Source organism: Bos grunniens, chromosome 6 (assembly GCF_055505025.1).
Source record: "Bos grunniens cultivar Pamir isolate PY7600 chromosome 6, Bosgru_T2T1.0, whole genome shotgun sequence".
NCBI classification, from domain to species: Eukaryota; Metazoa; Chordata; class Mammalia; order Artiodactyla; family Bovidae; genus Bos; species Bos grunniens.
The window spans coordinates 15,062,869-15,205,727 of NC_141170.1; the positions used below are offsets into that span (position 1 = coordinate 15,062,869).

Here is a 142,859-nt window from a genome sequence, read left to right on the forward strand (position 1 = left end):
GTGCCAAGAGACCAGCAGATGAGGGAGGGGAAGGGCCAGCAGTCTAGTGGGGATCACTAATGGAGACCACAGGAGGAGGTAGGTCAGGCGGGCTGAACACAGGGAGGCAGGGAAGGCTCAGATGGTAACAGATGTGTGCGTCTCTGGCCGTCTTTTCCTGATGGGGAAGGTGAACGGACAGGTGAGTGCTGTGACTCGGGAAGGCATGCTGATCAAGGGTCAGGCCCCTCGGGAACGAGGCTCTGGGTATCCCCCACCAGGTCAGCCATCATTTCCAGCCCAGGTGCTCACTGGAGGTGAGAGGCATGGATGGGTGGTAGATGGGTAGGTGGGGGTATGAGTATCAGATACAACCCTGAGCGAGCTACAACAAGAACAGCTAATGTACAGGCCTGGAGGAAAGGACAAGAACGGACACGTGTGTGACACATGCAGTCAGGTGGGGCTGGAGCAGCGGGGCCGGCCTGCCTCTCCCTCTCGAAGGGCTCTCAGGGCTTCTCCATGTCTCCTTCCCTCGTGGCCTGGTTTGGGCTTCCTCACTGCATGGCGGCCCCGCCTCCACACGTGAGTCCCCTGGGGACCAAGGCAACGTCTGCCTTGCCACTTCTGACAGCCTCCAAGTCACACAGGGCATCTTATCCACATTCTGTTGGTTACTAGTGAGTCACATGCCCACCAGCTACAAAGGGAGAAGAAACTAGACTCTGTTCTCAACAGGAGGAAAGTCAAGGTCAAATCATGTCAGATGTGGGCCAAGGAAGGGAGATGGGACAGAGAGGATGAAGACTTGCTTGGAGACCATATTCTCCAGTTGTATTTGATTAATGGGTGGACAAGGTGGCCAGAAGGGAGAATGAGTCTCAGCTCTGGTCATGATAGAAAATGCCAATAAGATATTTGGATCTCAGGCAGAGGAGCCCACCCTGTGGATCCCCTGCTCCTCGGTCAAGGGGCACAGGGAGAATGCCAGGCAACACTCAGCTGCACCACGTGACCAGCCTTCCCCCAGGGAAGAGACCCTGAGGTTGTTATCTCTTGTGCATCCTGTCACTGATTCCCGGCTCCTCTATGGCCATCCCATTTTACAGATGAGGGCCTGAGGCCCAGAGAGATTAGGCATCTTGTCAAGGTCACTATTGATTACCCAGATCCTATTTAGAAAGTTTCAGGTAGTCTTGCTCCTCTACTAGCTATGTGATCTTGGGTAAGTCAGGTACTATTTGTGAAAGCCGTTTTACTCCTTAAAATGGAGATTACACTCCTTATGGAGAAGGGAATGGCAACCCACTCCAGTACTCTTGCCTGGGGAATCCCATGGACAGAGGAGCCTGGCGGGCTACAGTCCACGGGTAGCAAAGAGTTGGACACGACTGAATGACTAACACCATACTGTACACTGCAATCAAGTTTATCAAGGCAGGCTTCCAGGTGGTGGCACTCCCTGGATGGAGTGTTGAGTTTTGTAGGGCAGCTTCTGAGTCAATCAGCCAGTCAGAAGGCTGCAAGTAGAGATGGGCAGGTAAGCCCAGCAGGAAAAGCTTGGAGAGGCACAAAGGAGGGGCATGGGCATTGGAGTGAGGAGTAGCATTCCTGGCAGGAGTGAAGTCTGGCAGGCTTCCCTGGGGAGGTGGCATTCAGTATTTGGCCTGAAAGTGGACAGAGATTGCCAGGAAACTGCCGATGGGAGTGAACATCAGAAGGGCAGTGTCTCCAGCCTGCACTACTCAGGTGACGGCATCTATGTGGGCGTCTCTCCTGTTTTTCTTCCTCCCTCCTCTCCTGAGGGGTAGTAGCCCAATCAGCTCCAGATAATCCAGGCCCTGTAGGCAGAGTGAAGTCCTCCAGCCCCTGCCTGCAGGCCAGTGTGATGGAGTCACTCAGCTGGCTGCCTGTGCTCATGCCCAGTGCTGAGGCCCCAGGAGGCCCTGGTCCCATCACAAATCACTGTCTTCGTGGTGCCCCACCACCACGTGGACATGGGTCCCCCACACCTCCAGGTGGGTGTCCTCAGTGATTCTTGCTCACCTCTTGGAGCTGCAGTTCCTTTTTTTCCCCACACTGGAATCCAGTGTGGGTTTGTGTCCTGGTCTGCACCACAGGGAGGGGCAGCCTGGGCTCTGGTTCTGCCTCCGTTATGGACGGTCTGTGTGGCAGAGCTTGTGCTGGTCGCTTCCAGTCTCTGTGGTTTAGTTTCCCCACCTGTACTGGGGAAAATTACAGGCAGCAGAGATCAGATGAAGTGTGCACAGGCCTGAGGAAGGACATGGTCACAGGCTCAGTCTGGGGACCCACTCTGCGCCCTGAGGTTCACTTCTATAGGGAGCAGGGGCCTCAGGGCCTTTGCACTGGCTGTTCCCTTTGCCACAAAGTCTTTCCTCCCAGATGCCTGAGGGGTTCAGTCCCTCTCTATCTCCTGGTTGTTCCTGAAAAGGGCTTTCATGGTGAGGCCTTCCTGGCACCCTTGTGTACTCTCCTGTATGTGCTGTGCTCAGTCACTTCAGTCGGGTCTGACTCTTTGTGATCCTGTGGACTATAGCCTGCCAGGCTCCTCTATCCATGGGATTCTCCAGGCAAGAATACTGGGGTGGATTGCCATTTCCTTCTCCAGGGGATCTTCTCGACCCAGGGACCCTGCATCTCCTGCATTGCAGACAGATTCTTTACCGCTGAGCCAGCGGGGAAGCCCTTGCTGCTGCTGCTGCTGCTGCTAAGTCGCTTCAGTCGTGTCCGACTCTGTGCGAGCCCATAGACGGCAGCCCACTAGGCTCCTCTGTCCCTGGGATTCTCCAGGCAAGAATACTGGAGTGGGTTGCCATTTCCTTCTCCAATGCATGAAAGTGAAAAGTGAAAGTGAAGTCTCTCAGTCGGCTCGACTCTTAGCGACCCCATGGACTGGAGCCTACCAGGCTCCTCCATCCATGGGATTTTCCAGGCAAGAGTACTGGAGTGGGGTGCCATTGCCTCCCCTGTATATATTCCCCCTACTCCCTTCCTTATATTTTACTTACCAGCTTGTAAATCTCTGGTTTCCAAACTAGAACATCAACTGCCTCGGTAGGGGCTTCATCCACTGGGTCTACGAACATATTCTCAACCCGCCTGATGGATGGAGTAGAGGCTCCCTGAGTGTTTGTTGAGTGAATGAATGAATGATGCCAGGAAGGAGAGGGGGGAAAGACTCTGATTTCTTTAGGTGACTTTAAATTGTTAGACATGCCTCCTTGAACTCTCTTATGGAAGAAGGAAGGAAATAAATAAACACACTACCCCACTCTGTGATGATGGATATAATTCATTACATGAGATGTTAACAAGTGAGGAGCTCATTTTAAAGAGAGGGGCAGCAAGAGCCTTGAGGCTGAGTCCGGTCCTGGGCCCACTGGGTAGCCTCTGTTGGGGCCACCGACCTGTGTGTGGAGCTGCTGACCTGTCACCCCCAGTTTACAGAAGGGGAAACTGAGGCCCAGAGAAGGTTGGTGCTGCTCAAGGTCACCAGAAATAGCCCCCATGCCTCCTGACTCCCTGCCCAGTGCTCTCTGCATTCCTTTACCAGCATCTCCGGGCTCCACAGTGAGCCAGGCTGACCTAGATGGGAAGCAGGCGCGGCTCCATCCTGGGGGCTCCTTGCCTGGGGCGAGGCAGGTAGATCCACAGGGACAACCCGGGGGTCTGCTCCTTTCAGCTCCATCTCAGCACCCACACTCCTCATTCCAGCCCAAGGAAGCCCTTCTGAGTCCCTGGACCTCTCCCCTGGGGCCCCTGGGTTTGACTGGTCTGTCCCCCCATGGCAGCCTCAGGGCCACCCAGCATGTCCTTCTGGGAGGCTGTCCCTGACCCCGGGCCTGGCCGGCACGTCCCTCTGTCACAGTGCCATGGTCTGTTTCCACATGTGTCTCCCCAGGAGAGCACCTTCCTTCCCATCAAGGAGTGCCTGCCCATGTCCTTCCCCCAGCGTACTGTGTATCGTGCCTCTGGCACAGAGTGGGCACAGAGGCTCCCTTGCTGGAACAGCAGTGAGAGCAGAGGGCAGGGCCCTGGGCAGATGGTGTGAGTGCCAGGGGCCCTCCGACACTGTGGGTCCCTGGATTTTACTCCTTGGCCTCCGGGATTCCCGATGGAGCTGGTGTGATGGTGTCCCCCTTCCCCTCCCCCGGTCTAGGAGAGCATGCAGGCTTATGTCACCACAGTCTACACCTCGGTGGTGGAGGACCTGACCCGTAATAAGCAGCACAGGTTCATCATCGTGGACCAGGAGTTCTTCCGGCTGTGGTGGGATGGCGTTGCGTCAGCCAAGCAGAAAGTCCAGGTAACGCTGCCCTCCAGGGTGGTCCTCACCGGGGAGCTGAGAGAGGAGTGGCCTGGGGGTCCCAGTGATGACCCTCCAGGAAGCTCCTGGGACAGTGCTCTCTGTGGCCAGGGCTGTGCTGTGTAAACCAGGAGGCCCTAAACTCTCTGGGGCTGCTCTCAGAGTTTAGATGAGAGTTGTGGTCAGCCCCATGCCCAGGAGATAGGTTTGTGTTTAATCCCGCCTTTCTGGCTACTAATTGCAGCTGTGGTAACCCCACTGGCACTCAGCTGGCATGAACGGGGTCACCTCTGACACTGGGCGCTCCAGGGGGGCCTGTGTCCACACTCTCTTCCTTCATTTACACATCTGTGTGGCCCCCCTGGGGACGGGAGCTGGTGACCCAGCCAGGGGGTGCCACAGTCCCTGTGGTTTCAAGGCTGGAGGCAGATTGGCTTCACTCATCACAGGGAGTGAGAAGCCCCGCTCCATGGAGGGCAGCCTGGGACCAGGTCCTGCTCCCCCACCTCCCTGGGTGATCACAGGTGGCCAGTGGCCTCTGTCAGCCGCATCTACAGTGGGAGCGATCTCCCTCCTCAGAGAGGCTCTACTTGGAGTAACCACATGATGGAAGCACCTGGGATGCCTCTCTGGAGCTTGGCCCCTCCAGGCTTCCCTTTCCCTCAGAACAGTCCCCGGTGGTGAGTCTCAGAGGCCCAGAGACCTGCTCAAGGTAGCAAAGCTCAGATGGTGAAGCAGGGTGTCCACAAGGTCCCCCCAGAGAGGATGTGAACCTGCAACCCTAGAGCTGAGAGGACCAGCCTCCCGTTTGATGGGCTCTGTGGCATTCCGGGTGCTGGCCTATGACTTTCTATACATTATTTCATTGACTCCTCCCAACAGCCTCACTACAGAGAAGGTTCAGGTTCAGAGAGGGCAGGTAACTGGCTCGTGGTCACACAGCTTATACCAGACAGGTGGGATTCTGGGTCAGATATCCTGACTCGAAGCATAACTCTCCAAGGTCTTCAGTAGAAAATTCCCATTTCTTTACATGGATGCCCCCAAACATCTGTCTCCTCCCCTAGAGAGAGGTGTGGCCTGGCTAAGGTAATTCAGTGGGACAGCCCACAAAGAGAGAGTTTTTCTCTGCTTTGTTCTGGCGGAATCCTCATTACCTGGGCGATGCCCAGAATGTAGTAGGTGTTTTTTGAAACAGTACATGTAGGTGTCATTCAGTATATTTTCAGTGAATGAGCTTCAAATACTGTACCTTCAGAAATCAAATCAAAACTACAGTCTGTCAAGTGGATGGCACCTTACTGCCATAGCCTTTGCCCTTACATGTCCAGGGACATCCCCAGGGGTCAGCTCCGCTCAGCTTCATCTCCCATCTTCCGTCCTCCCTTTCTTTCATATATACTAAAATTTGTCATCCAATCATGTGACAAACCCAATTTGAAGGACAGTCTACAAAATAACTAGCCTGTAATCTTAGAAATTATCAATCACATGGAAGAAAAAGAAAGGCTAGTGAAGTGTTATGAATTAAAGGATAATGAAGAGAAATGACATTAAAACCAATTCATGATCCTAGATTGAATCTTGCACCAGAGGAAGGACATTAGTGGAACAAGTGGCAAAGTTTGACTAAAGTTCCTTAATTCCATAGTAGCGTTTTTAACATTAAATTTCTTGATTTTGATAAGTATGCAAAAGTTACAATAATCTTGTTCTTGCCAAACCTATACTGAAGTATTCTAAAGGCTAACTTGTGCTTTCAAATGGCTTTGAAGAAACAAAGTATGTGTAAGGATATGGGAGCGTATTCAAGGAAACACGCAAAAATAATGACGAGATAATCTGGGGGAAGTACTTATGGGAGTGCCTGATACAATTCTAGCAAGTATTCTTTAAGTTTGAAATTATTCCAAAAGCAAAATTTCAAGATATATACTTATATATTATATATGTGTTTTATGAAGCTGCCGTCATGGGTCAGGTGCTGGTCTAGGTACTGGACACAGTGCTGACCAGGACAGACAGGGTCCTGCTTTTGCAGAATAAATGAAGGTGAGGAGTTTGAAGGAAGGACCATGAGACTCTGTAGGCATGTCCCCAACAAACACAACCAGGCTCAGCCTGGGGGCTGTCACCTGGCTATTTCTCTCTGCCTCCAATGCCAAGGTCCATGAGCTTGTGGCCCAAAGACGCCTGGAGTTTGTCCTTGGAGGCCAGGTCATGCATGATGAGGCCGTGACCCACGTCGATGACCAGATCCTCCAGCTCACAGGTTTGATTACCCCTTCCCAGACCCAGGGTCCCTTGGATCTCCTGTTAGGCTGCGACTGGGTATCTGAGCCCTGGTCTGGCCTCCAGGTTCACCTCTCAGCAGGAGACTGTGATCCACAAAAACTGTGATTGGCTGATGCCACACCCTTGCCTGTGCCCTTGAGTGCAGGGCTTGAGTGTGGATTTTAGACCAGATGGGCTGGCTATATCCTGGCTCTCAACCCTCTGAACAGGGGGCAAGTGATGTAACCCCATTAAGTCTCAACTTCCTCCTCTATAAAAAAGTTTGATAATGAGGTACCTCAAAGCATTGTTATTGAGATTGAATTGGGATAATTCAAACAGAGCACATTGAGTGTAGTGTGTGGATCTCCAGTAAATGGTCAGTGAAGGTTAGATCCCATCTCTGTTATCACCCCACCCACCACATACTCCAGCACTGTTCATTCACACCATTACCACCACCATCACCATCTGCATCAGCTCCAACACCCCCACCACCTCCAATAACAGCACATACTCCACCATCACCACCACCATAATTACTAACACCACCATTATCTTGATCATTACATGTACACCATCACCACTATCACCATAATTACTAACACCACCACCACCATAATCACTAACACCATTACCACCTCGATCATTACATGTACACCATCACCACCACCACAATTACTACCATCACCACCACCACCATAATTACCAACACCACCACCTCAATCATTCTGTCTACACCATCAGCACTACCACCACCATCAACAACCACCACATCTCCATCAGCAGCAGCAGCAGCTCTGCCACTGTCATCACTGCCTACACCACCTTGAGGACCACCAGCAGCACCACTGGCATCACATCCACCAACAGCTCAAACACCTCAGCCACCTCATACACCTCTACTTCATTGCTACCACCACCATCTCATCAAACACCGCCTGGACAACTACCTAAACCACATCACCTCATGAACACCTCTACTACCACCAGCTTCTGCATCATCTTCGCCACCAACAAAACCTCTACCACCATCATCACCAACTCCACTACCAGTATTACAACTGACACTACAAACAGAAGGGCCACCTCCACCAGCACATCACCTGCCCATTCCAACAGCCTCTGACACCATGACCACCAGTACCACAAAAAAGAAACACATCTCCAATGTCAACTCTACCACCACCACCAAAACCACCACCATTAATGCTAACACCATCATGAGCAGTTCAAAAACTTCATCACCACCTCTACCATCCTCACCACCACCATCATCATTATCTCTACCATGGCCATTACTACCGCAACCACTGCTTCACCCACCATCACCTCCACCACTATAATCACCACCATCCCCTCTATCCCCACTGTGTTCTCCATCCCCTTGCATAGTTTGCACCAAACACCCATTCCAAGCTATGTAACTAATGTTTTTTCACAAGAAATAGCTTCACCCATCCCTAAAGGCAGGGTGACATTACTTTGTCAACAAAGGTCTGTCTAGTCAAGGCTATGGTTTTTCCAGTAGTCATGTATGGATGTGAGAGTTGGACTATAAAGAAAGCTGAGTGCAGAAAAATTGATGCTTTTGAACTGTGGTGTTAGAGAAGACTCTTGAGAGTCCCTTGGACTGCAAGGAGATCCATCAGTCCATCCTAAAGGAAATCAGTCTTGGGTGTTCATTGGAAGGACTAATGTTGAAGCAGAAACTCCAATATTTTGGCCACCTGATGCAAAGAGCTGACTCATTTGAAAAGACCCTGATGTTGGGAAAGATTGAGGGAAGGCAGAGAAGGGGATGACAGAGGATGAGATGGCTAGATGGCATCACTGACTCAATGGACATGAGGAGTTGGTGATGGACAGGGAGGCCTGGAGTGCTGTGGTTCATGGGGTCGCAAAGAGTCGGACACGACTGAGAGACTGAACTGAAAGGCAGGGTACTAAGGGAGCATCACTGTTCTAAGTTTCATTTTGTGGAACAGGCACGAAGGCTGAGGCCAAAGGAAGGTCAAAGGGGCAGTGGATGAGCCAGCATTGATTACAGCTCTAGCCCATTGTCACCCCCCTAAGTGTGATCCCAGTTACACCAAGTGTCGAACATCAAGATGGCATTGGATTTTTTCTGAGAATTTTCTTTACACTGTCTCTCCTTTCACCCCTTTAATCTGTGGTTCCTTCCTTCTGAGTTTCTATGGACTTATTTCTAGGTGTAAATAGGAACATGATGGGAATGTTTAAGTTTTGTTAAATAAACTCCTAGTCTGCAAAGTGCAGTCTCAGCCCTCACCTCCTGGCCTCTACCTCATCCTTCTGCCTCCTGCTGCTCTTAAGCTGCTCCCACAACAGGGCCTCCTGTGCTTTCAATCACAAGCTTTCCTGTTGTTTCCACCTGAACAGCTCATCTCAGACTCAGCTGAGGGGTCTCATGGTCCAGGAACCTCCGTTAAACTCACAGGACCTTATCATCTCCCCTCTCCACCTGGAAACTACAGGTTGTCTCTGCTAGTGACTGGTGTCTGATCCTTCTCTGGGTCCCCAGAGCTCAGCCCAGAATCTGGTCAGACAAGTGCTGTTGAGCTTGGAAGGAGGGGATAGGTGCTGAACCCCTCCCCTCCTCGGGGGTGACCACGGTGGGGACAGCCCTCACCTCTGGTCTCAGCCCACCATGCCCACTGTCCTGAATGCCCCAGAGATGACCCCAGAGGCCTGGCCTAGACCATGGCAACCAGAATCCCAGCACAATTGTGTTCCCATCACCCTGGGGTAGGAAAGGACATGAACCTCCGGGCAATGGTTCCTCCCCAGGGGATTTCATGAAGCATCATTTCCAAGACCAGCCAAGCTCCCCGGAGGATGGACATTGATTTCCTCTCACAATAAACTTCATGTTCTAAGTACAAGACATACACTTAGTCCCTTCAGTCCTTGAGGCAGTCCTGGAGATGGGGAGTCTTACAAGACTCCACCCGTAGGGGTAAAGGTTGAGGCTCAAATCCTACTAAAACTTACCCAAGTCACGCTGCCACCAGGTAAGAACCATGGATCTGACCCGAGCCTGGCCCAGTCAGTGAGGGGCTTGTTAGCTCAGCCCCTCTCCCTGGAGGCTGGACCAAGTGCTTTTCCATCTCTTTTCTCTGATGGCCTCAGAACAGCCTGGCTCAATATCACTTCAGTTCAGTTCAGTCACTTAGTCGTGTCCAACTCTTCGCGAACCCATGGACTGCAGCACACCAGGCCTCCCTGTCCATCACCAACTCCGGGAGCTTGCTAAACCCATGTCCATCAAATCGGTGATGCTGATGTGGCTCGATGTAGTAGCTTGTAAGTCAGAATTCAGTAAGTTAGTGGTCGGATGGTTCTGAGATGGAGTCCTCTGTATTAGTGTCTACAGTAGCAAGACCCTGCTTGGCCTGGTAGATGGCACTCCAGTCCTAGAGAAGGGCAGGGGGACTTGAGGGAGTTAGGGGGTGAGGGGCCACCCTTCAGCCACTGAGGAGGCTGATCTCTTTGCAGAAGGACATGGGTTTCTCTATGAAACGTTTGGGATCCGGCCGCAGTTCTCCTGGCAGGTGGACTCATTTGGTGCATCCGCCACAACTCCCATCCTGTTTGCCCTGGCGGGCTTCAGTGGCCACATCATCTCCCGCATAGACTATGACCTGAAGGTGACCATGCAGCAGAAACAGGTGAGCAGCGAGCCACATCCACGGCTCCCAACTCACCTCTGCTTCTTCACCCTCTATTCCTTCCTGCATCTCAGAGCCCCTGCTATTCTCCCGAGCATTTGGGATGCTGGCGGCTACACAGGCCATGGGAGGTCCCAGGCCCATCTTTGTCCTGCTGTGCCCTCCAGCATGAATGGTTCTCTCCTCCTGTAGGTCTAGCTCCTGGCTGAGTTACAGGCCCAGCTCGGATGTCTGTGGCTCTGAATCCCCTTCCCCCTTCAGCTGGGCTGGTGCTGCCTTCTTGAGTCTCCAAAGGGTCTGGCACAGACCTGCACTCAGTAAACTGTGCTCGATGCAGAGAGGGGGTGGTGGGGGGTTCAGGGTACCTGGGACATAATAACTCTTCTGATGGGTGGGCAGCGAGCATGAATGAATGTAACACCCAACAACCACACAGACACTGCCTTTGCCATCTACAAAGTGCCAGGCCTGGTGGAAGCCACTGCCCTCTGGGTTTCTTTTAATCCTTGCAGCAGCCTATGATGTAGTTTCTTTATTTCCTGGGGCTGTCTGAAGAAAGTACCGAAAACCGGGAACTTCCAACAACAGAAATGTGTTGTTAACGGGCCTGTGAGATGAGTGCAATTGTGTGGTAGTTTGAGCATTCTTTGGCATTGCCTTTCTCTGGGATTGGAATGAAAACTGACCTTTGCCAGTCCTGTGGCCACTGCTGAGTTTTCCAAATTTGCTGGCATATTGAGTGCAGCACTTTCACAGCATCATCTTTCAGGATTTGGAATAGCTCAACTGGAATTCCATCACCTCCACTAGCTTTGTTCGTAGTGATGCTTTCTAAGGCCCACTTGACTTCACATTCCAGGATGTCTGGCTCTAGGTCAGTGATCACACCATCGTGATTATTTGGATCGTGAAGATCTTTTTTGTACACAGTTCTTCTGTGTATTCTTGCCACCTCTTCTTAATATCTTCTGCTTCTGTTAGGTCCATACCATTTCTGTCCTTTATCGAGCCCATCTTTGTGTGAAATGTTCCCTTGGTATCTCTAATTTTCTTGAAGAGATCTCTAGTCTTTCCCATTCTGTTGTTTTCCTCTATTTCTTTTCATTGGTCGCTGAGGAAGGCTTTCTTATCTCTTCTTGCTATTCTTTGGAACTCTGCATTCAGATGCTTACATCTTTCCTTTTCTCCTTTGCTTTTTGCTTCTCTTCTTTTCACAGCTATTTATAAGGCCTCCTCAGACAGCCATTTTGCTTTTTTGCATTTCTTTTCCATGGGGATGGTCTTGATCCCTGTCTCCTGTATGATGTCACGAACCTCAGTCCATAGTTCATCAGGCACTCTGTCTATCAGATCTAGTCCCTTAAATCTATTTCTCACTTCCACTGTATAATCATAAGGGATTTGATTTAGGTCATACCTGAATGGTCTAGTAGTTTTCTCCACTTTCTTCAATTTAAGTCAATTTTTCTTCAATTCAATTCAATTTTAGTATACCTTAGTGATTAGCAAACTGAGATTCACAGAGATTCAGAGTGGTCATTCCTGGAGCCTGGTTGAGATGTCACCTCTATGCTTCCTGGCATGAATGGCAAAGACCCTTGCTGTGGGCTATCCAGACCCCAGAAGTTCACTTTTGGTGGGTCCCAAACCACATTAGTGCCTGTGGATTCCAGCATGCTGGCCTGTCTTTATACAGAATATTGAGATTCTGCTCATTAAGAAGTTTTTCAGAGTCATTTTTACTTTAAAAATATTGTTAAAATACCATAATTTAGGTATCAAGATTTTTATACCCCCGAAGTCTGGTGCCCACGGTGCCTGTGTTCCTTGCTTACCCTTGGCCCCAGCCCTCTTTGCGTCCTTGGGAGTGGATCTGATGAGCATGGAGCTGACATAAAGAAGGAGGAATCAAGACGGTCCTCACTTAATCCGTATGGTGGAGGTGGGGCCCAGAGGTTGTGGGCTTCACTTGGCAGCAGAAGGAATACAGGAGCTGTAAGGAGATGTGCTTGAGGTCCCCCACAGGGCTGAAATGTGGCCCCTCTGTCCACAAAGCTCTCATCTGCCCACCACTGACCTGCCTGTCAGACTGATGGATGATGGAGGCCATCAGAGGGGTCTGCTGGCCCAGATGCACTCTGGCCTCACAGAGCACTTCCGGTCCACCTGGACCCCAGGCTGCCTTCCTTTCCAGGGTGCAGCCCCCTAACACTCTTCCCTGTCTCTCAGCGAAGGGTTTTTCTTCCAAGATCAACGCATGGATGAGATGTTCACCCCCAGTGACATGCCTGTCATTAAGGACAACATTCAGATGTATACCAAGAAACTGTTGAACAACACATGGGAACAGTTCATCTGGTTCCAGATAGGACATGTTCTCTGGCCGTGGGTAAGGGGGCACATCCCAGGCCCTGATTCCTCAACTACACCCAGAGATTGCCATGATGGGTCTGGCCTCTGTACCTGCTACTACCCTTTACCTGTTTGCAGCTCTAACCAGGCTGGTCTTCATCCAGTCAGTTTTACTGCCTTGGGAGTTCAGAATGTGGTATTTGCCAAAGGAAAATAGAAACACCTGCCTAAAGTAACTTGGATCTGGGTCACAAAAGTTTATAAAAATCTACCTCTAACCTCCTACTGGAGAAGGCAATGGCACCCCACTCCAGTACTCTTGCCTGGAAAATCCCATGGATGGAGGAGCCTGGTGGGCTGCAATCCATGGGGTTGCTAAGAGGCGGGCACGACTGAGCAACTTCACTTTCACTTTTCCCTTTCACGCATTGGAGAAGGAAACGGCAACCCACTCCACTGTTCTTGCCTGGAAAATCCCAGGGACGGGGGAGCCTGGTGGGCTGCCATCTCTGGGGTCGCACAGAGTCGGACACGACTGAAGCGACTCAGCAGCAGCAGCAGCAACCTCCTACTTCTTACTTGTTATGATGACTGTCAAAGTGGGGTGCTGGAGGATTTATAAATCTAGGCTTGCTTCATCAACATATTATTACTCTGGCATTTCTTTCTGGAGATGGTTCTGAACACACTCGGAGGCCCCGTAAGATCCAGTCATGACCTTTCCCCTCTGATCAAAGACCTTCACCCTGGGGCCGCTTCAGCCCCGTCCAGGGATCTGCCCACCTGTGTTGGGGAAGTTAAGCTGTTTATTGTGCTATACACTCTCATGAGTTTTTGTGGTGCGCTCATCACAGAATTCATGAGAGAGAAAAGATAAGAATAGATTTTATGAAATATCTCTTTAGCCAGCCTGAGAGCAATAAATTCTGAAGGTTTCATCCCTCTGGCCACTCACAGGACTAATTTTGCCTGGACTCACCTGTCAAAACCTAAAGAGAACTTTCTTTGATCTTACCTTGCTGTGCCCACTAGAGTCTTCCCAGGTGGCTCAGTGGTAAAGAATGTGCCTCCCAACACCATGAGACTTAGGAGATGTGAGTTTGACCCCTGGGTCAGGAAGATCCCCTGGGGGAGGAAATGGCAGTCCACTCCTGTCTTCTTGCCTGGAAAATCCCATGAACAGAGGATCCTGGTGGGCTGCAGTCCAAGGGGTAGCAAAAGAGTCAGACACGACCAAGTGACTGAGCACGCACACACCCACGAGAGTAAGATAATCTCCTCTGCAAGATTTCTGTGAGCCAGGAATTGCAGATTTTAATAAAGATGCATTCAGAGGTGGCTGGACATTCAATTGAGTCCAACATTTGAGATACACATGAAATGCCTCTGAACAACTTTATCCATGACATGATTTCATCTCAGTCAAAGGAAGACTTTCACTCCTGTGAGCCCTGCCTCTTACATATATTCTCACTATAATTCTATTATATGTACTTTTCCCAAAGCCAAATTTCAACAAGGAAAACACAGAATACTGTGACTATTGGGGGGGTACTTTTTTTTAGAACTGTAGCTCTCTCCTTCTTTATTGTGTATGACATTATATTAGTCGCATGAATACAACATAATGACCCCATATATGAATACATTGCAAAATGATCACCACAATAGATCTAGTTAATATCTGTCACCACAGAGAGTTACAAAATTTTTTTTTGTGATGTGAGCTTTTAAGATCTACTCTTTAAGCAACTTTCAAATACATGATAGAGTATCATTAGCCACAGTTACCATGATGTACTCTGCATCTCCAAGACTTCTGTATTTTGTCGAAGGAAATTTATACCTTTTGACTTCCATCAGTCATTTAAGCAACCACCAATCTGTTCTCTCCAGGCATAAGCTTATTTTTATATTACCTCCATTAAAAAAATTCACCTGTGAGATCATATGGCATTCATGTTTCCCTATCTGACTTCACTTAGCATAATGACTTCGAGTCCCATCCATGTTGCTGCAAATGGCAAGATTTCCTGTTTTTTATTGATGATGTTATTGGTGAATAACTATATATACTTATATATATATATACACATTTATAAATATTTATATAACATTTTCTTTATCTGTTCATCCACTGATGGATGCATAGGCTGACTCCATATATTGTTTTAAATAATGCAACAATGAACCTGGGGGTGCAGACGTCTTTTCAAGTTAATGTTTTTGTTTTCTTTGGATAAACACACAGAAGTGGGATTGCTGGATCATATGTGGCTCTATCTTTAATTTCTTGAGGAATCTCCATACTGTTTTCTATAGTTGCTATAACAATTTTCATTCAAACTAACTGTGCATGAAAGTTTTCTTTTCTCCTCATCTTGAGCAACACTTCTGGTTTCTTGTCTCTTGGACAACAGTCATTCTAATAGATTTGAGGTGGTACCTCTCTGTGATTTTGATATATTCAGTATCTTTTCCTGTGTCTGTTGGCATCTCTATATGTTCCTTGGACAAATGTCTGTTCAGGTCCTTTGCCCATTTTTTACCTAAATTGCTTGTATTTTACCATTCAGTTGTATGTATTATTTATATATTTTCGATATCAACCTTTTTCATATTTATGATTTGCAAGTATTTTTTCCCATTTAGTAGGTTGTCTTATTTTGTTGAAGATACTTTGCTGTGCAGAAGCTTTTGTTTGATGTAGTCCAAATTGTTTATTATTCCTTGGGTTGCTTTAGCATTTGGTATCAAATCCAAAAATACAATTAAAATAGATGATAAGGAGTTTATTGCTTATGTTTTCTTTTACTTTATAGTTTCAGGTCTTATCATCAAGTCTTCAACTAATTTGAGTTAATATGTGAGTACAGTGTCAGATGGTAGTCCAAATTCATTCCTTGAATGAGGATATCCAGTTTTCTAACACTATTTATTGTAGAAAATGTCCTTTTCCTATTTTATGTTATTGGCTCCTTTGATGTAAAATAATTACCTTATATGTGTGGCTTATTTCTGAGCTTTCTATCCTCCCCCATTGATCTATGTATCTCTTTTTATGTCGATATTGGTCTATTTTGATTAGTATAGCCTTGTACCATATGAAGCTCTCCACCTGGGTGCCTTTTCCCAATAAAGTCTCTTGCTTTGTCAGCACATGTGTCTCCTCGGACAATTCATTTCTGAGTGTTTCTTTGGAAGAAATGATGCTAAAGCTGAAACTCCAGTACTTTGGCCACCTCATGTGAAGAGTTGACTCATTGGAAAAGACTCTGATGCTGGGAGGGATTGGGGGCAGGAGGAGAAGGGGACAACAGAGGATGAGATGTCTGGATGGCATCACTGACTCAATGGACGTGAGTCTGAGTGAACTCTAGGTGTTGGTGATGGACAGGGAGGCCTGGCGTGCTGCGATTCATGGGGTCGCAAAGAGTCGGACACGACTGAGCGACTGAACTGAACTGAATGTAGCATATGATGAAATCAGAGTCATGATGCTTCCTGTACAGTTCTTCTTCCTCAAGGGTGATTTGACTACTCAGGGTCTTCTGTGGTTCCAAAAAATTTTAGGATTGGTTGTTCTATTTCTAGGGAAAATGTCATTGGAATTGTAATAGGCTTTGCATTGAATCTGTAGATAGATTTGGGAAATGTGGACATTTCATCAATTCTTTCACTCATGAGCACAGAATATTTTCCCATTTATTTGTGTCTTCTTCAATTTCTATAATCACTGCCTTACAGGTTTCAGTGTGCGGGTCTGTCCCCTACTTGGTTAAAAGTATTCTTAGGTATTTCACCTTTTTGATACAACTATCACTAGATTGTTTCCTTCATTTCTCTTTATGACAGTTTGTTGTAAGTATAGAGAAATGCTCATCAACATATGATTGTGTATATTGACTTTTTATCTTACAACTATAGTGAATTTATTAATTCTAACAGTTTATATCTCTAGGGATTTTTATATATAACATCATTACAGCTGCCAGTAGTGACAGTTTTTAGTTGCTTTTATTCTAATTCCTGTGCCTTCTCTTTTCTTTCCTAATTGCTGCAGCTATGATTTGTAACACCATAATAGATGAAGGTGGTACATGTAATCATCTGTGTCTTTTCTGATCTTAAACGAAAAGCTTTCAGTTTTTCATCATTGAATGTGTTGCCAGGGGTCGGTTTGTCATACTTGATCTTCATCAGGTTGAGGTATATTCCCTCCATACCCACTGTGATGAGACTTTTGGTCATAAATGAATGCTGAATTCTGTCACATGCTTTTTCTGCATTAAGATGATCATATGATTTTTATCTGCATTTTCTTAATGGGGTGTTGCACACTAATTTATTTGTGGCTGTTGAAACACCCTTGCATTCCTGGAATAAATCCTGCTTGATCATGGTGTAATACTGTTTTCATGTATTGTAAAATTTGTTTCGTGAATATATTGTTGAGCATTTTTATATCTATATTCACCAGGGACATTGGGCTATAATCTTCTTTTCTTGAGGCTTCCTTGTCTGGTTTGATGTAAGGGTAATGTTGATCTTAAAAAATCACACTTATTTAAAGTGTTCTATCCTCTTCTAATTTTTGGAAGAGACTAAAAAAGATTGGTATTAATTCCTCTTCAATATTTGGTAGAAATCTCCTTGAAATCTGATCTTTTATTTCTTGGAAGGCATTTGAAAACTAGTTTAATTTCGTCACTAGTATTCTATCTGTTCACACTTCCTGTGTGTGTGTATTAGTCACTCCGTAGTGTCCAACTCTATGTGACCCTATGGACTGTAGCCCGCCAGGCTCCTCTGCCCATAGAATTCTCCAGGCAAGAATACTGGAGAGAAGAAGATATGAAAGTTTGTGGTTGCAGAGAGAGGATTGAGAAGGTTGGAGAAACGGGGAAATGTGGTGAAAAGGTATAATACTGGAGCTAGAGGATAAACAAGCATGGGGGATGTAATATAAAAAAGGAGAGAGAAAGAGAGAGGGGCACAGAGAAACATCCAGAGCACAGGGCTTGGGAGCTGGTTTGGGAGCTTGTGGCCCACCAAGGAGAATGGGAGAGAGTTGAAGAGGAACTCACCCTGTTTAGTTTGGGCTCTGCTTCCAGAAGTGCAGGGTGTTGCTTCTGGCCCACAGGGATGCGACAGGCAGTTCTTCAATGCCTCAGTGCAATTTGCCAGCATGGACCGTCTGATGAACTACATCAACAGCCTCACACCCAAGACCGGTGTCTTCTTGGAGTACGCCACACTGACTACTTCCAAGCCATACACTCTACACATATATCATGGCATATCCGAAACCACCACAACTTGCTGCCCTATTCCTCAGGTATGTGGCTCTGGGGACTGAGGAGGTGATTTGGTGCCAGGTAGGTACGAGACTCCCCCAACTCCGTGTCTGTTCAGCCCTGTGCTGGGAACCTACTAGAGGCACTAGGGCAGAGATGGTCCCTGCCCCACCTACCTGACTCATAGAGACACACAGCCTGCTTCCCACCACATCGAGCCTCTCACCATTGTCCACACACAGCGGGTTCCTGCCTCTATGCCTTTAACTACAGTGCTGCCTGAAGGAGTGCCCTACTGGCACCTTCTCTTCCTGCTAATCTTAATTGTCTTGCAGCGTCACCTCCTCCAGGAAGCCTTTCCTGACTTTAAGGCTAGATCACTTGGCCCTTCCTTGCCCCAGGGCTCCAATTTTCTTCTATTACCACCCAGTCATTATGGGGGGACCTTGTCTCCCTCCAGCCTGTGTCCCAGAGGCCAGGACTGTTCTGGCTGCAGGCAGCGCAGTCTAAGTCATTTCAAGGTTGTGGGGTGAGACTTCTGCCTGGGTACATGCATGACATGGCACTGTCCCATGTCAGTAAAACAGGGGGAACATTAATCTTGCTTAGTCCATCACATGTCAAAACAAAGTGGAACAATAAGAGGTTTTAGCCTGATAAGTTGTCCAGAAGAAGCGGTCAGCAGATGTAGCTTCCGGCATCTACTCTGTCTTTTTTTGTTGGGTCAAAACCTAGACGTGATCCAGGCAGTGCCTGCTGAGGAAGCCAGTTCAGGGCCTTAGGTGCCCCAAAGGAAGCCCAACATTAACACCCCTCCCAGGACGAGCCACACTCACACCACTTGCTGACCCACCACCCCCCTGCTGACCCAGCTCCTCTGTAATTCAGGCAGGAATTATCATCACACTGAGCTGGGGAGGCAGAAATACCCTCCACACCCCGGTTCAGGACCTGCTCAGGGCATCAGTGGGGAATGGGGCTGTCCAAATTGTTGAACCATCTAATACCTTCACTACATAAAATATGAGAGCCCTTGAAGGATCCTTGTTGTCTTGCTCCCCATTTGCCCAGAAGGAGAAGCTGAGGTCTGGGGAGTGAGAGAGGAAAGGACTCAGGTCAGTTTTAGCCTGGACATCCCAGGGACAAATCAGGTCCTGCCTCCAGCCAGCTTTGCCCAGCCCCAGGTCCATGCAGTTATCACTCAGCTGGAGAGGTCCTTGTGAAAGGCAGAGAGGAGATGTGAGGCAATCCACATGGGACAGGCTAGGTAAGCTCACAAGGGCATCCTCTAGCTGAACATTCACCATGGGGCCAGGGTCCCTGGAGCTAGGTCTGTCCCGGGCCTGTCCCCTGCCCGCCCACACCATTCAGCAGCACAGTGCCTCAGGAGGGCTGGCCCCACATGGTGACTCGGATGCTCACCTGGGTTTAGATCACAGCTCCTCGCCTCATGGGCTGAGTTGCTTTCGGTAAGTGACGTCACCTCTCTAAGCCTCCACTTTGTTATCAGTGAAGTGGGTTCCAGGAGGCCTAGAGGGACACCCACTTGGCAGTTCAACTGTAAATACTTCTCTTCTCATTTCCTTCTCTTGCAAAGAGACACCAGAATGGGCCCCCACTAACAGGGTTGGTTCTGGTCTGGGTGCTGCCCTGACTCCCCCAGACCTGGGTTGGTCATGCCTCTCGAGCCTTGGCCTCTTATCTGAGTGGTGAGAAGGGGAAACTGCTTAGCTCTCAGGACACTTCCTGGGAACCTCAGATTAGGGGAGGACTGGCTTCTGGCGTGGCTTCCCTGGTAGCTCAGCTGGTAAAGAATTCACACACAGCAATGTGTGACTTGAACACACACACACACACACCTGTGATGCAGGAGACCCTGGTTCGATTCCTGGGTTGGGCAGATCCCCTGGAGAAAGAATAGGCTACCCACTCCAGTATTCCTGGGCTTCCCTGGTGGCTCAGACAGTAAAGAATGAGCCTGTAGTACAGGAGACCTGGGTTGGATCCCTGGGTTGGGAAGATCCCCTGGAGAAGGAAAGGCTACATTCTGGCCTGGAGAATTCCATGGACAGAGGAGCCTGGACGGCTGGTGTAGATGGGAGGAGCTACATGGAAGTGGGCGGGGCTCCACCCCAGGTGGAAGTGGATGCTCTATGTGGGTCTGGTTACACTTGAGGTGGGAGGGGATACAAGGATGTAGGAGGGGTTATGTTGAGGTTAGAGGGGGAAGTCTGTGGGGAAGTGGCTTCATCCAGGTGGAGGGGATGCAGAGAAGTCCAGTGGGTGTGGAGGTGGGTGGGGGTGGCTATGTAACCTCCTGGAGGTGTGTTAGTTGCTCAGTCCTGTTTGTAACTCTATCGACTGTAGCCCGCCAGGCTCCTCTGTCCATGGAATTCTCCTGGCAAGAATCTTGGAGTGGGTTGCCATTTCCTTCTCCACCTACTGGAGGAAACACCATTTAATCAGACTGGACATCACAGAGGAGGTTTGGGTCCTGATCTGAGGGCTGTGGGATCTTGTCAGCTTTGGTCAGTTGGTGTCGAGCTTAGAGCTGAGGCTGTGGAGAGGCTGTGCCTGACCTGTACACACTCATCATGGGGGAGGGGCTGTGGATGACCCTTGCATCTGTGACCCTTCCCCCGGCCAGGTGGCTACCCTTCCTGGTCTGAGCCAGGTCCTTTGAGGGACAAACAGGGAATAGGGGCACAGCCCAGCCTGGGAGGCTTCCCTTGTAGCTCAGATGGTAAAGAACCTGCCTGCAATGCAGGAGACCTGGGTTTGATTCCTGGGTCAGGAAGATCTCCTGGAGAAGGAAATGGCAATCCACTCCAGTATTCTTACCTGGAGAATTCCATGGACAGAGGAGCCTGGTAGGCCACAGTCCATGGGGTTGCAAGAGTCAGACACAACTTAGCAACTAAATCACCAAACCACCCCCAGCCTGGGGAGGAGACAGGAAGCAGAAATAGTGGGGGACACTGAACCACCTTCTGAGACAGCCTGTCACCAAGGAGCTTAGCCTCCGTCCTCCCACCCGCAACTTGTCCTCTCAGTCAGGGTCAGGACAGTGTCTACTGGCCTCTCTCAGCTGCCACCACCTCTCCTGCCCCTCCCTGCAGGCTGCCAGAGGGACCCCACTGAAATGCAGGCCTGTCCAGGCTCATATTCACCCTAAAAGTGACACACACAGGGGCTGCCAGCACTCTAGGCCCCTCCCCTCTGGGTCTTGTCCTCTTGGCCCTCATCCCACTCCCTCCTCCCCTGAAGTCCTCCAAGACCTTTGCTCACAGGCTTTCCCAGGGTCCCAGGCTCACACTGAGGAAGGCAGGACAACCCACTTCAGTATCCTTGCCTGGAGAATCCCATGGACAGAAGAGCCTGGCGGGCTGCAGTCCATAGGGTCGCATAGGGTTGGACACAACTGAAATGGCTTAGCACTCGCAGGCTCACACTGGGATTCATGTCTCCATCATTCCTGTGACCTCAGGGTCCAGGCCTCTCCAGGCCTGGCCCAGACCAGCCAGACCTTTCCATCTACCCAGCCCTTTCAGGGGTCTTGTGCTTTTGCTGGCCTAGTTGGGGTAGGAGCCTTGAGATCAATGCCTATCCTGGGTTGTCTCCCAGGTTATCCAGGCAGACCTTTCACTGGCCGAATCTTCCTCAGCCCTTCCCAGACTAGGGCTCAGGGACCTCCATGGGCAGGACGTCACACCCACTCCTGGCCTTTTTCTCCTAGATATGGTTCATTCCGAGACTGGGTTCTACGCCTCCCGAAGTGGGCTCAAGGGGCTGGCGCAGCGAGCCAGTGCTCTGCTCTACGCCGGGGAGTCCATGTTCACATGCTTCATGTTGGCTCCACATCGGTTCCTGGACCGGGCCTGGGGCCTGCAGCAGCTCCAGAAGCTCCGCTGGGCAGTCTCCGAGGTAACACCACACCTCTCAGTGGCAGGAACAGGATGGGACCCTCCTGGGTGTGTGCTTCCCCATTCCTGAGCCCAATTCACTCCCTGGACAATGAGAACCACATGTCTACCTAGGAAGGCAGCCAATTGAATGGGATAATATACTGAACACACAGCCCTGTGGGCTTTGTGGCTGCTACAAAGGAAGTTGTTCACTAATTTCTATCTCATTTGTCCCCCACTGTACAGATGGGGAAACTGAGATCTAAGAAGTTCTATAACTTGTGTCCTCACCCAGTCAGAAATGGGCCTCACTGACCATGACTTTCATTGTTACCCAAAGGGAATTAACGGCTGGCAGGACCAGTCATTGTGTGTAGCAGGGTGAAGCAGATTGACTTATGCCTCCACTGGAGTGGCCAGAAATGTCACTTCACCCCATGACGACTCAGTTTCACTTCAGTGAAAAAGAGGTAATCCCACCCCTACTCAGTGCAGACAAGTTCAAGGTCATGTATGGAGCGTGTCTGAGCAGGTTAGCAGCACTTACGGGATGACTAGGCCTGGGAGGTGAAGCTGGGGGTGGTAGTGGGCGGGGGTCACTTCCAGAAGTCTGTTTTTTGTCCCGGGTCAGGGATTCAGATCAAGGTAAACAAAGTTGGGCAAGTCCATCAGTCTATCTGACCTCAGTTTCCTCTTCTGTAAAGCGGGAGGAACCCCCACCTTCTCCATTAGCACCCGCTGAAAAGGAAGGAGAGCCAGTGCCCAGTGGGTGCCAGGAGAGCAGGTGTTGAGCAGGGGCAGGTCCTGACCCCACTCCTTCCAGCTCTAGGGGGGCCCCAGGTCCAGCACCATTACACCATCACAGGGACTCACACCCCCAAAGTGAGAGACATGTTTGTGGAGCACCTGGGCACCGGGATGCAGGGGGTATGCAAGCTGATGGCCTCCATCATCCAGGACAGGTCCCTGGTCCTCTCTGGTAAGCATGCCCCCAGTGGTGGATCCTGAGGCCTGGCGGGGATCCCATACCTTTCTAAGAAGAGAACCTTGAGGTCTGTGGAGACTCCTGTTCCACTGGGCTTCAAACGCCGAGTCCCAATTCCAGACGTGGTTCTTACTTTCATCAGGAAGTTGGCAAGGGGCAGTCACTTCTCTGAGCCTCTGTTTCTTCTCTGTGAACAAAGAAGGGATGATGTGACAACTAGAGGGAGAAATAAATGCTAACATGGTCCCTCCCAAGCTCAGCTTGGGGCCACATTATGTCAGGCCCACCATTTGACCAGCTTGTGTGACTATGACAGTTTCACACAGGTAAAGTGACTGATCAGGCCATTTGCCTGAAACTGATGGGCTTCATCCCTGCAAATCCTGAGCAAAGACAAGTTGGTCTCCCTGGGCAGGTGCCAGGCCTGCCGCGCCTTCTGCAGGGGTCCACACTCAGCTGCTCTGTCACCATGCCCCTCCCCCTCTGGCCTTGCTGCTCGCCTCACCTGCTCCGTCCTCCCCCCTGTATCTGTGTACAATCCCATCCTACCTTCACACCTGGGACAGGTCCTGGGGACCAAGGGTGTAGCAGACGGGCCCCTGCCCACAGAGACTGGGACTGGGAGGGGAAGACAGTCTCAGAAAGAGAGCTAGAACTGGGGTCTGATTCAGTGCTGGTGGGACCTTCCATTGCCATGAGCTCAGAAGGGCAGTTCCCTGGGCAAGCGGTAGGTGGGGACCCCAGAAAGGCATCTTGCCATAGGAGCTGCCCGGGCAGAGGCCAGGGGCTGGAAAGTGTGGGTGTTCAGGGATCAGGGAGTCATCGGAAAGGACAGAACCTACAAGACATGGTGTGGGGGAGGGGTGGTGGCGTATGGAATGGAAGGGGTATCCAGGTCAGTATCACAGTGGCCTCCAGCGCTGAACTAGGTGATTGAACTTGACCCTCCAAACTCCAGAGAATTCTCCACCCCTCCTTTGCCAAGTGCTTTGGAGCCAGGCCTTAGGAGATGCATCATCTTGTGCAGGTGATCCTACCTCCCATGACCTCACTGTCCTCACCAGGAAAGTGGGTTGACAGGGAGAGATGGGTGAGGATTTCATGGACCCTCAGCTTCTGGAGGGCCGCCCCCCCACCCCCGCGCTTGGGAATCAGAACCATAGTATGAACAGTGTAGAGGGAGCCGCGTGTCTAATCCCAAGTTTCAGCCTGTCCCACTCACCTAGGATCTGCAGGGCCGGGCTCACCAGCCTGTTTCCCTTGTTCCGAGGGGCATCCAGATGTATGGAGTGTCAGGTGTCTGTGTGCAGGACCAGAGCCTGGGGGGCATTTTGCCATGGTCTACCATCCCCTGGCCTGGACAGTCACCACCATCGTCACCCCGACTGCGGACTTCCCCGAGGTCAACCTCACAGATGAGACAGGCAACCCCGTTCCTGCCCAGGTATGGGTGGGAGTCCTGCCTCAGCTGCACTTGTGGTTACTGCCTCTGATCCAGGCAGGGACCCCTAGAAGTGGGAAACTTTTACGTGATCATGAAGTAACTCTGCTATCACCATAATGGGGCACTTGCCCATCAGGGTCAGTGAGATCCACCCAGGGGACTGACCCTGGGCTTTGGGCATCTGACATGACCAGAAGTGCCTTCTGTCACCTCCTTGGAATGTCTCAGGGTGATCTAAGCTGCATGGGAAGCTTCGCCTCCTGCCTCTCCTTTGGGAATATATATATTCTCATATAAATTTCTGGGCTTCCCCAGTAGCTCAGCAGTAAAGAATCTGCCTGCAATGCAGGAGCCTCAGAAGATGCGTGTTCGATCCCTGGGTTGGGAAGATCTCCTGGAGGAGGGCATGGCAACATATTCCAGCATTCTTGCCTGGAGAATCCTATGGACAGTGGAGCCTGGCTGGCTACAGTCCATAGGGTTGCAAAGAGATGGACATGACTGAAATGAACTAGCACACAAGCTCATAAATTTCCACCTTGTGTGGAAGGGCATAAAGGATCTTAAACGTGGATCATTATGGATGTGCCATGTTAGGGGCTGAGCCCAAGCTGCCTCTTTCTGCAACACCCACATCCAGTGTGAGTGTGTGGTTCCTCCTCATCTCTGTCCACAACCAGGACCTAAAAGTGGTTTCAGAGGGTGCCCTACATATCCCCAGCTGATCCTTCCTTGCAGAGATGGTACAGGTACTGCCATCACTTGGCCATTCAGTAAACACTTCCAAATGCCTATCTGGGATGTGGCCTCAAGCTAAGTACTGGACACTGGAGTCACTTGGGGTTCAGGGAGCAGACACAGAAATGGACAGTTAAGATATGGAGTGATGACCAGGAACCAGCGCTTAGTTGAGACACAGGAGGAAGACTGTCTCACATTGATGGAGGAGGGGAGGATATTGTTTGAGAAGACCCAACACACAACATCCCCTCTCCCCACCTAAAGGCAATACCCACTAAGAATAAATGCATCTAATATTATTGAACACTTACTGCATGTCAGGGTTATGCTAGGTGCTGGAGAAACTTTAATAAGCAAGCAGACAAAAATCCCTGCCCTCAGGGGGCTAGTATTCTAGCAGGGGGATCCAAGTAGGAAACAAAATTAGAAAGTAGAGAATGTGACAGATGATAACTGTAGTGGAGGTGAGCCTTCAGGACAGTTTGAGGGGTATGCGTGGGGATATCGTGTCTGCTTTAGTTCAGAGAACAACCAGACTGGAGGTGGTGAGAAGCAACATGAGCTTGTTAATTGCCCCCCTCCACAAAACCCTCAACAGCCCAGAGATGGGACCCATTCTCTAGAGAGTGAGGGGGCTCCCTACATGGATCCAGAGTCCTCATCCCATCCCTAAATCAGATAACTTAGAGATGGAGAAAATCCTGAAAACTTCCCTCCTCCGGGAAATTGGAGGATGAAAAGACAAGAGAGCTCCCTCCAAAGAGGAGGCCCTCCAGGTCGGGGGAACAGTGTGAGCAAAAGTTCAGAGGCAGGAAGCAGCAGGGAGAGTTGGGAAGGAGGGACGTTGGTTTTCAGCCCCAAAGGAGAAGGGAAGGAGGAGGGAGTATGGGCTGGGCCGGGACCCTATTGAGCATAGAGGATGCAGGAGGGGAGCCCACCTCAGCCCAATGATGGATGACCCTGCTGCCCCCGTGGGGAGCGAGCACTCCATCCGGGAGGTGTGTAAGCCCAGGGTTGCCAAGGAGACTGAGATGTCTTCCCCCCGTAACATCATGTGACCCTGTCCCTCTGGCCTCGAAGGTCTAGAACTCAAAGGAGATGCCATCTGCCTATGACCTGCTTGTGCTGACCACGACCCCAGGACTCAGTTACTGGTATTACATCATCAGGCCCATGAGGAGGGCCCAGAAGGACACTCAGGAGACTGGGGCCTCTGTGGACAGCACCAACCAGTTTGGCCGCAGACCCAGGACAAATCATAGGCAAGTGGGCAGGCGCCTGGTGCATGTGGAGAATGACTGCTACTCCGTGTTCCTGGACAAGGACACCAACCTGATGCATAGCATCTGGGAGAGGTGAGGTGCAGCCGTTGCTGCCTCTGAGCCCAGGAGGGTCCTGGGACCTGGACAGGTAATGTCTCAGCTGGGTCTCCATTTCCTCAGTTGTATGTCAAGGATGTGATGGTGGTGAAGCCTCTTGCTGTGTAACCAGCTCTATTTCTAGGTGTGTGAGTCTTGTTTTTGTTGTTCAATTGCTTAGTCATGTCCAGCTCTTTATGACCCCACGGACTACAACACACCAGGCTTCCCTTCACTCTCTCCCGGAGTTTGCTCAAATTCACGTCCATTGAGTCAATGATACCATCCAACCATCTCTTCCTCTGCCATCGCCTTCTCCTCCTGCCTTCAATCTTTCCCAACATCAGAGTCTTTTATAATGAGTCAGCTCTTCGCATCAGGTGGCTGAAGAATTGGAGCTTCAACTTCAGCATCAGTCCTTCCAATGAATATTCAGGGATGATTTCCTTTAGGATTGACTGGTTTGATCTCTGACAAACCTAGACAGCATATTAAAAAGCAGAGACATCACTTGGCCAACAAAGGTCTGTAGAGTCAAAGCTATGTTTTTTTCCCAGTAACCATGTATGGATGTAAGAGTTGGACTATAAAGAAGGCTGAGTGCTGAAGAATTGATGCTTTCAAACTGTGGCGCTGGAGAAGTGTGTGACTGGGCCAGGTCAAGAAAATCTTTTGTGAACTTGTTTATTCCAAAGATGTTGTTCCACAGGAAAAAAGGGGGGGGGCGTTGAAAAGTTCACCATGGAAAAAGTGTAGCCGTTGTAAAAATTTTTTTAAATTGAGAGACACAAAAAATCCATCCATCCACCAACCCTCCCATCCATCCATCCATCCACTCACCACACATTCATCCTTGCACCCACCCCTCCACATCTCCATCCATCCTTCCATCTATCTATCCATTCACTCATGTAGTCACTTATCAGGGGAAAGTTGACTCCCAGAGTCTGGAGCCACCCTTGTCCATCCTCAGCTCCCATCCCAGGCAGTTTCATTGCTCCTCAGCTGCCTCTTCCAACACACCCACTTCCATTTCCTCCTGTGACCTCCTCACAGGAAGAAGACTCAGGGGATCAGGAAGCTTAGGAGGAGCACCGGCTAGAAACCAATGTGAAGGAAAGAGAGGAGAGGGGGCAGACTGCAGGGGAGGGAGACGGGGTGTTGACGTGAGAAAGGCGAGCATCACCTGGAGCTCAGCCCTGTCAGTTGTCAGCAGCTCTGTAAGCTCAGACCAGGACTGCCCCTCAATGGGGCTCATGGGAAGTTCTGTCCTTCAGTCAGTCCACAGGGACGTCTGGGAGAGCATGAGGCAGGTAGGGAGGGCTGACTGCAGCCAGCATAGGAGGTCAGCAGAGGGTGTGGGGGGCAGCAGAAATGGGGTACAACCCCAGCACATGTGAGCTTCCCTGGTCAGGCAGGGAAAGCTGAAGCCTGCAGGCTGGCTTTGGGCTCCGTTATCACTCAGGCCCCACATCCCTTCCTGAAGGGCCGGCTCCAGCTCGCCATCCCTTTCTGCCCACCCGAGGGTGCCCCACAGCCAAGCCCCACCCCTGCCCAGCCCTTCCCAGGAGTGTCCTGCTGTCCATCTGCCTGGCGTCTGTGTGTCTTCAGGTGCTTTAGGCTCAGGTGAGGGAAGTGTGCTTCTCACCCGGCTCCCTCACCTCCCAGTAGGGGTACAGCCAGCACCTGCCACACAGAGGGAAGCCTGTTGGAATAGACAGAGGGCGGCTCAGAGGAGGCTTGGCAGGGATGAGACACCCAGAGCCAGGCCTGAGGCCTTGCAGTCTGCAGGGAATCCGTGGGTCAGACGAGCAGACAGTGGTTCCTTAGAAGGACCTGCCTGTGCAGAGGCCTGAGGGGGGCAGCCACCACGTGCGCAGACCACCCCAGGGCCAGTTTGCTGGAGGAGGGCCTTTGTTCTTCCATATATGACAAGCGTGTTGATATATTTCACATACCATACAAGTCACTACGTCACACCGTACATGTCTGTGCTATTTTGTGTGCCCACAGAGTTGCGCCATAAGGGTGGTGTCATCTGCATGTCTGAGGATATTGATATTTCTCCTGGCAATCTTGACTCCAGCTTGTGCTTCCTCCAGCCCAGCGTTTCTCATGATGTACTCTGCATAGAAGTTAAATAAGCAGGGTGACAATATACAGCCTTGACATACTCCTTTTCCCATTTGGAACCAGTCTGTTGTTCCATGTCCATGTTCTGACTGTTGCTTCCTGATCTGCATACAGGTTTCTCAAGAGGCAGGTCAGGTGGTCTGGTATTCCCATCTCTTTCAGAATTTTCCACAGTTTATTGTGATCCACACAGTCAAAGGCTTTGGCATAGTCAATAAAGCAGAAATAGATAAATAAATATTTAACTCAATAAAGCAGTGAGAGTAGAGCCTCTGAAACCGTGTTACACCCTCTGCTTATGCTCTCGGGAGCGTGTTTTGCAGCCTCTCTCCCCTCCTCCTGTGGGATTCTTTCCTGGATAGGGAGAAAATCTGTACCTCCTGGGCTCTTGGTGAGTCCACGGAGCTTTTGTCCAAGCTGAGTGCATGAGCTTCATTGAGGGTCCTCATGACAGTCACATAGGCTCTGAGGAAGTTATTTTTGTTCACTCCTGGTTCCATGTTGGTGTCTTAATATTAAATAGAGGCCTTCTGAGCCTGGATCCCATCACAAGGAGAATTCCTGGAAGAAACTGTCCACAACAATCATACTCTTTTCTCTTTTCCACCTCTGCAGACAGAGTAACCGAACCATCCAGGTGACCCAGGAGTTCATGGAATATCACGATAACAGTGACGAGGGTCAGGTATCCATTTCCAATAATTACGTGTTTGCTCCTAATGGTACAGCGAAGCCAGTGTCTGCGGCTGTGGAAATGGAGATCCTGGAGGGGCAGCTCTTGACCGAGATTCGACGATGCTTCTACAGGTGAGGTCAGCCCTCTGCTTGTGCACAGCACACAGTAGGTGGTCACGGGCAGGTGGGGGACTTTACCACTGAGCCACCTGGGAAACTGACAATGATATGCACATGAGAGCCGTTCCTGTGTTTTCATTAATGCAGAGAAGTAAGCCCAGAACTTGCCAGGTGCTCAGTGCCTCTGGTGAAGCGGACTCCTCCTGTTCTTTTGCCCAAGAAGCCCCTCTGCCTGCCCTGCCTGGCAGGAAAGAGGCAGGGAGGGAATGAGAGGAATGAAAGAAGGGACTGGCTTCCGGAAGTCTCCCCCAGCTTGATGTATCTCTTCTGCTCCTCCTCCAGGACGGTGAATGACAGGGACCCCACATACACCATCTATTCCCAGCTGGCCTGTGGGCCCCCGGGAGCTGACGGGGAGCTGCTGTGTCATCGCATAGAGCAGGAGTACAGGGTGGGCCCCTTGGAGCTGAATCACGAGGCCATCTGGAGGACCAGCACCCATCTCAACACCGCCCAGGTCCTCTACTCTGACAACAATGGGTACCAGATGCAGCGCAGAGCCTACAAGCAGTACATGGTGAACACTCTCACTCGGGTACATCCTGTGGTGCCCCTGGGAACAGTGGCCACAGAGCAGACCTGAGAGGCTGCCTCTCAAAAGAGGCTGGAGACACCCCTTAGGTCCAGCGGCAGAGGCCTCCAGAGCATCTCCCAGAACCTCTGTTACCCACGTGTGCCATTAGGGGCTGAGACCCAGGCTTGTTCAGACCTGAGGTCAGAGCTCTGGTGCCCCCACATATAAGGAAAGTCCCTGAGGTCCACTGTGGGCACCGCGTGTCCTCCTCTGTCAGATGACTGACCTGCTGGGATTGCTCTGAGGATGAAGCAGATGGTGCCTGTCCAGGCCTGAGCGAGTGTGACCCTCCTTTGCTGCTCTTAGTTGAGCCACTGCCTGGTTGCCAGGGAAACTGCACAGGCTGATTTCTGAAATCAGTTCAGCTCTGAGATGCTTTGCCCCCAGCAGCATGACCTGGGGCAAGTCCCCTGGCTTCCCTGGGCCTCGGTGCTCTCCTGGGAAACGGGGTAACCTCCACCCAGCGCTGTGCGATCAGCAGGGATGATCCAGGAGCAGTGCCAGGCTGGGCACCTCCTGAGCCTCAATCCATGTGAGTTCTTTCTCCTTCCTGTGGGGAATGTGGCCCCTCCCTGCTCTGTCTTCCTTGAGTTTCTGGTCCCTCTCATCCCTGTTGGCTGGTTCTCACCCGCTGTGGCTCCAGAGAGTCCAAGGCCCTCAGCCCAGGACATCTTGCTCCAACAGAGCAAAGGGTGTGGACTGTGTGACCGCTTTCCAGCCCAGGCTTGAGCCCTTTACTATCGGGCAACCATTAGCCTATCTCAGACTGGACGGACACACAAGCCTTCATTCCCTTCCTGCCACAGTTTTTCAGGAATGGTTTTGGAGCCCCTTTTACAGGTGGGGAAACTGAGGCTTGGGCAGCCTGAGTCCCCCAGCTCGTAAGGTCAGGAAGCAGTGGAGCTGGATTTGAATCTCAGGGCGTCCACCTCACAAGTCAGAGCCCCTCCCCCCCACTACCAGTGCCGCCCTGAGCTGCCGCTGTGCCTGTGGGGGAGGCTGGTGGGGGCCCGAGGGAGATGCCTGATCAGGTGGCCCCCGTGGCCCATGACCATGACCACCACTCCGGCAATATTTCTGTCCACAGAATTACTACCCCATGACTCAGTCGGCCTTCATCCAGGACAGACAGAGCAGGCTGGTGCTGCTGTCGGAGCAGGTGCACGGCGTCTCCAGCCAAGGGAACGGGCAGATGGAGGTAGGAGGAGGCCCCTCTGGTCACCACGGGCCCGCCAGGGGCCAGGCGGGGCCTATCAGATGACTCTTCCCTGCAGGTCTGCAGGACTTCTTCCATCGGCAGCTGTTGATCAAACAGCAATGGGCCCTGTCTGTCAACGTCACGCTGAACGACACCTCGGTTGTCCACTCGGTGCTCTGGCTCCTGCTGGGACCCTCAACCCTCACCAGGGACCTCGGCCAGAGGAGCGGGGTGGCGCTGCAGCACAGACCCGTAGTGCTGATTCGAGAGCTGAGCGGTAAGAGGGCCACCTTTCAGTGCAGCTGTCATCCCTGCCCCGGGGTGAGCTGACCTGTACAGGGGGAGATGAGCTCAGGCAGAAACCAATTCAGCGGGAGAGGGATTGATGCTGAGGAGGGGGCCTGGTGCCCTGTAGGTCTGGTGGAGATGGGATCCTGAACCAGGGGGAGTTCAGAGATCAACTTCAAGGGCTATCAGTTGATGTTCTCTTGTTTGGAAGAAAAGAATCCCAAGGGGAAACCAGGCCCAGAGATGCTTGTGGAACAGAAGGAGGAGATGGAGAAGAGGCCAGGCCAGGAGGGAGACACAGCAGCTCAAGGCCTCTCGGGAGCAGGTGTTCATGTCCATCTCTCCCAGGACTGCCAAGAGCTGCCTTCCCGGCCACCTCCAGGTCCAGGGGCAGATTCCTAGGAGAGGGGATGTGATGGACCAGCAGGGTCGGTTCTGCTCCTGGGTCAGTCAGTAGTTCCTTCCTAGCACCTGGGAGCCCTTCCTGCAGAACAGATGTAGCCATGGAGAGCAAGTTCCATGGCTGTGGTCAGCTCCATCCATGGGTCCCACCCTGGGCTCCTCTGGTGGCACATGAGAGAAACTGGAGATCCGCCTGAGCCACAAGGAGACTTTATTCAGAGGCCAATGCACCCCAGAGAAGGGCTGGGGTGTAATTGTGCCTTGGGCGCTGGACGCTTCATGAGGCCTTCTTTCTGTCATCTTTCTGTCATGAGGCCTTCTCTCCTTCTTTCTGTCACCTGAGCTTTGCTCTGTCTGCAGACCTTCTTTCTCCTCTTATCTGAGACGTAGCTGTAAACAGCTCTAGGACTGTGTGTCTCCCCACCCAAAAGGAACTAGACTCAGACTCAGGTCTCAAGAGCCCAGATCCCAGGAAAAGAATCTGATTGGTCTGATCAAATCACATGACCCGAGCCTGACCAATCACTGTCAGTTCAGTTCAGTTCAGCACTCAGTTGTGTCCGACTTTTTGCGACCCCATGGACTGCAGCACTCCAGGCCTCCCTGTCCATCACCAACTCCTGGAGTTTACCCAAACTCATGTTCATTGAGTCGGTGATGCCATCCAACCATCTCATCCTCTGTTGTCCCCTTCTCCTTCCACCTTCAATCTTTCCCAGCATCAGGATCTTTTCAAATGAGTCAGTTCTTCGCATGAGGTGGCCAAAGTATTTGAGTTTCAGCTTCAGCATCTGTCCTTCCAATGAATATTCAGGATTGATTTCCTTTAGGATGGACTGGTTGGATCTTCTTGCTGTCTAAGGGACTCTCAAGAGTCTTCTCCAACACCACAATTCAAAAGCATCAATCACTGTAGCCCAAGGTATTGTGAGGAGATGGCATTTGCACCAGCAGATGCTTCAGGCTGCCTGTGGTGTGGGCCACAGGTTGGAGGGGTGTGAGATTGGATGAAATGTGTGTGGAAAGCTCCACTTAATGTGGAGGGCTCTGAATGCCAGGAGGAGAAGCTTGGCCCAAACTCTCTCCTTGTTGTCCATCTGCCTTGCAGAGACTACCCGGGTTCACCCAGACTTCCAGCAGCAAGAGGCTGTGATGCTGCCTCCAAGTCTCCACCTGCAGATCCTCAGCATCCCAGGCTGGACGTACAACTTGAACCACACAAAGCACCTGCAGAATCTTCAGAAAGGTGAGGCAGGTGTTCAGGCATCCAGACTCACTCTTGCCTCTTTGTTGTCAACCAGGTCCCCAAACCCATCACCAGGCAAAGGCGCTCTCCCCAGAGTCATCCAGGCTCTGTGAGGTCATCTGGTTTCCTTATCTGCCAAATGAGGAGACGGAGGCCCACTGAGAGGCAGGTCACTCAGCAAGCCAGGGACAGGTGGGGCCCAGGTGCCATCTAGACTGCAATGAGTGTGTACAGAGGGGAGCCCCCAGCAGGGCATCCGGGAGGACATCCCCATGGAGGAAACAACTGCCAGGAAGCAGCTCATCATATTGCCAAAGCCCCTGGTACACCTTATGTGTCCCTTTACACTCAGAGCATCTCAAACATGGGGCTGACTGTGCCTCAGCCGCCCCCATGTTCCCAGAGATCCTCCAAGGGCTGGCACACTCCAGTGTGAGGTCTGCAGGATGAGGATCAAGAGGGAAAGGAAGAGGCAGAGGCCAAATACCACCTTTGTGGGTAATAAAGTGGGTGTTGGCGTCTGTGGCTCGATCCTGTAAGCCACATGGCTTCTTCACACTGACCTCTCATACCTTGCTCCACGTGTCACAGAAGAGGAGGTGGGGATCATCTCTTGCAGCAGCAGTCATGCTTACCTGTGTTGGAGGCAAAGTCCACTGAGAACCCACCTCCTGGAGGCAACCTGTACCAAAGATGAGGAGAGATGAGCCTGGGCTAAGCAAGCAAGTCCTTCTTCCTAGAGAAAAGTAAGTGACCGAGTGAGGGGAGCAGCAGCAGATGGCTAGAGGGCCTCCTGCTCTCCCAGACTCTTACAACCCATGTTGTCATCACCGCCATCATCGCCATGGTCCTCATTATCGCCAGCATCACCAGCATCACCGTCTCCACCATCACCATCATCGTCACCATTGTCATGTTCTGGACCCAGAGGTCTTCGCCTGTTTCTGTTGCTCCTGTCCTTCACCACAGCATTAGGAAGAGGGAAAGAGAGTCCATGAACTCTTCTGCTGCAATAACAAAGAGCCCAAACTCTCAGGGCCCTAACAGCATAAGGTAGTTTCACCCCTATGCCATGTGTCCAGTGGGGCCCAGCAGGAGGGCCCTACTCCTTTGTTTACCAGGGACCAGCGAAGAGTTGGCTCATTGGAAAAGACTCTGATGCTGGGAGGGATTGGGGGCAGGAGGAGAAGGGGACGACAGAGGATGAGCTGGCTGGATGGCATCGCTGACTCGATGGACGTGAGTCTCAGTGAACTCCGGGACTTGGTGATGGACAGGGAGGCCTGGCGTGCTTCGATTCATGGGGTCGCAAAGAGTCGGACACGACTGAGTGACTGATCTGATCTGATCTGAGCAGATGGAGACTGTTTTCTAACACAGGCTTCCTCAATTAGAGGAACAGGATAAAGCATCTGTGGGACATGACACATCACTTTGTGTTGGCCTCAGAGTCAAGAAGCCACACCACTGTTCACTGGGGCAGAGGCAGAAAGACTATACCAGAGAACTGGCAGGTTGGAGGGCAGGCCAGTGAGGACCACAACAGTGAATGAGGCCAAGACTTGCTAGGCATCAGCATTGGCCCCTGTGTGCATGGTGGGGAGCGTTAACATTGGCTGGATCTGATTGGAATCCTCACTCCTTCTTTTGTTGCAGACCAAGTACCTACCCCTCTCTGAGCCTTGGTTTTCTTGTCTGTGAAGTAGGGGTTGTGTTGGCTGCTTCCAAGGGAGGTTGAAGATGCGAAAGGGAGGTGTGTGTAAAGTACCAGGCACAGACCAGGGTTCCTCACCACCACCTTCCTTCTGTCCCTAAGGCCATCAAGGACAGGCCAAAGTGGACTTCTGCTGAGTCCTGCTGTGGCTCCACCACCTGTATGAGAAGGGACAGCACCCTGTCCTGTCTCAGCCTGTGATGGTGAATCTGCAGGTATCCTGCCCCACCCCACATCCGACTCCCGGATCACTGAGTCAGGAACCCCCACCCCACGTCCCACTCCCGGATCGCTGAGTCAGGACACACAAGCAGATGCTCACGTGTGTGACCCCAAGTCAAACCCCAAGTGTGACCATCCTGACTCAGATGCCACCTTGGCTAAAATATGCCTTATGGTTGTCTTGAAAAAAAAAAAAACCATGAGATTTGATCTCTGGGGTGCATGAGGGCACCCCACCCCCTCCGACTCGTGTTCTTCTAGACTTTTCGATTCTTATCACATGCCTGTATTTTGTTCGTTTCTTGTTTTATTCTTGTGGTAAATCTTTTTACACAACACAGATGTTATTTGTGGGATCAGAAAACAAAACAGATTCTCACACAGATTATCGAGTAGGTGATCAGAGTCACTCAGTCCAGGGTGTGAGTCTGGGCATTTCTGCCTGGTATCCTGCTCCCCACCCCCCAACCCCAGGCTCTGGGCCTCCATGTCTTCACCTGTAAATGGAGAGGTAAGGGTCTTTCCCCACAAGGATGCTGATGCTCTCAGCTGATAAGGTGCATACGGCGCCTGACTCCCTGATGGATGTCAGTGCCCCCAGATTCCTGCCTGTGTCCTCCCTCCCCTCCTGACCCCTGGATCACCCTCTGACCCACACTACAAGTGAGGCTGCTGATCTCCAGCCCAACCACATCCTCCCCCCCACACCCCTGTGATGTATGGAGACCCCTCCTTTATCCCCAGTTTGCCCTCTTCATGGGGGATCTGAGCTCTTTACCCATCTCCTGCTCATGGAGAATTTCTCTAAATCTCTCTCTTGTTGCTTTGGCTTCAGGGATACTTGCAATCTGAGAGAATCCCAACAACCCAACCTAGAGCCCTCCCTGTGGTGTCTTCCCGATGCCCTCCTTTCACAGCCATGAATATAAGGGTGGGGAGTGGTCTCTTTCCTCACCGATTCCCAGCCCGCTGTCATCAGAAACACTGTCAGCTTCATCTTCCTGCCCAGCTTCAGCAGTGCACTGGCTTCGTTACTTCCTCCTTGTCACCTCTTGCTCACAAGCTGACACCAGTCTCGGGAGCAGACGTAAATGCAGAAGGGGGCATGGTGGCAGCACAGAGCGCCTTGCCCTCCACGCCTCCTCCTTCCACCCTCTCTGGGAAGCTCCTGCAGAAGAGCCCCCAGCTTACCAATCAGCACTGTCCTTCCTCCTCAGGGATGGAGCTACCCCCTGCCTCCCCTCTCTGCACGATCTGAGCATTATGGGGAAAGGGGGCGGATAACATGACTGACGCCATCTTGGAGCAAGGCAGGGCTCCACCTGAGCATCACGGGGAGGAGGGGACTCACAGCTGGGAGCAGCTCCATGTGCCTGCCCCCTCCTGGTGTGCTACTCCAGCTCAGCACCTGGGGAGACCAGCTCCTCCTGCTGACCATCCTGTCTGTCCTGTCCATACCTGGGTGCTCAGCTGGTAAATAATCTGCCTGCAATGCAGGACCTAGGTTCGATCCCTGGGTTGGGAAGATCCCCTGGAGAAGGGAAAGGCTGCCCACTCCAGTATTCTGGCCTGGAGAATTCCATGGACTGTATAGTCCATGGGGTCGCAAAGAGTCGGACAGGACTGAGCAACTTTCACTTTCATCCTGTCCATGGGGATTTGCTCTGACAATGAAATGTAGGAGGATGCTGTCCGCTGGGCCATGGTTTTGTTGCTGCCTCTGTTTTGTCCTCTGATCTGGGGCTGGGTGCTCACCCCTCCCTGTGCTCCTGTCCTGCAGTCTGTGCTGCGGAGTCTGGGCTCCGTGGTGTCCATGGAGGAGTGCTCACTCACAGGGACCTGGAACGTGGGCACACTGCAGCGCTGGAGCTGGAAGATACAGGATGGTCACCAACACAGAGGTTTGTGTGCCCCTGGTTCTGGCCTTTGCCCGGGATTTCCAGCCTGATCCTTAGCCAGGGTCAGGAGCTCAACAGACCTAGCTCAGATCCCAGTTCTACCCACTAAGGCCCATGTGACCTTGGACAGGCTGCCCTCCTTCTCCAGGTCTCAGCCTCCCTGAATCTACTGCAGCAAGTTAAGGAAGGCTTCAGGTCAGTCTACTTGCCAGGGTTCAACAGAGGCTGCGTGTGTGTGTGTGTGTGTGTGTGTGTGTGTGTGTGTGTTTCCAAGGCCACACACCCACTCCATAGATTGGATGAGCTCCAGACTTGCAAGCACACACCAGGAGGCTCTGATGTCTGCCATGCTGTGCAGTGCACTGCACACTCCACACTTAGCTCTTGGAAATCATTGACTGTTTCTGGCCTCCCGGTCTTTGCCTGTGACGATCACACCATCTGACATGTCCTTGTCCCTTTCATCCCAGACTGCTCCTAATCAAGCTCCCCCAGGTCCAAGTAGTAGGTATCTCCCCTGCTCTCCCTTCCTCCTCATTCTTCTCTGACCCATTTATTTCCTCTTTGTCTACTACACAAAGAATAGTCTGGGTACATGAGTAGATATCTGGTTGACGTGTGATACACTGATAGACGGAAGCACAGTTGGTTAGAAAAAAGGAGATGTAAGGAAGGAAGGGAAGTAGATGGATGCTGGACAGGTAGATGTTTGGATGATGGGTGGATGGAAAGATGCAAGGAAGAAAGGAAGATGGATGATTGATGGATAGGCAGAAGGCAGGATGAAAAGAGGATAGAAGATAAATTGATAAATAGCTGGAGGTTAGATGGATGGGCAGAAGGGTGGATGGATGGAAAGATGGCTAGAAGGTGGATGGATGAATGGAAGGATAGAAGGAAGGAAGATGGCTGCATGATGGATGGATGAATAGAAGGAGGTTTGATGGATGGACAAGAATGGATGGATGGATGATTGGATGGATAGAAAAATGAATGGGTAGAAAAATGGACAGATGAATAGGTTCCATCCCAAGAGTGAAGCCAGACCCCAGTGTGTGACTTCAGGGGAGCCCAGTGAGATAAAAGGCAGGGCCCCTTCATGGCCTCAGTGAAAAAGCTCTTAGGCATTGAGGCCACATCCCAGGGGATACAAGGCCAAGTAGGGCCAGGACCACCTGTACATGCCTTCACTGTGGCTGAGCCATCAGGGGATGCCATAAATGAAAGAGGCCCATGGGCAGTGGCATCCGGTCAGGAAGGGGGCACCTGAAGACCACCACCATAGAGGGAGCCACAAGAATGCAGACAGGAGGAGTGTTCTGAGGGGGTTGCAGGGATGTGGTGACCTGGGGAAGCAGGCAGCTCCAAAGGGGAGTGACAGACCACCTCTGCTCCCCCAGGTGGCGCCCACCGTCCCTTGCCACCCCGCAGAGGCCCCGACATCGCCATCCACCCAAAGGAGATCCGGACGTTCTTCATTCACTTTCAAGAGCAGTGAGCCCTGGCAGATTCTGTGGGCCCAAGACACGGAAAAGCAGCCTGGAGAGATGAGGGGAACAGCTGCCCGTCTGGTGGGCTAAGGGCAGGAAATGGATGGAATTGGGGTGTTCTGATTTCTTAAATAAAAATTGCATAAGGACCTGTTTCTTGCCTTGCCTGCTAGAACCAGTCCTCTCTCTCCTCTCCTCCCATGGATGGTGCTTCTCACAAGCTCATACTTCCTCCTTCATTTGCAAAAGTCAAAGATAGAAGATGCTCTTAAAGACAGAGGGGATACCCACATTGATACCAAAATGCATCTGCCTGCAGGTCCTGCCAGATCTCACCAGGCTCCAGGCTTAACAGTGGCCTTTCTGTGTGCTGGGCGCCTTCACAGGCTCGTCTCAGACTGGTGACAGCCCTGCAGAAGGGAGACTGTACACACCATTCAGGGCAGGGAGCTGCAGCCCTGAACCTGGTATTTGAAGCCAAACTGTGAGTCTAACTCCAGACTCCCCCTGTGCCCCAGGGGCACACCTGCCGAGCAGGAGGGCCTCCCAGCTCAAGGCACTGAGTGATGAAAGGAAAAACCCACAGCAGGTGAAACAGGGGACATCCAATATAAGGATTATTAACAACAAGAAAAGGGTAACTTCTACTCCGAGGTGTGCCTGAAGGATTGAAAGGATTGAAGGATTGATTCACAGTGATCAAAAGTGGACACAACCCAAGTGTGCATCCGCACTTGGGTACCTGGATGTACAAAGCATGCGTATCCTCAGAATGGACTATTACTCTGCCATAGAAAAGGATGTAGAACATCCCAAAGATTATACTTAGCCAAGGAAGGCAGCGCTTCCCTGGTGGTCAGTGGTAGAGAATCTACCTGCCAATGCAGCAGATGCAGGTTGGATCCCTGGGCCAGGAAGATCCCCTGCAGAAGGGAATGGCAACCCACTCCAGTATTTTTGCCTGGAGAATCCCATGGATAGTGTTGCAAAGAGTCGGACACGACATCGCAGCTAAACAACTACAAACAAAGGTAGATACAGATGCCACATACTGTACTTCCCTATTTACATAAAATGTCTAGAATAGACAAATCCACACAGGTTGAAGATAGATTTGCACTTGCTGGGGCTGTGGGAGGAGAGAATGGGTGTGACTGCTCACTGTCCCATCACCACTCCGTGCACCCCAGCCTGAGACACACGTCTGCTGTACAGGCGGGGAATGGGTGCTGAAGCATGGGGATTTAGAAGAGAAGGAGAGGGCTGGGGTTGGCTGCGTGGAAACAGCCTCAAGGGGCTGGAGCGTGTTATTGTCACAATTAGGGTTGTTCATGGAAAAAACCTAAGCCTGCCCTAGTAGATAAGTGCCATTGTTAAGTGCTACATAAAGGGAGGAGGGGGCCCACCATAGCAGCCTCTTTCTCCCCACTCTCACAGATACTCTCAGCGAACAGGGCACCACCTCAGTGGACTCTCAGAGTGTAAACACCAGCCGCTGCCTAGGCAGGCTCTGGGCACAGGCACCAGTGGGTTGTCTACATGCAGAAGCAGGGTTGAAACCATAGCTGAGCCCCAGGGGCCCCAGTTCTTAAGAAACGGTTGAAATCTCTCCCTGTGGCTAGGGATGTACACCACCGCTGCTGGCTTTGTAAACTCAGGGTCTGCGAGATATCTGAGCAGACATGGGCGCTGCTGTGGCTGGGATGGATCCAGTCTTGGTATCCGTGGGCTTTTGGGTGCGTGTACATGGAGGCAAGGCTGGGCTGCCTCCGTAGCCCCCATGGCCGGTCCAGGTGCACAACTGTGGACCTGGGACCCGACTTCTGTGCATCTGCACTGGTGGTTTTGTGAAAAGATTGCTTGAGGGACACCGGGGCTGACTGCCGACATTCCCATGGCTGAGGCAGGGCCAAGTGCAGTGCCAAGAACAGTACATTTTGCAATACTGCACACTGGGTGACAGGTGACACCACAAAGTGTGTTCCCCAGTGGACAGCTCTGAATATGCAGTGGCTCCTCTCCTGAGTCGTGTCCAACTCTGCAACCCCATGGACTGCAGCACACCAGGCTTCCCTGTCCATCACCATCTCCCAGAGCTTGCTCAAACTCATGTCCCTTGTGTTGATGATGCCATCCAACCATCCCATCCTCTGTCGTCCCCTTCTTCTCCTGCCCTCAATCTTTCCCAGCATCAGGGTCTTTTCCAAGGAGTCAGCTCTTTGCATCAGGTGGGTGGTCCACGGTTTGGAGCTTCAGCATCAGTCCTTCCAATGAATACTCAGGGTTGATTTCCTTTAGGGTTGGCTAGTTTGATCTCCTTCCAGTCCAAGGGACTCTTGAGAGTCTTTTCCAGCACCACAGTTAGAAAGCATCAGTTCTTTGGTGCTCAGCCTTCTTTATGGTCCAACTCTCACATCCAGGAGCATTCCAATTCTGCCTACCTCATGCCACAACCCAGAAATGGATCTGGGAACCTCTACTCCATCAGCTAGGAAGCAGATCCTGCCCTTGACAGGACTGTGACAACCACAGAGCAAAGAGGAGCCCCCACTCGACATCCAGTGCAGACTCTGGTCATCACAACACTAGTCACACCTTCTATCTAGGGGATAGCGGTTAGGACACACTGAGGAAAGAGGCACAGGCATCCACTCTAGAAACAGCCCTTGCACCAAAAACATTAAACCCACACGGGCTACACAGGGGCACTGCTGCATAAAAATAGCCTTTCAAGCCCGCAGGAGACAATCGTTTCTCTTAAATTCACAGAGTAAGAGAAACACAAGTAAAATGAAGAAGCAGAGGGACTCTTTCCAGTTAAAAGATCAAAAGAACCCCCTCACCAAAAGAATAAATAATAAAACAGACTGCTTCTGTTTGATAGACACCAAGTTCAAAAAGGAGATAATGAAAATACTGAAGGAATTCAGACAGGCTATCAGTAGAAATGAAGATTACTATAAAAATGAATTAAAAACTTTAAAGAGGAGCCAAGAAAACTTAGAAAACTCATTTGCCAAGATGAAAACTGTGCTAAAGGCAATGATTAGCAGATTGAATAATGCAGAAAAGCAAATAAGTGATCTAGAAGATAACAATGGAAATCACCCAATCAGAACAGTATACAGAAAGTAAAAAAAAAAAAAAAGAAAGCAATATAAGAGATCTATGGGATACTACAAAGCATGCCATCTACACATAATAGGGATTCCAGAGAGATAGAAGGAAAAGTGGGTCAAAAATATATTTGAAGAAATTATGGCTGAAAGCTTCCCAAACCTAAAGAAGAAAACAGATATCCAGGCACAGGAATCATGTGTGTGTACCCAGTTTCTCAGTGGTGTCTGACTCTTTGTGACCCCATGGACTGTGGCCCACCAGGCTCCTCTGTCCATGGAATTTTCTAGGCAAGAATACTGGAATGGGTTGCCATTTCCTACTCCGGGGGATCTTCCCAACCCAGGGATTGAACATGTGTGTCCTGCACTGCAGGCAGGTTCTTTACCACTGTGCCACCTGTGAAGCCTCCATACTACATTTGATCCTAACCAAAAGGCCAGGAAATCATATACCTGTCAACACGTGCACCCAATACTGCTGCTGCTGCTGCTAAGTCACTTCAGTTGTGTCCAACTCTGTGCAACCCCAAAGACGGCGGCCCAACAGGCTCCCCCATCCCTGGGATTCTCCAGGCAAGAACACTGGAGTGGGTTGCCATTGCCTTCTCCAATGCAGGAAAGTGAAAAGTGAAAGGGAAGTCGCTCAGTCGTGTCTGACTCTTTGTGACCCCATGGACTGCAGCCTACCAGGCTCCTCCATCCATGGGATTTTCCAGGCAAGAGTACTGGAGTGGGTTGCCATTGCACCCAATACAGGAGCACCCAAATACATAAAACAAATACTAACAGACATAAAGGGAGAAATTGATGGCAATACAATAATAGTAGGAGACCTTTATACCCCACCCACATCAATGGACAGATCTTCTAGACAGAAAATCAGTAAGGCAACAGAGATCCTAAATGATACAACAGAACAGTTAGACCTAAATATTTTCCAGACATTACATTTAAAAATCCCCAGAATACACTTTCTTTTGAAGTGCACATGCTCTAGGATTAACCATGATATCCAATAAGATAATTGTATTTTTATTTAGTTTAGCCCTGTCTTGATACTATAGAAAGAATTTGCAAAAACTTACAAAAATACACAAGTGGGAAAAAGCTAAATAGATATGCAAATCTGAGTGAAGGGGAAATAAGGATAGGAAAATAAAGTTAACTGAAAGGTTAGTACATAAAAAAAATCCAACTCATAAATTATGCAGTTTTGAAAGTCGAACCACAGGTATGTCTCTAAAAACTTTCTGGTAGCTGAAAAGGAGGAAAAACATTATTGGTTATAGGATCCACAGAGGGGATGAGTTTAAAATAAATCAGCTGCCCAAGAGATACTGTATTTTCTAGTAAAAACAACTTAGAGAAATTTCTTTATGGATCAACATAAGGGAGACCACAGGAGATTATGTCCTTCACAACATTATCTATTAATACAATTAATATAATAGTGAGTGTCATCTCAGATAACTATTCCGTGTAACTTAAATGTATTCAGTAAAAGTCATTCTGTGACGGTCAAATGGTCCAGTTAAAGTTTGTAAGATATATTTGGTCTTATTTGGAAGGAGAGTAAAAGTAGAACACTTGGGGAAAAAAAATGAACTATTTACCCACTGTTTAGACTTAGTAGAGAATTCAAGTTGATATTCTTAAGATCAAATCTAACAACTTGAAGAGATTCGGTGTTACTAAAGACAGATCCGTATGCCTTGATCATCAATTAAATGGTAGAAGATAGGTTTACCCCCATGAAGAAAGTTAAGAGTCCAACTAAGTCCATAGCTGATCACCTGACCATCCTACCTTTACAAGAGGTAGACTGAGGATTTACAAGGAAAAACAATGATCTAACATAAGAAATCTTGTAATTGACTAATTGGCTTTCCTGATGGCTCAGTGGTAAAGAATCTGCCTGCCAATGCTGGAGAAGTGGTTTCAATCCCTGGGTCAGGAAGATCTCCTGGAGAAGGAAATGGCAACCCCCTCCAGTATTCTTGCCTGGGAAATCGCATGGACAGAGGAGCCTAGTCCATGGTGTTGAAAAAGAATAGAACATGATTTAGCAACTAAACAAAAAATATTCTGTTGCTCTTCTCCATTTATTTCCATTTTGTACTCTTTAAGAAGCCTTTTGATTAGAGGCTGAACTGAAACCATACGTTTCCAAAGTATGAGCTGTTTCCTTTCTTCTTTCTTTATTCTGACACTGATCGCGCTCCTGTTACAGGTCAAGCACTTACAGTGGGAACAGTGATGAAGAAGCCATTATTACTGCACTGAAAGCCCAGAAGGACAGACAAATGTAAACGGCAGTTCCAATAGAGTTTACCATGCTATAGGAGTAAACCAAAAGAACACTTAGCTTTCCTTGAAAATGAAATTCAGGGAATACGTCACAGAAGAAGAGATGACTGAGATGAATTTTGAAACTCACAGATGAGAGTTTGCTGAGTAAGGAGGAGGAGGAATTGTGCTTCAAATACAGAGAACAGCCCATGAAAAGGCAAAAGTGAGACACGGTGCTTCAAGTACAGAACAGAACAGAGCTTATTAAAAGGCACCAACTTATACACAACATATGGACACAAAAATAGAAATATACAGGTTTCTCTCTTAATACGATTTCTCAAACGTCCCATTAGAATCCTAATCTCCTTTTCTTTCTTTTTTTTTTTTGTTATAAAAGTCAGTTTATTTTCCCTTTCTGTGTTTCACAGTTTTCCTTTTGGTCAGTATTGAGCAGTTAACTGATTGGAAATCTGCTTGATTCAATAACATTAACAAGTTTATAAACATACATTTGAGAGTATTAAAGCAAAAGATTGAAAATTTTTTCCCAACTCCATGTAAATTAGGCAGACATAAAAATTGCACATTTTTCACCTGCTCACTTCCATATTTAAAATATATATAGAGGATGACCTTAAAATATTGATAATTAGTATAGAATTCACAGCTTTCAAGACATGTATTCTACAGACTTCTAAAAAATAGATACCTAGATGCCTCTTAGGCCCTAGTAATCCCCTGTAATTCAACGTCACATACTTAATGCATAGAAGGCCAAAAGGTTTCTTTTTCTCTGATTTTAGTCTTCTGCTGAGGTAACGCAAGGAACCCAGTTATGACAGAGATCGAGCCTCTGACTTCCTAGTGGATCCTAAAAAGTTCCCAGAGAACAAGCCTGGCGTTGAGTACTTCCGTTATAAATTACATACTGGAATGTTTACAAATGAGGTACCTCATGGTCCTTGACAGGAAGACAAAAGACTTCCAGGAGTTGAAGGTAATTCTGAATGAAGATGGAGAAGAGTTAAGGATCACTGGAAGATATTTCTGCTTCCAGAGCTGAACGACTTCAGAGCAGACAGAGAGTAACCGAACCACTCAGCACGTAATGTGATTTTTCCCACCAGAGCTTAACTAAGGGATTCTCTGTCCAAGACAGGCTTACACTGCACCCAGCTGGAGCACTGGACCAGGATTTGATGCTTCACAGATGAGCTACTGTCTGTAAACTCATGACTGAAGCAAAATGCAACGATCCTTTCTATTCATGGAGCGTGTCGTTGCTACAAACCAGGCACAAGTGCCTCATGGCCACTCAGCTTTCCAGGCTGGAGAACAAGCTTTCCAGGCTGGAGAACCCAAGTCCAATAAAGCATTTACAGTTAAAGGGGTGAACCTCCACAGGCCAACAGAGTTGCTGGCAGATTCACAGGGCCTTCATTTGGTACAGTCATGAAACAATGGTGATAAATAAAAATCGTTAACAACAACCCAGCCTTCACTCTGGTCAGCATCTCCAGGGGCTGACTCTGCTGAAAGAGGCTCAACAATCTGAGGTTATGTTGGAGTTCTTAAGACAAACCCAAAATAGGGCGAATTAAAAGAAATAATAGTCCTGATGTGTCTCTTGATTATTCTTGTTCTTTTGTGGGTACTGGTCACTCACTTAAAATGTGAGCTTGTTGTCTTTGCATAACAGAGCATGTTTCCTTCACTATTCATGGTGAAATAAACAGGATTGTGCAACTTGTCATAATAATGAAAAAGTAGAAAACCCACATCCACCCTAGGTTGTCCCGGATCAAAGATACTGGCCCATGGCAGTTCCAATGCCCCTGGTTCCATCAACCATCCCAGTGACGGTTGCCAAAGCCTCATTGCTCCCTTGGATCAGCTCCTGACGACCAAGGTTCACAGAAATAGCTGAGCTAATCATATTAGAAGTTCCACCAATAAAAAAAATCCTATGACAGCCATCAGAAGTGCATTGATGGACTTATCATTTGGAGAATGACTGTATCCAACAAGGGACCTGATGGACAGAAGCAGACTGAGAGCTAACACCGATGCTTTTTCCTGTAACTTCTTTCCTGTCGGAGATGAAGCCTTGCAGCATTCCACCTATAATTCCTCTGATATCATACCAAATGGACAGCTGGTCAGCTTCAGCCTCCTTCCATTTGAAGTTGATACTCAGATAAAAGGGCAATCAGAAGAAGAAGGAGTACTTCACTAACTTCAAGGGCTTCTCTGGTAGCTAAGCTGGTAAAGAATCTGCCTGCAATGCAGGAAACCACGGTTCGATTTCTGGGTCAGGAAGATCCCCTGGAGAAGGGATAGGCTACCCACTCTAGTATTCTTGGGCTTCTCTGGTGGCTCAGCTGGTAAAGAATCTGCCTGCAATGTGGGAGACCTGGGTTCAAGCCCTTGGTTTGGGAAGATCCCCTGGAGAACGGCTACCCACTCCAGTGTTCTGGCCTGCAGAATTAGTCCATGGGGTCCCAGAGAGTCGGACACAACTGAGCGACTTTTACTTTCAAGCACCGATAGGCCAGTGAATATGCTATAATTCCGGGAAGGCCACAAGCCTGGTAGAAGCTTATTGCCTTGACTTGGGTCACAGTATTGCCTTCTTGGATTGAATAATTAGGCTCAGCTTCTTCTTCATTTTCAGCACCATTAATTCAGGGCCTGTGTGAGTCTTCTTCAAAATTTTCTTCTGTCTCGATATCTGAGAGACCGATTTCTTCTGGTGACACCAAGAGTCCAAAGAAGATGATGGTCCCACCAGCAAACTGCACAGCTAGCATCACCAGGAAGACGTACTCATAACCATACTGCAGAACGGAAGAAGCTCGACATGCTCCCAAAATATTGCCCACTGAGGCACCGGCACTCCAGAGACCAAAAACAACTCCAGCTTTCCCAAACAAGTTGCCAGTAACAAAAACCACGCGGGGCCAGCCGGTGGATGGCAGCAGGCCATTCAACAATCCCCGGGCTGCAGCACAGCCCCTTGTAGAAATGCAGCTGTTCCATGAGAGTGCCAAAGATGAACACCACTAATGCGGAAAAGCACATGCCACAAGATAGAACCCATCGCAAATTTAGCCGATCGGCGAGATACCGCTGATGAGAAGGCCCACAGCACAGGAGAAGAGGAAAATGGTGTCCAGCGTTCCGAGTACTTTCTCTGCACTGGGAAACATGTGGCTGCTGCTCCAGATCTCCACAGGCAGTTCAACGGACTTGTTAAAAGCACCTGGGGTCCACTGCTTAGAGATACTGACTTTGACCTTGCTAATGTTTTTCTCCATGCGTGGAGCAATGGAGTAACTGAAGAAGGTGAGCAGGGATGTGACCACGTGGTGATGGCTGAACTGGGAGAGCACAGTTCCTCTCTGAAAAATACTTGGCCAGGCCGTGTGCCTCCTGACCTTCCTTCTCACCGTGACTTTAAAGTCTGGACAATGGATGGTTTATATCATTTCTTCTTTGGCCGCTTATGCACCAGAGATCTGGAGTAGTAATCGCGCTCTGGCCAGCTGCTCTGCTTGCTCCACTGGGTCAGCCTTGCCTGCAACCCCTTGGCTCCTGCCCGCCACCTCACCTGGGCCGCCATGCCAGGGTTTCCCCTAATTTCCTTTATTCTTAGTCATCATATAGCATGTGCTAGGCACCAGGCAGAATTCTAAGATGGCCCCAGCGAACTTTACCTTCAGATACCCCATGGACTGTGGTCTGCCAGGCTTCTCTGTCCATGGGGATTCTCCAGGCAAGAATACTAAAGTGGGTTGCCGTGCCCTCCTCCAGGGGGTCTTCCCAACCCAAGGATTGAACCCAGGTATCCTGCATTGCAGACAGATTCTTGACTATCTGGGCCACCAGAGAAGCCCAAGAGTACTGAAGTGGGTAGCCTATCCCTTCTCCAGGGGATCTTCTGGACCCAGGAATCGAACCAGGGTCTCCTGCATTGCAGGCAGATTCTTTACCAGCTGAGCTACCAGGGAAGCCCAGAAATAAGCAAATTTCTGTCTTAAAACAATTTCTCAAGCGTCCCATCAGAATCCTAATCTCCTATGTTCTTAGTCACTATGTAGCACGAATTCTGAGATGGCCCTGGCGAACCTCACCCTTGGGTCCTCACAGCCTTGTGCAGTCCTCTCCGCTTGACTGAGCCAGGTCCAGTGGCCCACTTTCAACATACAGCCTACAGCAAAAGGGAGGGGTAGGGACATGCCTGGTGGTCCAGCGGCTAAGGCTCTGAGCTCCCCATGCAGGGGGCCTGGGTTCAGTCCCTGATTGTGGAACTAGATCTCACAAGCCACAACAAAAATTTGTATTTAAGAACCATGCAAGTAGAACACTGGCCTAAGATTTGGTAAAGAGCAAAGTTTTATTCCACCGTAATAGCTTACAGTGGGGAAAAAACCGAACAGCTCTGGGTCCTCCGTAATCAGGTTTTTTCCAAATAAGTCATCTGATTGTGGTGACTGGGGGCCTCTGCCCACGACAGTTCCCAGCCTGGCCTCTCCATCATCTTCCTAGTGACTTAGCAGGGCGGTTGCCGTGCAGGTAACCCAACCCTCCCTCTGTAGGGCTCCACCCAGAGCTACAATGTTACATGTATAGCATGTGTGACGTGTGTTACACGGTACATGTAACACAGAGTTACACGTGTTGCAGTGGGGATACCTGTGTGTCACTACCTTTCTCTTTGTGCCACTGGGGGAAAAAGTGCTATAAGTTTCAAGAGTGGTCACTGCACGTTGTACAAACATCTTTGAAAAAGTGAAAGCCACTCAGTTGTGTCTGACTCTTTGCAACCCCATGGACTGTAGCCTGCCAGGCTCTGTCCATGGAATTCTTCAGGCCAGAACACTGGAGTGTGTTGCCACGCCCTCCTCCAGGGCATCTTCCCAACTCAGGGATCGAACCCAGGTCTCCAGAACTGCAGGCAGATTCTTTACCATCTGAGCCACCAGGCATTGGTCCGCAAACATCTGTGGATATATGCGAAATAAAGTTAATATAATGCTTCTGCTTTAAAATACCAAAGAGAAGATTGACGATCCCACATGCCACAAGTAAGACCCAGGACAGTCAAATAAATAAATATACAAAAATAAACATTTTTTTTAAAGAAAAGAACTAAAACAAAAATGTGATGGGTATATCACTTCTGAGATGAGCTTATAAGAGACTGTGTCTTCCATCTCACTCACTCTTTCTTGCTTGTGCTCTGAATGGAAACCAACTGCCAATGTATGAACTGCCCTCTAGAGAGGCCCGCATGGCAAGGAACTGAGGGTGATCTCCAGCCAACAGCCAGCGAGGAGCTGAGGCCTTCACACAATGACCTGTGATGGACTGAAAACTACCAACCCCAACATGAGTGAGCCTGAAACAGACCCTCCCCTGGTGGAGACTGGAGATGACCGAACATGTTTACTGCAGCCATGAGAACCCCCAAAGAGAGGGCCCAGCTAAGTCAAGGTGAGGTTCATGACCCATAGAAATTGTTAGATAATAGCTACTTTGTTGTAAATCACTACATTTTGGGGTGATGTGTCACTCAGCAATAGATAACTAATACACTCAGAGGTTTAAAATTTCTGCTTCCTAAACCCATCCCTTCCAATAATTAAAAATTACATCTGTCCTTGATTATTTACTGTGGCAACAACAAAATAAATATACTGTATATGATGGGAGAGGTCAGGGAAGAAAGTAGAAGAGAAGTTTAAGGAAAAATGGGGGACTACATTGAGGTGGAGGCCTTCCCAGGTTACCCTAGTGGTAAAGAATTTGCCTGCAATGCAGAGACATAAAGAGATGTGGGTTTGACCCCTGGGTTGGGAAGATCCCCTGGAGGAGGGCATGGCAACCCACTCCAGTACTCTTGCTTGAAAAACGCCATGAACAGAGGAACCTGGTAGGCTACAGTCCATGGGGTCACAAAGAGTCAGACACAACCTAACTGACTTAGTGGGTGTGTGCACATGCACACACGCACACCCGCACACACACACCCACACCCGCACACACACACCCGCACACACACATATTGAAGTGGAAGTCAGTAATCTCACCTCCAAGGGAGTCAACATAAGATATAAAATAACCCAAAGAAGCCAAAGAGGGAAGAAGAAAAACAGAGAGTTTTGAACCAAAGGAATGTAGGCATATTAGGAACAAACTCTCCCCAACTTGTTAGGGGCTTAATGTTTATTGAAGGAAAGGCTGAATGAGCAATCCTTGCCAGATATCAGCCACAATTTCACAAGGCATAAACTTGGATTTTACAGACTGGGGACTAGGAAATTATGATGCAGAGGCAAGTTGATGGCTCAAGGGATCTCAGTGCTTCTTTAGTGGAGCAGAGCATTGGAGCAAGTTCCTTAGAATTTAGTGCCTCGGTTCTGCCAATCCACAAGATCTTTCAGTGCAGCAGACAATATCATTTATTTCTTGAACTTTGGGAGACCATACAGAGCATGTAGTATGTCTACAGTCTGTCTAGTTGTGATTCTTTTCTATTTCTTGAAGAAGTGAAGTGAAGTTGGTCAGTCGTGTCTGACTCTTTGTGACCCCTTGGACTGTAGCTTACCAGGCTCCTCCATCTCTGGAATTTTCTAGACAAGAGTACTGGAGTGGGTTTCCATTTACTTCTATTTCTTATTAGTTGTCTTATCAGTAATGTCGGTAAGGTTTCTTAAATAAATTAAAATAAATACAGAGGTTCAGAGAAGTGACGAGTTCAATAGAGCCAAATCAGATTCAAATCAAGAATTCAATTTGGTCCTGTACACTCTCTGTATTTGGGGCTTCCCAGGTGGACAGAAATGTGGGTTCTTTTTGGTTAGTGAAAAGAAAAATCTTAATTCCTTAATTTGAAAATTTCTGTCCAAGGTTAACCCATCCTCCTGTGCTCTGAATTCCAGGTTCTTCTGGCTTCTCTGGGATGATAACAGAAAGCAATACTGCCACCTGCTGGGGATTATAGAAATTACAGAGCTGGACTACCCAGCTATTCTTGAACTTCAGAATTTGAAACGTTCTTGAAAATTCTTGTTCTTAAAGAAATGTCAATAAATCCCAGCTGCATTTAATGATAATTCTTATCTTTCAGGTCATAAAGCTATTAAATTACAACTCTTAGACTTGAACTCTGGAAAGCCTGCAGTTTAAGAATTCCTCTTTGGGTAATTTACATCTTTACTCTGTGGTGCCTGCTAAATCGATCAGTCATGTCTGTCTCTTTGCGACCTAATGGACTGTAATCCACCAGGCTACTCTGTCCCTGGGATTCTCCAGACAAGAATACTGGCTGCTGCTGCTGCTGCTAAGTTGCTTTAGTCGTGTCCGACTCTGTGCGACCCCATAGATGGCAGCCTACCAGGCTCCTCCATCCCTGGGATTCTCCAAAGAACACTGGAGTGGGTTGCCATTTCCTTCTCCAATGCATGAAAGTGAAAAGTGAAAGGGAAGTCGTTCAGTCGTGTCTGACTCTTAGCGACCCCATGGACTGCAGCCTACCAGGCTCCTCTATCCATGGGATTTTCTAGGCAAGAGTGCTGAGTGGGTAGCCATTTCCTTCTCCAGGGGACCTTCCCAACCCAGGGATCAAACCTGGGTCTCCAGAACTGGTAGGCAGGTTCTTTACCACTAGCGCCACCTGGGAAGCCCTTGGTGCCATTAAATTACCAACATTAAATCAAGCAATTATAGCCTAGTTGAAATGGAGGTTAAAAAGATACATATGATTCTCCATTCAGACTGGTTGGAAGAATACATGTAGTTAAATTAGAAGGCATCTTCCCACAGGGGAAAATTTTTTTTGCTGTTCTGGGTAATGGATGAATTTAGAGTGGATAATCAATCTAACGATAAATAGCAAATGATACTTGCATAAAGTTGTTCATTCATTGCTTCATTTCAAATAGTGAAAGGAAAGAATAAGAAAGATATAATAAGTTGAAACTGTAAAACATAAAAAAATATGGTAAGTGAAAAAATTAAAAATCACTGTAATTGCAACTATGCATGCAAGTGATGGCCAGGAGGTTAAGCTATATCTTCACTGATGGAACTCTTCATATTTAAATCATGTTAGGGTGAACTTCTAGGTCATGGTAAATATTTACATCTTCTCTATGGTTGCCCTGCTCTGTATCAGATTCTGAACTGCATGCACCTAGCTTTGGCCAAGGTCCAGAACATCCTGTCTCACTCTCTTGTGTAGGACCTTCCTTTCGCTTCTGACCTTATGTGGACCAGATTTCAAATTGTCATAATCCCTCAGACTTGCTGGGTGCCCCCTTACCCCTCTCCTTAATATGTGAGAAGTCAGGAAGCTACGATCCACTCCTAGGGAAAAAAATAAATAACGTTATCCCTTCAAGTACACGTACAATTTCTAAAGAACAGTAAAAACAGTTATTTACTTTGCCTTTCAAGACATTTATCAACCCATATGGAATCTAATTCCCATGGGCATAAGGGGGTCTCTTCTTTCTGGTCTCCCTTCTCTGTCTTCCACTTTCCTCTCTCCTTCTATCTCCTCCATTATTTAGTCCTTTTTCATTCCTTGGGGTCATTTGACTTCTTCAAGATGCCCCCTTGCTGCTGCTACTGCTGCTGCTAAGTCGCTTCAGTCGTGTCTGACTCTGTGCGACCCCATAGACGGCAGCCCACCAGGCTCCTCCATCCATGGGATTTTCCAGGCAAGAGTAAGATGCCCCCTTAGTGAAGCTAAAACAGAGTAAAGTGGACAGAGTAATTCACATCCTTAAAGTCCTGAATAAGGCAGGATAAAGGACAATGTACTCTTAGGTGCATCCTCAGAGTGAAACTTCTAAAGGACAAACAAAATTTTCTCTGTCACCATTTCAAAGCACAGTGAAGTCTGTCCTTTCTCTACCTATGTAAACTCCCAATTTATTGCCATAGCTTGGTATTGACTGTGAGGGGAAAGGCCGGATGGAAGTGCGGAAACACCCACCCCAGGAAGGAGATGATTCAGCTTTGAAGTTCTATTTGGGTTGGGGGTGGATGTGGTTCCAACAACAACGTCCCAGACAGACCTCCTGCACCCTCCCTTCTGCTAGTTCCCCTTTTTCCCCATGGGGGACTTCCAGACACTCTGCTAGACATGCAACTCGGAAAGAATGACTTGTGTGACATAAAAGAATGGTAAAGGTCTCTTTCATGTCAGTTACACAATAAGGTTTCAAACCAAACACTATATTTGTATTCAGTTGCTTAAAATAATAGTTATGATCTGTGCCAAAAAGGGAAAGCCATGCTGTTTTGTGTGTCTGATCACAAGACCTGCAGTCTGTAGAGGTTTCTCCTGCTGTAATCTCTCCCATCTGTTGTATTGTGGTGCAGGGACAGAGGAAACCATTCATGGGCTTAAGTCAGGTTTATTTTGATGACAATTCAGATGCTGATAGAAAGCCAACTAGAGCAAAACTCAGAGATACTATATTCTGACTGACCTTGTGGTAAGCAGTTTACCAAAAAGCCAAAATACTTTTACAATTTTTCTGATGACTGATTATGTCTTAACTAGTCACCACCCAGGAGTTGACGAGAGCTAAATGCTCCAGTAACTCAAATGTTGGGCCCATTTATTTGTTAGGAGAGGAAGCAGACACGTCTGTGTGACTGACATAAGAATTCAACTCATCATATTAAATAGGGTTGGAATTTGGTTAGTGTTTTACTTCTAAAATAAGACCTGTGCCTAGAACCCGAGTGCCCCAAAGTTTTCAGAATTAACTATTATATTAAAGCAGTATTCTCAATGCTGGCTACAGTTTGAAAATACATGTGTGTGCTATATTTAGTCATTCAGTCATGTCTGACTGTGACCCCATGGACTGTAGCCTGTCAGGCTCCTCCATCCATGGGATTCTTCCAGCAAGAATACTGGAGTGGGTTGCCGTTTCCTTCTCCAGGGGATCTTCTTAACCCCAGGATCTATCCTGCATCTCCTGCATTGCAGGCAGACTTTTTACCATCTGAGCCACCAGGGAAGCCCTTTGGGATCATCTAGGACTTTTTGAAAATACCACTGCTGAGGTCTAATCCCAGACCAGTTAAACCAGATTCTCTGGGATGGACCCTGTGGGCAAAGACTTAAAAAAAAATTCCTCAGGCGATGTGCCAAGGCTGAGAACCAGTTCTATTGGTCAGTTTACAATGGAATAAAAGCAAGTTTGCAGCCTCACCTCATTTTCATTATATTCATTTATAAGAGCCAGATTTGCAAATTGCACTTGAATAATCAATATTTCAACTTAAAATTATGACCAATAATTTTAGTCTTTGATATATAAATTTGCCGAATGGTAACTAGTTATTTCATGAACCAGTGATATAATTTCTATTTATCCTCAAAAAATAGTTTATAGACTGGGGCATTGTCTTCATTACCCATATTTGCAAAGGCTAAATACTCCATTCACTTTAACAATAAATTCAGTCTAAAAGTTAACTTAATCTAAATAATATTAAAGCCTACTGAGTATGCACAATAATATTCTGAGAGCACAGTTGGAGAGAAGTTTTTCTTGAATTATTAAATAAAGGAAGGATAATTCAGTGTTTCTGGTGAGAACTCTATATAGTTTCTGAATATACACGTATAATACATATATTCATGAGGATGTAGATTAAGCTTCTTAAAGTGCTTAGTCGCTCAGTCATGTCTGACTCTTTGTGAATGCATGAACTGTAGCCCACCAGGTTCCTCTGTCCATGCGGATTCTCCAGGCAAGAATACTAGGGTGGGTTGCCATATCTTCCTGCAGAGGATCATCCCAACCCAGGGATCAAAACCAGGTCTCCCACTTTGCAGGCCTCCCGATTCTTTACCATCTGAGCCACCAGGGAAGCCCAGGCTTCTTATAAGGAAACTCAAAAAATAAACTAGATTAAAGAAGAACTCCAGTACTGTTGCCTGGAGAATCCCATGGAGGGAGGAGCCTGGTAGGCTACAGTCCATGGGGTCGCAAAGAGTTGGACACGACTGAGCGACTTCACTTTCTTTCTTTCTTTCTTTCCTGAAACAATCAAGGGTACCTTTGGGTACAAGGAAATTATCATGCTTCCCTGATAGCTCAGCTGGTAAAGAAACAACCTGCAACACAGAAGACCCTGGTTCGATTCCTGGGTCGGGAAGATTCCCTGGAGAAGGGATAGGTTACCCACTCCAGTATTCTTGGGCTTCCCTTGTGGCTCAGCTGGTAAAGAATCTGCAGGCAGTGCGGGAGACCTGGGTTTGATCCCTGGGTTGGGAAGATGCCTTGGAGAAGGGAACAGTCATCCACTCCAGTATTCTGGCCTGGAGAACTCCATGGACTGTATAGTCCATGAGGTAACAAAGACTCCACGACTGAGCTACTTTCACTTTAAACTATTTCAAAAGTTGCCAGTTTCTAGCCAATAGGAAAGAGAAGTGAGAAGGAAAGCGGCCAGGTGCATCACCTCTGCTCATATTCCATTGGCCAGAACTTAGCCACGTGGGCATGCCTTGCTGCAAGGAAGCCTGGGAAATGGAGTCCCCCTCTGGGCAGCGATGTGCTCCTCTAAAATCCAAAGATTTTACTGCCTAATACAAAGAAGAGGAGAATGAATATAATTCTCAATCTGTACATCAACATGCAACCCAGAATCTAAATATACTTGGAATGCAAAAGAACTCTACCGGTTTAAATTTTTACTTTGTGAATATTCATTCATTTTTATATTACCATAGAATATTAATATATTCTGTATTAACATTGAAGAAGTTTAAACTTTGTATTCATTTTATCAGAAAGATATTTTATGTTATACTATCTTTCCTTATCCAGGCTTTAGCTATGATATGCAAGTGATGTATGGCAAGCAATGCATATAATATGAATCATGCTGTATTCTCAGCTCTCCTCCTCAGCATTGACGGGTATTTCCAGAATGCAATAGCTCTGTACAACAATATTCAGGCAGATCTGGTGATTTTTGTTGTTATTTTCTTTATTTAATTTAATAGATTCCAGCTTATTAGTTGTAGACACCAGTGAGAATATGATGAAAATTGTGGATCCTTCTGTCCGTCTCTTTGCCACCCCAAGGACTGTAGCCTACCAGGCTCCTCTGGCCATGGGATTCTCCAGGCAAGAATACTGGAGTGGGTTGCCATGCCCTCCTCCAGGGGATCTTCCTGATCCAGGGATCAAACCCAGGTCTCCTGAATTGCACACAGATTCTTTATCATCTGAGTCATCAGGGAAACCCCTCTACTTAAACATACCAACAATTTAGCAGATAATTTTAGAGAGAATAGAGACACCTTCCCCCGTGAAGCTCAGTTTCAGAGTGTCTTGATTTTCCCCCTGTCTTCCATAGAAACCTGGGAAATAAATCTACCACAAATGTTGAATTGAGAGCTAGTGATGCAATGAAGCAGAGCTGGTGGAGAATGATCTCTGGCGACAATGACAGCTGGGATCAGCAGCACCGGTGTTATTGTAGTACCAGTGTTACTGGCCACATTCAGAGTCATTATGAGCAGGATCAGCAGAACAAGCCAGTGTCCAGCGCTTTGTGGTACAATCAGTGGCTTCTGGGCTGAATGAGTTTTTCTGCACATTAAGCCATGTTTTCTAAACATTTCATATAAGCTTCCTTTTTTCGGAACATTGTTAGCTTCTCCAGCTAACAGTAAACTTTTCCATTTAAAGGGGTTCTTTCAAAGTTACAGGTCTAGGAAAACAAACCATTAGAAAATGATTGAGAGGCTCTTGGTTTCTTTATATGCCAAGAACAAGATGAAATATAAGCATTTGCTTTGCTTATATTTCAAGCAGATGGGGCAGTATTCATACATTCATGAATGTTATTCCACTGCTTGAAACTTTCAGTGGCTCATCCTCAAACTGAAGTGGAATCAGGCTCTGTCATTTCTTGGATTTTATTTATTTTTAATATATTTTAAATTGGAGTATGATTGCTTTACAATGCTATATTAGTTTAGTTTGGGGATTTTAAACTAGAATAATTAACTTAGCTTTTCTGTGCTTCATTTGATCTTCTATAGTTTGTATGTTTTTAAACAGGTATAGAAAAGATGTGAAAACCTGTCTTTTCTCCTTAACCTGGCATTCAGAGACCTTCACCTCCGATCCTGGTCCACCTTTCTAGTCTCTCCTTTGATCACTTCCCCTTCCCTCTTCCTCTCGTCCAAATGCTTTGATGACAACAAATCTTTAAACTCAAACCTTAATGTGCCAGAAACAATTCCATCCACTTTCTTCTCTGTCTCCTTTCCATGGGATGTGTCTCTCCCTGTTTTCTTTTTCAGTCTCCAAGGTCCACTTAGGTTGTCCAGGACTTCCTCCACTTGGCTGTTAACCCAGCCAGTGTTCTGTGGTCCCATCACTTTGGAACATGGGTAGCCTAACACCTGCGTTCACACGTCTGAGCTCATGAGGCTTTTTGGTTGCAAGAACAAAGCCCGTCTTAGGTAGCCTCAGAAAGGTGGGTGTACTGCCAGGATACAGGTGGCTCTTAAGAGTTAAGAAGGTCACGGAGATCCAAGAAGGCCTGATAGACAACAGGAGAGTCAGGAACCAAGCGTGAGAGCAAGAAGATTATGATTTTGTCCCTCAGTGTCAGGAGCTCGATCATTTTCCATTTTGTGCTCCATGATTAATGGACTTAAACTTTCTCCCTATCTCTGCCTGTCTGTATTTTCCCATCTATTTTTGTTTGGACCACTTTCTGACCTCTCTTTCCCCAACAGCCAGATCTCCAGAGAGGGGAACTCAGATTAGACCTCAAGCCACCATCAGGCAGAGCCTTTGTAACAGGCCTGCTCTGAGGCTATTGGCCCATCCATCTTGGGTGGGGTGCTCAACCCACCTGATCACCTGCTGTGAGGAGGGGCATATGGGTGGCTGGAACCTGGTCAGCTACATCTCAGGCAACCAAGAGGTCTGTGCATAGACAGTTATCCTCTGAAGAAACTGTGGGTTGGTGGGAACCTGTAGGTTAATAAAGCCAGATAACTAATCTGTAAAGTCAGAGAACAGAAATGTAGATGTGCCAATGGGCTACTTCAGAATCTCCTGGGACCCTTCTTGAAATACATAACTTGGGGTTTTACTCCAGATCTATTGGGTTAAAATCTCAAGGAAGAAGATTAGAAAACTGTGTGTATTTTGTCTACCATAGGCTTGACGTTGTGAGGGAACAGAGAGGTGTGAAGGATGGGAAGGGTCAGACTGAAGACTGGGAAGTCTTGATTCTCTGAATGAATTTGTAGGGAGCGTTAGTGGTAAAGAACCCTCCTGCCAATGCAGGAGACGTAAGAGACCCGGGTTCTATCCCTGGATCAGGAAGATCCCCTGGAGGAGGGCATGGCAACCCACTCCAGTATTCTTGCCTAGAGAATCCCATGGACAGAGGAGCCTGGCGGGCTACAGTCCATGGGGTCACAAAGAGTCAGACATAACTGAAGCAACTTAGCATGTACATGATGTGCTCTAGTGGCTGTGTGGGTGAAAACACATTGGAAAATGTGGAAATACTTGGGACTTCCCTGGCGGTCCAGTGGTTAAGACTTCGCCTTCCAAGGCAGGGGGCGTAAGATTGCTAAGATTGCACAGGCATCATGGCCAAAAAACAAAAATGTAAAACAGGAGCAATATTGTAAAAAAAAAATGACTTTAAAAGTGATCCATATTAGAAGAAAAAAAAAACCCTAAAAAAAACCAAAATGGAGGTGCTGAGATTCGGTCATTTCCTTCAGGGAAACAGTGTAAAGAATGTGTGTCCCTGTAGTTCCAAAAGTTTACACTTTGGACAATCTGAGAGACCATGAACTTTTGGTGCGGCCTAATACAAAAAGCTGAGAGCTGGCTTCCCTTTTCCCCCTTATCCATAACAGATCCATTTAGTGAAATATCATAAGCAACATGAAAAGTAATTTTATCAAATGTGACCTGAATTATCAATAAAATTAAATGTTCAGGAAATAAGGAAATCTTCTGTTTTAATGGGAGAAAGCTAATAAACTATTTTGCCATGTCTTAAAGGAAAAGTTGTTTCATATCCTAAAAATTGGCATCACTATAAGAAATAAGCACATAATTCTGGATATTATAATCTTTATTACAAAACAAATATTTTAGGTTGAGGTAACATTTCAAAGGGTATTAGGCAAAAATCAATTGAATTCTATACACACAATTTTGCTATGTGCAACACAAATAGAGTACTCCAAGAACAGTTTTTCTAGCTTTGCACATGGATTGATCTTAGAAAAAAATTAAGCTGATAGTTGTCTATTTAAAGAGGAATTTCATTTTTCCACCCTCCCCCACCCAGTCCTCCATATCATCACCAGTGGTAAGGGAGGTGACGCTCACGGGAGTGTCACACACACACACACATACACACAAAAAAAAGGAAAAAATCAAAAAGGGTTAATTAATTGAAAAAAGAATTTTTGCTTATCTGAAGCACATTACTGCACCCTATTTTGAAAACACTTTCACAAACTAAATGTTTATTCATATAGAATTTTCTATTGTTGATACCAAGGATAAATAGAATTGTCTAGCCTTAAATGGAGAAATCCCATGCAACATTCTGACTCCAGTGTCTTTCCTGCTGTGAAGCCCTCTCTAATTCTCAAGGCAAAGTGCGCCCTCTTCTGTGAATCCATGTTTTGTTCATTATCTGTGTTACTAGCAATCACCGCACTGGATTGTAATAATTCTTGCTTTTGTCATATTTATCCCTTTTCAGCTTTATTTATCCTCTATAAGCTTCTCAGAGATCAAACTAGTCAATTCTGAAGGAAATTAACCCTGAATATTCATTGGAAGGACTGATGCTGAAGCTGAAACTCCAATACTTTGGCCACCTGATGCGGAGAGCCCACTCATTGGAAAAGACCCTGATGTTGGGAAAGATTGAAGGCACAAGGAGAAGGGGGCAACAGAGGATGAGATGGTTAGATAGCATCACTGACTCAATGGACATGAATTTGAGCAAACTCCGGAGTTAGGAGAGGACAGAGGAGCCTGGTGTGCTGCAGTCCATGGGTCACAAAGAGATGGACACAACTTAGAGCCTGAACAACAACAAAACCTTCTCCTCAGGAGCAAGAGACAAGTCTTTAAGCTTCTTGACCTCCTCGCCACCCAGTGCAGTGCCTGGTACATAGCACAACCTGTGTAACTGTGCGTTAGGTTAATGAGTTAGGAACTATTTCAGCTGTGAAGCAACAACACACATCTTTCCTTGCTTCAGGTCTCCCATGGAGGGTGTTCTAGTGACATTTTCCATTATTGAAACCTCTATGGTTTGATGACATCCTAGACACAAACAAGTATAACATCGAGCATTTCCTTTCAGAATGAAATGGCCTCAGGCTATTCTTCTGATACAAACGTCAATAAATTACGGTTATGATTTTCCCTAGTCTCCAGCCTCCAGGACGCCTGTCTGTGAGAGGCGCTCAGGCACGCCCATGCTAATAGCCATCTTGGCAATCATTGTCATCCTGATCTCCGATGGGTTTGTTGTGGTACGCATCGACTGTTAATTTTCTGCTTTCTACCTCAGTGTTTTTAGCTTGGGCCTCTTCCTCACTGCTTGACACACTCTCGGTCGAGTTGCTGTCCTCTTTCGATCTGCTGCTGTCCTGGGAATCGCTACCATCGTCCTCCTCAGACGGGCTCTCCTGGCTCCGGCTCTGGGTCTGGGCGCCCTCCTGGCTAGAACTGTTCTGCTCTTCAGTGGACTCTGGGCTCTCCTCCGAGGACCTGAGGCTCTCATGGGATTCGCTGTCAGCCTGTTCCTCTGTGGATGTGCTCTCTGAATCGGAGGGCTTATCCAACACGTCCTCCTCACTGGACTCACTATCCGCCTGATGTTCTCTGGAGTGACTGGTGGCGTTGTCGGGGTTGTCACCCCTGGACTCATGGAGCGCCTCTTCCTGAGATTCGCTACTGTTTTCTTGAGAAGGCAGGTCGACCTCTTGACTAGACTCGCTGCTGGGGTCTTGGACATCCTGACTGTCTTCCGGGGACCGGTTCTCCTCACTCTCTTGTCGAGATTCACTCTTGCTGTGTTCCCTGGATTGGCCGAGGCCGGCTTCTTTGGAGTCGGGGTTTTCGGTGGAGTCACTCATGACTTCTATCGTGCGGCTATCGTCAAGCTCCCCTCTGCCATCTTCCTCAGGAAGACGAGACTTCCGGAAGAATTTCCTGCGGGGATACGCGGCTGCTGGGCTCTCATGGGAATCCTGGGTGCTTGCCTGCTCCTCATCGTCCCCTTTCGATTCTCTTGACTTGAGGCCAGCATCGCTTATTCGGGAGTTGCCCCTCTCGCTCCTGTAGGCGCCCGGGTCATCGCTCTGCATCCCTTCATCGTCGAACTCAGAGCCATCCCCATGGCTGCTGTCCCCCTCACTGCCGCCTCCCACCCAGTGCTCCTCACTGTCGCTGTCTGGAGTGGAGTCACCGCCCTCGGGCCTGCTGTTCCCCTCATCCTCACGGTCAAGGTCCCTGCTCTCGCTGGTGGTATCACGGGCCCCCTCATCCCCTTGTGGGGTGCTGTCTTCCCTGGATCGTGTGGTGTCAGCCGAGTCTTCGTCGCTTCCAAGCCTGGAGTCCCCTCCTGATCGTCTCTCTTCGGGTCCTGGGCCACCATCATCATCCCCAAAGGTGTCATCTCCGCTCTCGTCTTCATCATCATCTTTATTATCACCTTCGCTTCCTCCCCTCCGAGAGAGGCCACCAGCTGGTCTATGAACATGTTGCTGATCATCAAGGCCCAGGACCTCCTCGGATTCTGTGCTGTCACTGGGGTCTTCATTTGCCTGGAGTTTGGGGTTAAGAGACATGGTCAGTACCCCCAGGAGCTGCTCTAGAGGGTTGTACCTAATGCCCATCTAGGCTCTTTTTGTTTTCTTCTTCCTGTGTCCCTCATCTAAGCCATGTTCAGTTCTATGGCTCAATAATGTCTCAAACAGGGGTTAAAAAGAAGGAAGGGAAGTTGAAAGTCAAGTCATCCCATTTTCCATAGGCACCATTCACTCAGTGCTGCACAAATCTTTTCAAAATGTTCTCTAGAAATTACGTTTATGAAACTCAAATCATATTGTAAGTCTGAGTCCTTAAGGGATACTTTCAGAAATTTTTTTGTAAATTAAAGAATTGATTTATAATACTCCTCAAACTATTTGGTTTAAAACAGTGAAGGTAAGCATGTTGGTCACTCAGTCATGTCTGACTCTTTGCGATCCCATGGACTGTAACCCACCAGGTTCCTCTGTCCATGGGATTCTCTAGGCAAGAATTCTGGAGTGGATTGCTATTCCCTTCTCCAGAGTATCTTCCAGACCCAGGAATCGAATCCAGGTCTCCTGCATTGCAGGCAGATTGTTTACCGTCTGAGCCACTAGGGAAGATATACTCATCAAATTATTTGGTTTAAAATAGAGGTTTTTTTAAAATACTGGGTGATTTTGAAATGACTCAGATATTTTTTCAAACCAACTCTGGGGCTGGGGATGGAAATGTATTAGAGCAGGTGAATGAAACCTTTGGCTGAAATGAAAGTATAATATTGCAGTAAGGTATAGATCTCACCAAAACCATATTTATACTGGTTTGCACAGGCAGAGAGTTGCCTATAGAAGGCTCAGCTGAAGGAGTGTACCTGGGGTGATATCTGAGTTCTAAGTGTAGCTCAGAGGGATGATCCCCAGAAATAAAACAATTGGATGCTCTACTCAGATAAGGAAGGTCAATGAGCCTTCATTCATCACGCACTGGAAAAATCTACTCTCTCTCTACTGCTGCTGTTTAATCACTAAGCTGTGTCCGACTCTTTGTGACTCCATGAACTATAGCCTGCCAGGCTACATGGGATTTCCCAGGCAAGAATAGTGGAGTCAGTTGCCATTTCCTTCTCCAGTGGATCCTCCTGACCCAGGGGTGGAATCCATGTCTCCGGCATTGGCAGGCAGATTCTTTACCACTGAGCCACCTGGGAAGCCCAAGCAACTTGCCCGTTTTTTTTTTTTTTTCTTTTCCCACCTGACCCTACTCATCAGTGTCTGAGTTCTGACGGGAGGGAATACAGGGTGATGACACTCTTCCCATCACTAGAATTTACATGAATCTGCTGGAACTGAGCATCCATGGAGCTTTTCTTACCTCAGTAGTCTCATATTGCACCCCCCCCCCAAAACTGTTGCTGTCATCTAAGAGCTCAGAGAACATGGAGGTTATAAATCACAAGGTCTCCCCAAAAAGAGCGTTTCCCCAATTCTATGCTTATAAATGTATACAATGTTCGTCTGATGAATCTTCAGTCAACATCCTAGAAGAAACCCAGCTCCTAGGATAAGTGGAGCCCAGGGGATTGAGTTTGGTTAAAACGACAGGACAGTTAAGAAAGCAATGACTAAATGTCTTAGGAAAATGAAAAGAAGAAGGAGGGGGAGGAGAAAAGGGGGGACAGGGGGGAGGCATAGGAAAGCAGAAGGGAAGAAAAAAAATGCTAGCAAGTTTTTTATTACAGAGATGTAAGCTAAGGGCTTCCCTCATAGGTCGTTGGTAAAGAATCCACCTGTAATGCAGGAGACCCCAGTTCGATTCCTGGGTCAGGAAGATCCACTGGAGAAGGGATAGGCTATCCACTCCAGTATTCTTGGGCTTCCCTTGTGGTTCAGCTGGTAAAGAATCTGCCTGCAATGCAGGAGACCTGGGTTCGATTGCTGGCTTGGGAAGATCCCCTGGAAAAGGGAAAGACTACCCGCTCTAGTATTCTGGCCTGGAGAATTCCATGGGCTGTATAGTCCATGGAGTTGCTAAGAGTTGGACACGACTGAGCAACTTTCACTTTCAAGCTAAGTCAGCTTTTCTATCTCCCAGGGCCACAGATGAGAAACTATTTTTTGAAAAAAGAAGTCATTACTGAAGCAACTGTCCTCTTAAAGTTTCCTCAGGGCAAGAGCTAGTCTCTCCTCTAGCGGTCTAGCAGGATTCTGGGCACAGAGGCAGTCTTCAGGCGCTGAAGGTATCTCACATGAACCAGAATGTTTTTCTCTGCCTGGTCTGAACTGCTCCAGTTGTAAAAGCAATATCTGAGATTTATGAGCAAGCTGTTGTCTAACAGAGTATATGACTCTCTCTGTGTATGTGTGTGTGAGTGTGTTCTCTTTAACTAGAGGAACATTTAGGGCCACAGTGTCTATCATCTGGCCCCAGTGATAAATATGGAATGAAGAGCATGTCTACCTCTGAGTTCTCCCACTCTTTTTTCCTTCCTATTTTATAGGACTTTTTAGACAGCATAACCAAAGTTTAGAACATCTTATATTTAGAACAGTCACCAGGTAATTTAATCTAACATCATTTCCTTCAACTCCTAAGTAGCCTGGAAAGTTAAGAAAGGTCTGTTTAATTACCTGTTCCTCTGAGCTAAGTTTACTTTCTTCTGATGACTCACTGCTCTCCTAAAAAGAAAAAAAAAATGTTGTTGTTTATTTTTCATGTTAGTAATTCCTGAGGAAAGGAAAGAAAACATGGAGTGCATCAAAAATTGTGGTTTGGATTTACAGCTTTCCAAATGGCCTGAGATGATGAGAAGAGAGTCAAAGTGATTTTATGAGATGTTTATAATAAATAAATATTATAAAATATTTTAAAATACAAAAGAATATTATAAAATATAAAAAGTCCTATAAAATAGGAAGGAAAAAAGAGTGGGAGAATTCAGAGGTAGACATGCTCTTCATTCCATATTTATCACTGGGGCCAAAAAATAAATTAGAGTGTTGGGGAGTTTGGGAGGGTCATGGACACACTGCTATATTAAAAATGGATAACCAACAAGGACCTACCGCATAGCACACGGAACTCTACTCAATGTTGTACAACAGTCTGGATAGAAGGGGGAGCGGGTGGGTTGGGGGAGAATGGATACATATATATGTATGGCTTAGACCCTTTGCTGTTCACCTGAAACTACCACAGCATTGTTAATCAGCTATACCCAATACAAAATAAAAAGCTTAAAGTTTGGAAAAATAAATGAGATAGTTACCAAAGGTGGTGTTGGTGTATGAGCCAAATGACCCTGTAGCAAAGGGAGGAAAACAAATTACTCCTTCACAGGTGGATCATATCATTGCAAACATTCATAATAATTTTAGGGTTTTTTTTAGCTTATTGATAGATATTTTATATTTACATGAGTATTAATGATATTTTATAATGAAATGGCTAAAAAAATGAATGAATGTGAGACCAATGGCATAAAAAGGTCTTGTACATAAAAAAACTTAGAAGATTTTCATATTTCCCATAGTTAGAGAAAAATAAAATTTCTTTGAAGAAAAATACACAACCCAGAAAAAATATAAGATAGAAAAAATAGCAGTAGAACTCATAAACCCAGATTTAAAGTGTCAATTCACTCCTTGGCTTGTGTTTTAGCCCTGAAAACTGTCTTAAGGGTAGTACTGAAATTCATGTGTTTCAGGAAACACTTAGGTCTTAGGTAAACTCTAATGGCTGGACAATTCACGTCACCTCTGTGATGTCAGGTTCTTATTCCTAAATTTAGAATATTAGCAACCACTTTGCTTATTGCTCATGGTTGCTGTGAGGAGGAATTTGGCTAATGCTTATGAAAGCCTCTTGAGACCATTCAGTATGATATAACCTGAAGAAATGATCCCTTTTGAGAACACTCAAAAGGATTATAAAATATCCTTTATGAAATTGAGTAGTGGACAAAACTGAATAGAAAAAAGCCACCTGTCTTGAGTCATGTAAGATCACGAAAATCGCAAAATGCTAAGTCTGAAAATTAGTCACAGTTCTGATTTATTTTACTTTCTTTAATCTTATAAGAGCTCTAAGAATGCCTGTACCATCTCTGGTCCCCTCTCCCCACCTACTCTCCTCCTCCCCCTTGAGCAGGACAAAAGTCCCGAATCCCATGTGGCTCAAAGCGGCTAAGTGATGGATGTGCAGACCCAAGGTGCCAACGAGAGCAGAGAGGAGCTGCTGGGAGCACATCTTCAGCAAACCTCTCGGCAGTCCTGGGCTGGGGATCTCTCCTAGACGGGAAAGCCATGGTCACTCTAAGTCTCTGGCCTGCGACACTGCCGCAGGCACCGTGGCAGACTCTACTCCAGTCACTTAAAGGGTAGAAGGGAGCCAGACATTCTTATTTTTCTCATGCTAAGGCTAGGCCTGAGACTACTGCATGTTTGTGGTACTCTGGCTAAACGAAAGGATCCACAGCAGCTGCTTTTAAACTAACCAGCCCAAGGACATCCCTGGCGAAAGTTCATGTAAGAAACTTTGCAATGCCTATTCCAGCCTCAAGCAGGGGCAGGACCCTGTCTCAGGCCTTGGACACTATCTAGCCAGCACTAACAGTACTGTGCCCTGTGCTCTATCACTCAGTCACGTCCACCTCTTTGCGAGTCGGACCATAGCCAGACTGTAGCCTGGACTGTACGGACTACAGTAGCCTGCCAGGCCCCTCTGTCCATGGGGATTCTCCAGTATTCTCAAGAATACTGGAGCGGGTTGCCAAGCCCACCTCCAGGGGATCCTCCCAGTCCAGGGATCGAACCCAGGTCTCCTGCATTGCTGGCAGATTCTTTACTGTCTGAGTCAGCAGGAAAGCCCTAGCATTATGCCCTAGCTGTGTCAAACCTGGCAGGCTATAGTCCATGGGGTCTCAAAGAGTCAGACACAACTTAGTAACTAAACAACCAGCTGTAGCATATGTAAAAGCCGGCAGGAAATAGGTAATGAAACACATTCTGATTTAAGTTAAGATTTTAACCCTCACGTGTACAGTCAGTCCTTCATATGCATGAGTTTCACATCCACACACTCAACCAGCCTCAGATCAAAAATAGTAGGGAAAAAAAGAAAGGTGGGAAGGAAAGAAGGGAAGAAAGAAAGAAAAAAAGAGAAACTTCCAGAAAGTTCCCAAAGGCAAAACGTACTTGATGCACTCCAGCAAGTATTTGCATGGCATTTTATTAGGTATTATAGGTAATCTAAAGATGATTTAAAGTATACATGAATATGGGCACAGGTTATATGAAAATACTATGCAATTTTATATAAGCATTGAGCATCCATGGATCTTGGTATCCACAGAGGTCCCAGAACTAAATCCCTTATGGATACGGAGTGACAACTGTAGCTCCAATCTTGAAAAGCTGCTGACTTCCTAGACCTGGTTCCTTTCCAAGAAGGATATAACACTCAGTAAAAATACAGATTCTGGGGCCAGAGTGACCTGGGTTCAAAGTCTGGCATGAACCCTAATTAACCATATTACCTATACAGATTGGGTTATTTTCTGTGTCTCAGAGTTCTCATTTGTAAAATAAGAATAAAATACAATACCTAATTCACTGGGGATACTGTGAAGATTCAAAAAGTTAACACAAGCAAAACAAAGAACTGTGTCTGGCAATGGCTCCTGAGTTACTAAGCATTAAGAACTATTGGATTAGCTCTCATTTCAAAGACTCTGGTGTTCTCTCATTCTTTCTTTCCCCCCCCTTCCAGGACTTGACCTCCTAACCTCTTGCCTACCAGACATCTGATAAAACAGATCTCTAGTCCTAATTTTTCAAGGACAAACTTGGTTCATTGTCAACCATCCCCTTGCTCTACCACACAGACCGATCATGAAAATAAAGCTAAAGGAAAAAAATGCTTCCTCGCCAAATTACACTATTAAGTTGAAGTCAAAGCATTATATAAACTACATTTTCTTATAAGAACTAGAAATCATAGCCCTTACCCTCTATATCTCAGGTTACTAATGTGTTCATTAAAATCATTAGTAGTTTCAACATTTGCAGTGAAGCCAATTTGGTTATACTAATAACATACTAAAATAAAAATATTTCCAAAAATCTTATTTCTACTCACCTTCCATTCTTCAGAGCTCTTGGATTCAGTATTTTGATACCTGGCTACCTAGAAAATTTGGTACACATGGTCAGTCTCCAGAAATTTCCAAGGTAGCAGGTGTTCACATATCACAGAATTAGAAGGAGTAGTCGTCAAATTTTAGCATGAATAAGAATAAGAATCGCCTTGCTAAACCACAAGTTGCCGTTTCCCATCCCCAGAGAGTCTGGTTCTGTAGGTCTGAGTTAGGACCTGAGAATTTACATTTCTAACAAGGTCCTAGTTGATCCTGACGCAGCTGGTCTGGGGATAACATTTTGAGAACCATGGCTTATAAGGAAGAAAATGAGCATCTTCCTATATGAATGCTGTCCGAGCAGAATAAGGGATAAATTGGATGATATTTTAAAGAAAGAATCTTCCTAGGAATTTACTATTGTCATCTGACTGGAACATGCACAACCACTTTCAGTTCAGTTCAGATCAGATCAGTCGCTCAGTCATGTCTGACTCTTTGCGACCCCATGAATCACAGCACACTAGGCCTCCCTGTCCATCACCAACTCCCGGAGTTCACCCAGGCTCACGTCCATCGAGTCAGTGATGCCATCCAGCCATCTCATCCTCTGTCGTCCCCTTCTCCTCCTGCCCCCAATCCCTCCCATCATCAGAGTCTTCTCCAATGAGTCAACTCTTCACATGAGGTGGCCAAAGTTTAGCTTATAATAAATGACATGTGCAGTGTTAGATATAAAGGTTTCTTTTTCATACATCTCTATCCTGATACTTACTGGAAGAGCACAGGAAAGTCCCCACAGGAACATAAGCAGGATGGTGGTCTTCATAGCCATCTGTGTCACCCCTACCTGTGATGAAAGACAGAAGATGATTTTCTTCACACCAAAGAAATGTAAGAGCTTCAACTTTTAACACTTTCGATGGATATTTAGATGAGTTTATTTTTTAACTGATGAATAGATAAATAAAATGCACTATATCCATACAATGGAATATTCAGTTCAGTTCAGTTCAGTCGCTCAGTCGTGTCCAGCTCTTTGCGACCCCATGAATCGCAGCACGCCAGGCCTCCCTGTCCATCAATGGAATATTATTCAGCCATAACAAGGAATGAAGTATTGATGCATGCTTCAAAGTAGAGGAATCTTGCAAACATTATATTGAGTGAAAGAAGCCAGGCACCAAAGATCATATACTGTATGATTCCATTCATAGGAAAGGTCCATTGAAGGCAAATCTATAGAGACAGAAAGTAAGTGTTTGCCCAGGGCTGGAGCAACTAAGCACAACAGAGCACAGAGGAGATCAGGGCTTCCCTGATGGATCAGCAGGTAAAGGACCTTCCTGCAATGCAGGAGACAAAGGCGATGTGGGTTCAGTCTCTGGGTGTGGAAGATCCCCTGGAGAAGGAAAATGACAGCCCACTTCAGTATCCTTGCCTGAAAATCCCATGGACAGAGGAGCCTGGCCAGCAACAGTCCAAAGAGTTGCAAAGAGTCAGACATGACTGAGCAACTGAGCACTAAAGAGAAGATGAGGTGTTGGAGTGACAGCTAATGGGTGAATTTTGGACATAATGAAATGTTCTAAAATTGATTTTGGTGAAGGTTGTTAAACTCTGAGTGTACAAAAAAAATCAATGGTATACTTCAGTGGATGAAGTATATGTGTAAATTATTAGGTTTATTAGGATTTTTTTAAAACTTCACTCCCAAGAGATAAATTGAAAACTTTTCAATAAGAAGCTCTATAAATACTTCTTAACTAATACATAAGCTATGATAAATGAAGGAAAAGTAAGGAAAGAGCAATAGAGAAATTTCTGATCTTTCAGTTTGACACTGATTATGCAGACCAATGTGTCAGAACAGACTGGCAAATATCATTCCACAAAACTACATTATTGATACCACTGACAGATGTGGGCATTTGTCTTCACACACACACACACACACACACACATGCAGGGATCCTCAGTCATGTTTATAACCTCACAATAACATCTAAACAAACTCGATTGGTTTTGCATTTTCTTCATCTGCAAGAAACCCATGATGTAGCCTTCATATTATGGCTCCAGAGAGCGTGCCATATCCACTGTGCTCCTTTTAGTCATACATTATACATGATTATGCTAAATTTTTTCAGCGTCATTCACAGTACTGAAAGATCCAGGGAAGATTAGAGGTTTGGGATACACTTGTGAATCACACTGAGAGAAACCTGCCAAATTAAACTGTATTTTCCTGGAGGGTGGCTTCATTTCACACCTCAAGAACTGGTGGTTTGAAAAGCAATTTGTTCTATATCTAAAAATAAATGTCCTCAATGCTAATGTAAAAAGTTATTGAAGTGATTTAAAAGGAAAATAATTTGCCTGGCACTCATGAGCCCTGGGGCTGTCCTAACAGATGGATGTCCAAACATTGTTTGGAAAGTCCTGCAGGCTGATTTGAGACTTTACTTCTACTGATTTGTGTCTTTAAATGTTAAAATATACTATGCTGGTGACAAAAGATCTAAGCTAGGGACTTCCCTAAAAGTCCAATGGTTAAGACTTTGTACTTCCAATGCAAGAGGTGCAGGTTCGAACCCTAATCAGGGAACTAAGATCCCACATGCCACACAGCCAAGACCAAAACCAAAAATTATATGAGACAAAGATCCCCAGGCTTGGCTGTATGTAAGTATCACCTGGGGAGATTTAAAGAAATCAGACAGTCATTCAGTCATGTCCATGGAATTTTCCAGGTAGAGAGTGGGTTACCATTTCCTCCTCCAGGAGATCTTCCCAGCCCAGGGATGGAACCCATATCTCTTGCATCTCCTGCATTGGCAAGCGGATTCTTTACCACCAGCAATACCAGTGCACAAATTGCACCACAGGATAATAAATCTGTCCGCTGAGGGTGGAAACAAGCATGGGTTTGTTTTTAAAAGTGCTCCAAAATGACTTCAACCTCTGATCCCAGAATTAATTGTACCTTGCTCAATAATGACTGAATACACTGAATAACGTCTGAAACACTGGGCTCAAGAAGTCATCTAGTCATATTGTTTAAATTTATTCAGGAAAACAATAGAAATCCTAAGATTAGGAGACTGAGAAGGTGCCTGCCTCATTTCTACAATTCTACACCCAAATGGTCCAGCAGGGTCACTCATCCCTCATCCTGAGCACATTCCGCGTCAACATCACTACGCTTTGTGTTATTTTCTTCATCCTAATTCAGCACACTTCGTATCAGTCCATTTGCTTTAATAATATTTTGATTCCTTTTTCAAATCTTTCACCTAATATCAACAATCTGAAAATGCTCAGCTGCCCCTAAAACAAGCCTAATTCAACTTTCAAAGGAAACCAGAATATCTCATCCCAAAATATGCCTCTGACACAAAAATTCTGTTGAGCTGAAGGCACTTAAGAAAGAGCAGATGCCAGAAGGGTGCTCTGATCCTCCTTTTCCTACCTGGAAGCAGGAGATAAATCCCATGTGAAAGCTGACCCCTGTCCCGGGGGGAGGGAAGACAGTCTCTTTAGCAGGGATGGAGGCAAGGCTGAGGGAATTCTGCACAAACAGACCTTGTTAACCTAACCCGACCTTCCTGGGGACTTCTCCACAAGCTACTGGCCCTAGCTCAGATCCCCTAGGTCTTGTCAGTTCTCCACAAATGTATTGTTTCTTTGCCTAAAAGTTGTAAAAGCTTCTGTTGCAGTCACTTCAGGTCCTCATTCTCTTGGGAAGGCACCCGTGTACATGTGGAAATTTTAATAAAACGTGTAGGCTCTTCTCCTGCTATTCTGTCTTCTGCCAGTTTAATTTTTAGGCCCAGTCAGAGACCCTAAGAAAATAGAGGAAAAAATTTCCTCCCTTACACTTTAGTTACCACAATCAAAACATCTTTTAAGTTCTTAGATTCATTTCTTTAAAAAAAAAAAGTCTTTATTGAATTTGTTACAATACTGCTTCTGTTTTTTGTTTTTTTTCTTTATGTTTGGTGTTTTTGACCCCAAGGCATGTGGGATCTTAACTCCCCAACCAGGGATCGAACCCTCACCTGATGCACTGGAAGGCAAAGTCTTAACCACTGGACCACCAGGGAAGTCCCTTAGGTTCGTTTCATAAGGAAAGTTTCTGCTGAATACAATACTATCAAAATAACTCTGTGCCAATGGTGTTGGCTTCATAGGTCTAATGGCTCACCATTTTAATTTTCAAAGTGAAATCTGAATATAGTAATAACTTCATGGTACTCTGAAAACCAGTAAATATTCCAGTCTTGATAAAAGGCCAACAAATATTGAGTTCTTCTCTTGTATTTTCTTTGGCTTCTCTCTAATCTGAATAACAAAACAATGAAGCAGTACTCTAACACTAATGAATGTTGTGTGTCTCACGAAGGACGGGCGTGCTTCTAGTGTTCAGTTTTGCAGGGATGGAATATTATGAAATGCAAGGAAGATGCAGCAATTTGCTCATGCTTCTAGAAATACCATTTAGCACCCTGACTCAAAGTCACAATTTTCCAAGTGGAAGTCTGGTAAACTAAAATAAAATACACCCTGGGGTCCTGAGAGAGCTGATGCTGCCTCCTGTAGAATATAGTCTGCTATCAAGCATTAAAGTCAGAGCTTTAAGCCCTATGCTAGGTTTTCAATGAGTGTTTTTGATAAAAATAATTATACTTGTGTGAAGTATATTCCAGATGAGAGCTCCAAACTCTTATAAACTTTTCAACCAACCACATCAAAAATGTAGAAGCAGATATGCAGTAGCCCTACTCTGGGTAATAAATGAACAAAAAATCTACTAGCGTGAGAGATGAATCCAGAACCCCAAGTTCTTCTTCAGTGATTGGTAAGTGTCACTTTTACATTGCACCTGCCGTCATTCTACAATGAGAACACATAATAAAAGGAAATCCATAACCTCAAGATTGCTGGGAGAAATATCAATAACCTCAGATATGCAGATGACACCACATTTATGGCAGAAAGCGAAGAACTAAAAAGCCTCTTAATGAAAGTGAAAGAGGAGAGTGAAAAAGTTGGCTTAAAACTCAACATTCAGAAAACTAAGATCATGGCATCTGGTCCCATCACTCCATGGTAAATAGATGGGGAATCAATGGAAACAGTGACAGACTTTATTTTGGGGGGCTCCAAAATCACTGCAGATGGTGACTGCAGCCATGAAATTAAAAGACGCTTGCTCCTTGGAAGAAAAACTATGACCAACTAGACAACATAGTAAAAAGCAAAGATATTACTTTGCCAACAAATGTCCATCTAGTCAAAGGTATGGATTTTCCGGTAGTCATGTATGGATGTGAGAGTTGGATTATAAGGAGTTGGATTATAAATCTGAGCGCTGAAGAATTGATGTTTTTGAACTGTGGTGTTGAAGAAGACTCTTGAGAGTCCCTTGGACTGCAAGGAGATCCAACCAGTTATCCTGAAGGAAATCAGTCCTGAATATTTATTGGAAGGACTGATGCTGAAGCTGAAACTCCAATTCCTTGGCCACCTGATGTGAAGAACTGACTCACTGGGAAAGACCCTGATGCTGGAAAAGATTGAAGGCAGGAAGAGAAGGGGACAACAGAGGATGAGATGGTTTAATGGCATCACTGACTCTATGGACATGAGTTTGAGTAACTCTGGGAATTGGTGATGGACAGGGAAGCCTGGTGTGCTGCAGTCCATGGGGTTGCAAAGAGTCGGACATGACTGAGCAACTGAACTGACAACCTCAATTTGAGTTTCACCTGTTTGGAAGTGTGTGTTTTAGAGGCTTTTAACCTTTACCGGTTTTTCCCCAGAGTTGAGAAGATCCAACTCCTGAAGATATTCTGGATCTGGAGAAGGGTATTTCAATCTCTTTCCTCTCTGGCCACCCTCAAGTAGTGCAGAATTTCTAGAATTTCCTCAAAGTTAATATTCATGTGTATATATTTTCTTTTATGTAAACTAAAATGAAAGAGATAGGCCGAAGGAAGGAAATCAAAACTTGAAAAATTATAGGCTCACTATATCATGCTTACTTTCCTTATGTTTGGATTAATGTTGTCTTCCTTAATAAGACTAATGAACAATATACCCACTTATTAGCAGTCAATAAATATCTATTGAGAACATTCTATGAGCTAGGCACTGTTCTAGATACTCGAGTATACAGCAGTGTGTCAAGCTGGTTTTACAAAAGCAAAATTACCCAGAACCCAACTAATCAGAACCCCTATTAGCTAGAATTTGATTTGTTACTACTTTTTTAAAATAAAGTGCATTTTGACCAGGACATGGATTCTATTAGAAATTCAGAAAACCAACCAAGTAAATCAATAAAAATTCCAGTCATTCCAACTGTAATTGTCTTGAGGTCAGCTATAAGCATCCCTTTGTTAGATGCTTTCAACCACAGTACAATAACTCCTAGGTGTTGCCAAATTAAATATAAATGTGAAAGGCCTCTTAGCATCTGAGACACATTGGTTCACATTACCATTCAGGAAGAGGGGGGAGGTTCTAACAGATAAATGTCCATTAGAAAATTGTTTGGTTGTTTACTTATTTTAACCAACCAGAACAAAGTATTGGGTTGGCCAAAAAGTTCATTCCAGTTTTTCATAACAACCCATGGGAAAACCCAAATGACATTTTTGGCCAACCCAATAGCATAGTCTACTTGGCCCTCAGTTAAACATAAAGTCTGGGTCAGCAGACACTATCACTCCCGAAGAAGACAAGTCCTTGATGTGTTGCTATTACACATGGGATCTTCAAGACATCATGCAGAAAAGCATTGCCTGACCACAGCTCCCACTGTCTGTTATGGAAGACAGACACTTCTGATAAAGATGAAAAAAAGGGATAAATGCAAAAAAATGTTTTAAGTACAGATGGACAGGAGTATACTGCTGTGCTCTACACTAAGAAAGGTTTTTAAAAGATAGTTATATTCTACATTTATTGAACTCTGATGGTGTGTAAGATATCATCTTAACATGAATACACAGCTAAACAACAGAAGAACATTTATTGAACTCAGATAGTGTGTAAGACATCACGCTTACATGAATATCCAGCTAAACACCAGAAAAGTAGTGTAAGTAACACACCCTTGGTTTATTTCAGTGGTCTTAGCATCTCCTTTCAGCTACTCAATTCATAGGAATATTATTGGATGAATACCATCATATGATTTTGAATTTAAAAGACCATATTTTGAAAGTTCTGCCAGTCTAGTTTAGATTCTTTTATGTCTTGTGGGCCATGAACATACCTATACCCATAAAACCTAAATGTAAAAGCTTTATTTGTTTTGCTAATTAAAGCCAAACTTCAAAATGACCTTCCATCTGCCTCTTGATAAATAAACTCCCTTTCAGAAGTACCATGCAGAGATCTAATTAAAGTGTTACTGAGAAAATCACCTGTCTCTATTGACAACATGTCATTTTAATACCGCTGTTTACTGGCATAAACAGCAAAGGTACAAATGAAATCATTTTTACCCAAGGCACAGTTCTCCCCATCTTTCTCTGTATGGCATAACGCTTCTCAAACGTGTACATATATTAATATTTTCCAAACAACACAGCAGAAGTTATTTTTTAGAATTTAGGAATGAAAATATCTTACCCTCTTCAATTAACAAGACTTTTCCCCCAAAGGCTCAACAATCAGGCTGAAGTTCTTGAAGAGGAAATCTGTAACAATGAAGCCTCTCTTGGGTTGAGGTTCTGAACACTTCTCTGATGGTGCAGGAATTTAAACACTGCTTCAGCTCTTCACAGCCAATCAACTTCGGGCTGGGGGTGACTGACATCACAAGGTGTGACCGGGACTTCAGTACACCCACACTTCCTCCAGCTTGCAGAAGCAGATTTGCCCTAAAAAGCTCTTGTGGTTCCCAAATGACTAGACTAGTTTCCATTAAATTGAAGATCTTCCTAAAGCTTTATTTTGCTTTCTAAATATATGTCATTCACATCCATGCAGGCTTATATGAGCATTATAAACAATGACAATGTCTTCCACCCACTGGCAGATCCCAGCAGACCCAAGGATGGGAAAAGGAGAGTCAAGAAGTGGTTAGAACGTTTCCTGTTAATGCTGGTGACTGTACGCATCTTGGCTTGTACATGAAGAATCTACTAAAATACTAGACTTGCCTAAATTGTTGGTGTTGAGAAGATGGGCTTTTTTTCTCACTGTTTTCATCTTTTAACAATCTCCACCACTCATCCCCTTTTCCACTCATCTCCCTACCCCCAAATACATGGGAACACATGCTTGATTGCTCACTCATCTCCGACTCTTTGCGACCCTAAGAACTGCAGCCCACCAGGCTCCTCTGTCCATGGATTTCCCAGGCAAGAATACTAGAGTGGGTTGCCATTTCCTCCACCAGGGTATCTTCCCAACCCAGGGATCGAACTCACGTCTCCTGTGTCTCCTGCATTGGCAAAGAGATTGTTTACCACTGAGCCACCTGGGAAGCCCTCTCTTATACACACAAAGATCCAAAATTCCTACTAATATAGCACAATATCCCCTTTCAGAATTCTGTGGTGACTGGAAATGTTAAAGTACCACCCTAAGGATCTTGCATTTTTAATTGAAAATAACTTAAATCCAGTACTTCATTACTCCTCCCAACTGCCTGCCACATTTTTATTTTAATGCTGGTGACCCTGAAGTCAGAATTGGATTAAAAGAAAGACTAGTTGTATAGCATCCAGAGAAGCCAATTTCCAAGGAACTTTCTGCCATCCCTAAATATGTAATGAAGTGAATATAATGGTACTTAGCAGGACTCTTCAGAGAATGTGCTGAAGGTTGTATAGGCAGCTGAAAGTGAGGTGGGCACCTCCCAAGGAGCATGCTCAAGGAACAGTAGAAAGACCAGTGAACAACTATCTAAAGAATGTAAGTTTTCAGGACTCCCTGGTGGTCCAGTGGCTAAGACTCAGTGCTCCCAATGCAGGGAACCCAGGTTCAATCCCTGGTCAGGGAACTAGAGCCCTCAAATCATATCAAATTCATGGATGTTTCACTGTGAACTGCCAAGAGGTGGGGGGCATAAATGAGGATAAGAGAGTCTATTTTCACACAGGGCTGATTAAAAGACCAAAGTTCATAGGCGGAAGCTATAAATTCCCTACATTCTGTTCCGGTTCTGAATTATACTCCCTGGTGGTTTCATAGGTCTTGACTGAGGTCTGTCCTAGTAGAACCTTATAATCTTATGTCAGAGTGGATTCTGGGAAAATTTTGGCAAAGGATGTTACTGGACGTTGTTTTGGGATCTCCATATTCCTGCATAAAAGCAGACAGAGCAACTAGATAACCAAACTGAAAACCATAGACTACATATACAATAAAAGTAATTTTTTTAGTTCTATTTCTGCAAGAGGGGCCACCGAAATGAGAAGCCTGTGCCTGGAAACTAGAAAGTAGCCCCTACTGGCTATTACTAGGAAGAAAACCCACACGCACCAATGACCACCCAGCACCGCCAAAAATAAAAATAAAAAAAATTAAAAATTAATTTTAATTAAATTATTGTATCTTAATGCATATATGTGGAATCTCTAAAGATGATGCAGACAAACCTATTTGCAGGCAGCAGTGGAGATGCAGACAAAGAGAATAGCCTTATGGACACGGGGTCTGGGATGGGGTGGGGAGAGGATGGGATGAATGGAGAGAGTAGCATAGAAACATAAACACCACCATATGTGAAATACATAGCCAGAGGGAGTTTGCTGTAAGACTCAGGGGACTCAAACCGGGGCTCTGTGACAACCTAGAGGGGTGGGTTGGGGTAGGAGGTGGGAAGAAGGTTCAAGAGGGAGGGGATATATGCATGATTCATAGGGACGTATGGCTGACTCATGTTGATGTATGGCAGAAACCAGCCCAATATTGTAAAGCAATTATCCTTCAATTATAAATAAATGTTTAAAAACTTGAAATAAATTTTTTAAAAACTGAAAATGCTTTGTATCTTAAAACAACTCTGGTAGCTGGGGGCTGCAGTCATCTGGGGACTCAACTGAAACAGAATATTCAAGGTCGCTCTCATATTGTTGCTGCCTGGGAGCTGGAACTGCTATTCTGGGCACTTCAGTTCCCCTTTGCCCACGGCCTCTCCTTGTGGCTTGGCCCTTCCACCCAGTGGCTGGGGTCCAAGAGCTGCCCCACATGTCACCTTCTCCACGTTCTATTGGCCAAATCAATCACTGGCCCATCCCATACTCCAAAGGAGGAATCGTAGTCTCTGCCTCCTGATGTGAGGAGCAAAATGAACGTACAAGCAGCAGAGGAAATGTTGAGGCCATTTTGGAGGCTGGTTACCGCATGACATGACAGGTTGTAGCCGCAACCAACAAAGTGGCTGAGGATAAACCACCAGCTGCCACAGCTCCTACATCATCTGCACAGGCATAAGCAGAGGGAGCATGAGGGCACCTGATGGACTTCAGAACAGGAAACTCCAACAGAGTCAATAATTATTGCTGGTAGGGCTTGGGGGAGGGCTTCCCAGGTGGTGCTAGTGGTAAAGAACCTGCCTGCCAATGCAGGAGACTAAGAGATGCGGGTTCAGTCCCTGGGTCGGGAAGATCCCCTGGAGGAGGGCATGGCAACTCCAGTATTCTTGCCTGGAGAATCCCTGAACAGAGGAGGCTGGAGTCCATGGGGCCACTCAGAGTCGGCCATGACTGAATCGACGTAGCACACACACACAGCCCACGAAGGGGCTGCTGGAACATAATAAAATCTGAAGGATCTGGAGCAGTTTATCCTCTAGTCTAGAATTCTCAAAACAGGCACCATAGTTGTCTTTCAGGGCAGACCCATGTAGAGGAGAAACGAATGGCTGCTGCTGCTAAGTCGCTTCAGTCATGTCCAACTCTGTGCGACCCCATAGACCGAAGCCCACCAGGCTCCCCCATCCCTGGGATTCTCCAGGCAAGAACACTGGAGTGGTTGCCATTTCCTTCTCCAATGCATGAAAGTGAAAAGTGAAAGGGAAGTCGCTCAGTTGTGTCGACTCTTAGTGACCCCATGGACTGCAGCACACCAGGCTCCTCCGTCCATGGGATTTTCCAGGCAAGAGTACTGGAGTGGGGTGCCATTGCCTTCTCTGGAAACGAATGGCAGTAGAATAAAAATTGCCCAGAAAAGGTAAAACAGGGAAGACACAAATAAGTGTGCAAGAGGGGAATGGATACAGCAAGCCTTAGAAAGCAAATTGCTGCATATTTCTTTAATTTTTATTTATGTTTGGCTGTGCTGGGTCTTCATTGCTGCACACGGGCTTTCTGCAGTTGCAGTGAGCAGGGGCTCCTCTCTGCTTGTGGTTCGAGGGCTTCTCATTGCAGTGAGTTCTCTTGTTGCAGAGCATGGGCTGGTGCGCAGGCTTCAGCAGTTGCAGCTTGCAGACTTTGCTGCTCCACAACATGTGGGATCTTCCCAGCTCAGGGATAGAACCCGTGTCCCCTGCATTGACAGGCAGATTCTTAACCACTGGACCACCAGGGCAATCCAAGTTGCTGTATTTTTTAACACAACATGAAAATAAGAGAAGAGTGAAAGCTACCCTGATCTATGCCTCCTTCCAAAAAAATCAGGAAAATCAACTTTATATAAAAACATGAAAAAGCTATGAAGTTTAGATAAGAGCAGAAATCAAACAATCTAATAGACAATGAGGGTATCTGAGAATATATCAAAACCATAGTATTCTATTTTAAAAATAGCAAAAAGACATCAAGAAACAAGCACAATAGATGTAAACACAGCATAAATAGAATAATTTAGAAATGACATATTAGGAGTCATGAAAAAAGTTTACATAAAAGAAAAATTTTGAAAATGAAGACTAAACTATGGACTTCCCTGGCAGTCCAGTGGTTAAGAGTCTGCCTTCCAATGCAGGGAACACACGTTGTGTTGTTTGGGGTTGGTCAAAAAGTTCATTTGGGTTTTTCCTTGTCATCTTATGGAAAAGTTTGAATGAATTTCTTGGCCAACCCCTATGATAATTGTTTCACAGTCTCCAGGTCCACCTTGCATAGATGATCTACCCCCTTACATCTTTAGGATGTTGCTGCTGCTGCTAAGTCGCTTCAGTCGTGTCCGACTCTTTGTGACCCCATAAACGGCAGCCCACCAGGCTCCTCTGTCCCTGGGATTCTCCAAGAAGGAGCACTGGAGTGGGTTGCCATTTCCTTATCCAATGCATAAAAGTGAAAAATGAAAGTGAAGTCACTCAGTTGTGTCCGACTCTTGGCGACCCCATGGACTGCAGCCCACCAGGCTCCTCCGTCCATGGGATTTTCCAGGCAAGAGTACTGGAGTGGTGTGCCATTGCCTTCTCCTTCAGGATGTTAGGGAGCTATTATCTCTGACCTCTGTTATGTTAGTTCTCAGCCTTTGCAACCTCATTTAGCTCTGTTGTATTTTCTCTTTTCACCACTAAACTCTAAACCTCCTTGTGTGTGTCTACCCAGTCTTGTCTGATTCTTGGCACCCTCAAGGACTGTAGCCCACCAGGCTCCCCTGTCCATGGAATTTTCCAGGCAAGAATTCTGGAGTGGGTTGCCATTTACTTCTCCAAGGGATCTTTCTGACCCAGAGATATAAATCCATGTCTCCTGCCTTGGCAAGTGGATTCTTAATCACTGCACCACCTGAAAGAAAAAATGAAAGTGAAGTCGTTCAGTCATGTCCAACCCTTTGTGACCCCATGGAACATAGCCTACCAGGCTCCTCCATCCATGGGATTTTCCAGGCAAGAGTACTGGAGTGGGATGCCATTTCCTTCTCCAGGGGATCTTCCTGACCGAGGGATCGAACCCAGGTCTCCAGCACAGAAAGCACATTCTGGCTGTTTCTGTGTGTTGGCTATTGTGAAAAATGCTGCTATGGACCCAGGTCTCCCAAATTGTAAGCAGGCGCTTTACCGTCTGAGCCACCAGGGAAGCCCCTAAGTCTCCTTAGTGGCAGTCTAGTTCAATAGACATTTGTCAAGAGCCTCCAGTGACGGGCACCATGATGGGCATGGAAAGAGAGGATGAACAAGTCATGGCTTGGACCTGGAGGAGCTAGCATTCCAGAATGACATGTCCAGCAGAACTTTCTGGGATCATGGAAATGTTCTGTATTTGGATGGTACAGTGGGGTGGCCAGGAGACATTTGTCCTTGAGTCTTAAAATGTGGCCAGGGGATTGTGGAACTGAGTGTTTAATTTTGTTGCATTTTAATTAATTAAAACTCAAGTGGCTATAAAGCAGAAATAGAGACACAGACATAGAGAACGAACACATGGACACGAAGCAGAGAAGCAGGGATAGGATGAATTGGGAGATCGAGATTGACATATACACACTATTGATTGTATAAAATAGATAACTGATGAGAACCTGCTGTATAGCACAGGGAGCTCTACACAGTGCTCTGTGGTGACCGAGATGAAAAGGAAATCCAAAATATGTGTAGCTGACTCACTTTGCTGAACAGTAGAAACTAACACAACATTGTAAAGCAACTACACTCGAATATAAGAAATTTAATAAAATAAAATCAACTGAAGTGGCTTAAGCCACACATGGCTACTGGCTACCACATGGGGCAGTACAGATTCAGAGTGAAAGTTGGCAATTCTTTTTTTCTCTGTGATAAAAGCATTATCAATCCAGGTATACACAGGATGCCACGGGAGCATAGAAGACAGGCATCTAACTCAACCTGGCACAGAAATAAAACAGGACCAAAGAAGCCAATGGTCAGACAGGATGCTAAATGCACACAAATGTGTAACCCAATAATTCTATTCCTACGTATACACCCATGAGAAATGTATGCTTCTGTGAACCACAAAACATGGACAAAAATGTTCATAGCAGCATTTTTCACAATAGCAAAACACAGAAACAGCCAGAATGTCTATCAACAGCAGAATGGCTAAGCAAATTGTCATGTATTTTATATAACAGAAAGTGTACATCTATGAGAATTTTTTTTTAATATATAACATTGTGTACTACGCTCAGTCGTTCAGTTGTATCTGACTCTTTGCAACCACATGGACTGTATCCCACCAGTCTCCTCTGTCCAGGGGGTTTTCCAGGCCAGTCTGCCACAGAAATTGACTTTTCTCAAATCTGGAGAGCTCAGGGTGTTCTGATCTTGGAGAAAATTGCTAGTAGAATAGAATGAACAACACTCAGTAAATCATGTCCCTCATTTTTCTTTGCCAACCTTAAATAATGCTTAGGATAGATTACAGACATCAGTTCTCCAAGTTTTCCTGCTTGGGACTTCCTTTCTACATCCTTCCATGTGCCAACAACAGGATTCCAAAAGAGTCAACTCCTAATTTGTGGAAGGAAAAAGATCGGTTTGGAAACAAGTAGTCCAGTCTGAAAGTTAAAGTCTTTTTAGGATGTATCTTACTGTCAGTGGCAATCCTGACAGAGATGTGTGAAAATCCTCATTGACATGTCTAATAAGATGAAGAATGTTGCAGTCAAAACAGTGCAGATGCCAAGAAATGCCAGGCAGATCTTGTTTGTTCTGGACTCCTCCAACATACATGGTGGAGCATGGTTTCTCCCAAATGCTTCATGTTTTTTAAAGGAATAGATAGCTTTGTCCAACATCCTATTTACTACTACTTAGATTGAACCATTTCCAATTGCTGCTATTTCAAGTTTAAAAAAAAAAAAAAAACAGCCAAAATGGAGTAACCAGCACCACCCTACATTACAGTTGAACCATGGGCAACATGAGGTTAGAGGTGCCAACCCCGGATCATTCAAAAATCCACCTATAACTTAGAGTCAGCCAACTGTATCTTTTATTCATCTGTATCTTGGGTTTTGCAACTGCAGACTTAACCAGCTGGAGATAATGTAGTACTGTAGCACATAGTCATTGAAGAAATCTGCATATACGTGGACCCAAGCCATTTAAACCCATGTTATTCAAGGGTAAACTATACTTTTTCCTATCTCTCTATTTAATCCTCTTACTTGTAATTTCTCTGCAAATCCTATACTTCAGGCATCTTCACCTATTCCTTCTACCCCTCAACACATTCTGCTTCTAATCAATGGCTCAACTTACTCAGAATTCCCTCTTCACCACTTATTGTAACAATCAGTGTTCACCAGAGAAACAGAACCTATAGGAGATGGGAGATATATAAGAGATATAGATATAGGACTATATACATGACTATAGAGGTTAAGTCCCATAAAAATTCAGTTCAGTTCAGTTCTGTCACTCAGTCATGTCCAACTCTTTCCGACCCCATAGACTGCAGCATGGCCTCCCTGTCCATCATCAACTCCCGGAGTTTACCCAAACTCCATTGAGTCAGTGATGCCATCCAACCATCTCATCCTCTTTCATCCCCTTCTCTTCCTGCCTTCAATCTTTCCCCACATCAGGGTCTTTCCCAATGAGCCAGTTCTTCACGTCAGGTGGCCAAAGTATTGGAATTTCAGCTTCAGCATGAGTCCTTCCAAAGAAGATTCAGGACTGATTTCCTTCAGGATGGATTGGTTGGATCTCCTGGCAGTCCAAGGGATTCTCAAGAGTCTTCTCCAGCACCACAGTTCAAAAGCATCAATTTTTCAGTGCTCAGCTTTCTTCATAGTCCAACCCTCACATCCCTACATGACTACTGGAAAAACCAGAGTTTTGACTAGACAGACCTTTGTTGGCAAAGTAATATCTCTGCTGTTTAATACACTGTCTAAGTTGGTCATAACTTTTCTTCCAAGGAGCAAATGTCTTTTAATTTCATGACTGCAGTCACCATCTGCAGTGAGTTTGAAGAGCCCCAAAATAAACTCTTTTACAGTTTCCACTGTTTCCCCATCTATTTGCCATGGAGTGATAGGACCAGATGCCATGAGCTTAGTTTTCTGAATGTTGAGTTTTAAGCCAACTTTTTCACTCTCCTCTTTCACTTTCATAAAGAGGCTCTTTAGTTCTTCTTTGCTTTCTGCCATAAGTGTGGTGTCATCTGCATATCTGAGGTTATTGATATTTCTCCCAGCAATCTTGATTTCAGCTTGTGCTTCATCCAGTCCAGCATTTCTCATGATGTACTCTGCCTATAAGTTAAATAAGCAGGGTAACAATATACAGCCTTGACCTACTCCTTTCCCAATTTGGAACCAGTCTGTTGTTCCATGTCCAGTTCTAACTGTTGCTTCTTGACCTGCAAACAGATTTCTCAAGAGGCAGATCAGGTAGTCTGGTATTCCCATCTCTTTAAGAATTTTCCACAGTTTGTTGTGGTCCACACAATCAACGGCTTTGGCATAGTCAATAAAGCAAAAGCAGGTATTTTTCTGGAACTCTCTTGCTTTTTCAATGATCCAATGGATTTTGGCAATTTGATCTCTGGTTCCTTTGCCTTTTCTAAATCCAGCTTGAACATCTGGAAGATCACAGTTCACATACTGTTGAAGCCTGGCTTGGAGAATTTTGAGCATTACTAGCATGTGAGATCGGAGAAGGCAATGGCACCCCCACTCCAGTACTCTTGCCTGGAAAATCCCATGGATGGAGGAGCCTGGAAGGCTGCAGTCCATGGGGTCACTGAGGGTTGGACACAACTGAGCGATTCCACTTTCACTTTTCACTTTCATGCATTGGAGAAGGAAATGGCAACCCACTCCAGTGTTATTGCCTGGAGAAGTCTAGGGACGGGGAAGCCTGGTGGGCTACCATCTATGGGGTCGCACAGAGCCGAACACGACTGAAGCGACTTAGCAGCAGCAGCAGCAGCAGCAGCAGCAGCATGTGAGATGAGTGCAATTGTGCAGTAGTTTGGACATTCTTTGGCATTGCCTTTCTTTGGGATTGGAATGAAAACTGACCTTTTCGAGTCCTGTGGCCACTGCTGAGTTTTCCAAATTTGCTGGCATATTGAGTGCATATTGAGTGCAGCACTTTCACAGCATCATCTTTTAGGATTTGAAATAGCTTAACTGGAATTCCATCAACTCCACTAGCTTTGTTTGCAGTCGATGCTTCCTAAGGCCCACTTAACTTTGCATTCCAGGATGTCTGGCTCTAGGTTGGTGATCACACCATCGTGATTATCTGGGCCTTGAAGATCTTTTTTGTATAGTCTTCTGTGTATTCTTACCACCTCTTCTTAATATCTTCTGCTTCTGTTAGGTCCATACCTTTATTGTGCCCATCTTTGCATGAAATGTTCCCTTGGTATCTCTGATTTTCTTGAAGCAGTCTCTAGTCTTTCCCATTCTATTGGTTTCCTCTATTTCTTTGCACTGATCACTGAGGAAGGCTTTCTTATCTCTCCTTGCTATTCTTTGGAAATCTGCATTCAAATGGGTATATCTTTCCTTTTCTCCTTTGCCTTTTGCTTCTCTTCTATTCACAGCTATTTGTAAGCCCTCCTCAGACAACCATTTTGCCTTTTTGCATTTCTTTCCCATAAAAGTTAACAATGCTTAAATAGTGATATGACATCAATACATTTTTTTATGGTACATGGTAAGGTAACAGAAAGGAAAAAAGACAAGGATAGCTTGAAAAAAGTGAAAGTGTTAATTGTTCAGTTTTGTCTGAGTCTTTGTGACCCCATGGGCTATAGCTGGCTAGGCTTCTCTGTCCATGGAATTCTCCAGACAAGAATAATGGAGAGGGTACCCATTCCCTCCTCCAGAGGATCTTCTTGAGCCAGGGATCAAACCTGGGTCTCCTGTGTTGTAAGCAAATTTTTTACCATCTGAGCTCTCAGGCAAGCCCATGCATATAAATCCACACACAACTGTATTCATAATAAGATAAGAGTGAAATACTCATGACAGTTACAGTCTTTATTTCTGTAGCTTGTTATGTGGTCATAGTTGATAATTGTAATATCTTCTCCTATTGCTTATTCTAGGGCTTCCCAGGTGGTACTAGTGGTAAAGAATCTATCTGTAATGCAGGAGACATAAGGGACGCAGGTTCTATCCCTGGGTTGGGATGATCCCTTGGAGGAGGAAATGGGAACCCACTCCAGTATTCTTTCCTGAAGAATCTCATGGACAGAGGAGCCTGGCGGGCTACAGTCCATGGAGACTCAAAGAGTCGGAAACAACTGAAGTGACTTGGCATGCATGCACTACTGATTTGATGACTCCTTTGCCTTCAGCAAGCACCCAAACTGGTCATGTTTCTTACCAAGTGAAGTCACCCAAACCTTCATTCTTGAAGGGTCTGGACCATCTGTAGTCCTGTTTGAATTGGGTGGTTGTAGTTTTCCATTTACCTTAATCAGAAGGCATGATAATACTAACAGACATCCTAACAGATCTGCTGTATTCTGGACATACATTTCCTTACCTCCATGGTGGAATCATAGTTCAGTCTTCCCCTGGTAATTATGATCAGTCACCCCAGCCAACACAGTAATTCTCTTCTTTACCTGTCATGAGGGGCTCCAAGTAGCCAGGTGGCAGTATTAACCTCCAGTTCAATAGAATCATTGTTGAGTCATCTGGTGGAAGCATTTCCTTCTCTGGAATGAAAACATCGAAGTCAGCAAAGCATAAAGCCACAAATATAAGAAGCAAAAATTTTGCTATTGGGTCACTAAGATTAACAGTGAGTGGTGCCACTACAGTTTCTACCCCTTGATCACTAGACTCATGAATCTAGGCTATCATATAAGTATGATATTGCACCATATAAATATGATATTGCATCATATATTGTACACGGATTTAGAGCATATGCAGCTTTCTGTAGAACCTTACCCCAGCCCAGGAAAGTATTGCCACCTAACTGGCTTTGTAACTGAGTCTTCAAATCCTTTGTAACTGAGGATTCCACCATCCTGTCAAGCCAGGTAGTTCAGTATGGTGAGGGACATAGTAAGACAAGTGAGTCCCATAAGCATGGGTCCCTTGTAGCTCTTCTTTTGCTATGATTTGAGTTCCTTGATCAGAAGCAAGTCTGTGTGGAATATCATGGAAGTGGACAAGGTATTCTAAACACCAAATCCATATTTGGTGGTTTGGGCATAAGCGTTGCTTGTAGAGAAGGCAGATCGATACCTAGAGTGTCTATTCCATTAAGAACAAAATACGACCCCTCCCATGACATATACCATCCAATCAATCAGCTTGGATCAGGTAGTTGGCTGATCACCTTGGGGTATAATGCCATATGGGGCTCAGCGTTCGTATCTGTCATTGGCAGACCGGACACTCAGTGGTGGCCAGGGCCAGGTTGGTCTTGGTGAGGAGTCCATGTTGCTCAGCCCATGCATAGCTTCCATCCCTGACATCATGCCTCTTTGCTGATGACCCTATGGGGCAATGACAGGGGTCTGGGGAAAGAGGCAGACTGGTGTTCACAGAATATGTCATCTGATCCTATTGATTATTATAATCCCCCTCTGCTGGCATCACCCTTCAGTGAGCATTTACCTGGGACACGAATGTCCTCATGGTTTTGCACAGTCAGAGATCCATCAACATACTTCCTCCTGAAATGTCTTCATCGTCCACTTTCCAATCATGCTTCTTCCAAGTGCCTGATCATCCAACAAAACCATGACTACCACCCCATGAATCAGGATAAAGGTTCAAGCCTGCCCTTTTCTTCTTCAGAACGAAGTGAATAAACAGGTGCACTGCCCAAAGTTCTGCCCACTGAGAGGGTTTGTTTCACCACTATCCTCAAGGGCTATTCCAGAAAGAAGCTGTAGGGCTGCAACTGTCCACTTGGAGGTGGTGCTTGCATATTCTGCAGAACCATCTATAAACCAGGTCTGGGTCTTCCACTCCTCAGTCAACAGGTCATACATAATGCCCCATGAGGTCATAGGTACAGGCTAGGAGAGAGAAGGCAGCGGAGCAGGAGTGGGGATCTTGAACATTTGGGTCACTTCTTCATGTAACTTACTTGTGCCTTCAGGGCTCAGACCCAGTCATGTACACATTACTTCTATTTGCTGATGGAGTGTTGCTGCGAATGCCTAACTCTGTAACTTCACAAATCAGGTAATGCTTAGTTCATAATGGGATGCTCAGGTCACATGGTAAATCGTTCAGTCTCTACAAAGGCCCCATAGCAGGCCAGGAGCTTTCTTGAAAGGAAGGCAGTTATCTGCAAATGACAGCAGAGCCTTGCTCGATTATCCTAAAGGATTATGCTGCAAGTCACCTGTAGGGACCTGCCAAAGGCTCCAACAGCATCCTATGTGCCAACGACATTTCAAGGACCACTGGATCTTCTGGGCCTTATGGCCTACTTGGCAGACCAGCACACACAGCACAACTTTTTTCAGGGTGCAGAGAGTAAGCAGAAAAAAAGAAACAAATCACAGAAGTTATGCAAAGTCCAACAGGTGGTGATCTGGAATGGGTGATATTTAAAGAACAGGCAGGCATCCAGGAATTCTGCCCTAACTTAGGAAAAGGACTAGCAAGATAAGCAGATTTTTGGTTTCAGCAGAAATATACCTCCTGAGAAAGCAAAAATTAGCTTGGACTGAGAAAGTAAAAATTTCCCACCATTTGTCAGACTGAAAAATCAGACAGAAATGAAGCCAGCTGCAAATGTAACAGAAAATAACATCTCTCTCAAGGACACTGAATTTATAAAGGGTCCTAACAACCTCCTACTCTGAATGCTGTTTTAGTTGTTGTTCAGTCACTAAGTTGTGTCTGACTCTGCAACCCCATGGACTGCAGCAAGCCAGGCTTCCCTGTCCTTCTTCATCTCCAGCAGTTTGCTCAAGCTCATGTCCACTGAGTTGGTAATTCTATCCAACCATCTCATCCTCTGTTGTTCCCTTCTTCCCTTGCCCTCAGTCTTTGCCAGCATCAGGGTTTTTCCCAATGAGAGGACTCTTCACATCAGCTGGGCAGAGTATTGCAGCTTTATCATCAGTCCTTCCAGGGAACATTCAGGGTTGATTTCCTTTAGGATTGACTGGATTTGTCTCCTTGCAGTCCAAGGGACTCTCAAGAGTCTTCTCCAGAGTCCTGCTTTATTAATCACTGTGAAATTTTATTTTCTAAAACCATAGTTTAGCAGACACTTTGCCTTTTAAACTTATATTAGTGGGACTTCCCTGGTGGTCCAGTAGCTAGGAATTCATCTTGCATTGCAGGGGATGTGGGTTCAATCCTGGGTTGAGGAACTAAGATCCCACGTGCCACGACTCCCTAGACAAAAGATCCTACAATACAAAAGGAAGAGCCCACGTGCTGCAACTAAGACCCGACACAGCCAAAATAACTAAATAAATACCAAGCTTCTGTGTTTTCAAAAAATAAAATAAAAATATATCAGTAAAAATAAAACATCCAAATCTTGCCTAGAAGGTCTAAGGCACTTTGACACAAAGACTGAGTCTCAGTTTATAACCCAGGTACAGATATTCAGACCCAACGGTATGCATTCATCTTAACTTTACTTGGCACTTCCCAAGGACACAGGAACCTGAGTCTATTGTACAGTCCAAACCTGATGCTAACCCCTTTAGCCATAGCCTGCTTTGCTTTGCTCCTCTCAAACACAGCTTCCTTTAAAGTGACCTTTAAATCTTCCTTTAAAGGGTCATGTCTGACCCTTTGTGACCCTATGGACTGTAGCTCATCAGGCTCCTCTGTCCATGGGCTTCTCCAGGCAAGAATACTGGAAGGGGTTGCCATTCCTTTCTTCAGGGGATCTTCCCAACGCAGAGACTGAATCCAGGTCTCCGGCTCTGCAGGCAGATTCTTTACCAATCCACGCCATTTAAATATCACCTCAATTCCACCCTTTCCCCCAAATCCTACAAGAGTTCTATATTTTCCTTTGCTAAGACTCCAAAGCTGTTCTGGTGGGCAGTCTCCTTCCTTGCATTGGGCCTGGAAGCCTGATTGTATCAGACAGTTTGCTTCTGGTTGTCCAAAGCTGATGGGCCTGTGTGCTCAGGCTCTCAGTCATTTAGTAGCATCAGATTCTTTGGGACCCTATGGACTGAGGGCCCTCCAGGCTTCTCGGTTCATGGAACTTCCCAGGCAAGAATACTGAAATGGGTTGCCATTTCCTTCTCCAGGGGATCTTTCCTTAAGTTGACGGGGCTGGGTACAATTCTAATTAGTGTACATGCTAGAATGAGATAAGGAAGCTATGAGAAAGCCCACTTAGAAAGGGGAAAGGAGATTGTTGCTTGAGGACAAGATAAGAATCCATTGAAGGGAGTCAGGATATTAGGATGAGACAAAAAGTATTGAATGCACTTTGGTGCCAAGCACAAGTGTTGGTTGGTTAGAGCCTCAGTATCTCCTGCCTTCAGTGCAGATCGAGTGAGGATAGCAAGGAAGATTCCAGGGTTTCAACTGCGGAAAGTATTCACACTAAAGAAGTAGGAGCCAGGCCCCACTGGTTGTGACTGAACTCTTAGAAGCAAGCAAAAGAGCCAGCAATACAAATTCAGGCAGAGTAGCCACCGGTGAGCGGGTTTGACTGGGGCCTCACACAGGGTGATGTGTGGGAATTAAATTCTGCAAGGGACAATGTGTTTTTCTCCCCACAGACACTTCTTCATCTGTTTGCAGGGAAGATGCAGCAGGGAAATGCTAGGGAGGAAAAGAAGGAAAGAGTAAAGGAGGGGGATTTGCCTGGTGGTACAGTGGATAAGAATCCACCTGTCAATGCAGGAGACACAGGTTTGATCCCTGATGCAAGAAAATCCCACATGCCGTGGAGCAACTAAGTCTGTGCACCACAACTTCTGAGCCTGGGCTCTAGAGCCCTAGAGCCACAAACTGCACCCTCGTGCCGCAACGACTGCAACCCGAGCTCCCTAGAGCCTGTGCTCTGCAACAAGAGAAGCCACCGCAATGAGAAGTCCCCACACTCCAGCTAGAGAGTGTTCCTGGGCAGCAAGAAAGACCCAGGGCAACCAAAAAAAAACAAACAAACAAACAAAAAGAGCAAAGGAGGGAGAACTTTAGCTAGAGGCAAAGCCCCAAATAATGGGAGTAAAGGAAGCACTTTCTGATACAGCTCTCTGTAAATACAGCGTTTCATGCTAGGGTTTGGGGCGGTGCAGACTGATGGAAAACACATTGAGCCTCCTGTATGGGTGAACTTTAGGCTTTATACCATTTTCTGAGCTCCATGAGTGCCCTGTAGGAATTAAGGTTTGTATTCCTTTTTCTTTCTTTCTTTTTTTTTTTTAAGTTTGAACCTAAGATCCCTGTTCAGAGGGGAGGGGTTGGGAACATCGAGTTGTTGGCTTGTTTCATTCTCCAGAGGATTTGCTTACAAGCAGCAGGGAAAGGATCACTGTGAGAACACAATGATATTTTCATCTGTGCCTGGGCTTTTCTGTTCTGTTTCTGCTCCTTTTAGGGAGAAGAAAATTGTTCTTGGTTATTTTGGGCTACAGTTTTTCAGAACTTCCATTACAAATTATAAAGCAAATTTGACTTCTGGGAAATTCCACTCCAATTGATAATTTAAAATGTATTTCTATGGTGAGGTGAGGACTCTCTAAAGGTTATCTTTTAATAATCTGCCTTAGAAAATAGATTTTATAGCAAAAAACCCCCAAAAACCCTTACTACATTTTTTTGATTTGTGGTATGAGTAGGTGCAGAAGAAATTTCTGGGTCAGGTGCAGGGTAAGATGACCTCTGAGAGCCAGTTTTAAAATCATGCATCTTAGTCATAGGCTTCCTGAGTTTCTCAGGGGTAAAGAATCCTGCCTGCTATGCAGGAGTTGTGGGTTTGATTCCTGGGTGGGGAAGATCCCCTGGAGGAGGGCATGGAACCCACTCCAGTACTCTTGCCTGAAGAATCCCATGGACAGAGGAGCCCGGTGGGCTATGATCCATGGGGTTACAAAGAGTCGGACATGACTGAGTGACTCAGCATGCATGCATCTCAGTCATACATGACGTAATTCATGCAACAAACGTGAAACCTTAAAATCCCAATAAACCCACCATCAGCATCATGACAGCCTCCTGTTCAAAAGATGGCACTGTTACCTCGGCTCTTTTACTGTAGCACAGAAACCGGTCCCCCGCCGCCACCCTTCCCCCACCCCTCCACACACATATCACTCTTTCTTGTTCTATTGTTTTTTTTTTTTAAACCACCACTTCGAAAGTAGGAAAGAGACTTAGAGGTTTGTAAGAAGAAAAGTGAAGATGAAAAGTAAGCCCACTAATACCAAAACCTGACAAAGATCCCACAAAAAAAGAAAACTACAGGCCAATATCACTGATGAACATAGATGCAAAAATCCTTAACAAAATTCTAGCAATCAGAATCCAACAACACATTAAAAAGATCATACACCATGATCAAGTGGGCTTTATCCCAGGGATGCAAGGATTCTTCAATATCCGCAAAACAATCACTGTTATACACCACATTAACAAATTGAAAAATAAAAACCATATGATTATCTCAATAGATGCAGAGAAAGCCTTTGACAAAATTCAACACCCATTTATGATAAAAACTCTCCAGAAAGCAGGAATAGAAGGAACATACCTCAACATAATAAAAGCTATATATGACAAACCCACAGCAAACATTATCCTCAATGGTGAAAAATTGAAAGCATTTCCTCTAAAGTCAGGAACAAGACAAGGGTGCCCACTTTCACCATTACTATTCAACATAGTTTTGGAAGTTTTGGCCACAGCAATCAGAGCAGAAAAAGAAATAAAAGGAATCCAAATTGGAAAAGAAGAAGTAAAACTCTCACTATTTGCAGATGACATGATCCTCTACATAGAAAACCCTAAAGACTCCACCAGAAAATTACTAGAACTAATCAATGATTATAGTAAAGTTGCAGGATATAAAATCAACACACAGAAATCCCTTGCATTCCTATACACTAATAATGAGAAAACAGAAAGAGAAATTAAGGAAACAATTCCATTCACCATTGCAACAGAAAGAATAAAATACTTAGGAATATATCTACCTAAAGAAACTAAAGACCTATATATAGAAAACTATAAAACACTGGTGAAAGAAATCAGAGAGGACACTAATAGATGGAGAAATATACCATGTTCATGGATTGGAAGAATCAATATTGTGAAAATGAGTATACTACCCAAAGCAATTTATAGATTCAATGCAATCCCTATTAAGCTACCAACAGTATTCTTCACAGAGCTAGAACAAATAATTTCACAATTTGTATGGAAATACAAAAAACCTCAAATAGCCAAAGCGATCTTGAGAAAGAAAAATGGAACTGGAGGAATCAACCTACCTGACTTCAGGCTCTACTACAAAGCCACAGTTATCAAGACAGTATGGTACTGGCACAAAGACAGAAATATAGATCAATGGAACAAAATAGAAAGCCCAGAGATAAATCCACACACATATGGACACCTTATCTTTGACAAAGGAGGCAAGAATATACAATGGATTAAAGACAATCTCTTTAACAAGTGGTGCTGGAAAAACTGGTCAACCACTTGTAAAAGAATGAAACTAGAGCATTTTCTAACACCATACACAAAAATAAACTCAAAATGGATTAAAGATATAAACGTAAGACCAGAAACTATAAAACTCCTAGAGAAGAATATAGGCAAAACACTCTCCGACATACATCACAGCAGGATCCTCTATGATCCGCCTCCCAGAATATTGGAAATAAAAACAAAAATAAACAAATGGGACCTAATTAAAATTAAAAGCTTCTGCACATCAAAGGAAACTATTAGCAAGGTGAAAAGACAGCCTTCAGAATGGGAGAAAATAATAGCAAATGAAGCAACTGACAAACAACTAATCTCAAAAATATACAAGCAACTCCTACAGCTCAATTCCAGAAAAATAAATGACCCAATCAAAAAATGGGCCAAAGAACTAAATAGACATTTCTCCAAAGAAGACATACAGATGGCTAACAAACACATGAAAAGATGCTCAACATCACTCATTATCAGAGAAATGCAAATCAAAACCACTATGAGGTACCATTTCATGCCAGTCAGAATGGCTGCGATCCAAAAGTCTACAAATAATAAATGCTGGAGAGGGTGTGGAGAAAAGGGAAGCCTCTTACACTGTTGGTGGGAATGCAAACTAGTACAGCCACTATGGAGAACAGTGTGGAGATTCCTTAAAAAACTGGAAATAGAACTGCCTTATGACCCAGCAATCCCACTGCTGGGCATACACACTGAGGAAACCAGAATTGAAAGAGACACATGTACCTCAATGTTCATCACAGCACTGTTCATAATAGCCAGGACATGGAAGCAACCTAGATGTCCATCAGCAGATGAATGGATAAGAAAGCTGTGGTACATATACACAATGGAGTATTACTCGGCCATTAAAAAGAATACATTTGAATCAGTTCTAATGAGGTGGATGAAACTGGAGCCTATTATACAGAGTGAAGTAAGCCAGAAAGAAAAACACCAATACAGTATACTAACACATATATATGGAATTTAGAAAGATGGTAACCATAACCCTATATACGAGACAGCAAAAGAGACACTGATGTATAGAACAGTCTTTTGGACTCTGTGGGAGAGGGAGAGGGTGGGATGATATGGGAGAATGGCATTGAAATATGTATAATATCGGGGGAGGAGCCAAGATGGCGGAGGAGTAGGACAGGGAGAACACTTTCTCCCCCACAAATTCATCAAAAGAGCATTTAAACGTCGAGTAAATTCCACAAAACAACTTCTGAATGCCGGCAGAGGACATCAGGCACCCAGAAAAGCAACCCAACTCTTCGAAAGGAGAGAGAAGAAATACAGCTCCACCCACCAGAACACCAACACAAGCTTCCCTAACCAGGAAACCTCGACAAGCCACCTGTACAAACCCACACACAGTGAGGAAACGCCACAATAAAGAGAACTCCACAAACTGCCAGAATACAGAAAGGACACCCCAAACTCAGCAATTTAAACAAGATGAAGAGACAGAGGAATACTCAGCAGATAAAGGAACAGGATAAATGCCCACCAAACCAAACAAAAGAGGAAGAGATAGGGAATCTACCTGATAAAGAATTCCGAATAATGATAGTGAAATTGATCCAAAATCTTGAAACTAAAACGGAATCACAGATAAAGAGCCTGGAGACAAGGATTGAGAAGATGCAAGAAAGGTTTAACAAGGACCTAGAAGAAATAAAAAAGAGTCAATATATAATGAATAATGCAATAAATGAAATTAAAAACACTCTGGAGGCAACAAATAGTAGAATAACAGAGGCAGAAGATAGGATTAGTGAATTAGAAGATAGAATGGTAGAAATAAATGAATCAGAGAGAATAAAAGAAAAACAAATTAAAAGAAATGAGGACAATCTCAGAGACCTCCAGGACAATATTAAACGCTACAACATTCGAATCATAGGGGTTCCAGAAGAAGAAGACAAAAAGAAAGACCATGAGAAAATACTTGAGGAGATAATAGTGGAAAACTTCCCTAAAATGGGGAAGGAAATAATCACCCAAGTCCAAGAAACCCAGAGAGTTCCAAACAGGATAAACCCAAGGCAAAACACCCCAAGACACATATTATTCAAATTAACAAAGATCAAACACAAAGAACAAATACTAAAAGCAGCAAGGGAAAAACAACAAATAACACACAAGGGAATTCCCATAAGGATAACAGCTGATCTTTCAATAGAAACTCTTCAAGCCAGGAGGGAATGGCAAGACATACTTAAAATGATGAAAGAAAATAACCTCCAGCCCAGATTATTGTACCCAGCAAGGATCTCATTCAAGTATGAAGGAGAAATCAAAAGCTTTTCAGACAAGCAAAAGCTGAGAGAATTCTGCACCACCAAACCAGCTCTCCAACAAATACTAAAGAATATTCTCTAGACAGGAAACACAAAAACAGTGTATAAACTCAAACCCAAAACAATAAAGTAAATGGCAACGGGATCATACTTATCAGTAATTACCTTAAACGTAAATGGGTTGAATGCCCCAACCAAAAGACAAAGACTGGCTGAATGGATACAAAAACAAGACCCCTACATATGTTGTCTACAAGAGACCCACCTCAAAACAGGGGACACATACAGATTGAAAGTGAAGGGCTGGAAAAAGATTTTCCATGCAAATAGGGACCAAAAGAAAGCAGGAGTAGCAATACTCATATCAGATAAAATAGACTTTAAAACAAAGGCCGTGAAAAGAGACAAAGAAGGTCACTACATAATGATCAAAGGATCAATCCAAGAAGAAGATATAACAATTATAAATATATATGCACCCAACATGGGAGCACCACAGTACGTAAGACAAATGCTAACAAGTATGAAAGGAGACATTAACAATAACACAATAATAGTGGGAGACTTTAATACCCCACTTACACCTATGGATAGATCAACTAAACAGAAAATTAACAAGGAAACACAAACGTTAAATGATACAATAGACCAGTTAGACCTAATTGATATCTATAGGACATTTCATCCCAAAACAATGAATTTCACCTTTTTCTCAAGCGCACATGGAACCTTCTCCAGGATAGATCACATCCTGGGCCATAAAGCTAGCCTTGGTAAATTCAAAAAAATAGAAATCATTCCAAGCATTTTTTCTAACCACAATGCAGTAAGATTAGATCTCAATTACAGGAGAAAAACTATTAAAAATTCCAACATATGGAGGCTGAACAACACGCTGCTGAATAACCAACAAATCACAGAAGAAATCAAAAAAGAAATCAAAATTTGCATAGAAACGAATGAAAATGAAAACACAACAACCCAAAACCTGTGGGACGTGATAAAAGCAGTCCTAAGGGGAAAGTTCATAGTAATACAGGCACACCTCAAGAAACAAGAAAAAAGTCAAATAAATAACCTAACTCTACACCTAAAGCAACTAGAAAAGGAAGAAATGAAGAACCCCAGGGTTAGTAGAAGGAAAGAAATCTTAAAAATTAGAGCAGAAATAAATGCAAAAGAAACAAAAGAGACCATAGCAAAAATCAACAAAACCAAAAGCTGGTTCTTTGAAAGGATAAATAAAATTGACAAACCATTAGCCAGACTCATCAAGAAACAAAGGGAGAAAAATCAAATCAACAAAATTAGAAACGAAAATGGAGAGATCACAACAGACAACACAGAAATACAAAGGATCATAAGAGACTACTATCAACAATTATATGCCAATAAAATGGACAACGTGAAAGAAATGGACAAATTCTTAGAAAAGTACAACTTTCCAAAACTCGACCAGGAAGAAATAGAAAATCTTAACAGACCCATCACAAGCACGGAAATTGAAACTGTAATCAAAAATCTTCCAGCAAACAAAAGCCCTGGTCCAGACGGCTTCACAGCTGAATTCTACCAAAAATTTAGAGAAGAGCTAACACCTATCCTGCTCAAACTCTTCCAAAAACTTGCAGAAGAAGGTAAACTTCCAAACTCATTCTATGAGGCCACCATCACCCTAATACCAAAACCTGACAAAGATCCCACAAAAAAAGAAAACTACAGGCCAATATCACTGATGAACATAGATGCAAAAATCCTTAACAAAATTCTAGCAATCAGAATCCAACAACACATTAAAAAGATCATACACCATGATCAAGTGGGCTTTATCCCAGGGATGCAAGGATTCTTCAATATCCGCAAATCTATCAATGTAATACACCACATTAACAAATTGAAAAATAAAAACCATATGATTATCTCAATAGATGCAGAGAAAGCCTTTGACAAAATTCAACACCCATTTATGATAAAAACTCTCCAGAAAGCAGGAATAGAAGGAACATACCTCAACATAATAAAAGCTATATATGACAAACCCACAGCAAACATTATCCTCAATGGTGAAAAATTGAAAGCATTTCCTCTAAAGTCAGGAACAAGACAAGGGTGCCCACTCTCACCATTACTATTCAAAATAGTTTTGGAAGTTTTGGCCACAGCAATCAGAGCAGAAAAAGAAATAAAAGGAATCCAAATTGGAAAAGAAGAAGTAAAACTCTCACTATTTGCAGATGACATGATCCTCTACATAGAAAACCCTAAAGATTCCACCAGAAAATTACTAGAAATAATCAATGACTATAGTAAAGTTGCAGGATATAAAATCAACACACAGAAATCCCTTGCATTCCTATACACTAATAATGAGAAAACAGAAAGAGAAATTAAGGAAACAATTCCATTCACCATTGCAACAGAAAGAATAAAATACTTAGGAATATATCTACCTAAAGAAACTGAAGACCTATATATAGAAAACTATAAAACACTGGTGAAAGAAATCAAAGAGGACACTAATAGATGGAGAAATATACCATGTTCATGGATTGGAAGAATCAATATTGTGAAAATGAGTATACTACCCAAAGCAATTTATAGATTCAACACAATCCCTATCAAGCTACCAACAGTATTCTTCACAGAGCTAGAACAAATAATTTCACAATTTGTATGGAAATACAAAAAACCTCAAATAGCCAAAGCGATCTTGAGAAAGAAGAATGGAACTGGAGGAATCAACCTACCTGACTTCAGGCTCTACTACAAAGCCACAGTTATCAAGACAGTATGGTACTGGCACAAAGACAGAAATATAGATCAATGGAATAAAATAGAAAGCCCAGAGATAAATCCACACACATATGGACACCTTATCTTTGACAAAGGAGGCAAGAATATACAATGGATTAAAGACAATCTCTTTAACAAGTGGTGCTGGGAAATCTGGTCAACCACTTGCAAAAGAATGAAACTAGAACACTTTCTAACACCATACACAAAAATAAACTCAAAATGGATTAAAGATCTCAATGTAAGACCAGAAACTATAAAACTCCTAGAGGAGAACATAGGCAAAACACTCTCTGACATACATCACAGCAGGATCCTCTATGACCCACCTCCCAGAATATTGGAAATAAAATCAAAAATAAACAAATGGGACCTAATTAACCTTAAAAGCTTCTGCACATCAAAGGAAACTATTAGCAAGGTGAAAAGACAGCCTTCAGAATGGGAGAAAATAATAGCAAATGAAGCAACCGACAAACAACTAATCTCAAAAATATACAAGCAACTCCTACAGCTCAACTCCAGAAAAATAAACGACCCAATCAAAAAATGGGCCAAAGATCTAAATAGACATTTCTCCAAAGAAGACATACAGGTGGCTAACAAACACATGAAAAGATGCTCAACATCACTCATTATCAGAGAAATGCAAATCAAAACCACTATGAGGTACCATTTCACGCCAGTCAGAATGGCTGCAATCCAAAAGTCTACAAATAATAAATGCTGGAGAGGGTGTGGAGAAAAGGGAAGCCTCTTACACTGTTGGTGGGAATGCAAACTAGTTCAGCCACTATGGAGAACAGTGTGGAGATTCCTTAAAAAACTGGAAATAGAACTGCCTTATGATCCAGCAATCCCACTGCTGGGCATACACACTGAGGAAACCAGAAGGGAAAGAGACACGTGTACCCCAATGTTCATCATAGCACTGTTTATAATAGCCAGGACATGGAAGCAACCTAGATGTCCATCAGCAGATGAATGGATAAGAAAGCTATGGTACATGTACACAATGGAGTATTACTCAGCCATTAAAAAGAATACATTTGAATCAGTTCTAATGAGGTGGATGAAACTGGAGCCTATTATACAGAGTGAAGTAAGCCAGAAGGAAAAACATAAATACAGTATACTAACGCATATATATGGAATTTAGAAAGATGGTAACAATAACCCGGTGTATGAGACAGCAAAAGAGACACTGATGTATAGAACAGTCTTATGGACTCTGTGGAAGAGGGAGAGGGTGGGAAGATTTGGGAGAATGACATTGAAACATGTGAAATATCATGTAAGAAACGAGTTGCCAGTCCAGGTTGGATGCACGATACTGGATGCTTGGGGCTAGTGCACTGGGACGACCCAGAGGGATGGTATGGGGAGGGAGGAGGGAGGAGGGTTCAGGATGGGGAACACATGTATACCTGTGGCGGATTCATTTTGATATTTGGCAAAACTAATACAATTATGTAAAGTTTAAAAATAAAATAAAATAAAATAAAAAATATGTATAATATCATATATGAAACGAGTCCCCAGTCCAGGTTCGATGCACGATACTGGATGCTTTGGGCTGGTGCACTGGGACGACCCAGAGGGATGGTATGGGGAGGGAGGAGGGAGGAGGGTTCAGGATGGGGAACACATGTATACCTGTGGCAGATTCATTTTGATATATGGCAAAACCAATACAATATTGTAAAGTTAAATACAATAAAAAAATAAACACAATGAAGAAAAAATATATATATACGATAGAGGAAGTAAGTACTCACAAACTCATTAAGATGAAGTCATACAGATAGATGTTTATTATAGCACCAAAATTCATTTTTGCTCATTTGTATATCATATAATTTACAAAGAGTTTCATATTCATTGCCTGACCTAATGCCCATGACAACATTTTGAAATAGGTAGGACAGTTACTAGAAGCCACAATTTACAAATTGGGAAAACAAAAAATCCTGAAGCCTAAAAGAGTTAAAAATCTAGAGCATATTTTAAGGGAAGAAGTTTGGAGTCATTTCCATGACTATAATATAGTAGAAATCTGAAATTTTACAGTATTACGAGTTACCAAGTAGTATATTAATAGCCAAATTTTTAAAGCCATCAGCATTATTACTTGCAATATTGATCTCTTAACTAAGAAAATCTTGCATAAAGGAAGGAGGGAAAAAAACCCTACTGAAACTCTTTGTGTAAAATATGCCTAGTAGTAGAAAATAAATTGTCAACTAATGACTGGTTGAAAATTAAAATTAAAGAAGCTGCATTCAAAACTTTGCCATATAGAATTTTACCTTTGAATTAGAACAAATACAAAATGATTACCAAAGTGGAAAAAGAGGGAACTTACAAATCATCACTACTAAATCTTGAATAATACACTAAGGTTTATGGTTATGGTCGTTATATCTTCCAGAGTCCCAGACAAGCCAACTCTATACCTCCTTTCCCCAAGTAGTTATTCATAGCCGCCCTTTCACTTTCAAGGGTGTCCTAGTTTGGGTGATAAATTATATCAGCCTGTTAAACATCACACTCTAGTCTCACACATCTTTAAGATCCTCATGTTCTAGGGTTGGGACTTCATCTCAAAACTAAGAAGTGCCCTCATGCATGCAAATCACGCTCAGATTTTAGTTGAATGTACCAAAGAATATTCAGACTACTGCACAATTGACTCATTTCATATACTAGCAAAGTGCTGCTCAAAATCCTTCAAGCTAGGCTTCAACAGTGTATGAAGAGAGAACTTCCCATGTACAAGCTGGATTAAAAAAGCAGAGGAACCAGAGGTCAAATTGCCAACAGCCATTGGATCATAGAAAAAGCTAGGGAATTCCAGAAAAACATCTACTTCTGCTTCATTGACTACACTAAAGCCTTTGACTGTGTGGATCACAGCAAACTGTGGGAAATTCTTAAAGAGATGGGAATACCAGATCACTTTTCCTGCCTCCTGAGAAATCTGTATGCAGGTCAAGAAGCAACAGTTAGAATCAGACATGAAACAACAGACTGGTTCCAAATCAGGAAAGGAGTATGTAAAGGCTGTATATTGTCACCCTGCTTATTTAACTTACATGCAGAGTACCTCATGCAAAAGGCCAGGCTAGATGAAGCACAAGCTGGAATCAAGATTGCTGCAAGAAATATCAGTAACCTCAGATATGCAGATGACACTACCCTTATGGCAGAAAGTGGGGAGGAGTTAAAGAACCTTTTGATGAAAGTGAATGAGGAAAGTGAAAAAGCTGGCTTAAAACTCAACATTCAAAAAACGAAGATCATAGCATCCGGTCCCATCACTTCATGGCAAATGGATGGGGAAACAATGGAAACAGTGACAGACTTTATTTTCTTGGGCTCCAAAAATTATTGCAGATGGTGGCTGCGGCAATGAAGTCAAAAGATGCTTGTTCCTTGGAAGAAAAGCAATGACAATCCTAGACAGCATATTAAAAAACAGAGACATTACTTTGCCTATAAAAGTCCATATAGTCAATTCTATGGTTTTTCCAGTAGTCACGTATGGATGTGAGAGCTGGACAATAAAAAAGGCTGAACACTGAAGAATTGATGCCTTCGAACTGTGGTGCTGGAGAAGACTCTTGAGAGTCCCTTGGATAGCTAGGAGATCTAACCAGTCAATCCTAAAGGAAATCAATCCTTAATATTCCATTGGAAGGATGGATGCTGAAGCTGAAACTCCAATACTTTGGCCACACATACGAAGAACTGACTCATTGGAAAAGACCCTGATGCTGGGAGATATTAAAGTCAGGAGGAGAAGGGGACGGCAGAGGATGAGATGGTTGGGTGGCATCACCCACTCAATGGACATGAGTTTGAGCAAACTCTGGGAGATGGTGAAGGGCAGGGAAGCCTGGTGAGCTGCAGTCCATGGGGTTGCAAAGAGTTGGACATGGCTGAGCAGCTGAACAACAACAAATGAGTCTCAGATTTTAACAAAGTGAGCAGTTTCCAGACCAACTGTTGGCTTTATTAAAGAGATTAATAGGGAGTCTTCAGGGTCTGATTTGGGATTTTTCATCTACGGGGATTTAAAAGCAAATATGAAGCAGGTTTGACTTGGTGAGATGGAGGAAAGTAAAAGTGAAAGTTGCTCAGTCTTGTCCGACTCTTTGCGACCCCATGTACTGTAACAGTCCATGGAATTCTCCAGGCCAGATTACTGGAGTGGGTAGCCATTCCCTTCTCCAGTGGATCTTCCCAACCCAGGGATCAAATCCCAGATCTCCTGCATTGCAGGCGGATTCTTTACCAGCTGATCCACTAGGCAAGCCCGAGATTGAGGAAGACAACTAAATCCTCTTAGCAGAGTTCTGAACAGAGTTCAAAAAGTGCACACCCTCCAAGAGCCCTTCATTCATGAATTCGTTTATTTATTAATAGTTGGAGAGTGGCAACTTGAGGCAAGGCATGTTCTAAGTACTGCCTCAGTTTCGTCGATAATTTTACGAACTTTATGCTACATTTCCAGCAGTGCTTTGCAGGAATGTGATCTTATATGTAAGATTTTGCTGTTTAAATGAGCCTCTAAATTCTTTTCTCTCTAGAACTCTTTAGAATTTCCATAATTTGTAGTTACTCTACTCACTAATTACAAAGATTATTCCCATGGTTTGGGTAAATTAAATGGTTGCTGTGATTTTTTTTTATGTTGCAATATATTTCTTCCTTAGAACAAGCAAATGAATTGTAGCCAAGCTGGAGATCATGATGAGAGCATCTTTTACTCAGCAGCAGGCAGACCATCTACGTAGAATATAGATATAATTACTGCAAGATTAGGCTAATGCCACTGGTTATTTATAAGATGTGTTTGCGTGCTAATACATTTTCTAAAGCACTTGGCATTTAAATTGAAGTTATTAGTATGTGATTACTTGAGGTTTCTGTGTAAAGAACATTTTAATTGTTCTTCTATGTTTGCATTTACAGTTTTAACAAAATCTTTTCAAAATATATTTAACATGCATGTACACAGATTCTCTCTCTGAGGGTGTTGGGACCCGGTCCTGAATCCGACAACTTGACTCTTTCCTTGTGTCTGTAGATGTATGGATCTTTACATAGGTCTTCTCTTTATTCCTCCCCCTTCTTTACTTTCCTGGAAATCTGTATTTCCTATCAATTACTCACCACACTTTTCACAAAAGGCATCTTGTGGGGTTTTCTTTAGTTCTAATCGTCACTTGTTGAGTGATTACTGTCACTGCCTTCACTGTCACTGTCACTGTTGCTGCTACCTCCATTGTGGTTGCCATTACCAGACTTGCTCTGGCTGTCACTGCTGTCGCTGCTGTCACTGTCGGATTTAGTGTTGCTATCATTGCTGTCACTGCTGTCACTGCTGTCACTGTCACTGCTGTCACTGTCACTGCTGTCACTATCACTGCTGTCACTACTGTCACTGTCGCTGCTGTCGCTGCTGTCACTGTCTGACTTACTGTCACTATCACTGCTATTGCTGCTGTCACTATCGCTGCTGTCACTGCTGTCACTGCTGTCACTACTGTCACTGCTGTCACTACTGTCACTGTCACTGCTGTCGCTGCTGTCACTGTCAGATTTAGTGTCGCTATCACTGCTGTCACTGCTATCACTGCTGTTGCTGCTGTCGCTGCTGTCACTATCTGACTTACTGTCACTATCACTGCTATCGCTGCTGTCACTATCGCTGCTGTCACTATCACTGCTGTCACTATCGCTGCTGTCACTGCTGTCACTACTGTCACTGTCACTGCTGTCACTGCTGTCGCTGCTGTCACTGTCTGATTTACTGTCACTATCACTGCTGTCACTACTGTCTGATTTGCTATCACTGCTGTCACTGCTGTCACTGCTGTCTGACTTGCTGTCACTACTGTCGCTACTATCACTGCTGTTACTACTGTCACTGTCTGATTTACTGTCACTGTCGCTGCTATTGCTGCTGTCAGTGCTGTCACTACTATCACTGCTGTCACTGCTGTCACTATCACTGCTGTCACTACTGTCTGACTTGCTGTCACTGCTGTCACTACTATCACTGCTGTCACTGCTGTCACTACTGTCACTGTCTGATTTACTGTCACTGTCGCTGCTATTGCTACTGTCACTACTGTCACTACTGTCACTACTGTCTGATTTGCTGTCACTGCTATCACTGCTGTCACTGCTGTCGCTACTATCACTGCTGTTACTACTGTCACTGCTGTCACTGCTGTCTGATTTGCTATCACTACTGTCGCTGCTGTCACTGTCTGATTTACTGTCACTGTCACTGCTGTCACTACTATCACTGCTGTCACTATCATTGCTGTCACTATCACTGCTGTCACTACTATCACTACTGTCTGATTTGCTGTCACTGCTGTCACTACTATCACTGCTGTCACTGCTGTCACTATCGCTGCTGTCACTGCTGTCACTACTGTCTGATTTGCTATCACTGCTGTCACTGCTGTCACTGTCTGATTTACTATCACTGTCACTGCTATCACTACTGTCTGATTTGCTATCACTGCTGTCACTGCTGTCACTGTCACTGCTGTCACTGTCACTGCTGTCACTACTGTCTGATTTGCTATCACTGCTGTCACTATCTGATTTACTGTCACTGTCACTGCTGTCACTGCTGTCACTGTCACTACTATCACTGCTGTCACTGCTGTCACTATCGCTGCTGTCACTGCTGTCACTACTGTCTGATTTGCTATCACTGCTGTCACTGCTGTCACTGTCACTGCTGTCACTACTGTCTGATTTGCTATCACTGCTATCACTACTGTCACTATCTGATTTACTGTCACTGTCACTGCTGTCACTGCTGTCACTACTATCACTGCTGTCACTGCTGTCACTATCACTGCTGTCACTGCTGTCACTACTGTCTGATTTGCTGTCACTGCTGTCACTGCTGTCACTGTCACTGCTGTCACTACTGTCTGATTTGCTGTCACTGCTATCACTACTGTCACTATCTGATTTACTGTCACTGTCACTGCTGTCACTACTGTCATTGTCTGATTTACTGTCACTGTCACTGCTGTCACTGCTGTCACTGTCACTACTGTCACTGCTGTCACTGCTGTCTGATTTATCTTTGCTGTTACCTGATTTGCCACTGTCATCACCTCCATTGTCATCATTGCCATCACTACCATTATCATTAGCATCTGATGTGTTATCACTACCATCATCATCTCCTTTTGAGCCACTGTCATTGCCATTGTCATTTGATTCATCAGAGTTATAAGAAGCATCTCCTCGGCTACTGTGATTATTATCACCTTCAGAATTGGCATCATCACTGCCATTAGACTCATCACTGCTGTTGGGATCATCTCCTTGCATGGATTCATCGTCAAACTCATAGCTGTCATGCCCATCACTGTTACTGTCACTATGTACTTGGCTGGGTCCAAGCTTGTTTCCAGACTCCAGTTTCTGGCCAGCTCCTTGTATAATGTCAATCTCTCCTTGCGTCTTGACATTTCCTTTGCCCACAATCATTCCATGTTGGCCTTTACTCTCTTTATCTTCATTCACTTTCCCAGCTTCTTTGGTAACATTGTTTCTGTGGCCACTGCTGGGACTTTCCATTTCCATTCCCTATGGAAAGATGGAGAAAAGAATGATTAATTAGTGAATGTTATGCTGCAAAGTTGCATTGGTCTGAGGAAGACTGGGGAAATTGGCCAGAGAACAGGAGTTTGGATTCCAGTACCTCAGAAACACCTGTCTGTGAAAATGTGCTTTATTGTACTTGAAAGTACTCTAGTGTTTAGATTATAGACCATCCCATTCATGTTTTTATTCAGTAGGAACTTTTGTAAACAGTTACATGATGCATTAATTATTTAGCATAAGGTTTTTGAAGAACTGTAACCAAATCTTCAGAAATTTCAACTTTTTAAAATTGTTCCATAGCAATGTCTAGTAAGGACTCTAGCTTCCCCCATTAAATAGTCCAGTCCTAAATCAAGGTGCAAAAATACATGACTGTTCATCATGATTTATTTTTGTGCTACCATCACGGGCAGAGCAGTCTGACAGGCTACAGTCTATGGGGTTGCAAAGAGTTGAACACGACTGGGTGACTGAGCATGCACACACACCATCATGAAAGGAAGTGGGGGAGTTAAACTGCCATTGAAAGAAATCAGCTTCACAAGCTAACCTTATCTTGGTTCTTCCCAATAGCAGTTGGCTGTGACTTTTCAGTGAGTCTATTTTCCACAGCTTTGTTCTCTCTGTGACTGGGTTTTTGAGTGTCCTCTGTTTTCTGGCTACCATTGTCTTCCGGAATACCTGCAGAATCTTCCTCACTCTTGGAAATGTTGTCTCCATCAATGACATGGGAGTCTTCTTTGTCCCCAGGGCCATCATCTTCACTACTAACTGAATTTTGACCTAAGCTATTGTCCTCATCATCCTCTTCTCCGTGAGATTGACCCTCCTGGCCCTTGCTGGTATCACTACCCTTTTCTCCATTCCCTATTTCATCACCTTCACCATTACCAGAGCCCTTGTCTTCATCTTCATCTGCTCCATTCCCACTAGGACTTCCTTCAAAATTATCCAAACCAACATCTTCTCCATTTCCAGCTCCACTCCCCACTGGCAATACCCCTACCTCCTCATTCCCATTTCTCTCGTCTTCTCTCTGAGGTGTTGTTTCACTTGTGTCAGCTCCATTTCTACAGGAATCCCCATTGATTTCAGCCTCCTGACCTGTACTGTTACTGCTTCCAGCTACTTGATGTCCATCTTCTTGGACAACAGTGGCGTCCTCACTTTGACTTGTATTTCCAACACCTGCGTTTTGGGAATTGTTCTCAGCAATCCCATCAATATGGCTCCCATTTGCCACTCCAGCATCATGGACGATGCTTACTTGTCCCCTGAGGCCGTTTGCAGTGATGCTCTCTTCTTGTCCTTGCATCCCATCATGGTCATATGTTTCTGGTTTTCCTGTGCCCCCCTTTAGATCCTCTGTATTCCCCTTTTCGTTTGCTAACATGGAACCTGTAGAAGAACTTTTCCCTCCCAGCTCTGCCCACTCAGAACCATTTCTGTCTCCTTTGTAACCATCTTGGATATCCTGTTGCCTTCCTTGTTCATGTTCATGCATGAGGCCACCACTTTCTTTAGTGGTATTATTGTCATTTAATGCATCCTGAAAAAGAGAGACAATTCAAATTAAGTTGTGGATATCATCTTAAAGTAAAGCAAACTGAAAAGATGAGCATCGATTTTCTGGAAGTTAATGGGATCTAAAAGAGTTTAGAAATACATTTTACATCTTATACCTGTATTGGCACTTTTGATTTTGCTAGAAGATTTACGTTCACCGATTTGTCAACAGCATGTCTCTCCAATGGCTTGATTTGAGGAACCTACCAAAGTGAAAATACTGGAAATTGAAAATATTCTTATTTTGTGTACATGTGTGCACACATGCACTCACACACGTGTGCACAGACACACTCACACACATATTATCACTAAATGAAGAAAAAAAGATATAACATAAAGGCCAAAGTATGATCTACTTGGGTAGAAAAGAAAAGTGACTTGTTACATGAATTCCATAGAATTTAAACTTGGCATATAGATATTTTTCATAATAATATTATCAAGTTTACCAAGGTTTTAACCAGATCACTTATATCAACACTAGAAAGTGAATAGTCTTTTATTAAAGATGAGGAGACAGCCTGTAAATATGTTATCACACTTACATAATTTAAAAAATAAAAAAGAAAGAAGATTCCCTAAAAAAAAAAAAACAAGCAACAAGAATATATTGTGTAGCACGGAGAACTACAGTCATTATCTTGTAATAACTTTTAATAAGGTATAATCTGTAAAAATACTGAATCACTATGCTGCATACCTGAAACTAATATAACACTGTAAATAAACAATACATAAATAAATTTAAATAAAAATGACATTGAAGAAAAAGTGAGGAGACAGACCTTTGGTGTTTCTGTATGACAAGTTTCTTGTAGCAGCACCAGATCCACCCTAAGAATAATCCTGGCCAAAACCCCTAAGAGAATAGTTGCTGCTGCTGCTAAGTCGCTTCATTCGTGTCCAACTCTGTGCCATCCCATAGACAGCAGCCCACCAGGCTCCCCTGTCCCTGGGATTCTCCAGGCAAGAACACTGGAGTGGGTTGCCATTTCCTTCTCCAATGCATGAAAGTGAAAAGTGAAAGGAAGTCGCTCAGTCATGTCCGACTCTTAGCGACCCCATGGACTGCAGCCTACCAGGCTCCTCCGGAATAGTAGGTCTGACCAAAACCAGGGCAGAAACAAAGGCAAGACTATGCTACTTCTGTGCCCTCAGGAGCACAAGAGAAACAGTTAAGAAAATTCTCAACTACAGAAATACCATGAGGAAAGCATATCAAAATGGTAAGTGTAGCAGCTGGCTAATAAAATCACAAATGACTTAATTTCCCTAATTTATCTTTGCTGGTGTTTATCTTTCAAATTTAACTTTCTAAGTGAAACATTAGTTTTCCCTTTGCTGAAAAAAATGTGATTTTTTTTCCTATTTTTCTTTCTTGAAACCTTCTTAAACAAGGCTTCATTGATAATTAGAATGAAATTCATAGGGCATGAGCAAAGATGGACAGGCTCCACAACTTCTAAGCATTAAATGTAAATTAATCTGAATGAATTTTAAAAGTAACAATCCTTCCAACAAGACAGGAGTTTCAATTAGAAGACTGGGAGCATGAGTCGGAGTGCGTATTTAGTTTTGTTGAGACCCCAAACAGATCCTATAAAGTCTTTCATGCAAATCTAAAAGTTTAGGCTCGGCTGATCTGCAAGATCTCAAGAAAAAAATGCACACACATATATGTGTGTGTGTGTGTGTGTGTGTGTGTGTATACACATATGCGTGTGTGTTAAGAGAGATAGTAAAGTAAGAAGGTTTTTTTGAGGAAGGCATACTTACTGGAATGGCCCATGCTACTGCCCAAATGCAAAAATATACAATGATCTTCATTTTCTATAGGAATATTGATCAGTGGCTGTTATTGAAGAAAAAAGAACAGTGAAAAATTACTTATAAAGCAAAGATGATAACCATATACTGTGTTATTTTGGTCTCTAAGCGTATGCCTCTTTCCTAGGTAAGGAGTATGAACACAACGTGAGAAGAAGCTGCCAAGACTCAGGGTTCCAGCACACATCTGAGTACATACAGTTGTCTGTGGTCAGTGCACGCCAGGAGTGGGGTCACAGACACGCGAGGGCACTATCCCGCTCAGCGCGATGACGCGCTGCCTAACCCCGTGCTTTTCCCGTGAAGGCGTACAGCCAGACAGTTACAAAAGCCGTAACTATAACTTTCTCCTTCTGCTGCTCCTACTGGCAGTAACATCTCTTCTGAATAGTTTTCACCAAGGATCAACTAATTCTGCCAAGAGTATGCTTAATAGATGAAGGATTTATGATTCCCACACCAAATCCACACGCGTCTGGGCTACGTTAGACTGCACAGAAAAGAAATTGCCAGCACGCAGACGAAAGGATATGGAGTTTGGATGCAGAGACCTAGGTTCCAATTCTATCTTTGTTACTTGATGTGCGAGCTTGAAGACTGTAAGTAGGTTTCTTAAGCATTTGATTCCTTGGTCTAGGATAATAATAGCTGCACTGCAGGATTATCCCAGTTATCTTAGCAGAAGATTTGTCTCTGAGAAGCTTTCTCTGGCTCCATGTCAAAGCACATTTGGTGGGATTTCCCTGATGGTCCAGAGTTTAAGACTCTCCCTTCCAATGAGGAGGCACAGGTTCGATACCTGATTGGGGAACTAGGGCCCTGAATGCCACCGGGTACAGCCAAATTTTTTTTTAAAGAAAAAAAGGTTATTTGGTGTCTTTCTCCTCCTTATACCTGGAAGAAGCTTTTAATACTGCACTGACGGCACTTCGCCGTTTTCACTGTTTTCGAGTAGGCTGGCAGCTACTTATATGCTCCTCTGCCCTACTGAGAGCTCCTGAGGTCCAGGAGACTGTCTTGGTGATCACAATATTCTAAAACATAGGATAGCAAAAGCCATTTTGTGAACACTGTGGATAAATAAACACTTACTACTGTAAGCAGTGTGTGGCATCGTTCCAGCTATTTAACCATCTCTTAATAAATGATAGCAATTATTATGTGGGACTTCTGAAGACTCAGTCCTTCACTCCTGTTAGAATTCACCTTCAGAATCAGTCTAGTATACATTTTGTGTACATTGAGATAGATACTGAGTTCATGAGAATCAAAATTGTAAATAGCTATTTACTACAAACTATAGTTCTTTACATAATGATGCTAGTCCTATAGAAAGGAAGGATGAATTTTACTTCTACTTCATGCACTTCCACTGGATTTTGAGATTATAATACTGTAGATCATAAGCTAGCCTAGATTGAATTTAATGTTGATAGGGGAAGCATAATAAAGCCTCCATGAATATCAACTGTCTTAGAAGAATTGGCACTTTTCACAGAGGAGAAAATCCAGTTTCAGAGTTACTGAGGAGGTGGGGAAAATGTGCCTACTCTTAGAGCTGTTCAGCAGAAAGCCAAAAGTAGCTAAACTTCCTTAAAAATGCTAGAGATTAAAAATGAGGCTGATGAGACCTAAGGACACCATAATGCAGAGCTCTGGGGCATGGATGTGAAAGGGCAGCAGTTTAGTAAGCAGAGGCTATAAGGTCCTCTGCAGTCCCAAACACAGTTATTACATAGACTTTACAGAAGACCAGTCTACACTATGGTTTGGAGGACACATGATCTCCTGGAAAGGAACTTATAGTGAAGGCCAGAGTTACGTGTATCCCATTTCTAAACTGCAGTCCATCAACCTGACCACTTTAGTTCTCTTTCATATCTACTCTAGAACAATTGCTCTATGCACAGCGCACCTTGCACTGTATCCACAGGTAAGTAAAAGGCATAAAAGACACTATAGAAATGGCCTCAGTTTTATCAGCCTGAAAGCGGAGGCTCTGGGATTGTGTGAACCCCCTTCAGATGATTTCATGTATTCTCACCAATAAAGTGAGATTTTACTTAGTTAACTTGAACAAGTTAATAAAACCTTGAAAAGCAAGTTTAACTGAAGCCCTGTTTCAAAGTCCAAGTGTTAGTCGCTTGGTCGTGTCCGACTCTTTGCAATTGTAGCCCACCAGGCTCCCCTGTTCATGGTATTCTCTAGGCAAGAATTTTGGAGTGGATAGCCATTTCCTTCTCCAAGGGATCTTCTTGACCCAGGGTTCGAACCTACATCTCCTGCATCCCAGGCAGATTCTTTACCGCTGAGTTACCTGGTAGATATTTATATCTGGGTTGTCTAATGTTTATCAAAACTAATCAAAGCAGATAATTACCAAGTTTCTACCTCAGTTTGCCATTTTTTAAGTAACGTGTCTTTTATTTCCCAAAACTATCATTATATCGTGAAACAGAAAAAGTGTGTGCAGAAGTAGACTCTCCAGATATCCTAAGTAGAAGTATTTTAAGCTAGTTTTAAAACCCTACTGTCAATTAGCAAAATAATAATAATAGTTTTTAGGCCAAAGGTTGATTTTTCAGGGACCAAAAAATTAAATGTAGATTGAGATTTATTCATTCATTCAAAAACTGTTTGAAGGCCTAATGTGGGCCAGATACTGAGCCCTGGGACCAGATATGAACCCTGGCCTCATGGAAATTATCACTGACTGGATTAGCCAAACTTTGGAATAAATGTAATTTAGTGCATTAAATCACTTGCCAATGCAGGAGACCCAGGAAACGTGGTTCGATCCCTGGATCGGGAAGATCCCCTGGAGAAGGAAATGGCAACCCACTCCAGTATTCTTGCCTGGAGAATCCCATGGACAGAGGACGCTGGTGGGCTACAGTCCACAGAGTTGCAAAGAGTCGGACACGACTGAGCCCGCGCACACACATGCAATGTGTTAAATCAAATTCCCAAATCCATGTTTATTTCTTAATAGAGTTAACATTTAAATGCTACTATTTGAAGGAGATTGTTTTCTTTCTTTTTCCCTTAAATCCCATCACACTTTATATTGCAATGATGAGGCTTAAAAAAGGGCTTTAACTAGATTCAAGGTCCTTAAAGATGGTTTTTTTGGTGGATAAAAATAAGAGCAATGGATATTTGGTGAATCATGTATGAAATATTCAAATCATTCATTCTGATATTAAGATGTGTGCTTCATCTTAATATACTTTTTATGACTGTTAGCAACTGATATTTTAACATACTGGCTATGAAAAAAAGTCTTATTCTTCAGTGATACAATATTTTGTGAGGTGGAATTAGCCACCCTTACCACATAATGTTCTATTATCTATTAAAACATAGTCTGGATTCAACAAGTCAAAGGGAAGCAAAAAATCTAATCATAAGGGTTATTCATTTTTTAAAATCAAATTGGCTTCTCTGAAACTGGAATTTCTTTCTAAAGGCATCAGTTGGTTCCGAGTAAAGAAGATGCTCCAGCTTACCTTAAAAGCCTTCAAAGGGACTTTGAAAATCCAGAATTTCTTATCTTTCTCTTTGAGGACTGAGAGTGGCACACTGTCCTGGACTTTTGCATGACAATTTTGTTCCTGCTGAAATTTAAAGTCAGTTTGATAATTATCTCAACCAATCACTGTTTGGATCCTTGATACAGGGTTATAAAGTGTCACCATGTCTATGAGGCACATAATAACTTCCCCCACTTCCTTCACCTGCTGATACGTATTTGCTCACAGCGCCATTCGATTCCAAAGGAACTAGACTTACTTTTACTTAATTAAATAGCTCCTGGAAGGCTGTTCTGCATCTTAAATATAGACCATCAGTGTAACATATCTGAAAAGAGCCACTTAAACTCTGTCACCCTGACATTTCTTGTCTTCCAAAGGTTGGCAATCTAAGAAAACTCTAGGTTTCTTTAGTAAATATACTGCCTATTTAAGACCCCTATCATTCCTGAGATAGGTATTAACATTTCTGTGCTATAATTCAAGAAACTGTCCACATGCAACAGCTTTGATGTTGCCTAAGGGGTCTTTAACAATCTATAAATAGTAACTCCCAAGAAATCTTTCTGACCTAAATAAACTGTAATGTGAGGTGTTTTAAAATGTATCAACTTAGTATTCAAACTAAATTTTAAAAATAAATATTCAAAATACTAAAACTTATGGTAAGGTAGCTAGATTGCAGAAGTACATACCTACAATGGATCTAGCTCTCCATCATCTCTCAATTCTTTGTACTAGTTGTGCAGGACAACATAGAAAGCCGGACCTAAATTCTAGCAGAAGTTTTGGCACTTGAACTCGCCATTCTCTTGAACCCCAAACGTATGCTGTAAAGAAGGTGAATCCCTAAACCAGTTCTCCAGTCTGTGCATTGAAAACCTTGACAGTTTATGTCTCTCTGTGTACTTGTTCAAAATATTCCAGTTCTTTGTGAACCAAGTAAGTTAATACTACCCAACAGTGAAAACGCCACAATTTAGATATAGAACTATAATAAGGAAAGCGGTAAAGTTGAAATGGAGTGGAGGGAATGGAAAGGGGATTTGCCTTGAAGCTGTGTTTTCATAACAAGTACTTTGTCCTTATTTAAACAGCATGTTTGTATGAGTGGCTTAAAGGGCCTAACCAAATTTTAAGGAGTCTTAAGTCACTCCTGGGAGCAACATGACACCCTCACTCACACACAGATATCAGTCGAGGTCAGGGAACTGAACCTGCCTTCTTTTACTTTTTAATTTGAATTAACGTGAGTGTTCTGATCTTTTGTTATTAATAACCTTCCTAGATTGCAGCGGAGGATTGTAGCGTCACACCCTCAGCCTTTTTTCTAGATCATTCTCTCCTGATAGTGAATCTCTTAATTTTAACATTTTTTGCCATTTGGATAGGCAGACACCTTTCAATACCATCAGGTCCTGGTTCTTTTCCCTTTACCACATCTTCTCTCAACGTATTTCTCTCACATATTATAAGCAGCAAGAAAAAGCCAGGTAGCATCTTCCAAACTTGGCTCAAAAATCTTGTATGTCCAAGTTCGTTTTCTACAAGTTCTGCTTTCCACACCACAGAAGGACACAATTCTGCTAAGTTTTCTGCCAGAAGGATGATTAGAATCCTCTTCCTCCAAATTCCAGTAATGTCTTTCTCACTTTATCCTGAGATCTTACCAGCAGCATCTTTAACATCAATATTTCTACTATCATTTCCATTTCACCAGCCTCTACCCACTTCCTGATTCCAATTCCACTCCCACATTTTAAGAATTTCTTGTGGCGGCATCCCACTTTCATGTGCCAGAATCTGTATTCATCTTCTCTTGCTGCCTAACAAGCTGCCAAGTATACCTTTGCTTTTAGAAGGCTCATTTGGCTCACTCAGTTCAGTTCAGTTCAGTTCAGTCGCTCAGTCGTGTCCGACTCTTTGCGACCCCATGAATCACAGCACACTAGGCCTCCATGTCCATCACCAACTCCCGGAGTTCACCCAGACTCACGTCCATCGAGTCAGTGATGCCATCCAGCCATCTCATCCTCTGTCATTCCCTTCTCCTCCTGCCCTCAATCCCTCCCAGCATCAGAATCTCATCAAAATAACCTCTTTATCTCAAAATCGACTGATTAGTAAACTTGATTACATCTGCCAAATCGTTTTTGCCATATAACAAGACATAATCATGGAAATGGTAATTCATCATATTTATAAGTTCTTCCCACAAAGAAGAGAGGATTATACAAAGGTGAGGATCATTGCAGGTCACCTTAAATTTTTTCCTACCACACATTTTAAGCTACAGTGAAAGGAAATACATCAATAGCTTCATGTGGGGTGGGGTGGGGGTATGCAGAGAGAAGGGATTTTAAAAGGCAAAAGATTTATATGATCTGAAGAGAAACCAGAGTATCAGAGAAAGGATTTTAAAGGGGTCATGAGGAAATTTGATAGATACTTTTGATTGTCTTAATTGTGGTGATTGTTTCATGGGTTTGTACATATGTCAAAACATCAAATTATACACTTGAAATACATATATTTTATTCTGTCAATTATACCTCGGTGAAGCTATTAGAGGAAGAAAAATTAACCCATTTCAAATTCTGTGAGTTGAGAAGTTAAAGTCGTGGTTTTAATAAGCCTCCCCAAAGGGGAACATAAGCTTTAATTTATTATGGAAACCAAATAACTAAAATTTAAGATCTGGGCTTGGAAATCTACATCAAGTTAGTAACTAAAAAAGCTATCTATAAACCCTCAGTTAGGATTGTCATTCTGTTCTTTTTTTTTTTTTTAGAATTTTTAAAATTAATTTATTTTTTATTAAAAAATTTTTTTCTATTTCTAAATTTTATTTTATTTTTTAACTTTACAATATTGTATTGGTTTTGCCATATATCAAAATGAATCAGCCACAGGTATACATGTGTTCCCCATCCTGAACCCTCCCCCCTTCTCCCTCCCCATACCATCCCTCTGGGTCGTCCCATTGCACCATCCCCAAGCATCCAGTATCGTGCATCAAACTTGGACTGGGGACTCGTCTCATATGATATTATACATATTTCAATGCCATTCTCCCATATCATCCCACCCTCTCCCTCTCCCACAGAGTCCAAAAGACTGTTCTATACATCAGTGTCTCTTTTGCTGTCTCGTATATAGGGTTATGGTTACCATCTTTCTAAATTCCATATATATGCGTTAGTATACTGTATTAGTGTTTTTCTTTCTGGCTTACTTCACTCTGTATAATAGGCTCCAGTTTCATCCACCTCATTAGAACTGATTCAAATGTATTCTTTTTAATGGCCGAGTAATACTCCATTGTGTATATGTACCACAGCTTTCTTATCCATCCATCTGCTGATGGACATCTAGGTTGCTTCCATGTCCTGGCTATTATAAACAGTGCTGCGATGAACATTGGGGTACACGTGTCTCTTTCAATTCTGGTTTCCTCAGTGTGTATGCCCAGCAGTGGGATTGCTGGGTCATAAGGCAGTTCTATTTCCAGTTTTTTAAGGAATCTCCACACTGTTCTCCATAGTGGCTGTACTAGTTTGCATTCCCACCAACAGTGTAAGAGGCTTCCCTTTTCTCCACACCCTCTCCAGCGTTTATTGCTTGTAGACTTTTGGATCGCAGCCATTCTGACGGGTGTGAAATGGTACCTCGTAGTGGTTTTGATTTGCATTTCTCTGATAATGAGTGATGTTGAGCATCTTTTCATGTGTTTGTTAGCCACCTGTATGTCTTCTTTGGAGAAATGTCTATTTAGATCTTTGGCCCATTTTTTGATTGGGTCATTTATTTTTCTGGAGTTGAGCTGTAGGAGTTGCTTGTATATTTTTGAGATTAGTTGTTTGTCGGTTGCTTCATTTGCTATTATTTTCTCCCATTCTGAAGGCTGTCTTTTCACCTTGCTTATAGTTTCCTTTGTTGTGCAGAAGCTTTTAAGTTTGACTAGGTCCCATTTGTTTATTTTTGCTTTTATTTCCAATATTCTGGGAGGTGGATCATAGAGGATCCTGCTGTGATGTATGTCAGAGAGTGTTTTGCCTATGTTCTCCTCTAGGAGTTTTATAGTTTCTGGTCTTATGTTTAGATCTTGCTTAAAGAAAGAGTTTGGGCTAGAACTTTTAATCTAGAGGCGACTCTATTACCACGACTTTGAACTATCTGTCTTCCTGTTTTCTTAAATTTGGATAAACAGGAGCTGAGCCAAATGTCAAAACTAAGGCAAGAATAGCAATAGCAGTACAGACACAGAGAGAAGTGTCCCAACTAGAATTATTTTAAGTTGGCTCAAACTAGTTCACAAACCAGCAGAAGCTGCTTGAGTAGGTCTTCCCTGTGTGAGCAGATGTACAACATCCCTGTGGGGCATCTTTGATTGGTGGAAGTTTAAATGGCAAAAACCTTCAATTCAACTGCTCAATACTAAACTGCTGTCAGTGCAAGTTAAAAAACAGATAGAGTTTTAATTTTTTTAAGCAACCATAGCCTTTTAAAAAGTGGTAACCATTTCTTCCAGATTCCATATTCTATTGCCACGAAGGCTCTAGTTGACATAATGTACTCTGAAATAGGTTAATTAAAGAAGACATTATAGCTGAACCACAAGTAATAGACTGTTGTCCGTCTTGGCTTCCACTGTCTTATTATGACTGAGACAGAAACTGCTAGACCACGTAATTTTTTCTTCGTATGAAAAGAAAAAATAACTTCAATTTTAAAATACATGGGTATGTATTTTATTTTCTCCAGACCTGTGACTCAGATATTGAGAACTAGTGGAGAGTAATGATATAGATTTGAAGATGTGAAGTCAGATATATCTTGTTCAAACCCCTGCCTTTTCCTATGTGACCTTGGAAAAGTAACCTAAATTTTCTAAGATTCAGTTTCTTCATCTGTAATATTGTTATAATAACAGCTAGCACATTGAGCACGTATAATAGGATATATCCTGCACAGAGGAACCGAAGCCCATTATCTCATGTAGTCCTTAAACTAGATAACACTATTTTATCTCCATCATAGGGATGAAGAAAGTGGATCCTAAGGTGTCAGAATCAGTGAGTGACAGAACCCAGACTTGAACCCCTGAATTCTGACCTTAGAACCTAGCTCTTAGCCACTGAACTAAATTAAGGATCATTAAATTATGATTCTTCATAATGACACCATGAAGGTAATGTATGGAAAACCACTCAGGGTCCCACACAACACATGACTCCGCATAGGGGAAGCTATTATGAATTTCATGGTTCTTTGCCAAGTCTGAGTTTTCACTTTGTCATTGCCCAAACTTTCTTAGGATTATTGGCAAAGTGATGTCTTTTAAATCAAATATAAATAAAATTAAATTTTAAATTTTGATGGTTATTTTATGTAATACAAAAGTAAATTACTAATTTTTCTTATCCTGATTGCTAAATCTAACAGGCATGCCTGGTTCCAATCTCTGAGCCCTAGTCCTGAATCTCTCACTCTGATGCCTGAGTGATCTTTCTAAAACGCAATTCTAATCACGTCACTACTCCATCCGAACTTCTCAGTGTCTCTTTTTGAAATTTCTCAAACTATCCAGCTTTGCCTTGAGCTGGTCCTCTTTGAAAACCTTTGAGACTCTGGAAGATGACAGAGAAGCAGGGCCAGAGATGCAGCTGGAGCTGAGTTGCCTAAAGTCCTGAATACACAGGACATGTCCTGTATTTAAATGACTTTTCCTGTTTCCGATATGGACTCTGTCATGTCTACCTAAATATCCTATATTCAGCTCGTCTCAATAATTACCAAAAGCTATTTTTCCACCAGTAATTGGTGCTCAAATCTCTTAAATGGCTGCAGTAGCCAAAATCATTCCTCTGAGTCCCAAAAGAAGGGACTTAGAACTAAAAAACATATTTTTTAGGACTTGTCTGGCAATCCAAGACCTCGCCTTCCAATGCAGGGTGGGGTGTGGGTTTAATCCAGGGTTGGGGAGCTAAGATCCCACATGCCCAGGAGCCAAAAAAAAAAGTAAAACAGAAGCAGTGTTGTAACAAATTCAATAAAGATTTTAAAAATGGTCCATATCAGAAAAATCCATTTTAAAAACTGAATATTTTTTAATGTATAAGAAAAGATTGTTCTTTGGCCAAAGTCCCAAGTCATAAACCAGCAACCATCATTAATTAGTGATAGATCAGCGCTGGGAAGCCTGGTGTGCTACATACCATTCTTGGGGTCACAAAGAGTCCAGACAGGACTTAGTGACTGAACAACAACAACATGTTCTGAAAATCACCCAATCAGCAAGAACCTCACTCCATAACTTCTTCTGAAAGTCAGCAAACCAATGACATCTAAGCGTCCACAATTCATTCAATCAGTGACAACCCCATGTGTCTACAGCCAGTCAGTAACTGCCTCATTCCAGTGACCTCACTAGCACATCTGCTAGTGGAACCACCTCATTTCTGAAAGTCCACTGATCCCTCAAAGCCAGGCTTCCCAAAATATTAAGTCAGTAATGCTGTGCCTTATACATTCAACTCTTCCTTGAAAGCAAAAGGAAAGTTCATCTTTTTATGCCAGATATTGGGTTCTATTTATTGTTAGTTCCACTGGATCATGGAAAAAGCAAGAGAGTTCCAGAAAAACATCTATTTCTGCTTTATTGACTATGCAAAAGCCTTTGACTGTGTGGATCACAATAAACTGTGGGAAATTCTGAAAGAGATGGGAATACCAGACCACCTGACCTGCCTCTTGAGAAACCTGTATGCAGGTCAGGAAGCAACAGTTGGAACTGGACATGGAACAACAGACTGGTTCCAAATAGGAAAAGGAGTACGTCAAGGCTGTATATTGTCACCCTGCTTATTTAACTTATATGCAGAGCACATCATGAGAAATGCTGGGCTGGAAGAAGCACAAGCTGGAATCAAGATTGCCAGGAGAAATATCAATAACCTCAGATATGCAGATGACACCACCCTGACGGCAGAAAGTGAAGAAGAACTAGAGCCTCTTGATCAAAGTGAAAGAGGAGATTGAAAAAGTTGACTTAAAGCTCAACATTCAGAAAACTAAGATCATGTCATCCTGTCCCATCACTTCATGGGAAATAGATGGGAAAACAGTGGAAACAGTGGCTGACTTTATTTCTGTGGGCTCCAAAATCACTGCGGACGGTGATTGCAGCCATGAAATTAAAAGACGTTTACTTCTTGAAAGGAAAGTTATGACCATCCTAGTGAGTAGTAGTGAAGTCACTCAGTCGTGTCCGACTCTTTGCGACCCCATGGACTGTAGCCTACCAGGCTCCTCAGTCCATGGAATTTTCCAGGCAAGAGTACTGGAGTGGGTTGCCATTTCCTTCTCCAGGGGATCTTCCCAACCCAGGGATCAAACCCAGGTCTCCTGCACTGCAGGCAGACGCTTTTCTGTCTGAGCCACCAGGGAAGCCATGACGAACCTAGACAGAATATAAATAGCAGAGACATTTACTTTGTCCACAAAGGTCCGTCTAGTCAAAGCCATGGTTTTTCCAGTGGTCGTGTATGGATGTGACAGTTGGACTATAAAGAAAGCTGAGTGCCGAAGAATTGATGCTTTTGAACTGTGGTGTTGGAGAAGACTCTTGAGAGTCCCTTGGACTGCAAGGAGGTCCAACCAGTCCATCCTACAGGAGATCAGTCCTGGGTGTTCATTCGAAGGACTGATGTTGAAGCTGAAATTCCAATACTTGGGCCACCTGATGCGAAGAGCTGACTCATTTGAAAAGACCCTGATGCTGGGAAAGATTGAGGGCAGGAGGAAAAGGGGCCAACAGAGGATGAGATGGTTGGATGGCATTACCAACTCAATGGATATGGGTTTGAGTAAACTCTAGGAGTTGGTGATGGACTGGCGTGCTGCAGTTCATGGGGTCGCAAAGAGTCAGACACAACTGAGCGACTGGACTGATTGAATTGTTAGTTCACAAGTTTGCAACTCTTTCAATTGTTCAACCTCTGCTTATAGCTAGTTATGAGTTCTGATTTGTGAATGACAAACATACACTCATCATGACTGTAATGTCATCAAATTCAATTTTCATTCCTTGCTATGGCCGCTCTTTAAGTTGTGTGTATGTGAATCCCCAAATGCCAAAACATAATCTAAATTTTGTGATAAATTTTCTGATCAGTGAACATTATTAAATGAGGAAAAATCCTCTGGACATTCTCTGTACAGTTCCCAATTGTTGATTTAATGTCTTAAAAGTTGTAGAAATGTAGATATGCTGCTGCCAAGTCGCTTCAGTCATGTCCGACTCTGTGCGACCCCATGGACTGCAGCCTACCAGGCTTCTCCGTCCATGGGATTCTCCAGGTGAGAACACTGGAGTGGGTTGCCATTTCCTTCTCCAATGTAGGTATAAATCAGTATAAAATAATAACTAAACATAAGAAACATAATTTCCTCAATTACTGCCAAAGATGTGACAAAATAATGCATTTTTATGAGACATTCCCAGATAAGAAAGATAAAATAATCACAGAGGATGGTTTTATGCACTGGCTTTCCACATTGGATATCATCAGCCTGCTGCTCAAAAAAGGCTTCCCTGGTGCCTCAGACGGTAGAGAATCTGCATGCATTGCGGGAGACCTGGGTTTGATCCCTGGGTTGGTAAGAGCCGCTGAAGGAGAGCATGGCAACCCACTCCAGTATTCTTGCCTGGAGAATCCCATGGACAGAGGAGACTGGCAGGCTACATTCCTTCAGGTCACAAAGAGTCAGACACCTCTTAGCGACTAAACAACAACAGCTCAAATAACTGTTAAAACATGTTGCTACCAGAAGTATTTTCTGATTCCAAAATTGCAAATAAATTATCAAGATGAAATCTACTACAACAGTAAAAAATGTAGTAGTTCCACTTATTGTTGCAGAGCTTGTGGAAGATCTAATGTCTTATATTTTTACAACATACAGACACAAGTAGCCATAAAGCAGAAAATAGTTCCTTTGTACCATACTTTTTTCATGAAAAACGTGTTACTTACAAGGCAACTCTAAGTACCCCGTGAACCACAGCACGCGAGGCCTCCCTGTCCATCACCAACTCCCGGAGTCCACCCAAACTCATTAAAATCTTTTTGAAATGAGACTTCAGAAAGGTTCTATTATTGCCATAGGAATTAATGAGAAAAATTGTAGTTTTTGGTGGCAAAAATATGAATAGAAATTTTGCTAGATATTTGCCTGAAAGTGCAGACAATGTTCACTCAAAGCTGAAGCAAACATGAATGGAAGTTGTTGGCTATCCTGCCACTTGTGCAAAATGCTGCTCAAACAGCATCTAACATCCTTTCTATTAACACGGAGGTCATTGCCATGAAAGTTTTTTTCTACTTCAGCATTTATAGTGTTCAAACTGAGCAATTAAAAGATTTCTGTGAGAATTGTCAAAAAGAGAAGTTAAGAAAACAAACCCACTTACAATTGCATCAGAAAGAATAAAATGTCTAGGAATAAATTTAACCAAGGAGGTGAAAGACATCTACTTTGAAGATTATAAGACATTAATGAAAGAAATTGAAGAAGACATAAATATATGGAAAAATATTCTGTGCTTGTGGATTGAAAGAATTAATATTGTCAAAACGTCCATACTGTCCAAAGCAATCTGTAGGTCTGATGCAATCCCCAACAAAATTCTAATAGCATTTTCCACAGAAATAGAAAAAACAATCCTAAAATTTGTATGGAACTCCTGTGTCTCTTGCATTGTAAGCAGATTCTTTACCTGCTGAGCCATCAGAAGAGCCCATATGGAACAACAAAAGATCCCTAAAAGCCAAAGCAGTCTTGAAAAAAAAAGGAAATTTTGCCATCTATGACAACATGAATGAACTTTGAATGCATCATGCTAAGAAATGTCAGAGAGAAAAAGACAAATACCGTATGATCTCACATATATGTGGAATTTTTTAAAAAGACAACAACAAAAACGAGCAAAACTAAGCTTATAGATATGGAGAATAGATCAGTGGTTGCTAGAGGTAAAGAGTGGAAGATAGGAGAAAATAGCAAATGGGTCAAAAGATACAGACTTCCAGTTATAAAATAAATAAGTCCTGGGGATGTAAGATTCAGCAAAGATAATAATATTGTATTGCATATTTGAAAATTGTTAGAGTAGATTTAAACATTTTTCATTTTGAAATCAACTATAGTTCAATAAAATTTAATTTTTTTATTTTGAAAGATATGCACAATGACAGTCATTCTTTGTTGTATCAGCAAAAAGATGAGAACAATATAAATGTCCATCAGTAGGGGACTAGATAAATGAAGAATGATATACTTGTATGATTGCAGTTAAAAAGGAAAAAATTAGAACTCTGCATATCAAAATGGATGGATCTAAAATAAATAGTTGGAAAACAAACAGCTAGCAACCAACATGTGTTTTCCGTCCTTATCAATTTGCCTTTCTAAAATGTTGTATGAATTAAATTATATAGTATGCAGTCTTTTGATTCTGACTTCTTTCACCTAGTTTACTGCATTCAAGATTCATCCATACTGTTGCAGGTATCAGTTCAGTCACTCAGTTGTGTACGACTCTTTGCGACCCCATGGACTGCAGCATGCCAGGCTTCCCTGTACATCACCAACTCCCTGAGCTTACTCAAACTTATGTCCATCGAGTTGGTGATGCCATCCAACCATCTCATCCTCTCTCATCCCCTTCTCCTCCCACCTTCAATCTTTTCTAGCATCAGGGTCTTTTCTAATGAGTTAGTTCTTCGCATCAGGTGGCCAAAGTATTGGAGTTTCAGCTTCAGCATCAGTCCTTCCAGTGAATATTAGGACTGATTTCCTTTAGGATGGACTGGTTGGATCTCTTTGAAGTCGAAGGAACTCTCAAGAGTCTTCTCCAACACCACAGTTCAAAAGCATCAATTCTTCGGCATTCAGCTTTCTTTATAGTCCAACTCTCACATCCACATATAAGTACTGGAAAAACCATAGCTCTGATTAGACAGAACTTTGTTGGCAAAGTAATGTTTCTGCTTTTTAATATGCTGTCTAGGTTGGTCATAGCTTTTCTTCCAAGGAGCAAGTGTCTTTTAATTTCATGGCCACAGCCACCATTTGCAGTGATTTTGGAGCCCAAAATAATAAAGTCTCTCACTGTTTCCACTGTTTCCCTCCCCATCTATTTGCCATGAAGTGATGGGACTGGATGCCATGATCTTAGTTTTCTGACTGTTGAGTTTTAAGCCAGCTTTTTCACTCTCTTCTTTTACTTTCATCAGTAGGCTCTTTAGTTCTTCTCTTTCTGCCATTAGGGTGGTGTCATCTGCATATCTGAGATTCTTGATATTTCTCTCAGCAATCTTGATTCCAACTTGTGCTTCATTCAGCCCGGCAGGTATCAGTAGCTCCTTCTTATTGTTCAAATATTTGCCTGATTTCTTTTTTTTTTTTTAATTTTTTGCCATTTTATTTTTTAATTGAAGGATAATTGTTTTACAGAATTTTTTTGTTTTCTGTCAAACATCAACAAGAATTAGCCATAGCTATACCCATGTCCCCACCCTCCCAAACCTCCCTCCCATCTCCCTCCCCATCCCACCCTTGATTGTCACAGAGCACCTGTTTGAGTTCCCTAAGTCATACAGCAGATTCCCATTGGCTATCTATTTTACATATGGTAGTATAAGCTTCCATGCTACTCTCTCCATACATCTCACCCTCTCCCTCCTTCCCTCCCTCCATGTGCATAGGTCTCTTCTGTATGTCTGTTTCTCTATTGCTGTCCTGCAAATAAATTCATCAGTACCATCTTTCTAGATTCTACATACATGTGTCAGTATATGATATTTATATTTCTCTTTCTGACTTACTTAACTCTGTATAATAGGTTGTAGGTTCATCCACATTATTAGAACTGACTCAAAAGTGTTCCTTTTTATGGCTGAGTAATATTCCATTGTACATATGTACCACAGCTTCTTTATCCATTCATCTCTCTATGGACATCTAGGTTGCTTCCATGTTCTAGCTATTGTAAATAGTGCTGCAATGAACATTTGGGTACATGTGTCTTTTTCAATTTTGGTTTCCTCGGGGTATATGTCTAGGAGTGGGATTGCTGGGTCATATGGTAGTTTTATTCTGAATTTTTTAAGGAATCACCATACCATCTTCCATGGTTATTTTGCCTAATTCCTTACTGGGCTGTTATGTATGTAACTTTGCTCTAAAAAATAAAGTTTTGAGAAGTTTTTTTAAGGATTTTTGTGGTACTGCTGGCATTCAGCAATCTTCAGTTGTCTTACATCCAAAACTCATTGGCTTTCTTGAACAGTTATTTGCAAACATCCTAAGTTAATTTGAAGCACTTAAATCCTACTTTAAGTCTGAATCAAAGGCTCCCCAAATTTTGGTTGTCTTTTAAAATTATCCATTGAGTGAATCATATTTATTTGTTGATCATACTTTTTGATATCTGTTTATTACTAGGATTATGCAAATTTAAGGAAGAGCAGTGTTATTGAAATACTCCAATCCTTGAAGGAAATTGTGGAATAAGTTAAATAAAGAGTTATAGTAAAATTTTATCCCTTTAAGTATCAAGACTGTTTATAAAAGGAATATTATATTACCTATGTAAAGGAAAGGCTTCCCTGGTCACTCAGATGGAAAAGAATCTGTCTGCAAGGCGGGAGACCCACGTTCGATCCTTGGGTTGGGAAGATCCCCTGGAGAAGGGAGTGGCAAACCAATTCAGTATTCCTGCCTAGAGAATTTTGTGGATTGAGGGACCTGGTGGGCTACAGTCTATGGGGTCACAAAGAGTTGGATATGACTGAGTGAATAACACTTATGTAAAGGAAAAAATTCCAACTTGCATTAAATAATTATTATGATACTTGTCATGACGGCTTGTAAAATGACTTTATCCCTTGAAGAGTTTTATTTTTTTAATCTACAGATATTTCTAAATACTCTTTTAGTATGTGAACAAGTAGAACAAGTGGAAGAAAGACAATGCTTTTGTAAGTGGGCAGCATTTTAAAAAATCACTAATAAAGGAAAGAAATATAATCTTGAAGAATGGAAAAGTATGTTATGCATTGAAAGATGGTATTTTGTGCTTCAATAAACCAAATTACAAGACTGATTCTTAGAGTTTATGCAAGTGTGTGTGTGTGTGTGTGTTAGTCAGTCGTGTCTGACTCTTTGCACCCCCATGGACTGTAGCCTGATAGGTTTCTCTGTCCATGGGACTCTCCAGACAAGAATACTTGCCATTGGCAAGTGAGTTGCCATTCCCTGCTCCAGGGAATCTTCCCAAGCCAGGAATCGAACCCAGGTCTCCCACATTGCAGGCAGATTCTTTACTGTCTGAGCCATCAGGGAAGCCATGCAAGTACATATTGGCCCATAATGTTAGTATTGAATGTGTTTTTTCACAAATAAATGTTCAGTGGACAAGGTAAGAGACCAAAAAAATGGATGTGCACCACTGTAGAAGCTATGTCATAATATAAATTAAACATAGACTGTAACTGTGAGACAAGATTTTCTAAGTAAATCTTGTGAAAAAATAACTGCAAACAACATAAAGGAAATATAATTTTTAAAAGAAGAATGAAATTTATATATTTTTATACTTATTTCAGATAAACAGCAAATACTTTAGTATAAGTGTGTCCTATGCAATAGATAGAATATTAAAAAGCAGAGACATTACTTTGCCAACAAAGTCTGTCTAGTCAAGGCTATGGTTTTTCCAGTGGTCATGTATGGATGTGAGAGTTGGACTGTGAAGAAAGCTGAGCGTCGAAGAATTGATGCTTTTGAACTGTGATGTTGGAGAAGACTCTTGAGAGTCCCTTGGACTGCAAGGAGATCCAACCAGTCCATCTTCAAGGAGATCATCCTGGGTGTTCATTGGAAGGACTGATTTTGAAGCTGAAGCTCCAATACTTTGGCCACCTCACGTGAAGAGTTGACTCACTAGAAAAGACTCTGATGCTGGGAGGGATTGGGGGCAGGAGGAGAAGGGGATGATAGAGGATGAGATGGCTGGATGGCATCACTGATTCGAGGCACATGAGTTTGGGTGAACTCCGGGAGTTGGTGATGGACAGGGAGGCCTGGCATGCTGCGATTCATGGGGTCACAAATAGTTGGACATGACTGAGTGGCTGAACTGACTGACTGACTGATGCAATATTTGGGGGCTTCCCAGGTGACTCAGTCAGTGGTAAAGAATCTGCCTGCAATGCAGGAGGTGCAGGAGACATGGATTCCATCCCTGGGTCAGGAAGATCCCTTGGAGAAGGAAATGGCAACCCACTCCAGCATTCTTGCATGGAAAATCCCATGGACAGAGGAGCCTGGTGGGCTACAGTCCTTGGAGTCACAGAATCAGACATGCCTGAGCACGCACGGGCAATACTTCTCTTATCTCAATATACATAAGCATAGATAATTAGAAATCACTCAAATTTAACTGGACATTTTGTATTTTCATTTGCTCAATCTGGTGACCCTCAATTGGATTCTATCAACAGGTGTAAGGTTGCTTCCTGTGGTCATCTTGTGATTTAGTTTTTTTCCTTTGCAGGAGAGGCAATCAGATATCTGCAGGGTGTCAATGATCTCACACTCTGGTACAAGCATTCATTAGACTGACTGGGCTACAAGGGATCCCCAATCTCATATCTCACTACTTCCCAGGCCAGTTCTGTAGGAAAAGACTAGGACTAGACTGTAGAAAGTGTTAGCCACTCAGTTGTGTCCAATTCTTTGCAAACTCTGGTACTGTATCCCACCAGGCTCCTCTGTCCATAGAATTTTCCAGGCAAGAACTGGAATGTGTTCCGAGGTGATACAGGTAGTAAAGAACCTACCCATCTTCCAATGCAACAGGCATAAGAGATGTGAGGCTGATCCCTGGATCAGGAAGATCCCCTGGAAGAGGGCATGGCAACCCAATTCAATATTCTTGCCTGGAGAATCCCATGGACAGAGGAGTCTCACAGGCTACAGTTCATAGGATTGAAAAGAGAGGGGCACAGCTGAAACAACAGCACTCACACACTCATGCAGACTGTAGAAGTGTTTAGACAGAGCTGCCATAACTGAATCTTCTCTCAATCTGAGCAGCTACTCCTGGCTGTAATAGAACTCATCTAAGACCAGTTGTACACCTTTGGCTACCAATCATTTAGTCAGCAGACTTGTAGAGAAAGGCATTGGACTAGACTCCATGAAGGACTCTTATAATCTGCCATTATGGAAGCTCCATTCTTTGAACCATCATTGGCATTTCTGCTAATTACCTATTGTGTGGCAGAATTTGCAGGTCTCACCTATAGTATCTTTTAATACTATTTACGTAGTATTTATATATATATATCAGTTCAGTTCAGTCGCTCAGTCGTGTTCAACTCTTTGCAACCCCATGGACTGCAGCATACCAGGCCTCCCTGTCCATCACCAACTCCTGGAGTTTACCCCAAATTCATGTCCACTGAGTTGGTGATGCCATCCAACCATCTCATCCTCTCTCACCCCCTTCTCCTCCCGCCTTCAATCTTTCCCAGCATCAGGGTCTTTTCAAATGAGTCAACTCTTTGCATCAGGTGGCCAAAGTATTGGAGTTTCAGCTTCAACATCTGTCCTTCCAATGAACACTCAGGACTGATTCCCTTTAGGATGGACTGGTTGGATCTCCTTGCAGTCCAAGGGACTCTCAAGAGTCTCCTCTAACACCACAATTCAAAAGCATCAATTCTTCGGCACTCAGCTTTCTTTATAGTCCAACTCTCACATCCATACATGACCACTGGAAAAACCATAGCCTTGACTAGACGGACCTTTGTTGGCAAAGTAATGTCTCTGCTTTCTGTCACACTGTCTAGGTTGGTCATAACTTTCCTTCCAAGGAGTAAGCATCTTTTAATTTCATGGCTGCAATCACCATCTGCAGTGATTTGGGAGCCCCAAAAAATAGTCTCTCACTGTTTTCACTGTTTCCCTCCCCATCTATTTGCCATGAAGTGATGGGACTGGATGCCATGATCTTAGCTTTCTGAATGTTGAGCTTTAAGCCAACTTTTTCACTCTCCTCATTCACTTTCATCATTTTACATATACTTATTTATATAAATTTATTCATAGATCATTCTGCTTTTAATTGTGGCAATCTCTCAATATCCAACAGCTTTGATATCAATCCTGATTATTCAAAGGTTCCATATTTGCTAAGTTAGCAGCTTGCTAACATTTATTTGTAACTCTGAAGTCAATTGTTACTGTCATTTTATGGTCAACCAAGGACATGTGCATGAACAGAGCAAAAAAAAAAAAATAATTGAGTTGTTTTCTATGCACATTCCTAGCTGAGGTCAAATAAGGTAACACTTAGCTTTCTTGTTTCAACTCTCATACTGTAAATGTGTCCTTTTGTGGTCTATTTAGTGCCACATTTTTGTATTTTGTGCTTTTTTTGGTGATTTTGCTGTTTAAAATGACTTCCAAATATAGTTGTTATTGTTGTTCAGTTGCTAAGTCATGTCCAACTCTTTGTGACCCCACGGACTACAGCATGTCAGGCTACTCTGTCCTCCACTGTCTCCTGGAGTTTGCTCAAATTTATGTCCATTGAGTGGATAACACCATCCAACCATCTCATCCTCTGCTTCCCTCTCTTCCTTTTGCCTTCAATCTTTCCCAGCATTAGGGTCTTTTCCAGTGAGTCGGGTCTTCACATCAGGTGGCCAAAATATTGGAGTTTCAGTTTCAGCATCAGTCTTCCCAATGAATAATAAGGAGGCAAGCTCACGGTGTCAATTACTCCTACATTCATCTCATAAGACCTTGAACTAACATTTTTCATAATGTGGCTCCTAGGCAAATTGAATCTGAATCAACTTGATTCAAATTGTTAAATATAAATTTGTTTAATACGCAGTTTTCAAAGAACCAGCTCGGACCTATTGAACTAGAATCTAACTAGGCAAAGATCAGAAACCTGCATGGTGAGGTGCTTCTTAGGTTATTCTTATGTGCACTAGTATTTGAGAACCACTGCCAATAGGAAGGCCAAAGTATCTTCCACTTGAAAGCAAAGTCTGCCTGTGATTACAAAATAAGCTCAGATCTAACAGCCAATTTCAATCTTCTTTTCTAAATGAGAAAAGCCAAGGATAGAAAATTCTAGGATTTAAATTGTCATCATGTTGGCTGAAACAGATGATGACAGAGCCCAGACGATCAAGGCCAGAAAAGGAAGAAAGAAGGACAGGCTTAACTTGGACTCCAAAACTCCTCAAAAATCTATTTTGGATGTGTGTTTGTGTGTGTGTGCATATAAATCTTATCTCTACAACTTCCTTTCCTGTTACATTTTCTAATTCAACTCTTCCTTGCTGACTGAACAAAAGCCACCAGTCTACCTAGCCGTTTTGCTTACATGAAATGATGTAAATAACATCATCATCACAGGTTGCTCTGAGGATTCGAGAAGATAATGTGTGTGACTTGCTTAACTCAGTCCCTGACATCCAGGAAGCTAAATCAATAGCAGCAATTATCAGCATCTAACACAACCACCAACAGACCTATAGCATTGTTGGGCTCTAAAAGGAATCCCACAGCAGGCCAGGAAATTGAAGGCCCTGATATATCATTACTCAAAGAAGGGCCATGAATGGGTGATATGTGTCCCCAGTGGGTGCACCATGGCTTCCACCAGGAAACGAGCTGGGAATGCTAGGCCACCCAAGCACACCCTGTCCTGTGGAGTAGTGCCAGGGTAAATGATACACAACCCAACTCTGCCCAACACTACCACCCAATACACCCACTCAGAGAAGCTTTTAAGCCAAATGTAAATCAGTGGATAACTTGCCTACATTTGCCTCTTATAGACATGGCCTTGGAGTCTCCTCAAACAACAAACCACCCATCAGTTGAGAAAATGATAGGGTTCAATTTGAATGGGTCTATCTGCCCCCTCACAGGGATGTGGTCAGGAAGAGAGAGAGAGAGAAATGTTAGTGGGGGTGGGGGTGGGGGGATGGTGTTAAAAATGCCTAAAGCCACAGGAAGAATTATGCTACAATACACTTTGCGTGAACTACTATGAATTTAAGTGAGCAAAGGCTAACTAAGACAATGTCCCCCTTTAATTTGGGTATGTAAGATCTGAGAAAAGCTAAAAAGAAGACTGTTGCTTAGCATGGAAAAGAAAGATTTTTTTTCCGCAATATTATCAGAATGGTCACAGGAAAGGGAAAATAGCATACTGTGTATTTCAAACTGTAGGTCACAAGCCCCACTAATGGGTCTTAAAATCAATTTTAGTGTATTTTTAATGAAAGTATAGAATAAGGCATCATCAGTTCAGTTCAGTAACTCAGTCGTGTCTGAGTCTTTGCAACCCCATGAATTGCAGCACGCCAGGCCTCCCTGTCCATCACCAATTCCTGGAGTTCACCCAAACTCATGTCTGTCAAGTCGGTGATGCCATCCAGTCATCTCATCCTCTGTTTTCCCCTTCTCCTCCTGCCCCAAATCCCTCCCAGCATCAAGGTCATTTCCAATGAGTCAATTCTTCACATGAGGTGGCCAAAGTATTGGAGTTTCAGCTTCAGCATCAGTCCTTCCAATGAACACCCAGGATGATCTCCTTTAGGATGGACTCGTTGGATATCCTTGCAGTCCAAGGGACTCTCAAGAGTCTTCTCCAACACCACAGTTCAAAAGCATCAATTCTTCAGCACTCAGCTTTCTTCACAGTCCAACTCTCACATCCATACATGACCACTGGAAAAACCATAGCCTTGACTAGACGGACCTTTGTTGGCAAAGTAATGTCTCTGCTTTTCAATAAGCTATCTAGGTTGGTCATAACTTTCCTTCCAAGGAGTAAGCGTCTTTTAATTTCATGGCTGTGATCACCATCTGCAGTGATTTTGGAGCCCCCCCCCAAAAAAATTCTGACACTGTTTCCCCTGTTTCCCCATCTATTTGCCATGAAGTGATGGGACCAGATGCCATGATCTTCGTTTTCTGAATGTTGAGCTTTAAGCCAACTTTTTTACTCTCCTCTTTCACTTTCATCAAGAGGATTTTCAGTTCTTCTTCACTTTCTGCCATAAGGGTGGTGTCATCTGCATATCTGAGGTTATTGATATTTCTCCCGGCAATCTTGATTCCAGCTTGTGCTTCTTCCAGTCCAGCATTTCTCATGATGTACTCTGCATAGAAGTTAAATAAACAGGGGGACAATATACAGCCTTGATGTACTCCTTTTCCTATTTGGAACCAGTCTGTTGTTTCATGTCCAGTTCTAACTGTTGCTTCCTGACCTGCATACAGGTTTCTCAAGAGGCAGGTCAGGTGGTCTGGTATTCCCATCTCTTTCAGAATTTTCCACAATTTATTGTGATCCCCACAGTCAAAGGCTTTGGCATAGTCAATAAAGCAGAATTAGATGTTTTTCTGGAACTCTCTTGCTTTTTCCATGATCCAGCAGATGTTGGCAATTTGATCTCTGGTTCCTCTGCCTTTTCTAAACCCAGCTTGAACATCTGGAAGTTCACGGTTCACATATTGCTGAAGCCTGGCTTGGAGAATTTTGAACATTACTTTATTAGTGTGTGAGATGAGTGCAGTTGTGCGGTAGATTGAGCAGTCTTTGGCATTGCCTGTCTTTGAGATTGGAATGAAAAGTGACCTTTTCCAGTCCTGTGGCCACTGCTGCCTTTTCCAAATTTGGTGACATATTGAGTGCAGCACTTTCACAGCATCATCTTTCAGGATTTGAAATAGCTCAACTGGAATTCCATCACCTCCACTAGTGATGTTTCCTAGGCATCTTACCTGGTATGAATATTGGAAAAAATGATTCTCAGTGTGTATGTGCATTTGGGTTACAACTGATATTTATTCATTATAATCAATTTATTTGTTTTTATAATGGACTTTCGTGTAATTGTTGCTGTTCAGTGGCTAAGTTGTGACCAACTCTTTGTGACCCCATGATGGCACACCAGGCTTCCCTGTCCTTCACTGTCTGCAGGAGTTTGCTCAAACTCATGTCATTGAGTTGGTGGTGCCATCCAGCCATCTCATCCTCTGTCACCGTTTTCTCCTCCTGCCCTCAGTCTTTCCCAGCAGCCTGATCTTGTCCAATGAGTCAGCTCTGCACATCAGGTGGCCAAAGAATTGGAACTTCAGCTTCAGCATCAGTCCTTCCAATGTGTATTCAGGGTTGGTTTCCTTTAGGATTGACTGGTTTGATCTTTTACATAATTAAAATGTTATGAAATGTTTATTTTTTATAATGACTATAGTGGGAAAAGACTGTTTTAATTAAGGGTTTAGTCTGTTTTTTTAATTTTTGGCTGCACTGGGTCTTCATTGCTGCACTCGGACTTTCTCTAGTTGTGGCAAGTGAGGTCTACTCTCCATTGTAGTCTGCAGACTTCTCACTACAGTCAGTGGCTCCTCTTGCTATGGAGCATGGGCTTAGCTGCTCTATGCATGTGGGATCGTCCTGGACCAGGGATTGAACCTGTGTCCCCCGCACTGGCAGATGGATTCTTAACCCCTGGACAGCCAGGAAAATTCAGAAAAGTTTTAAAAAGGATGGTAGAAAACTAAGTGCTCCAGATTCATAGGGACTTTGAATACAGGCCCATCACTTGCTCATTTTACGACTCTTCAATTTCCTCGGTTGTAAAATGGGAATAATACCTATGAGAATTCTGGGAAGTTAAATGGGATCATTCATATAAACTTCTCTAGGACACTGCCCGTCATAAACAGTCACCCAATAAATGTCAGTTTCCTTCTTTTATGCACTTCAGGGATTATGTATATACAGATTCTGGCATCCCAGCAACAGTTCTAATAACCTCTGGCCTCTGTGTCTTCCTTCTGAAGAAAAAGAACTGAACTAGATGAACTAGCACCTTGCTTGCTTCTGGTTTAATTAAAATGGTCACACTAGTATCACATTAGAGAGATTCTCTTGGAAATTATTGCAAATCCCAATAGATTTTTTAAAAATTTATCTTTTTGTTTTGAGGTAACTAGATCCGTAGGCAGTTGTAAGAAATAAAACAGAAAATTCTGTGTACCTGTGATAAGAAATAGTACACGGTCTTTGTCCCTGATTCCCGGCACACAGCTCCTAAAGCCTTTGGGATCAGCCCTGTGAGTTGGAGGTTTCCCAGGTGGCACTAGTGATAAAGAATCTGCCTGCCATGCAGGAGACACAAGAGACATGGGTTCAATCCCTGAGTCAGGAAAATCCCCTGGAGAAGGACATAGTAACCACTCCAGTATTCTAGGAAATGGCAGTCCACTGCAGTATTCTTGCCTGAGAAATCCCATGGGCAGAAGAACCTGATGGGCTATAGTGCACGGGGTTGCAAAGCCTCTGACACGACTAAGTCATTGAGCATACAGAGCGCACAAACACACACGCGCACACACACACACACTCTCCCTCTCTCTCTCTCTCAGTGATTGGGTGTCTTTTGCACGCCAAGGAGATGACAGGGGCCTGGGGGCTCCTGTATAGCTTTAGAATGGAGATCAGCCACCAGAAGCCATGATTAGAAGGCGGGAGCTTTCAACCTTACCTCCCTGCCCTCAAGGGAGAGGAGAGGGGTGAAGTCGGAGTCAATCACCAATGGCTAATGGCTTCATGAATCATTCCTACATAATGGAATCTCCAGAAATACCTAAATGACAGAATTCAGAGAGGTTTCCAGTAAGTGAAATATCAAAGTGCTGGGAGGGTGGTACCCCCAGAAAGGGCATGGAAGCTCCCTTCACCCCTTCTTCCCACACCTTGCTCTAAGCATTTTTTCCATTTGGCTATTTCCGAGTTCTATCCTTTACGATAAGCCCATGTGTGTGCACGTGTTCAGTCTTGTCCGACTATTTGTGACCCTGTGGACTGTAGCCCACCAGGCTCCTCTGTCTATGGGGTACTCCAGGCAAGTATGGGTTGCCGTTTTCTTCTCCAGGGATCTGCCCAACCCAGGGATTGAACCCTGGTCTCCTGCACCGCAAGCAGATTCTTTATCAGTTCTTTACCAGCTGTGCTACCTGGGAACCAGTGTGGTGCCTTTCTAAGTTCTGTGAGCAGTTCTATCTAGCAAAGTATCAAATCTGAGGAGGGGGTCATGGTCACCCCTGATGTATACTCAGTCAGCCAAAAGTTATGGGAGGCCTGAGAGTTGCGACTGGCTTCTGAAGTGGGGGCAGTCTCATGAGACTGAGCCCTGAGCTTGTGGAGTGTGACTCTAACCTCAGGGAGATGGTGCCAAACTGAATTGAATTGCAGCACCCAGCTGGTGTAGAATAGGTTGCTGTAGGGGAAATTCTGACATGTTTGATGTCAGATGTTTTGTGAGTAAAAATAGCTCTGGGGTACCCTTCACCCAGTTTTCCCCAGTGGTAATATCTTACAAAACTGTAGTGCATGCTAAGTCGCTTCAGTCGTCTCCAACTCTTTGCAACCCCAAGAACTGCAGCCCGCCAGGCTCCTCTGTCCATGAGGATTCTCCAGGCCAGAATACCAGGGTGGGTTGCCGTTTCGTTCTCCAGGTGATCTTCCCAACCCAGGGATCGAAACCGCGTCTCCTGTGGTGCCTGTAGTACAATATGTCAACCAAGATGTGAACTTCGATACAATAGTAGATCTTAGGCAGGTTTAGGATTCTTTGTGGTGCCAAGTGTGGTTGATCAGTCGTGGATGGCTGCAGTGCCAGCACGGAGGCTGCTTTGAGTCCTGATTTCAAGGAAGCAAATGTTTCTCACAATCAGCAATGCCCACCCAGGACTAGGAGAGGGGTCACATGAGGGCTGCAAGTGTGCTCATGTTTGCAGTGAGTGAACAAGACATTTTTTTCTTTACAACTTTTTAAAAAGTTTATTATCATTGTTTTTGGCCATACCACTGAAGCTTTGTGGGGTCTTAGTTACCCAACCAGACCAGCGGCAGTGGAGTCCTAACCTAATCAATGGACCATCAAGGAGGTCCTTACACAACTTTCAAATATATAACACTGCACAGTTAACTATGGTCAACTTACATACATATACCCCCAGAAAGTGTGCCCTTTGCCCACATTTACTCATAAGTCTCAGCACCTCCCTCCCCTGCCCTAAGGAATGATGACTTCACTGAAGCAGGTCTGAACGAGGGCACGTTTCCTTTATTAACACAAAAGTGCTGTGTGAGCTACTAGCTACTGGTCTAATCTAGTAGCTCCAGTGACACTGAGCCAACTAGGGAACACATATTAAATATATAACATATGATACATATATAAGTTATAAATTAAATACATAATAAATGTGTGTGTGCTACTCACTCAGTAGTGTCCAACTCTTTTCAACCCTGCAGTCTGTCCATGAAATTCTCCAGGCAAGAATACTGGAGTGTGTTGCCATTCCCTTCTCCAGGGCATCTACCCAACCCACGGACCGAATTCAGGTCTCTCACATTGCAGGTAGATCCTTTACCATCTGAGCTACCAGGGAAGCCCTCCAATATTATATTTTATATTTACATTAAATGTATACTATATAAATGAGAGTAAAAATTATCTCTTCACCCTGTACTTGTAGGAGTAGTTCCAATGTATTTTTAGGTAGATAACCTACCCTTAGCAGCGAGAACAAGCCTTCAGAAAAATCAACCATAAAGTTTTTCTCCTGGCATTTTTGCCCAATTGAAATACTTTCATATTGAATGCCTGAATGACTGCTTTATTGTTAAAGGACAAAAGCAACCTTGAATAGGAACATGTATTTGTTAAATTTTTTTCAACCACCTCTGCAAAAAATCATAAAAAGAAAGGAAACAAACTTTTCTGTACTGTATTGAAAAGGGAACAGATTTCTTGACAAGTCACTGTCAAGATGAGAAGATTAAAACAGATTTTAAAACACATCATCCAATGTACAAGTGAATGATACTAAGAGAGTCTACTCAATAGGTCACTTCACTCAGCTACTTGACCCATATTTGCAAAAAATTCAAACTGGCCTTTATTCAGATGTTCTTCTCCTCAGACTCTGAGCTGTTATTTCTTTATGGATGAGGCAGACAACAGATGTAATTATCCTTAAGATTATCTCTTGTCAATTTGTCATATTAGAACACAGAACCCTGGGATCTCCATCAGATTCTTGTCTAGACACTTATGCACAGCCATAGGCTTTCCTATGATAAAAGAGTCTTTGTGCTATGTCTGCTGGTAGAGTAAAGAAAGCTGTCCGTATCCTTAATTTTCTTAAGAATGTTTTTTACCTTTGCCCCCTCTTACTTGACAGCTCAAGCATATAGATTTTCCTTCAGTGAGACCTAATAGCTGTTTTTCAAACCCTAAACAGAAGCCTTGATTTAGAAGTAAGTGTGACCAGGTTCCTGCTAAATGTCTGGTTGAGGGAGTGACATTGAGAAAGTCTGAGGAGCATGTTAGATTTTCAGGCCTCTGAGGGTTTTTTTTTTCATCCTCATAAAAATGGGAGAAATAATCCCATGCTGTCATGTCTGACTCTTTGCAACCCCATGGACTGTATAGTCCATGGAATTCTCCAGGCCAAAATACTGGAGTGGGTAGCTGTTCCCCTCTCCAGGGGATCTTCCCAACCCAGGGATTGGACCCAGGTCTCCTGCACTGTAGGCAGATTCTTTACCAGCTGAGCCACCAGGGAAGCCCAGTTATTTGGCCAATAAACCTGCTAGCCTCTGCCTCTGCATGGAATCCTCAAATACTTTGCTGCCTTAATATCTTCAGCCACCTTTCTGGCTTCTCCACTTTGAGAAAGAGAAGGGAAAGGGGCAAGACGTTGTCTTTTCAATTCATTTAATGACATTTTGCATGGTACCAATCTGGCCAAATTTCAATTCCCACTGATTAAATTTTGGTATTTTTCAGATAGGGTTCAGAATATCCTGAACAAATGTATGTTTCATATTGTGGATAGTGATGCTTATGATTAATCAAAGATAACAATAAAGTCCTAATTAGTATCTTGATTAAGGAGAAAGAATGGAGGGAGCATATAATCAAGATATTGAAAGTATTTGATAAAAGAAAGAAAAAACAAGGTTAGGAACATAAAATGAAACAAAAAATTAGGGATACAAAAGAACATCTTGTAGACTTCTTGACTGAGTGATGACTTCGATGACTTCTTTAGCCTTTAGACTCTAGGTTTCCTTACTCATTCTGCCTGGGTTGGATCTTGACTCCACTATTCACTACATCAGGTCCTGGAAAAGGCTTTTAACCTCCTTGTGTCTCATTTTTCTCTTGTGCAATTGAGATAAAAATAAAGGTCAACCTCATGGGACTGTTGTGAGAATTAAATAATTAATCCATTTAATTCCTGTGGCTCTTGGTGTTTAGCACATAAATTCTCTATCAAGTCTAGCTATTATTATTGGTTGGCATGGGATTATTTCTCCCATTTTTATGAGGATGGGAAAAAAAAAAACCCTCAGATCTTGGTTTCTAAATACCATTCTCCTCTCAAGGAATCAAAGCTTCTTGGAAAATAAATACTGAGTCAAATAAAGTACAATATGAGCCTCGTGTATCTTGTAAAATCAGAAAGTATGTAAACATTCAAAAAAGGATGAGGACTATCAAAGAGGCACAGGAGCCAGTGTGAAGGGGCTCCCCGTGGCCACAGTGGGAACAGTTTGAACATCAAAACAAATAATGATAGTAACAGACTACAACCCACAGTAAAATAGGAATCCATGAGAACCTACAGATATAAGAAAAAAGGAATAAGCGGAATAGAAGAGAATTTTTTTCTTGCAAAATGTCAACCCCTCAATGTAGAAAACAGAGAATAGCCATTTTTCAACCATCACGCACAACAAAAGGTTGATTGAGACAGGCACTATCAATGGATGCTGAGGCTGGTGGGCAGAGACTGAATGAGGTAACGGATATTAGCACAATATTAAAATAACTCCCCATCATAGAAAACCAAAATACAAACCAATTGCAAAGTGGGAAATGGTGGCTTTCAGGTGGAGCAATTTGGTAGGGAGCAACATGCCAAGTGGTCAAGGTTTACACCACCTGTGGAAGGATGGGTGAACATCATGTCTCCCTAATGTGAGGTACTAAGGAGGGCACTGCGTCTTCAGTGGTATCACTGTCAGCAGCTCATGGCCTGAGCCTAGTCATGAGAATATGTCATATGGACTCCACTGAAAGCTCTCCTACAGGAAGCTAAGGCTCCTACTCTTTAAAAACCATCAAATAGTTGAAAGGCAGACAAAGAGGAGAAACTGTTCCAAATCGAAAGAGAGAGGGTGGGAAGAATTGGGAGAATGGCATTGAAGCATGTATAATATCATGTATGAAACGAGTCGCCAGTCCAGGTTCGATGCACGGTACTGGATGCTTGGGGCTAGTGCACTGGGACGACCCAGAGGGCCGGTATGGGGAGGGAGGAGGGAGGAGGGTTCAGGATGGGGAACACATGTATACCTGTGGCGGATTCATTTCGATATTTGGCAAAACTAACACAATATTGTAAAGTTTAAAACTAAAATAAAATTTAAAAAATAAAAAAGAAAGTGTCTTAACAGGCAAGACAGCAAAATACAACATGTTTTCCAGGATAGGATTCCGAATCAAAAAAGAGACAGAAAGAGGGAGAGATTTGGCAAAAGTTGGATGGAGCCTTTGAATTAGACAGTTGTATTGTACCAGTGTTGACAGTTTATTTGGAGACCTGTGGGTTGCTTTTAGATGTGTCCTTGTTTTTATGAAATAACACTGGAGGATCTGGGGTTGTTGGGACATCATTTCTGCAACTGGCTCTCCAAACATTTCAAAAACAGATTAATGACAATCCACTATGGGTGGTCAGCAAGCCCAGGAAAATGCTAACATTTGAGGAATCTGGACGAAAGAGGTATAGCAATTCTTTTACCTGTTCTGGCAGCTCTCCTGTAAGTTTGAGATTGTTTAGCAAGAATATAACTAAATTTTTAAAGATATCTTCATTGTATTGATAGAATCTTAAGACTATTTCATGAAAAGCAAACAACTCAAAGGATTATACTGCCGCACACACTATTTTAACTGTTTTTCTTTTTTAAAAAATTAATTTATTTATTTTAATTGAAGGATAATTACAATATTGTGATGGTTTTTGCCATACATCAGCATGAATTGGCCACAGGTATATATGTGTCCCCCCTATCCTGAATCCCTCTCCCACCTCCCTCCACCCTATCCCTCTGGGTTGTCCCAGAGCACAGGCTTTGGGTGTCCTGTTTCATGCATCACACTTGCACTAGTCATCTGTTTTACATGTGGTAACGCACATGTTTCAGTGCTATTCTCTCAAATCACCCATCCCTCACCTTCTCCCATTGAGTCCAAAAGCCTGGTTTTTACATCTGTGTCTCCTTTGCTTCCTTGCGTGTAGGATCATTGGTCCCGTCTTTCTACTGAAGGGATCCCTGGTGCAAAGACACCTACTCCTTGCCACAGAAAGGAACAGGCAGGTTAGATTTAGTTTTGTGTGTTTACCTCTTGACATCAGTCTCTACCTTTGAGTCAATTAGTGTGTCTAGTTTTGAAAGACAATGTAAAAATTATAACTATCTGTCTATGGCAACACTGCTTTCTGTGAAAATGCTGTTTTATGGGAAGCAGTCTGTATGATGCCATCTTAAAACATACACACTGGTGACATAGAACAGCACAAAGACCCTTTTATAAGAAGTCACTGTGGAGTTTAGACAGAACAAGTGAAACCACTGCTAAAGTACACAGTATGAACCTGCTGTTTCTGCTGACATGATAACTTTTCTTAGATGTGCTGGTCTCATTACATGATGTATTTTCCTATTTTATTGGCTTAAAATATTGTAATGGCTGAGCCACACTTTATCAAGTCTTTGTCATTCATTTATTTATTTATCCCTTCATGCAACAGGAAGTCAGTGAATTGCTAATATAACCATAGTAACTTGGATAACTCCTTGAGACTTGCAAAGAAGGCACATAACACGTTATTCTTGCCTGTGAGCTCTGTAAGCTCATGCATCAGACTGCCTCGAAATGTGCCAGAAATGTGTATCTTGTGGACTTGGGCTGAGCAGAAAGACCAGTGATATTTAAAAACTTGAACTGTGAGGTTTGCAAGTTACTGGAGCTCTCCTGGAGTCTGAATGCGTATAGGACATGAGTGTTTAAAAAAAAATCCTATGACTTAATCATTAAAAAGAATGAAATAATGCCATTTGCAGCAACGTGGATGAACCTAAAGATGGTCATACTGAGTAACGTTAAGTCAGACAGAGAAGGAGAAATATGATATGACATCCCTTATTTACATATTCTCAAAAGAAATTATGCAGATGAACTTATTTACAAAACAGAAACAGACTCACAGACTTAGAAAATGAACTTATGGTTGCCAGGGAGGGGAGAGTGAAGCAAAGGGAAAGTTAGGGAGTTTGGGATTGATATGTGCTATGTTTAAAATGGATAACAACAAGGACCTACTGCGTAGCACAGGGAACTCTGCTCAATGTTATTTGGCAGTCTGGATGGGAGGGGAGCTTCCAGGAGAATGGATACAGGTACATGTATGACTAAGTCTCTTTGCTGTCCACCTGAAACTGTCACAGCATTGTTAATTGCCTATGCTGCTGCTGCTAAGTCCCATCAGTCGTGTCCGACTCTGTGCGACCCCGTAGATGGAAGCCCACCAGGCTCCCCCGTCCCTGGGCTTCTCCAGGCAAGAATACTGGAGGGGGTTGCCATTTCCTTCTCCAAAGCATGCATGCATGCAAGCTAAGTCGCTTCAGTCGTGTCCGACTTTGTGTGACCCCATAGACGGCAGCCCACCAGGCTCCTCTGTCCCTGGGATTCTCTAGGCAAGAATACTGGAGGGGGGTGCCATTTCCTTTTCCTCCAGTTCTATGCTGATCTATGTTAATACTTTTGTTTCTTAGCTTTCCCTATTCCAGACTTTCACATGAACTGAATCACTTATTATGTAGGCTCTTGAGACTGGCTTCTTCACTAATGTTTCCAAGGCTCATCCTAGCTTTAGCATGTATCAGTCCTTCATTCCTTTTACAGTCAATTACTAGTCTATTGTATGGACATCCTACATTTTGTATATCCATTCATTAATCCATTGATGGACACTTGCGTACTTTCTACTTTTTAGCTATTATAAATAACTCTGCTCTAAGCATTTGTGCACAAGTTTTTGTGCAGACATGTTTTTCTTAGATATATACCTAGAAATGGAAATCCTGGGTCATCTGGAAACTCTTGTTTAACTGTTAGAGGACAAACTGTTTTCCAAAAGTGACTACACCATTTTACCCTTTCACAGCAGTGCAGGAGAGTTCCAATCTCCCCACACACTCAGCACAGTTTATCGGGCTTGATTTCAGCTATCCTAGTGGTAGCTCACTGTGGTTTTAGTGTGTACTTCCCTGATAACATTTTGCATCTTTTCATGTGCTTATTGGCCATTTGCATATCTTCCTTGGAAAATTATCTATTCAGACCTTTGTCTTTTAACTGGGCAATTGCCTATCCTCCAACATAAATAAAAAGTTAAAAAAATAATTTCTGAAATAATCTTTTCTAGTATTAGCAACAAATTTTTAGATGTTTTATTTAATTTCAGAGTCCCATAAGTTAGGCTAAGGGTGAGAGCAGAACTGAAAATGAGTCAGTTCCAGAGCAAAATGTGCTTGCTTTTTAAATTAGGGAAGAGTCAAGCACAGCAGGGTCCAATCACCATTTACAGCGCCTGCCTTCTCCTCCAGTTCCCCCTCTACCCACTCAGCCAGGGT

The 142,859-nt window shown here is 44.1% G+C and overlaps 3 protein-coding genes and 1 pseudogene across 5 annotated transcripts; 1 reads left to right on the forward strand and 3 right to left on the reverse strand.

Annotated features, from left to right (window-relative positions):
* Window positions 1–1,867: 1,867 nt before the first annotated feature.
* On the forward strand, window positions 1,868–38,468 carry LOC147370320 (epididymis-specific alpha-mannosidase-like). The gene is given in 20 exon segments (XM_086407315.1): window positions 1,868–1,902; window positions 1,904–1,997; window positions 4,160–4,306; window positions 6,473–6,578; window positions 10,100–10,460; window positions 12,502–12,661; window positions 17,768–17,879; window positions 17,882–17,962; window positions 21,658–21,845; window positions 22,667–22,805; window positions 24,122–24,261; window positions 26,092–26,351; window positions 29,103–29,294; window positions 29,625–29,877; window positions 31,004–31,114; window positions 31,199–31,391; window positions 32,913–33,050; window positions 34,867–34,979; window positions 36,767–36,887; window positions 38,285–38,468. Coding segments are annotated over 20 exon segments (3,042 nt in total). The 3' UTR covers window positions 38,383–38,468.
* A 6,975-nt stretch (window positions 38,469–45,443) lies between these two features.
* LOC147370321 (sugar phosphate exchanger 3 pseudogene) lies at window positions 45,444–48,774 on the reverse strand (annotated as a pseudogene).
* Window positions 48,775–58,929: 10,155 nt separating this feature from the next.
* DMP1 (dentin matrix acidic phosphoprotein 1) lies at window positions 58,930–75,526 on the reverse strand. 3 transcript variants are annotated; one of them, XM_086407520.1, is made up of 6 exons: window positions 75,418–75,526; window positions 68,549–68,623; window positions 67,776–67,823; window positions 64,906–64,938; window positions 64,268–64,315; window positions 58,930–61,669 (listed from the first exon to the last, which is right to left on the reverse strand). In XM_086407520.1, exons 2-6 carry the CDS (start codon window positions 68,606–68,608, stop codon window positions 60,320–60,322), a joined length of 1,539 nt encoding a protein of 512 aa, XP_086263646.1. In that variant the 5' UTR covers window positions 68,609–68,623; window positions 75,418–75,526; the 3' UTR covers window positions 58,930–60,319. The 3 variants fall into 3 exon arrangements, with proteins under 3 accessions (XP_086263646.1, XP_086263647.1, XP_086263648.1); XM_086407521.1 differs by lacking the exon at window positions 64,906–64,938; XM_086407522.1 differs by lacking the exons at window positions 64,268–64,315; window positions 64,906–64,938.
* Window positions 75,527–103,466: 27,940 nt separating this feature from the next.
* DSPP (dentin sialophosphoprotein) lies at window positions 103,467–109,668 on the reverse strand. The gene is made up of 4 exons (XM_086407352.1): window positions 109,380–109,668; window positions 107,717–107,803; window positions 106,585–107,583; window positions 103,467–106,016 (listed from the first exon to the last, which is right to left on the reverse strand). Exons 1-4 carry the CDS (start codon window positions 109,428–109,430, stop codon window positions 103,605–103,607), a joined length of 3,549 nt encoding a protein of 1,182 aa, XP_086263478.1. The 5' UTR covers window positions 109,431–109,668; the 3' UTR covers window positions 103,467–103,604.
* Between the last annotated feature and the right edge of the window lie 33,191 nt (window positions 109,669–142,859).

Excerpts from the sequence above, each read along its gene's own strand:
- DMP1 (XM_086407520.1), bottom strand. The coding sequence starts at position 68,608 with ATGGCTATGAAGACCACCATCCTGCTTATGTTCCTGTGGGGACTTTCC. Across the intron at positions 64,939-67,775 it reads AGAGCTCTGAAGAATGGAAG|GGTCATTTGGCTCATACACC; the intron begins GTGAGTAGAAAT and ends CCTTTGCTACAG. Across the intron at positions 64,316-64,905 it reads ATACACCAACACCACCTTTG|GAGAGCAGTGAGTCATCAGA; the intron begins GTAACTATCTCA and ends TTTTCTTTTTAG.
- DSPP (XM_086407352.1), bottom strand. The coding sequence starts at position 109,430 with ATGAAGATCATTGTATATTTTTGCATTTGGGCAGTAGCATGGGCCATT. Across the intron at positions 107,804-109,379 it reads CAGTAGCATGGGCCATTCCA|GTTCCTCAAATCAAGCCATT; the intron begins GTAAGTATGCCT and ends TCACTTTGGTAG. Across the intron at positions 106,017-106,584 it reads TTGGGAAGAACCAAGATAAG|GGAATGGAAATGGAAAGTCC; the intron begins GTTAGCTTGTGA and ends ATCTTTCCATAG.